The following is a 144,179-nucleotide window of genomic DNA, read 5'->3' on the forward strand; positions in this document are numbered from 1 at the left end:
AACAAGATTCTCAGAGCTTTAAAGAAGATTCAATTCAAACTATTCAACTTCAAATCAAAAGAAAAGCATAACGCTTGTTGTAATATTTATAAAACTCTTATTTTCATTACTTAACAACAAAGCATCCTTTATTGGAATATCCATATTTTAAGTATAATACGGGTGATCAGCCCGTACTGACCTCCATCCGGTAATTAAGGTACCTATGGCATTATTTCAGCCTTATATTGGACTAGCCCTGCTAGTCTCTTACATGACTGGACTAGTCCCACTAGTCTCTTACGTCTCTATCCAATTCTTTAGGAATTCATTTGGAAAACCTTTATGTTGGAATACAAAGCAGTTTGGCGAAATTCATTTTAACTGTACTGATATATGAAATCGTTTGAACTCATTCAAGTCAAAAATCATTCTTTAGTTCAATTCAAGGATTTAAGGAAAATGAGGAAATTAGAAATAAACAGGGCTTGTAAGTTAAGGAAATGATCAAATGTTAAACGGGGTATAACAAGGCTGTGATCAGGATAGTTCCAAAGAACGACGCATAAACAAGGCATAAGTGGTTATCAAAGGAATCTAGGTTAACACGGTATGACGTATAAAACGTTCATTATGACTCTTTAGGGTCAAAGGATCATAAGTTAACAAAATACGAGAACAAGGTATAAGTACTTGGAGCAAGGGGTTACTATTAAGGTTTATCACAAGGACCAATAACAGGTTTATCACAAGGATCAATAACAGGTTTATCACAAGGAACAATAACAGGTTTATCACAAGGATTAATAACAGGTTTATCAGAAGGATCAATAACAAGTTTACAAAGATTCTTGATTCTATCAGTGTATAGCATCATCAATCTCTCTATAAGCAATTCATAGAAGATAGAGTTTCCTTGCCTCAAAAAGCTTTCCTATTTTACGGAACCTGAGCTACTGCCACCTAAGACTTCTTTCCCTTTCCAAACCTGAATGCCTTCGCTTTCCAAATCTACTATTCAAAATAAACCCTAATTAGAAACCAAGTCAATTTTCCTGATATTCCTAGAACGTCAACTCTTTTACCCTAATTGTAATATACACTTATCTTATATAAACATGCATAACACGTAGCACATAATAAGATATACCTTTATACTTTTTACATCACCGACTATCTTGATACTTTACACTTAAATAATAATCACCGATTCATATAATTCGACACCAAATCAAATCGAACCTATACCTTATACAAACCTATTCACTTTTCTTTCGAGAAACGGGCATGACGTGTTTATAACTACGCTTACCCTTATCATAACGATCGATCGATCATATTCAAGTATACACCACTATTTTTAACACTTAACACTCATATGCAACTCCTCTTTTACACTTACCTATTAACAACTTAGAATACCAAGTCAAAACCATAACATACAATTCGATTTCACCTTATATATCACAAAAATCACATATTGATATCCCATTAATTATCACAATCTTGAATTCACAACCGAATTAGACATAGATTAATTCTCTAATCTTCACTTAACCAACATGCAACCAATAAAATCAACATGCATGATCTTGAATCAAGAACCGAACCTAATTCGAATCAAAACTAATGAACAAAAGTCATATCAATCGAATTTATCAAATAATTCGAACCAAATTCCTTTTAAACCGAAGGTTTCATTCGGGGTTTTCAAGTAAAACGGCATGCAACAACATCGATTACTTACCCTTAACTTATACACCGAATTCAAATTATTCTCAAGAAACTAGACTTGAAAACTTTGAAAAATACACATGCATGCTTTCGAATTAAAAGAAATCAAGTAAGACACATATTTTGACTTATAGAAACTACATTTGAAATGAATCTTCACTCTAAATCAACATGCACTAACTGATTTGACTTAAATATACAATATAGGACTCAGAAGAGCATCATGGTCCACCGCCGGCTCGCTAGAGCATATCACCGGCGGCGACAAGGTCTCGGAGATGCCCCACTTGGGGTTTAATTCCACGAAACCTCATCGATTCACTTAAGAAACCTTATAACCATGTTTAACAACCATAACCAATTACAAAACCACCCGTCCCATCTCTAATTCAGAAAACCAAATGGAACTCAAGAAAAAGGTTTCGAGAAGCATTCAAGGATTACGCATGCAAGTACATAGAGTCGTAGAGGGAAGAAAACTAAGCATAACCATGGTTTTAGATTAGAGAAATTGTGAGAGGTGAGTGAGGAAGAGAGGGGAGAGAGAGAGAGAGAGTACCAAGAGAGAGAGAGGGTGAGAGAAGCTTGAGAGAGAGAGAATGGGAAAAAGGAGGAGGTGGAGGAGTATATATATAATTTAAGGGTAATTTGGTAATTTAGCAATTCCTCCTTTCTTTTTCCACTTTTATTTACAAAAATATAATAAAATAAATGTAATTTATCTCCACACAAAGTGCAAATAGCTGAACTTTTGTTTTTATAAAATAAAGCATAAAATTAGCTCTTCACCTGTATTTTGAAATAAATTTTTGAGAGAACAGATTATTTATTATGGATTTTACAAATAATCTTTCAATAATAAAAATAAACCTTGAAAAAAATCATTTTAAAATATCCAAACATCAAATTAAATCAAACTACTATTTTTAAAAAGTCCTTGGGACTATTCCAGAGATAATAACAAATTTCGCACATTGATCATATTTTAATAATTTTATAAAAAAAAATATAAGGATCAAATAATCCTTATTTTAATCAAATAAATCTTCTGAAAAAATATTTTGAAACTTGGGAATCACTGATTTATACTTGGAAATTTAAAATAATATATATTCACACAATAACATCAAAAATGTTTCATATTGATACACTTAATCAAGTTATCCCCTTTTTATAAGCGGGTTACACGAGTAACAATTACTCGATAACGATATACCTTTTTCAGTTAAGAATCCAAATCATAGAAACACGCAGAGGACTCCACATTTATCATAACATTATAACCCTCAATTTTATCATTTCTAATCTTTCTCATTCAATCCATCCTTTGAATAAAGGGTCCCGCTCTACCTGACGGCCCAATAATTATAACTTAAACCTTTTTGCTGACTCATCAAACTGGAACGAGGCTTTGCCCGTTCCTTAATACTATTTCACAGAATTTCACATAAACCACAAAATTATATAACTTAATATTTTATACTCATAAATCCATAAAATCCACAATTATAACACAGTACTGTATTTTATTCATATAGATATTTCGTGAAAATCCCAATCGTTACACATTGTCTAGTCCTTGTGGTTGACACATGCTTTTTCCTTTCTCCGCCTTATTTCTCTTGTGATTTTGGTGAGGGTGAAACAACTCTTGGACCTGAATTTCCTCCTGACACATCAGTCTCAGCTAGTCGTTTAGGTTTTATTACTAATTATTTTTTGGAAGAACCAGAGGTGGAGATATGTTTAGATTTAAGTGTCGAAACAGCAACACTTGGGTCAGGAACATGATTGGATGTGCCCTATCCCACAGTGTTAGGATTTGACCTTTTATACCTATGTGGCATGACCCTTGTCAGGAACTGCCATATTTTCTTTGGAAACTTAGCCCCACCTATAAACTTTTCCTTTCTTTTGGCTAAATCATTCATTGATTTTGATGTTATTTAAAAAACAAATAGTAATTCATCCTTATTAAAAAAACATCAGGCAAGAGATAAGTGAAGATTAAATGCAGGAACCTAGTGTACTCTATTACACCATCTTTATCACTTAATCTAGAAATCAGGAACTGAAGAATAATATTACCATAATCAAATACATGACCCTTGATCAGTGAATATCCAATCTGCAGAGAAACTAGATGAAGAGCGTCAAAGTTTGTTACCTTGTTCAGAAAAGCACAACTGATACATTCAAAATAAAACTTCCACTCCTTTCTCAGCTTTGTCCTGGACAGTTCCCTAGCTTTTGTAAACTCTGTGCTATGTCTAATCTCCTTCAAAAACTCAAAAAGAGTTGGAGTAGGTGTGACCACAACATCCTGCCCATTAAATGAAGACAACTTCAAGGCCTTTTCCACAACTTCAGCATTGATCTCATACTCCTTTTTGTCATGGGTGAAGATGATTACACCCTTCTCAATATCAGTTCTTGCAGTGTCCTAAATCTATATAGTCTATTTAAATCACACTTGGGAAGGAGCTATTAATGCATAACCAATATCACTTTGAGAAAGAAAATCTTGAACAAACCAAAAATCAATATGAATGCTATCAAGATTCAAAGGAGCTTTAAAATTATTAGTAGAAAAGGTCTTTTCATGATGCATGTACTTGGTTGAAGTGAGCTTAGAGACAGAATCAGTATTGACCATTGTGAAAATTAGGGTTTTTCTGAGAGAAAATTAGGGTTCAAAAATTTTTCAGAGAGAGAGTTTGATAAGATGAACAATTCTGTGTATTGTTTGTATTGTGAAGTTGAGTAGTTTTGTCAAAAACTGATAGAGATAGAATAATATAGTAAGACAAAAGTACACATGGCAGTAGTTAATTGGATGCAATTATTAGTGGACTAGATAATAAGTAAATCTAGTTAATAGGGCACGACTTTTAAGGAACATGTATGTGATATTGTGCCTAATAACTAGCAATTACCTTAACATGTTATTTTGAATTACAAACGACTCTATAATTATGCACAAAAATCAGTCTCAAATATACTGAATTAAATCAAGTATCAATTAAGAAAAATAATTATACAAAATCATAAAATTCTTACAGTCAGTATTTGAGCTTATCAGGATTTGATTACCTCGTCAAGATCTGATCTTGTCAGGATTTCACATACCTTATTAGGATTTGATTGTCCATGTTAGGATTTGACTCACCTTGTCAGGGCATGGTGTATCAGGATTTGACTAGTATAATTAGTATTTGACAGATCATTTCTTCTCATACCTGATCATTCCAAGTTCATGTATGAGCTTTACAAAGGTTGCTTCTGGTAAAGGCTTGGTGAAGATGTCAGCTACTTGTTGATCAGTTGGAACAAAATGAAGCTCAATTATTCCTTCAATAACATGTTCCCTGATAAAGTGATATATAATACTGATATGTTTTGTGAGAGAGTGTTGCACCAGATTTTCTGTCATAGCTATTACAATCTGATTATCACAGTAGATAGGGATCTTTGAATAAGACAATCTATAGTCCAAAAGCTGATTTCTCATCCAAAGAATTTGAGCAGAGCAGCTGCCTGCAATAATATATTCAGCTTCAGGTCTAGATGTAGAGATGGATTTTTATTTATTGCTTTGCCATGTAACAAGTCTTCCACCCAAATACTGACAGCCGCCTGAGATACTCTTTCTGTCAATTTTGCATTCTGTAAAATCAGCATCAGAATAGCCTATCAGACTAAAATCTGATTCTCTTTTATAACATAAACCAAGAGATTAAGTCCCCTTTAAATATCTCAGAATTCTTTTCACATCAACTAAATGAGGTTCTCTAGGTTTGGCCTAAAATCAAGCACACAAACAAGTTGCATACATAATATCTGGTCTACTTATAGTTAGATATAATAATGAGCCAATCATACCTCTGTAAGCAGTGATATCAACCTCATTACCTTGATCAGGATCCAACTTAGTAGCAGTGGCCATTGGAGTTGTAGCTATAGTACTTTCCAGCATATTGAATCTAGTCAATAAATTCTTTATATACTTAGATCGATTAATGAAAATTTCCTCATCAGTCTGTGTTACTTGTAGTCCAAGAAAATAGCTCAGCTCCCCCATCATACTCATTTGATAACTTGACTTCATAAGATCAAAAGATTTCTTACACATCTTGTGAAGGGTTTTTAGCACATAAACGCAACGAAAACATAAATTTAAATCTTAAAATTCGAAACCCTCCGCAGGATCCATGCAAAAAATAATATTTGATTCGTAGTTCAGTATGTTTACCTTAAGAAGCTTTATGTTAATGGAAAGATGGAGGTCTTGAATGATCACCACGTAGCCCGTCGCTGGAACGATCTACGCCTTGAAGGTATCCACACGAATGATCGCCCTGAAGATGGATGTGTACCAGCACGTTCTTGAGGCCGCCTTCTTGCTCTCTCTATCTCTCTTCAAGCTGCTAGGGTTTATGTTTTATCAAATAAAACGTGTAACCCTAATTCTATTAGAAAAAGATATTATATAGGCAAGAGCTAATGGGCCTCCAACCCTAAACTTAATTTTAGAGTTGTTATTATTATTAAATTCAAAATTCTAATTATTGTATTATTAAGTCTCACTTAATCATCCAATAACTTAATTTCAGATTTAATATTAAGTTCGAATTTCCTATTTATTTAATTAATTAAGTCACACTTAATTAATAACAAATAATTCGAATTACTTGCATTTAATTTAAATCCGAATTTAAATTAAATAATCCTCCAATCATTCTTTATGCAACCCTTTAGGTTATTATTACATTGGCAACAATTTTAAATCTAATTTAAAATCATAAACAATGAGCGGCGTCTAGTAATTCATCATTGTTACCCAAGTAATAATAATTAAATCGGTGATCGATTAAACCTTTTGTGTATGATGTACAATGTACTATAATCCTTTTAACCATATATTATAGATTAAACTTGAGGCATGTTATCTGTCATCCTCTTCATAATTTAATCCAGGTTTCCTTGATCAATGAGTAGACTATAACATCAAATCAACATTTGAGCATGGCCATGCATTTCATAGTCTAACTCAAACAAGAGGCCAATAATATCACTCCTAAAATAGGAGGGTTAAATCCTTTCTAGATCATTCATATTTCTCATATGATTCACAATATACCCAATATACACTTTTATCATCACCCGGTCAAAGGTAATTTTTAATGCAACCAAATTATATTAATTCTCATATAAAAATATAATGATTTCAAGTCTAAGGACCAATACATCATTATCACTGTGAGAATTACTTATGACACAACAGACATGTAGAATCTCACATTGGGTCTTCCAGCACCATGTATATAATACATGTGCCTGTGTTTTGACTTTAGTATCACTATACCTATGATCAATGAGATGTGATCATCAGTCAACATTCACACTAGTCTTAATGCATTATTATTGTCCCTTAATAATAATACTCGACTAGGGATCTTTGGGAATATTGATACTATTCTCATAATCTCATTTCTAAGTCACGTACTTAGAGATATAAAATTACATATCATATTCCAAGGACATTTATTAATCTAACATCTTATCACAGAAAATATAGATATAATAAATTACTAAAGAATAATCCATATAATCAGAATTAATAATCCAAATGTTTCATAATATAAACATAATAGTGTTGTCTCTAGGGCACAAACACTAACAATCTCCCACTTGCACTAGAGCCAATCACCCATCTATCTAATACCCATGGAACTAGTATGACCTTCATGCTTTTGCTACGACAAAGCCTTAGTCAGTGGGTCTGCAACATTATCATCAGTATGCACTTTACATATATGTATATCTCCTCTTTCATTAATCTCTCGAAGGAGGTGGTATCTCCTAAGTATATACTTTGCCCAGGAATGGGACCTTGGTTCTTTAGCCTGCGCGATGGCTCCATTATTATCATAATAAAGATCAACTGGATCTGTGATCGATGGAACCACACCAAGTCCCGTTATAAATTTCTGTATCCAAACAGCCTCTTTGGCTGCTTCACTAGCAGCAATATACTCAGCTTCCATTGTAGAATCAGCTACTGCCTCTTGCTTTGAACTCTTCCAGCTTACAGCACCTCCATTAAGGTAAAACACAAAACCTGACTGAGATACTGAATCGTCTCTATCTGTCTGAAAGTTGGCGTCAGTGTAACCCTTTACAACCAGCTTATCATCTCCTCCATACACCAAGAATGAATCTTTAGTCATTTTCAAGTACTTAAAAATATTCTTGACTGTTGTTCACTGAACCTCGCAAAGATTAGACTGGTATTTGCTCGTCATGCTCAAGGCATGCGAAACATCAGGTCGAGTACATATCATCGCATACATTATAGATCCAATTGTCAAAGCATATGGAACTTTGCTCATACGGCCCTTATCATCTAATGATTTAGGGTAGTTGTCTTTTGAGATCAATATCTCATGAGACATTGGGACATATCCTCTTTTTGCCTCTTGCATCCCAAAACGATGCAATACTTTATCAATATATGTACTCTGACTTAGGCCGATTAATTTCCTTGATCTATCTCTATAGATCTTGATCCCTAATATATAGGTAGCATCACCTAAGTCCTTCATCGAGAAACTATTTCCCAACCAAGTCTTAAAAGCCTGTAGAGAAGGTATGTCATTCCCTATTAGTAATATGTCATCTATATATAGTACTAGGAATGCCACGTGGCTCCCACTAACCTTCTTGTAAACACATAGTTCATCTTCATTTTGAATAAAGCCAAATTATTTGACTGTTTCATCAAATCGACGATTCCATCTCCTTGAGGCTTGCTTCAATCCATAAATAGATCGAAGCAACTTACAGACCATCTTAGCAAACTTGGGATCGACAAAACCCTCAGGTTGTATCATGTATACATCCTCTTCAAGGCTCCCATTTAAGAAAGTGGTTTTGACATCCATTTGCCGAATCTCGTAGTCGTAGTAAGCAGCTATTGCTAGCAAAATCCTGATGGACTTGACCATAACAACTAGTGAAAAGGTCTCATCATAGTCTATACCATGAACTTGTTTGAAACCTTTTGCCACCAGTTGCGCGTTATAGGTCTATACTTTACCATCCATGTCAGTGTTCTTATTGAAAACCCACTTGCACCCTATAGGTTTTACCCCTTCAGGTGGATCAACTAAAGTCCATACTTTATTTTGATACATGGATTCCATTTCGGATTTCATGGCCTCTAGCAATCTCTCGGAGTCTGGACTGTTCATAGCATCTTGGTAGGTAAGAGGCTCATCATTATCTATGAGCATTACATCATCATCTTGAGTCAAGAGAAATCCATAATATCTTTCTGGCTCATGACAAGCCCTAGTAGATCTACGAACAACCTGTGTTTCTGGAGCAGGAATATCTTGATGTACTTCCTGCCCGTTTTCCAACTCTGGTTCAATATTATTTTGTACAACTCGATCTTCATCGAGATCTATAGTCCTCCCACTAATTTTCTTTGAAATTAACTCTCTTTCAAGAAATACAGTGGTTTGAGCAACCAACACTTTGTTCTCGGTAGGATTATAGAAACTATACCCTTTAGTTTCTTCAGGATATCCCACAAAATAACATTTATCCGATTTTGGTCCCAGCTTGTCAGACACCAAGCATTTCACAAACGCTTTGCATCCCCATACTTTCATAAATGACATATTGTGACGTTTCTCGGTCCATATCTCATATGGAGTCTTTTGAACCAATTTAGTTGGAACTCGGTTTAGTGTATATACAGCCGTTTCTAGAGCATAACCCCAGAAACTTATTGGAAGATCTGTTAGACTCATCATCGATCGCACCATGTCCAACAAGGTGCGATTTCTCCTCTTAGAAACTCCATTCCATTGAGGCGTTCCAGGAGGAGTAAGTTATGATACAATACCACACTCCTTCAAGAAACCTTTAAACTCGAGGCTTAAGTATTCTCCTCCACGATCTAATCATAGAACTTTTATACTTTCCCATGTTTGCTTTTCCACTTCAGCCTTGTATTCTTTGAACTTTTCAAAAGAATCATATTTGTTCTTCAAAAGATACACATATCCATATCTACTGATATCATCAGTAAAAGTAATGAAGTAGTAAAATCCACCTCTTTCCATCGTACGCATTGGACCACATACATCACTATGTATAAGTCCTAATCATTCGGTGGCCCTTTCACCTTGTCCGGTAAAAGGAGCTTTAGCCATTTTGCCAATGAGACAAGATTTGCATTCTTCGTATGATTCAAAATCAAACTTATCCAAGTAACCATCTTTATGTAATTTGGAAATGCGTTTCTCATTTATGTGACCTAAATGATAATGCCAAAGGTATGTTTGATTTGGGTCTTTCATCTTAATACGTTTATTATCATTATTTATGTTATAGACAGGAGTATCTATATCAAGAACATATAAACCATTAAACAAACGTGCAATCCCGTAGGTAACATTATTGAATGAAAAGGAACAACTATTGTTCTGAATCAAAAACGAAAAACCTTTCTTGTCCAAACAGAAACTGAAATAATATTTCTGCAAATCGCAGGCACGTAAAAACAGTTATCTAGTTCTAAAACAAGCCCAGTGGGCAACGATAAACGATAAGTCCCTACAGCTAAAGCAGCAACCTTTGCTCCATTGCCAACTCGTAGGTCGACTTCTCTTTTCGCCAATGTCCTACTTCCCTGTAGTTCATGCACATTTATACAAATGTGAGAACCACATCCAGTATCTAATACCCAAGATGTAGAAGTAGACAAATTGACTTCAATAACATAAATACCTAAATCAGAATCAGTAAAAACAGCCTTCTTCTTCTTCAGATCCTCCAAATAAGCATGATAGTTCCTCTTCCAATGACCTGGTTTCTTGCAATAGTTACAATCACCAACCTTTGGAACACCACCTTTAGGCTTCAAAGCCTTAGTCGGATCAGGTTTCGGATTGGCATTCGATTTAGATCCCATCTTCCTCTTGTCTTTCCATTTACCCTTTCCTTTGGCCTTCCCCTTATTCACCATCAACATGGGAGTAGGGGATGTCTTCTGAATATTGGTCTCAGCAGTTTTCAACATAGCCAACAGTTCGGTGGGGTTCTTATCTATCTCACTCATATTGTATCATCACAAATTGAGAATAACTGATGTTTAAAGATTGTAAAATTAGGTCAATCCGGTGCTTCACAGCAATCGGGGCACCCAACTTTGCAAGGTACTCAATATACCCAATCATTTTTAGAACATGCGGTCCAACCGGATCACGTTCTCCCTGCTTACATGCATGCAATGATTTGAAAGTATCAAACCTCTCCTGACAAGCCTGTCCTTCAAACATACGTTTAAGGTGCTCAATCATATCATAAGAATCCATATTCTCATGTTGTTTCTGAAGTTCAGCACTCATGGACGCTAACATGAGACATTGAACATCCGTATTATTATTGATATATTTCTGATAAACATTATGTTGAGCACGGGATGCTCCTTCAGTGAGAGGTGCAGGGCGAGGGATATCTATGACATAGAGCTTGCACTCTTGTTTGAGGACAATCCTCAAGTTCCTCTGCCAGTCAAGGAAGTTTGTTCCTGTCAGCTTGTCCTTCTCAAGGACTGATCGCACAGAGAAGTTGTTTAAATAGATTGCCATTTAATATCTACAATGTTTAAAATGCATAAGATAAATTAGTTTACAGATGATAATTAAATTATGTTCAAGTGATTATTCATATATATTCAAAATTTATATCTCCCACTATTTTATCAAATTAATAACCCTAACTATTAATTCGGAAAAAGTATCTTCAATATACTTTCTAGTGAGCCAAGATCCAAATTTTCACAACGTTTTAGTTCAGCTTTGGCTTTACTCCTAAAACATGATTCAATACGGTAGATGACATTTGTCAATTATATCAACTATATAACTCTTGGATAGTTTAGTGGAACAACATTTATTCTTATTTATATAATAAATCTCACTAAACTCTATGCCTCTAAGTTCACAATCCTATTGTGGTAAGTTAGTTAAGTTAAAACCCAAAGGTCTAAAAGTATCATATACTTCAACACGCCGTCCCACGATAGATGGGAGTGAAAGTGTTTGTCCTAAATCCAATCATGTATGATGAGTTAGGAAGAACTTTCTTGTATTCCTATTTGATTTCATTTGAATTAATAAAAGACTTGTTATGTTTTTATTATGGGTTTTATCTATTTAAAGTGTTTTAAATAAGATGCTCCATAGTTTAGAGTAAAGCTTCTAGAATTATAATGAGATTATAATAGTGAGATCTAGAAGAAGACAACTTTAGACTTAAACAGTTCCTGATCATAGGATAACTAATCGGATGTTAGTGGATCCGCAAAGATTGGTATATACTATGCTTGCTCCCTTTAGGAGGATATCTGTTCTCATAGGCATTTGTGTGGTGACACTATAGCTAGTATGTAGGTGTTTATTAGGGAATAAGTTCACTGAACATGACTCGATAAGTTGAACAATTAATGGAGATTACTCACGTGTCAATAATTGTTCACTGAGTGATAGTTGTACTAGTGTCCTTAGACTTGAGATCGTTAAAGTTATCTTGTATATAATGAACTGTGCATTGGTTTAGTCCTTTATCTCAAGGACATCCATTAGGTCTATTCTGGGCATAGGGATTTGTGTCCAGAGATAGTTAACATTAATAGAGGATCTACCCATTCCAGTATAGGAAGAGAATATCCTATGTTATTCTTAATATGCGAGTTCTGGAATCTCTGGCCAGAGTGTATGAAATTAGAAAGGAGTTTCTAATTTGCATTAATATGAACTTTGCATTATGAATAAGAAATCTTATGATTAAATTTGATAGGCCTAACACAAGATCCATGCCTTGTATTTAATCGGGATATTATAAGGGTCGAAGGAATTCATTGTACGGTAACTAGTCACTGACAGGTTCTTGGTATTCTAAGCAGTGAATTCATATTATCCGGATAGTCGCGATATGTTGAGAAGCATCACTCACGATGTAGGATAAATATAATTAATCAGTTAATTATATTTAGTGAATTTTAGTATTCATATAAATAATTAATAAAAGTTTATTATTATTTATGTTAGATATATTTGATAATGTCATGGCTAATATGTTTTATGTTTAGATTTCAGATCTTATTTGAACAGAACAAATCAGTACTTAACTGATCAGTACTTATACTGGACGTCAGAACTTAAGGGATATCAGTATTTATGTTATCAGGAGATAAGCATCAGGAGATAGATATCAGAACTTAAGTGTTGAAGGATGATCAGATAAGGACAGTAGCTGATTAAAGTTAAGAGGATCAAGATAAACATAAGAAGAGATATGCATGAAGAAGGAATTCCGTGAAGAATGGAATACTTGGAATAGAAGATATCTGATTGATATATATTAGGAAGCAGAATTATATTCCATATCAATTAGCGATTATCTTGTAACTGTGTAGTATATAAACACAGACATAGGGTTTACACTATAAGTGTTATCATTATCGAGAATATTATTTACTGTAACCCTAGCAGCTCTCGTGATATTTTGTTCATCACTGAGAGATAACAGTTCCAGATTGTAACAGAGTTTATTATTTCAATAAAGTTTGTTTTCTGTTACATAAGTTCTTGAAGTTTGATTTGATTGTAATAAACACTGTATTCACCCCCTCTACAGTGAAAGTGTGACCTAACAAGTGGTATCAGAGCCTTCTGTTAACACACATACAGTTAAAGATCCAAACACAATCATGTCTGACACAGAAACTCCAACTAAGCCTACCAAAACTGAGGAATCATCAAAGACATCAACTCAGAGTCGATATGAGACTATCAGAGTTCCCATATTGAGACCATCTGAATATCCCATATGGAAGGTAAGGATGACCATGTTTCTGGAAGCAATAGATCCAGAATACCTTGATAGAATCAAGGAAGGGCCTCACAAACCTACCAAGCTCGCTGTTGTAGTTGCAGGTGAAGCAGCAAAGACCGTACCAAAGGAAAAGTGTGATTACACTGCTGAAGATATAGCATCTATTGCTAAGGATGCCAAGGTACGACACTTATTGCATAGTGCCATTGATAATGTAATGTCAAACAGGGTAATCAACTGCAAGACTGCTAAGGAGATATGGGATGCACTGGAGACAAGGTGTCAAGGAACTGAAACAGTTAAGAAGAACAGGAAGACAATACTCACTCAAGAGTATGAACACTTTGACTCTAGGACTAATGAGTCATTGACTGATGTATATGATAGATTTGTCAAACTCTTGAATGACTTGTCATTAGTAAATAAGGAGTATGATCTTGAAGATACAAACCTTAAATTCCTGTTAGCTCTTCCTGAATGTTGGGATTTGAAGGCAACAACAATAAGAGACAACTACAATCTTGATGAAACAACTCTTGATGAAATCTATGGAATGCTCAAGACTCATGAACTTGAGATGGAACAAAGAAGCAAGAGGAAAGGAGGAAAGTCAAGGACAGTTGCTCTCAAGGATGAAGAGGAATCCCCCAAACCACCTTCCTCAAAGAAAGACAAGGGTAAAGCTCTTATCATAAAGTCTGATACTGAGTCATCAAGTTCTGAGAGTGATGATGACTCAGATTCTGAAAGCTTGCCTGAAACTGATGCTGATGAGGAGATGATGAAGCTGTGTGCTCTTATGGTGAAAGGAATCACAAAGATTGCATACAGGAAGTTCAGGAAGGGAAAGAAGTTTTCCAGAAAAGGCATAAGTTCTGATAAGAAGAATTTCAGAAGATCTGAAGGAAGAGGAGGAAAGTCTGACAGAGGAGATTACGCTAATGTTAAATGTTATAATTGTGGTGAGAAAGGCCACATATCTCCTGATTGCAAGAAGACCAAGAGTGATAAAGGCAAAGCTCTTGTCACAAAGCAGAAAAGCTGGACAGACACCTCAGACTCTGAAAGTGAGGAGAACTATGCATTGATGGCAAATGCTGATAAATCAAGTTCTGAGAGCAGTTCTGAAGCTGCTGAAACAAAGGTACCTCAGACTACTTATGCTTTTCATACTGATGATATTAATGAGTTGAGAAGATATCTTAAAACCATGTTTGTTAGTTATAGAGATCAAACTTTAACATGTGAAAGATTAACTTCTGAAAATCTTGCTTTTAGGAAAAGAAATGATTTCTTAGAAAAAGAGTTAGTCATGTTCCATCAAACTCAGCAGGATAGAGATGATGCTTTTTATGTTAGGGATGAAGTGCTAAAAATGAATGAATCTCTAAAAACTGAGTTAGAAAAGGAGAGAGAGATTATCAGAACTTGGACTAACTCTGGCAAAACAACTCAAAATTTGCTAAGCAGTGGAAACTGGAAAGAGGGCTTAGGTTATGGAGAAAATAAAAATGAAAAAGGAACTGTAGAAATTAAGCCTGTTGATAAGCAAAAGCTGAAGTTAAAACCTGTTAAGTTTGTAACTGAAAAATCTGAAAATGAGAAATCAGAAGTTAAAAAGGAATTAGCTTCTGACAAACTAAAACAGGAAAAGACAGCTGAAGTTAACATAGGCTTAATGACAAAGAAGCAGCTTAAGCATAAGCTGAAAGATGTTAAGAATGCAAACAAGGTAAAATCACCTAGGAAAAACAGGAATGGAAAGGAAGGTGTGAATAAAAGCAATAACTATAAATCTGTTCCTGATGCTCCTAGGAAAGCGTGTCATAACTGTGGAAGTTCTAACCATCTGGCTTCTTTTTGCAGGAAGAATAAGAATATTAACTCCTTATCTACAAAATCAGGAGTTAAGAGTCAGTCTGTTAGATACAAACCACAAGATCCTTGTTTTCATTGTGGTAGTTTATGGCATTCCATTTATACTTGTAAGGAATATCATAGTTTGTACTATGATTATTATCAAATAAAACCTTCTTTAAAGAAAGTTTCTGTTGTTCCTTCTAGTGTAAGTTCTGATTCAAAGTCTGGTAGTATAAGTTCTGATAAGAAAACTGTTAACATAAAATCTGATGCTAAATCCGCTGCAAATGTTAACAAACCTAAAAAGGCCAAAGGATCCAAGCAAGTCTGGGTCCTTAAAACTAATAATTAGTGGTCTTTTTGATTGCAGGGCAACAGGAAAAATATTTTAGTTCTGGACAGTGGATGTTCAGGACATATGACTGGAAATAAGGCCCTGCTATCAGACTTTGTGGAGAAAGCTGGCCCAAGTGTTTCTTATGGAGATGGCAACATTGGAAAAACTTTGGGATATGGCAATATCAATCTTGGGAATGTCATCATTAAAGATGTAGCTCTGGTCTCAGGACTTAAACACAACTTACTGAGTATAAGTCAAATCTGTGACAGAGGTTATCATGTTGATTTCTTTGCAGAACATTGTGAAATAGTTAGTAAATCTAAAGAAAAAATTGTTCTGAAGGGATTCAGGCGTGGTAACATTTATGAAGCTAAGCTTTCAACAAGTTCTGATGGTTCTGCAATCTGTTTAGTAAGTAGAGCCTCAACTGAAGAAAGCTGGAATTGGCACAAGAAACTCTCTCATTTAAACTTCAACAAGATAAATGAACTGATCAAGAAAGATCTTGTGAGAGGACTGCCAAAATCAGTGTTTGTTCCTGATGGTCTTTGTGACTCATGTCAGAAGGCTAAACAAAGAAAATCTTCGTTCAAGAGCAAGACTGAATCATCAATTCTTGAGCCTTATTATCTGCTTCATGTTGATCTATTTGGTCCAGTGAATGTCATGTCTATTGCAAAGAAGAAATATGTGTTGGTCATAGTAGATGAGTTCACCAGATACACATGGGTGTATTTCTTGCACACAAAAAGTGAAACTGCATCTATCCTGATTGATCATGTCAAACATCTGGATAAATTGATCAAAGATTCTGTGAAAATTTTGAGGAGTGATAATGGCACTGAATTCAAGAATCTGATAATGGAAGAGTTCTGCAAAAATCATGGAATAAAGCAGGAATTTTCTGCTCCTGGAACTCCACAGCAAAATGGAGTTGTTGAAAGGAAGAATAGAACTCTCATTGAAGCTGCACGAACAATGCTTGAAGAAGCAAAGCTTCCAACCTATTTCTGGGCTGAAGCTGTGCAGACTGCTTGTTTTACTCAAAATGCAACACTCATTAACAAGCATGGAAAAACACCATATGAGATGGTGAAGAACAAGAAGCCAAATCTCAAATACTTTCATGTATTTGGATGTAAGTGTTTTGTTCTCAAGACTCATCCTGAACAGCTATCCAAGTTTGATCTAAAAGCTGATGAGGGAATCTTTGTTGGATATCCACTTTCTACAAAAGCCTTCAGAGTCTATAATTTGAGAACAAAAGTGGTCATGGAATCTATCAATGTCTCTTTTGATGACAAGAAGATCACTGGACTTGAAGATTGCATTGATCATGATCAGCTGAGATTTGAAAATGAAGATTCATATTCTGATACCTCAAGTCCTGACAGTCTAAGTCCTGATACTGTAAATTCTGATGGATTAAACTCTGATGTTATTGAAACTGTGGTGACTACGTCAAAGGAAGATGCACCAATGCAGGGGGAGCATACTCAAGATATTATCACATCTCAAGAAGCATCAGAACATACATCTGGCTCTTCAAATTCTGATTCGTCAAGTTCTGATAAGCCAAGTACAGACAGTACTGAAAATCTAAATACTGAAGGATCCAACTCAGAGAGCATAGTTTCAGGGGGAGCATCAGAAAATGAAACCGAAGACAGCATGAATCATGGGGGAGCATCCAGTTCTAGAGAAAATCTTCCATCTGCAAGGAAGTGGACAAAATCACATACACCTGATTTGATAATTGGAAATCCTGAGGCAGGTGTTCAGAACTAGAACAGGTACTTCGAATGAATGTCTTTACAATTCTTTTCTCTCTCAGTCTGAGCCAAGAAAGTGGAAGAAGCTCTTCAAGATGCTGATTGGGTGCAAGCAATGCAGGAAGAGTTGAATGAATTTGAAAGAAACAAAGTCTGGACCTTAGTGCCAAGACCTAAGAATAGATCGGTTGTTGGTACAAAGTGGGTATTCAGAAACAAAACTGACAGTGATGGCATAATTGTAAGGAACAAGGCAAGGCTGGTTGCAAAAGGATATTCTCAACAGGAGGGAATTGACTATGATGAAACATTTGCGCCAGTTGCTAGGTTAGAAGCCATAAGGATATTCATGGCTTATGCTGCTCACAAAAAGTTTACTGTCTTTCAAATGGATGTGAAAAGTGCTTTTCTCAATGGAGAATTGGAAGAGGAAGTATATGTTGAACAACCTCCAGGCTTTGTAGATTCCAAACATCCAGATTATGTCTACAGGCTTGATAAAGCACTTTATGGACTTAAGCAAGCTCCTAGAGCATGGTATGAGACTTTAGCTCAGTTTCTTCTGGAAAGTGGATTCAACAGAGGAACTATTGACAAAACACTGTTCTATCTCAACCATGGCAAGGACTTACTTTTGATTCAGATTTATGTTGATGATATTATTTTTGGGTCTCCAAATGACAAACTTTGCAAAAAGTTTGCCAACCTAATGCAGTCAAGATATCAGATGAGTATGATGGGAGAACTTAGTTATTTTCTGGGCCTTCAAGTCAAGCAGAGTGAAGAAGGAACTTTTATTTGTCAATCTAAGTACACCAGAAACTTGCTGAAGAAATTTGGAATGCAAGACTGTTCAAGTGCATCCACTCCCATGGCCACTGCAACAAAACTGGATAAGGATACTGGTAATTCAGTAGATATTACTGATTACAGAGGTATGATTGGCTCACTTCTCTATCTAACTGCTAGTAGACCAGATATCATGTTTGCTACCTGTCTTTGTGCAAGATTTCAAGCAGATCCAAGAGAACCTCACTTAACAGCTGTAAAAAGAATCTTTAAGTATCTTAAAGGAACAGCTGATCTAGGATTATGGTATCCTAGAGAATCAGATTTTAACTTAATAGGTTACTCAGATGCAGATTTTGCAGGTTGCAAAATTGACAGGAAAAGCACAAGTGGTAGCTGCCAATTTCTTGGAGGCAGGTTGGTTTCTTGGTATAGCAAGAAACAAAAGTCAATTTCCACATCAACTGCAGAAGCAGAGTATATTGCTGCAAGAAGCTGCTGTGCACAGATTCTCTGGATGAAGAATCAGTTACTGGATTATGGGTTAACATATTTCAAAATCCCTATTTACTGTGATAATCAAAGTGCTATTGCTATGACAGGTAATCCAGTTCAACACTCTATGACAAAGCACATCAGCATCAGGTACCATTTCATCAGGGAACATGTGGATGAAGGTACAGTGGAATTGCATTTTGTTCCCACAGATCAACAAGTAGCAGATATCTTCACAAAACCACTGTGTGAAGCTACCTTTACAAAATTGGTAAATGAACTTGGAATGATTTCAGGTTCTTTCTCTAAATCTGCTTAAACTTGTTCTATGTTATCAGACTTTATGATCAGTATTTACAGAATTAATCTCTTTGTATATTCTGTGCATTAATTGATAAATGTCTTTAAGTACTGACTGTTGTCTGATATATGTTTCTAAACTCTGATAAGTGATATGTCTGTTTCAGTAACTATTCAATCCTATGAGGATAACTGTGCTAGATACTGATCTAGTAATCTTCAATAAACAAATGATTCCATAGAAGAAGTAATTATTTCAGTGGAAATCTTATGACACTAGCAAATTCTGATAACTGAGCTTAGTTAAGTTTACTTTGTATATCTTATTACTAAGTCACAAATTAGAATAATGCTACTCATCTGTTAAGTTCTGATACTAGTAAAACTGCTGAATGTACTAAGTGCTGATAGACCTCTCTTATTAAAAAAAAAATCAAAGAATAAAATCAGGTACTCCTTTGAGATCTAGAGTAAAAATGTGAAAGGGACGACCCAAGTGCATTGCTGGTATTAAGTAAATATGCATTAGAAAAGCAAAATATTTTCTTGGTGACTTTTCACACTCTATGATTACTGGAGAAATACTCTGATAATAGCATAAATTCTGATAAGCAGTCGTGACTCACTTACACTGAGAAGCCACTGTAAAAGAGAATTTTAAAGATGCATAAAATTAGCACAAAAACAGTTGAGGTGGACTCATGCATGAACTCATTTATCAGTAGGTTTCAGGATAATGACAGCTCTTTAGCAAAATTTTAATTATGACTTATTTCTAAGATGTACTGAAGTAGATCAGACTTTACTCTTTGTCTGTTATTTAGCTTAATGCACACACTAATCACTCCATCTGAATGATGAAAATTTCTGTGGTGGTCTATGTTATTTTAGATAAACAGTCATTGTGTCATTTTTACACAAATTCTGAGGACAAGTTCTAGTTACACGTTCTGATGATTAAGTTCTGACGTTCATAACTAAGAACTTGTATGAGTATTTACTAAGATGAGCATTCCTTTTTCGAGTTAAGAAATTATGTTCTGATGACTGTTAAGTTCTGGTATAGGTCTAAGTTCTGATTTCTCAGTCTAATCCTTTACTTGGCTTATCTTTGAATGAAATTTAATAACAGTCTCAGTTTGTACTCGCATATGTTGAAGTGGAAGATTAATAGTCACTATGATTAGGATTAATGGTTTTGTACTTGAACAGTCCACTGTTTCTTGTGTCTTGTGCGGTCTAGACCATGATTCCTCTTTCCAATGACTGTTATTTTTTTTTCAAGTCTAGGGAGATGAGGTAGACTTAACTCTATCTGTCAGCATTAAATATCTTCGCGTCTCCTGGCATTCTCTTGCCTATATAATCAGCCACTTCACTTTAGCCCTTTCATCAATTTTTCTCACAATCGTAACTTCATATTCTTTTTCAAAAGCATCATGGTTCGATACAACATGTTTTTGAATTACCAAAATTTTCATATGGAGCTTAGCTGCGCCGACTGGCAGCAGGAGTGGCATGTAACTGCCATTCCTGAAGAGATATGGGGCTCTGTCCCACAGGCGGTGCTGAACCAACTTCTGTTCTTTGAGATGGACTACCGGCTTCATCTTGATCGATTGGAGGCGGAACGGCGGGAAGCTATCCGTCAGCAAGAGCGAATCATATGACTCGCCATCTTGTTCGTCGAAGATAGGAAGAGGAAGATGACTTAATCTCGTCTTCTTCCTGTTCTTCTTCATCCTCAGCTTTGTCAGGCTTCTTAGCTAGGACTAAAAGCTGTTGACGTTAGGATTAGAAGCTTAGGGAAAATCTTGTATTGATGTAATTTCTATTTCATATATGTATTGACTTGATATATTAATGAAAACTATTTTTACTTCAAGATTTTGTCTCTGAGTTATTTTATCTTGTGTTGTTAAATCCTGCTTGATATTCTGATGACCATTTAAATCTTGTCTTTATTTAAGTTCTGATTCTTTGTCAGCACTTATTCATCGAAATTATCTCGGTCATTTTTAACATGATTCATTTTCAGAATATTAATGTTGCAGTGAAAAATAATTCAATCAGTGCTAACGGTTTAAATTTTGAATTAAAACTGTGTCTCTTGATAAATGAAATGGTTTTTCCTTGAAACAAGGCAACTGGGTAAGTAATCATTCCTGTTTTCTCGAGCCCAGTAACTATCCGTTATTACTGCATGTCTGACAGGTGTCCAACGGTAACATTTTTTTTCAGAGTATAAGAACAACAGAGAGAAGATTTCTTTAATCTTTTATTTTCTTTATACTTTATCTCTCTTCTTACTTTTACTCTCTTTCTCATTCTTTCTCACGTTGGTTTTTCATACAGACATTATCTCAAACACCTAACAGGCATACTTGAATTTCAATATTTTTTCACATGGCACCAAAGGATTTAATCATTGATGGAGCAAAGTTTGTTCCAAACAACTATGCTGCAATTCTTGATCATGCTGAAGCTCCATCTGAATTGCATTTTGTGCAAGATCTTCTTGCACATAGTGAGGTTGGGTACGCCTTAACTCAGCCTGAATTATTTTCAAGTCAACAAGTTCTGCGGTTCTGGAGGACTGGAGTTTTTGATGATGGTGGTAAACGAGGAACTCCCAGTATTATCTTCCAAGTGGGTGATTCATCCTATGTAGTCACTCCTGGTACAGTACGAAGAGCATTACATCTTCCAGAAGATTGTACCTTCTCTATACCAGAGGAATCAGAACTTCGGGGGTTAATGACTGATTTGGGATATGAAAAGAGTCTGACGAAACTTGGACAGTTGAAACGGGCTAATATCAGAAGAGAATGGAGTTTCTTCTTCGATTGCATCACCAAGGCTTTTGGCAACAAGTGTTCAAATTTTGATGCCATCCCAATTCTGAGTCAGCACATCGGGTATGCTATTATCCATCAAACTCATTTTGATTTTGCAACTGGAATAATTGGTTTTATTGGGGATAGGATGACAGAGGATCGAGATGTTGTTTATTTTGCTAGATTCTGTCAACTTATTTATACGTATTGTACTGCTGAACCCCAGTTAGTCAGCACTCAAACCCCACCTTTTAAGGTTGCAAAAAGGTACTTTAACGACCTGATAAATGCTGACACAAAGAAATCAATGGTGAGACAATTACAGATTCCTCAGTCTGTGAAACAGATTCTGGTAAATGCTGATCCTGCTACTTACAAATCTGTTTACTCAAATGTTCAACCAACTCACCATAACCAAAATCCATCAACCTCAGTACCTACCTCTCATTCTACTCAACCTACCCTCAGAACTTATCTCAAATCCTATCTCTCCACTTCACAGACTGCTCAATCTTCTTCTTCAGCACCTACTGTGAAGCCTACATCCTCTAAGCCAAAGAGAACAAAGACTGTTCCTCAAACACCTCAAAAGAGGAGAAGCATTACTTTGAGAGATGAATCAGATTCTGAGGATCAGATTCCCTCTTCAGAACCTGTGGTAAATGAAGCTGAGAAGGCAACTTCTCAGAAGGATTCTGCAATTGGGGGTTCTAGGCTTCTCAAGAGGCTTAGACGTATGACGGTTCCTGAAACTCCCAAGGAATCCAAATCAACAAGGAAGTACAAGAAACAGAGGGCACAAAGGCCAGTTTCAGATGATGAGGAGGAAGCAGCTAAGGAAGGGGATCAGGAATCTCTGATCTCACAAGACAAGGAATTTGCTCCAGTCACTTCTTCTCCATCAACTCCATCTCAGGAACCTGTATCTGACAAGGCTAATTCACCTTCTATGTCTCTTGTTGATCCAGGCACAAGTGCTGAAATTGATATTCAGAACCTGGTTGTGCCTGAAATACTTTTCTTAGAAGCTCCAACAGCAAATAATCCTTCCACAACACCTGTTACTGATGCTGTTCAAACTCCTGAGTTATCACTAACACCTTCTCTGCATCAAGATGCTGATGATCAGATTTTAGGTGAGCATCAGGATATGGCTGTTGATCAGAACTTAGTATCAGATCAGCAATTAGAGGATGTTGAAGCCTCCATTGCTACTCACACAGTTGTCTTATCAGAAGATACTGATTCTCTAAGTTCTGATGCTGCAAATGTTGGAGATACTGGTGAGGCTGCTACAACTGTAGATGCTGATGAAGCAGGTCCTTCAGGACATACTCCTCCACTGACTCTTCCTAAGTCTGAACTGGTAAAGGAGTTTGTTATCAGGGATGCACCAGTACCTTGGAGTGAAACTCCTGCAGGTCAGGAGTGGACTAAGGAATGGAACTCAGTTTCATGTGTTCCAAATGCTTTACATCTTGCTGAGCACTTGACTAAAGCTGATGAATGTTACATTCTGATGATTTTAAAACCCAGCTTAGAGTCACTGCATTGAGTACTAAACATCTACAAGGTCTTCATTCCAACACTCATGCAGAGCTACACAAGATTCAGGAGAACTTTATCAAACAGGAACAAGTTTGGAAAATTGATAAGAAAAAGTTCTTCCAACCTACCATTGACAGGGTTGCTTATATTGAGAAAACTCAAGAGAAGCAACAAGCTCAGATTGATCAAATTCTGACAAATCAAGCTTCTCAGCAATCGCAACTTACTGAAATCCAGACCTCAGTGGAACTACTTATCTCTCTTTTATTACCTGCTGATGCCAAAAAGGGGGAGAAGGTAATTAAGTCCAAATGCAAAACCAACAAGTCACTGCAAGGAAAGGATGATGGAAAAGATGACCAAGGAAACTCTGGAATGGGTAGTGGTCATAGTCAAGGTAGAAGGTTTACATCAAGACAAGCTAGTCACAGAACAAGTTCTGATACTGGGAAAAGAATAAGTTCTGCTGCTGGTAAAAGGATAAGTTCTGATGAACTTCTAGATCTTGATGAGGAAATGTCAAGACAGTTATTTCTTCAAGAAAATCCAGGGATGGACTTGGAAAGTTTAAAGGAAGAAGAAGCCAGACTTAAATCAGAGAAAGTCACATCTAAATCTGAAGCTTCTGGTAAAAAGTTACTTCCAAAACCTAAAGGCATTGTGATCAAAGAAAGGATACATATTGAAGAAACTTTGGCTAGATCACAACCACAGACAGATCCAAGATCCAAGGGTAAAGAAAAGGTTAGTGAACCTATCAAGCCTTATGTACCTCCTGAGGAAGAAGAAATTACTGATGGAAAAGATGATCTTGCTCTGACTTCAAGAAAAGTTCTTAAAACAACCTCTGACATGGCTCAAGTTGTTCAGAGTCAAGAAATTGTAAGTTCTGATATTCAGAAGAAGCAAGTAACCTCTGACAGTGCTCAAGTTAACTTGATATCAGAAAATAAATCTAAAACACTCCTACCAGGATTCACTAAAGCAAAACAGACTCAATCTTTGAAGACTACTCCAAGTGGTTTTGAAGCAAGAGTAGTTACTGGAAAGGAAGCTAGAGATAAAACTGGATTGGGAAGTGCTGATGAAAGAAGAGTACACAACACTACCGATGATCCAACTTCCTTGAGTGAACCAGGTATTGGAGCAACTCCTGAGAGATTGAATCAACTAGAATCTGTACAGATGGTTTACCATACCTACTTGAAAGAATACATCATGTTGTATTTCATGACAGATGGTAGGGTTTATCATATAAGACAAAATGCCATTCCTTTGAAGTATTTTGAAGAATTGGAGCATGTACTTTTCTTACTTCAAGTGGATAACAGAATAACAGAGACTGCTGCAAACTACTTAAAAGAACAGATTCAGAGACAGAAAAGGCTTTATTCTGTTAAGTCTGGCAGCAGATATGTTCCAAAGTACAGAAATCACAATGGTGATATTGTTGATATGAAGCCTAATACTGCACAGATCAGAACATATCTTGGTATTAAGGGGCTTGAATTCAATCTAGAGTCTAACAAAGCTTATGTCATAAGACTAGATCGGGAGTTGAGAAGAGCAAAGATTAATGATGTCAGAGCTGCAATATTTCAAACTGGTGAAGATACTGCAGAGCTTAAAGATGTCAAACGGAGAATGATTGATGAACTCAGATATGCTGAGAAATGTTTGTTGAAGAATTATCTCAGAACAACTCCTGACATCAGAGAGATCAGAAAATGATGAAGCCAAGTCAAAGATCTACAACTACTTAAATTCTGATGTGTATACAGACCAAAGTTGTTATCAGAAGTTGAATTGGTAAAAGCTTTAAGGACTGTAAGTTGTAGTTATCTTGTCTATTTCTCATGCATTTGTACTTAATGTTTTTGACATCATCAAATATCTGTTAAACTTGTATATTTTGCTAATTTACAAGTTGGGGGAGATTGTTAGATATATTTGATAATGTCATGGCTAATATGTTTTATGTTTAGATTTCAGATCTTATTTGAACAGAACAAATCAGTACTTAACTGATCAGTACTTATACTGGACGTCAGAACTTAAGGGATATCAGTACTTATGTTATCAGGAGATAAGCATCAGGAGATAGATATCAGAACTTAAGTGTTGAAGGATGATCAGATAAGGACAGTAGCTGATTAAAGTTAAGAGGATCAAGATAAACATAAGAAGAGATATGCATGAAGAAGGAATTCCGTGAAGAATGGAATACTTGGAATAGAAGATATCTGATTGATATATATTAGGAAGCAGAATTATATTCCATATCAATTAGCGATTATCTTGTAACTGTGTAGTATATAAACACAGACATAGGGTTTACACTATAAGTGTTATCATTATCGAGAATATTATTTACTGTAACCCTAGCAGCTCTCGTGATATTTTGTTCATCACTGAGAGATAACAGTTCCAGAGTGTAACAGAGTTTATTGTTTCAATAAAGTTTGTTTTCTGTTACATAAGTTCTTGAAGTTTGATTTGATTGTAATAAACACTGTATTCACCCCCTCTACAGTGAAAGTGTGACCTAACAATTTATTTCTACTACCGGAATAATATTGAACCTACAGGGTCACACCATAAAAGAATATTTTCTTTGATGAAATAATGAGAGATATAATTATTTTCTAAATAGTTTAGAAAAAGAAATAATGATTAAAATAGTTTTAATTATTATTAAAGCATTTTATAAAGATAAAATGTGGGGGTTAATATATATATATAAAGATTTATTTTATAACCCTCGGAGAGCCCTATAAATAGAATGAGATGGCTCATTCTATTGACACAATTTTGGTTTTGTGAAAACCCTAGCCTCCATCTTCTTCCTCTCTCTCTCTCTCTCTCTCCCAAAACCTCCATTTTTTATAAAAGCTCGGTTTTATAAAAAGGTTCATCGAAGAGGATCATTCTTGGTGGATACCGGTAGAGTGCTTCACACACCGAGGAGCAACTGCTAGCACTCCATTTTTATAAAGCTTCGATTCACAAGGTATGGTTACGATTCCTCAGTTTTTCCTTTTTTATACGTTTTTCTATATGTGATGTATATGGTTTTTACGGAATAAATGTTATATCACGCTTCCGCTCATCCGTAAATTCCTTCATTGGCATCAGAGCTAGGTTCTGCATATAGAGATTCATATAAAAAATTTCAGATTTTTTAATGCATGTATGGATTTGGTATGATTTTTGCAAGTTTATTTAGATTTAATTATTAATTAATTCAAAATAATTTTTGCATAATATTTTGACTACTGATCTGGGTTCTACAAGTGTTATAGATTATCTAGGTATTTTTTTATAATTTTGTGATGTGTGGATTATTTGTTATGAATTTTTTAAAATTGTTTTAATTAAAAAATCATGAAATAATTATGCATGTGAATAATTATGATTAAAATTTGCACAAGGACCCATGGCTGATTTGATAATTTTCTGCTACTACCTGATTTAAGAAATCATATTATTTTGATTTTTATTAATTTATTAATTAAATGTTAATTAATTTATTAATAATAAAGTTAAAATGAGACAATATTAATAAAGAGTTATTAATAATGGAGTAAAGAAAAGGGGGGTTTGTGGCGCCCTCCAAACCCGGGTCAGAAGTTTGGGGTCCACACACACACTTTATTTATAACCTGCTTATAACAATAATAAAGATAATAATAATATGCAGTGACCCTACTTACCAACTACCACGGACCACAACAGGTTAAAGTATGCACACAAGCCAAACACATCTACTTATATTACAAACCATTCAAATCCCAACTATTCAAATTCAGAACTGAGTATTAAACATTATTACAAACTTTTACAAACTTAAATTATCCCCAAAGAAGCCTACTAGCTCAACTTGATCAACCTGAACCCCTAACACTCGCGCTGGACTGGGGATCCTCACTACCAACTGGTTTCTTTTTAACTGGAAAGAATATACACAACATCGCATAAATGAGCTAACTAGCTCAGCAAGTCACAATGACAAAATTGAGAATAATGATCATCAGGTGAATATGGTTATGATATCAGGTGAACAATGGATTATGATTTAGAATTGGATAATATATTTTCATTTTAAAAACAAAGGGTAGGCTGCTGATCAGTCACGCACTAACCCCGAGCAAAGCACACAGCACTACTCTAACTACTGGATCCAAGGCACACATTGGCCTGACTTGACCATTATATGGTCTGACCACGAATCTGGTCCACAATTTTATAAAAACAATCCAATTCTAACATAATAACAGAATAATAATTTAAAGCAATGAACAAAAACATTAACAACATTGAACGCTCAGTAATGAAAGGGTTCATTCTTCATAAGGATTAATATGGCATTTTCAAAGCTTGGATGTTAGGTAATGAAAGAATTGGATAATAAAGGAATCAACGTTTCAGGGTTTCAAGGATTTGGTCTTTCAAAGCATAAGATACAATGGTTTGAGTATGTAGGTAATTCGATTCAGTGTTTGGTATTTAGTTTGTATGTATTTGTGGAGTAGTATCGCATATTTGTGGTTCCTATTTGGGTATACAACAAGCAATGGTCTCGAAAGAATCAGGTTTACGGCTCAAGATCAATAACTGGAATCATGGTTAGGGTTCAGTGCTTCAAAGCACTTGCAATATAAAACAGGACTATCAATCACTATAATACCTCGAGAAAGTTCTGAACACTTGCCTGGTATTAGCTTACTACACTACACTCGCTTCCAATCACAGCCGTCTTACTCCTCAACTACATGTTTCCCTTTCCTACGTCTTGCCGCTTCTGCTCACATATCATAAGCATCTATCAATATTCAACTCATACGATTCAATTCAACACATACTTCTATCTACCCTTCATTTCACCCAAATCCGATTAACGGATTGAAAGTTACGCCATAAACAAGTAAACATCGAATACACGGACCGATAGTCAACTAACAAGTCACATATAACACGTCACATGATCAATGATATATCCTTTATAAAGAAGTCTCGGGTCATAAACAAGCTTTCGGGTACTTAAAATGATTTTTAAAATATTTTTCAGAATTAAAATGTGTCGTTGGATCAATTTTGGAGAAATAAACAGGGTTCGGTTGGCCAATTCTGGCTTCGAAACAATTTTGTAATAATTATCGAGCCTTGAAAACAATTTTAAATAATATTTTAAAGCTCAAAACTATTTTTCGGAATTTTTAAATCATTTTTTAAATAATTAAATCTAATTAAATAATTAATTAAAATCAATTAATAATTAATTAAGTCAATTAATCAATTAATTTTCGAATTAATTGACCAATTAATCAATTAAAAATTAACTGAAATTAATTAACTAATTAATTCAGATTTATTTTTGAATTAAAATTATTTTTGGAATTAAATTAATAATTTTTAGAATTTTCAGAAATTAAAAATGATTTTTTATAATAAAAATAAATAGGAAATATGATTTTTGAATATTTTAAAACAGGAATCCTAAATTTGCAAACTCTGGAAACTTCAGAGACTAAACTGCATCGTCCCCAAAAGTCCAGGTACCAAACTGTAAATTTACAGTAAGGGGTCGCCGGAAAATGCCCTGACTCGCCGGAGAAGACGATCCAGGGATGCTAAGGCCACCATTACCTCCAGATCACATCTACAAATCACCAGGAACATAACCATGCCATCAAATCGACCTAACAGTCCCTGAGTTGGCCGGAATTTGGCCGAGAAGTTCGCCGGTTTCCGGCGAACTCGACATAAACTTCAAATGACAACTCCCTTCTCTACAGACCTCGTTGAATTGTGAAACTTGTACGAATAGATTTCAAATTTCACAGAAAACACAGCCCACTATACCAAAACATCTATCTATCCCGAAATAAGAAACCCCCAAATTTCAATTAAGAACATTCATACGGGTTATAAACCCTAATTTCAAAATTCGAAAATCAAACCCAATTTTGAACATGTTATTGAACTCCAAATCAGACGTATGATATATGAAAATCATCAGGAAAACAAGCTCTACAACATGCAATCATCAAATCATACAAACAATCATCCGAACAAAAATTCATATTTTTAATAAAAATAATTCGAAAATAAATAAATTTTCAGAAAAGAAACCTTGATTTCTGCAGTGATTTGGAACACAGAATATGATAAAACACCTCAAGACCTTTGGATTGAGTACTCGAACTTTGAAAACAAAGATCAATAACACCTTCGTTTTGCTGTTTGATTCTTGAAAGATTATATGAATATAAGGTTTTTCTCTGGAAAATTATATAATTAACTGTCTGCAAATGATTTTGATACGAAATAAAATACGGGAAAAGGCTATTTATATTTACGGAAAATTAGTATCCTGTTGGATCATTCCGGATATAAAACGGTACGTTTATTTATAAAAGCTAATCCAAACGGTATCGGTTTTCGGGATAATTATCCAGATCAGTACAATTTGTACTGCGGTCTTGGTCTCAGTGCCTGGTTACACGTATTACGAGGTGATAATTGTGATAGTGTAATAAAAAGCTCCCGTTTATTGAAAATACGAGTTTTATTGATTTACCGAAACGAATATTGTATCGAAAATGTTGCGCAGGGACCCGCGCAGGACAAACCGTACACCGGATCGAGAAAGTCGAAACATGGAAAATGCTCGGAATATTGCAATTAGGTTAGGAAGGAGTTCTCGGAAGAGTTTCGGGTTCTAAAAACGTAAAAATAGATGACGTCGGTTGGTTCCCGTTTTTATAAAATAGATTTTAAATACCCGGAAAAAGATTTTATAAATTTCATATGATTCTTATAAATTCATAAATCAACATAAAAATAATTAGGAAGATATGACAATTATCTATATTTTATTTTGGACATATTAAAATTAAAATACTCAATTAATATTATTTTTAAATATCCAAACACAGATAACACTTAACAATTAATTCACAGAATAGATACTGAACATATATAATAATTATTTATTAGCAAAAAAACTAATTACACGATATATCCCGGATATTACAGGGTTCCTCTTTTTCTTTGTAACAGCGGTAAGCAGACAAACAACAACGGCAGGAAAGAGAAAGAACAAAAAAAACTAATGTTGTTGTAACGGTCAGGTGCAGGCGCGTGTAGCGCACGTGCGCGGGGGTGTCGCATATTCCAGGAATGCGTTACACCCTGTTCCGCATTTTCGGGATGCGTTACACCCTTTAATAGCTTAAAAGGGCTGTAACGCATTAACGGAATGCGTTACAGGGCTTGTAACGCATTCCTGTAATGCGTTACAACCCAATTGTCTTTTTTAAATTTGTTTTTTGGGAGTTTCGTAACTCCGTTTTAGGCTTGCAATATATCGTTGGATTCGTTTTTTCGAGACGGATCTAATGGAGTCTGGATTATACTTCTTAAGCATAGATACGTGAAAAACATTGTGAAAGTGCTCCATGTGCGGAGGTAACGCCAATTCGTAAGCTACTTTGCCAACGCGCTTTAGAATCTCAAAAGGTCCAACATATCTTGGGCTCAACTTTCCTTTCTTTCCAAACCTCGTTAGTCCCTTCCAAGTTGATACTTTCAGTAATACCAAGCTTCCTTCTTCGAATTCCATGTCTTTCCTTGACTGGTCTGCATATTTCCTTTGACTGTCCTGTGCTGCTATCAATCTTTTCTGGATTACTTCAATAACTTCCTTTGTCTGCTGCACCAATTCAGGTCCAAGTATTTTACGTTCTCCTACTTCATCCGAATATACTAGAGATCTACACTTGCATCCATAAAGGGCTTCATAGGGTGGCATCCCAATACTAGCATGATAACTGTTATTATAAGCAAACTCTACGAGAGGTAAATGCTCGTCCCAACTTCCTTTGAAATCGTCCCAACTTCCTTTGAAATCAATAGCACAAACACACAACATGTCCTCGATTGTCTGGATCGTTCTTTCACTTTGGTCGTCCGTCTAGGGGTAATAAGCTGTACTCATATTCAATCTTGTTCCCAAACATTCTTGAAAACTCTTCCAAAATCTTGAATTAAATCTTAGATCTCGATCAGACACAATAGACACTAGAACTCCATCACGAACTATGATTTCCTTTAGGTACATATGGACTAACTTATCGAGCGAAAATCTTTCATTTATAGGCAGAAAATGAGCTGACTTGGTAAGTCTGTCCACTATAACCCAAATGGCATCATGATTAGCCCTTGTCCTTGGTAATCCATTTATGAAATCCATGGCAATATGTTCCCACTTCCACTCTGGAATCTCCAATGGCTGTAGCAATCCACTTGGTCTCTGATGCTCTGCTTTAACTCTCTGACATGTATAACATCTGCGAACCCATTCCGCAATTTCCCTCTTTATGTCTGGCCACCAATAATTCTCCTTTAAATCTCTGTACATTTTGGTACTCCCTGGATGGATTGAATACCTTGAATTATGTGCTTTCTGTAAAATTTCATTCTTCAATTCCGTCACCGGTGGAATCCAAATTCTTGAAGAAAACCTAAGAATACCTTGATCGTCCTTTGGCGTGCACAATTCTTCACCTACCAAACGATTTATATCTTGATCCATTACATTTTCCTGACACTTCTTTATTTTCTCTAACAACTCCAGCTGAAAAGTCATACTGTACATTTTTGCTTCATCAGGCTTGCAAACCCTAATCTCCAATTCCAGTTTCTGATATTCATTATATATCTCTTCGGGTACGGATATCACATTTAACTTTTCCTTCCGACTTAACGCATCTGCTACAACATTCGCCTTACCAGGGTGATAATTATTCGAGCAATCATAATCTTTGATCAATTCTAACCATCTCCTTTGCCTCATATTAAGTTCCTTCTGGGTGAATATGTACTTCAAGCTTTTATGATCCGTATAAATCTCACACTTCTCTCCATACAGATAATGTCTCCAAATCTTCAAAGCGAAAACTATGGCTTCTAGCTCCAAATCTTGAGTAGGATACTTCTGTTCGGGTGATTTCAATTGCCTTGACGCATACGCAATCACCTTATCATGTTGCATAAGAACGCATCCTAGTCCTTTATGAGAAACATCGCTATAAATTACGAAATTCCCTTGATCGTCTGGAAGTGACAAAACAGGTACTGTGATTAATCGTTGCTTTAGTTTCTGAAAACTTTCTTCGCACTTGTCATTCGATATAAATTTTTCATTCTTCCGTGTAAGCTTCGTCAATGGTGTTGCAATCCTTGAAAAATTATGAACGAATCGACGATAATATCCCGCTAATCCCAAGAAACTTCATACCTCGGTGGGTGTTATCGGTCTTTCCCAATTTATAATTACCTCGATCTTTGCTGGGTCCACTTTGATTCCTTCATTACTGACTATGTGTCCTAAGAACTGAACTTCCTGTAGCCAAAACTCACACTTCGAAAATTTAGCATATAACTCCTTTTTCCTTAAAATCTCCAAAGCTGTTCTCAAATGTTCCGCATGATCCTCCTCCATCATTGAATAAATTAAAATATCGTCTATAAACACAATAACGAACTTATCCAAATATTCCTTGAAAATTTTATTCATCAGGTCCATAAACGCTGCCGGGGCATTGGTCAATCCAAAAGACATCACTAAAAATTCGTAATGTCCATACCTTGTTCTGAAAACTTTCTTTGGTATATCTTCTGGCTTGATCTTCAGTTGATGATATCCCGATCTTAAATCAATTTTGGAGAAAAACTTGGCTCCCTTCAATTGGTCAAATAGATCGTCAATTCTGGGTAACGGATACTTGTTCTTGATTGTAAGCTTGTTGAACTCCCTATAGTCAATGTACAGTCTCATGCTTCCATCTTTCTTCTTGACAAATAATACCGGGGCTCCCCACGGGGATACACTGGGTCTGATTACTCCTTTCTCTAATAATTCTTGCAATTGCTTCGCTAGCTCTTTCATTTAAACGGGCACCATTCTGTACGGGGCCTTGGATACTGGTTCTATTCCAGGTGCTAAATCGATCGCAAACTCAAATTCTCTATCCGGAGGAAGTCCTGGTAACTCATTGGGAAACATGTCTGGAAATTCATTCACTACTGGAATATCTTCAAGTTTTACTGGCTTCTGACTTCTGTCAATCACATATGCCACGAAATGTTCGCATCATTGCTGTAGTAACTTCTTGGCTTGAATCATCGTTAAAAACTTCTTTACTTGTTTCTGGCCCTTGAACATTACTATTCTTTCGTCTGGCGTCTTCACCATTACCTTCTTATTTCGACAATCTATCTGGGCATCGTGCTTAGATAACCAATCCATTCCTAATATAACGTCAAATTCTCCTAACTTAAATAGTATCAAATCTAAACAAAACTTACTACCAGAAATCTCAATCTCACAATTCCCACAAACTTGGTTAACAAATACACATTCTTGATTTGCTAATTCCACAGTCATTATTTCATTTAAATACTCAACTGGACAATTTAACTTACTAACAAAATCTTGTGAAACAAACGATCGAGTTGCTCCCGAATCTATTAGCACTTTGGCACATAAAGAATTCACATTAAGCGTACCTGCTACGACATCAGTATCCCGGATAACATCCTTCATAGACATGTCGAACACTCTAGCCCTTGGAGTCTCACTCACTGCTGAGGTAGGTCCCATAATCCTCAATGCATTACTGACTGGGGCTGGTGTCTTGCAATCCCTGGCTATATGTCCTGGCTTTCCACATTTAAAGCACATAAATCCAATGGCTGGAACCTTCACTGCTGGATTCCGAATAGGCTGATCCTTACTTGCTGGCTCTTTTGCTGGCTGATTTTGGCACTCCCTCGAATAGTGCGCTTTCTGATTACACTTGAAACATACCACATTTAACTTGTTACAAACTCCTCCATGTTTCTTTCCGCATACTTGACAATCTGGAAAAGTTAACCTCAACTGATTCGGCTGATTCGCATTAACTAGATGGTTGCCCTGGCCTCCGTCGCCTGCATTTTGTCTCTTGAAACTAAAATTCCTTCCTGGCTCAAACTTGCCCTTTCTAAAATTTGGAAACTTCCCTGGTTGCGACTGACCTTCATTCCCTTCAAATTTCCTTTTCTTGTTTTCCTTCTCCTTCTATGACCTCTCACTCTTTGTCTCTGTGATCATAGCCTTCTGTACCACTCCTGCATAGGTATCCAATTCAAAAATGGCTACCTTCCCTCTGATCCATGGTTTCAAACCTTGCTGGAATCCCTTAGCCTTTTTTCTTTCAGTAACCACATCCGTCGGCACATACCTTGACAATTCTTCAAACTTACTTTCATAATCTGCCACTGACATATTCCCTTGCTTTAATTCTAAAAACTTCAGCTCCATCTGATCTTGAATAAACTGAGGAAAATACTTTTCTAAAACCAATTCCTTAAACCTCTCCCAAGTAATAACATCTGTACCTTCCAATGTCTTCACCATCTCCCACCAATAGTTGGCCTCATTCTTCAAATAGTAACTTGCAAACTCAACCTTATGTTCTTCCTTTACTTTCACTAAGGCAAATGCCTTCTCTATTTCTTTTAACCAAACATTTGCTTCAATCGGCTCTAAGGGACCCTTGAATTCTGGTGGGTTTACTGCCTGAAAAGTTTTGAAAGTTACCTGGGGATTGGTCTGTCTTTGTTGTTGTTGTGCCAAGTGAACTGTTTGTTGGGCCAAAATTTGAAGAATCTGGGCTATTGCTGGGTCTATGGGTCCTGGGTTCACATTCTGGTTTGTATCATCTTGGTTGTTATTGTTGTTGTTGTTGTTGGTTTCTTCATTCTGGGTGTTGGTGCGGGTATTTCTTTTGGGAGGCATTTTCTGTAAAGAATCAAACAACTTATTTAGCTTTTAAATCAAATCTTTTGCATAAAAGGAAAGTTTTGTAAAACAAAATATCTCTTTTTGAAAACAGTTGTAACTAAGTAAATTGCATGCTTCTTTACAGAATATAAACAGTTATGAAAAAAAATAGGGTACATGGTATCACAAGGGTATAACTGGTGCAATAAATAAGGTAAAGTAAAATAGGTGCAATAAAGTAAATGACAGTGCTGGAAAGGAAAAGGTACTGATTTATATAGATCAAAAGTTTTAGGTAGTACAAGCGTAAAGACGCTTTGGAAGTAAAAGCAAAAGGGTACAACAACCTACTCACTAGTCAGCATAGCTAGTCTATAAATACAACTCAAAAGTCTACTGATACACACTACACACTACTGTACATACTACACAATCATAATAACACGGCTCAGTATATCCATCTCTGGATCTCTGACTCAACTCCAAGGAAACTCTGGTCCTGCCAGCCTCTCAAAGTCCTCCATCACCTTAGTAGCCCAGCCCATCAGTGCATCAGGGCCTCTGCCAGGTAGTGTAGCTCCATGTAGCCTAGCCTTAAGAACCCTCTGTGTCACATGAATCTCCTCTCGAAGCTCCCTCACACCACGATCAACATCAGTAGTCTTAATGATATGCTGTAGCTCTCTAATCTGGGCCAACAAGGAATCACGCTCCAATAGAAGAGCCTCATACCGGTAGTAAGGAACTGGGGGTAAGGTAGACTGGAATGGGGCACTTGCAACTGAATGCCCAGTGGAATCTGAATCAGTCGGTGGAGGTCCTCTGATAGGTGGCCTCATGCCTGGAGGTGGAATAGCCTGCAGTGGTACGGGCTGCAACACAGGTGGAGGTAGAATAGCCAATGTTGGTGGAACAACAGGACGTGGATCTGATGATGGCGCTCCAACGGAAGGCTCTGAGTGATCAGCAGATACGGGGATAAAAGAGTCAGCCATCGCTGCTATCTGAATTCATATCACAATATAAGAATCTTGAACCATGACGCGAATTATACTAGTATATGTTACACCGAAACACTCAACCTCTCGACGTTCTATCTTTCTATTCCTTACTTCTAATCCTAACCCTCTACTTATTCCCGTCAACCTAGGCTTGTGTCAGTGACTTATAACCTGTAGCTCTGATACCAAACCTATGGCGCCCTCCAAACCCGGGTCAGAAGTTTGGGGTCCACACACACACTTTATTTATAACCTGCTTATAACAATAATAAAGATAATAATAATATGTAGTGATCCTACTTACGAACTACCACGGACCGCAACAGGTTAAAGTATGCATACAAGCCAAACACATCTACTTATATTACAAACCGTTCAAATCCCAACTATTCAAATTCAGAACTGAGTATTAAACATTATTACAAACTTTTACAAACTTAAATTATCCCAAAAGAAGCCTACTAGCTCAACTTGATCAACCTGAACCCCTAACTCTCGCGCTGGACTGGGGATCCTCGCTACCAACTGGTTCCTTTTTAACTGGAAAGAACATAAATAACATCGCACAAATGAGCTAACTAGCTCAGCAAGTCACAATGACAAAACTGAGAATAATGATCATCGGGTGAATATGGTTATGATATCAGGTGAGCAATGGATTATGATTTAGAATTGGGTATTATATTTTCATTTTAAAAACCAAGGTTAGGCTGCTGATCAGTCACGCATTAACCCCAAGCAAAGCACACATCACTGCTCTAACTACTGGATCCAAGGCACACATTGGCCTGACTTGACCATTATATGGTCTGACCAAGAATCTGGTCCACAATTTTATAAAAAGAATCCAATTCTAACATAATAACAGAATAACAATTTAAAGCAATGAATAAAAACATTAAAAACTGTTAGGAATATGTGTATTAGTTTGATGATAAGTTCAACAAAACACCTAAGTAGAAATCTGGTGTTTGTAGCCTCAACGGATAAGACCATTCTGGCTATCCGTTGAAGGAGTAGCTTTACTTAGAAATAAGTTTAGTATTGTAGCACATTTCATTCTCTGTATTTAAGTTGTAATTCCTAGATGTTGTGGGAAATTATAAGTCATGTTGACTACTAGTGGATATGCAAATAGGAGGGCTAACTGTAAATGTTTCATGCCTTGTAATTTTGTATAAGTGAAATAGTATCAACTGACATTAAAGGCCTTAAACGGATGAGAAACAAAGCTGCAACGGATGTCTCTAAAGCTTCAACGGATAACATCCATCAACGGATGAGTGCATCAACGGATAAAGCTTCAACTGTTAATGCTTCAACGGATAAAACCATCAACGGATAAAAGTTTCAACTTATGCTAAGTTCAATAGCAGTTGATAGTGACAATTCATAAGCTGACAGAGGCACATGGGTTGACAGAGACAAACTGGAATGTGGCAGCCTCTAGGAGGAATCAAGAAAAAGCAGCATTTCCATTCTGGTGCAAACAAGAAAGTATTCAAAGATTCACAGCTAAACCTAAATTGCATTGGATAGAGAAATGAAGAAGAAATATGTGAAGAATCTTTTAATAGTATTCTACAGTTTTGTCTTCACTTGTAAACTTGGTGTTATATAAACCAAGTAGCAGCTAGTAATTAGATGGTGAATTTTTCTAGAGCTGTTTAGAAAAATCCAGAGAGAAAATCATCTAGTTTGTACTAGGACGCAGCTATGATCAATTCTTTGATTCACAGATTTTCTGAAATAACACATCTCTGGTGGAACAACATATCCACCAGAAAAGTTTTTAAGTTCTTTGTGTTCTTTACATTTGTGCTTGAATATATATCTGTCTGTATTAGCTTAAAGCAATTCACACACATTTGTTCATCAAAACACTTAATCTTAGAAACTGCTCAAAACTTGAAAAAGTTTTGAGATTTACATTCAACCCCCCTTCTGTAAATCTCATTGTTAGTCCACTGGGAATAACAATTGGTATCAGAGCAAGCTCTTAACATAGAAAGAGTTTAAAGATCTATTCTGCTAACATCATGAGTAAGAAGGATATTGGTGTAAAGATTCCAATCCTGGAAAGAGATAACTATCATCACTGGAAAGTGAAGATGCATTTACATCTTCTCTCTCAATATGAAAGCTACATCAACTGCATTGAAAATGGTCCTCACATCCCTCACAAGGTGGCCACAGCTGCTACTGCAACAGTTGCTGTTGGACAGTCTATTCCCAAGCCAAAAGCAGAATGGACTGTTGAAGATATTGAAGTGGTTCACAAGGACAAGAAAGCCATGAACATTCTGTTTAATGGCCTAGATCTAGATATGTTTGACAATGTCATTAACAGCCAAACTGCTAAGGAGATTTGGGATACTGTGCAACTTATCTGTGAAGGTACTGAGCAAGTTAGAGAAAACAAAATGCAGCTTCTCATTCAACAGTATGAATATTTTCATTTTGAAGAAGGAGAATCATTGAATGATACCTTCAACAGATTTCAGAAACTGTTGAATGGATTGAAGCTGTATGGCAGAGTGTACCAAGTCAAAGACTCCAATTTAAAATTTCTAAGGTCTCTACCAAAGGAATGGAAGCATATGACTGTTTCTCTAAGAAATTCTCAAGATTATAAGGACTTCACACTTGAAAGATTATATGGAATTTTGAAGACCTATGAACTTGAGATGGAGCAAGATGAGCTGTTGGAAAAGGGAAAAAGAAAAGGTGGGTCAGTTGCACTTGTAGCTGACAATGACAAGATTGAATCCAGGAATGAAGAAAAGACAATGCCAAGTCTTAAAATTGGCACAAGCAAATCAGAATCAAGCAAGGGAAAGGAGCAAGTAGCTGAAGTTGAAGACAATTCCAGTCAAGATGACTCTGATGATGTTGATGAACATCTGGCTTTTCTGTCAAGGAGGTTTACAAAGATGAAATTCAAGAAAAATGCAAAATTCACTAAGTCAAACAAGAAAATGGTGGACAAATATAAGTTCAAATGTTATAACTGTGGCATAAGTGGACACTTTGCAAATGAGTACAGAAAGCCATCCTCTGACAAGAAGAAATTTGAGCAAGTTGATTACAAAAAGAAATATTTCGATTTGCTCAAACAAAAGGAAAGAGATTTTCTTACTCAAGATGATTGGGCAGCAGATGGAGCCAATGAAGATGATGATATGGAATATGTCAACCTAGCCCTGATGGCTAATTCTGATAAAAATGAAACTAGTTCATCAAGCAATCAGGTAATTACTACTGACCTCTTTCAGCTTTCTAATATTGAATGCAATGAAGCCATAAATGATATGTCCAATGAACTATATCATTTGTGTGTTTCCCTTAAATCACTAGCTAAAGAAAACACAAGAATAAAATAGAATAATATGTTTTTAAGTGATAGGAATGGTGTGTTAGAGGGTAAGGCAATTGAGCTTGAAAAGATTAAAATCAAATGCTTGACTGTTGAGAGTGAACTAGAAGAATCTGTTAAGAAAGTAAAAATTCTTTCTAAACAATTAGAACGTGAGCAAGAGGTAATCAAGGCCTGGAAAACATCTAGGGATGTTAGTGCTCAAATTGTCAAGGTTCAGGGAATTGAATCACTCTGTGAGAATACCTGGAAGAAAACCAAAAAGGAAGTTGAATTAATTGATGGATTGTCAACGGATGTGGAATCAACGGATGATGAAAGTTATCCGTTGAAGGAAGAAAAAGAGCATTTGTTGAAGGCTCATCAATTAAAACAGGCAAGTGATTTTAAAAAGAACAATTTGAAAAATCTCAATAAGAAGTTTGGTTCAACTTCCAAGAACTTTGTCAAGGAAGAAGCTAGCACATCCAAAGATGCCAGTAAGGTGAATATAGGACACATGACCTTAGGTCAGTTGAAAAATAGGCTTAAGTTGGTTGAGGATAAAAAGGAAACTAAAAGAAAATCTAATAGAAATGGGAAGGTAGGGATTAACAAACACAACAATTACACACCTGATAAGTATGCTCCTAGAAAAAGTTGTGTGCATTGTAAAAGTGTTAATCATCTATCTAATAACTGCAAATATGTTAAGAATCCTCCCATGCCTTTAACTCCTTCCATGCCTAACATGTCTATGTCACATCTGCATGTTATGCCTGTTATGTCTCATCAGAATCCTCATGCACATTATACAAACATGCCATATGTTAATAATCCTTATTTTACTGCATTCAGTATGCCTCAAATGCCATACAACATGCCTATGTGGAATAATATGTTTGCACAATCTATGCCTTATCAAATTCAACCAAATGCGCTAAATGATTCTTTGACTAATCCTACACTTCAACCAACTGCATCTGAGATCAAGGTTGACCCAAAGTTGCCTAAGTCAAAAGATGCAGGAGGAATGAAGTCTAGGAAAAAGACTAACAAGGCTGGACCCAAGGAAACTTGGGTACCAAAATCAACTTGATTGATTTTGTTATGTGCAGGGAAAAAGAAGGAATCTATGGTACTTGGACAGTGGTTATTCAAGGCACATGACAGGAGATTTCACCCTGCTAATAGAGTTCAAGGAGAGAGCTGGCCCTAGCATAACCTTTGGAGATGACAGCAAAGGGTTCACTATGAGATATGGCTTGATTTCAAAGGAAAATGTCATCATTGATGAAGTTGCATTAGTTGATGGTCTCAAACACAATCTATTGAGCATCAGTCAACTATGTGACAGAGGGAATACTATTTCCATCAATTCTGAAGCCTGTGTTATCGCAAATAAGAAGGAAAACAAAGTGGTTCTAACTGGAGTTAGAAAAGGGAATGTGTACTTGGCTGACTTCAACTCTACAGATGCAGAATCAATTACTTGTCTTTTCAGCAAAGCAAATCCAGTTGAAAGTTGGCTATGGCACAAGAAGCTGTCCCATTTGAATTTCAAGACAATGAATGATCTAGTCAAAAAGAACTTAGTTAGAGGAATGCCTCTAGTGGAATTCACAAGGGATGGACTGTGTGATGCTTGTCAAAAAGGAAAGCAAAAGAAAGCAACATTCAGTAAGAAGCTTGAATCAGCAATTGATGAACCATTACAACTGCTACACATGGATCTTTTTGGACCAGTCAATGTATTGTCAATTTCAAGGAAAAGACATTGCCTAGTGATTATAGATGATTTTTCAAAGTTTTCATGGACTTATTTTCTTGGATCAAAGGATGAAGCTAGTGAAATCATTATCAATCATATCAAGCAAGACAACAATCATCCAGATTTCAAAGTAAGGAATATCAGGAGTGACAATGGAACTGAGTTCAAGAATTCAACCATGAAGTTGTTCTGTGAAGAAAATGGGATCATGCATGAGTTCTCAGCTCCAAGGACTCCACAACAGAATGGTGTGGTGGAAAGGAAGAACAGGTCACTAATTGAAGCTGCAAGAACAATGCTTAAAGAGTCAAAACTCCCAACATACTTTTGGGCTGAGGCTGTTAACTGTGCATGTTACACTCAGAATATTTCTCTAATCAATCAAGCAAAAGGCATGACTCTCTATCAATTGTTCAAGAGAAGAAAACCAACCTTAAACTTTCTTCATGTCTTTGGTTGCAAATGCTACATTCTAAGGAATCAACCAGATCACAAAGGAAAGTTTGATGCAAAAGCTGATGAAGGAATATTTGTTGGTTATTCTGCTGGAAAATCATATAGGGTCTACAATCTAAGAACCAACATTGTCATGGAATCTGTGGATGTTGTGTTTGATGATAAAAAGATTGATGGACTAGCAGATGAGGGACATCATGAAGGACTCAAATTTGACAACATTGAGATATATTGTGATGATAGTGAAGATGAGAATGATGGAGAAGGCACCTCGAAAAGAATTTAAAATCTGCCTTTGGACAATGCACAGAATGCTGCATCCGTTGAAAGTCATAATTCATCTTCCGTTGATAGAAGCAATGCAGCATCCGTTGAAAGATAAAGTGCATCATCCGTTGAAGTTCATAATGAAGCATCTGTTGATCACAGTCTGTCAACGGATAATCATTTCACTTCATCAAGTAATAGAACTCCCAATTCCTTTCAAAGGATCAGCAACTCAGGGGGAGTTTCAACCAATCAACATTCTATCTCACATCATGACAATACCGAGGCAACCTCATCTAGAGCTAATCTACCACCTCAAAGGAAATGGACCAAGAATCACCCTTTTGAATTGATCATTGGTGATGCTACATCTAAAGTGCAAACTAGAAGGGCTACTCAAGATAAATGTCTATATAGTAGTTTTCTATCACAGGAGGAACCTAAGAGAGTGGAAGAAGCCCTATTGGATCCAGATTGGATTTTAGCAATGCAAGAAGAGCTAAACCAATTTGAGAGGAACAAAGTATGGAAGCTGGTACCCAAGCCAAAGAACAAGAGTTCTATTGACACAAAATGGGTATTCAGAAACAAGATGGATGAAAATGGCATTGTTTACGGAATAAAGCCAGATTGGTTGCTAAAGGCTATTCTCAACAAGAGGGAATAGATTTTGATGAAACATTTGCTCCAGTTTCCAGACTTGAAGCCATCAGAATCTTTCTAGCTTATGCAGCCCATGCCAATTTCAAAGTCTATCAAATGGATGTCAAGAGTGCATTTCTGAATGGAGAATTGGAGGAAGAAGTTTATGTAAGCCAACCTCCTGGATTTGAAGATCCAAATTTTCCAGATCATGTTTATTATCTGTTGAAAGCACTCTATGGACTAAAGCAAGCACCTAGAGCCTGGTATGAGACTTTGTCAAAATTTCTGCTAGATAATTACTTCACAAGAGGTACTGTTGACAAAACTCTTTTCTTTAGAAATGTTAATGGCTCTACAATACTTGTTCAAATTTATGTAGATGATATTATATTTGGTTCTACAGATGATAAGCTTTGTAAAAAGTTTGCTAAGTTAATGCAAAGTAAATATGAATGAGCATGATGGGAGAGCTAACTTATTTTCTTGGTTTACAAGTTAAACAAGTTAGTGGTGGAATTTTCATTAGTCAAACTAAATATATTTATGATCTTTTAAAGAAGTTTGACTTAATGGATTGTTCATCTGCAAAAACTCCCATGACCACTGCCACCAAACTTGAATTAAACAAGGCTGAAAAGTCTGTGGATATTACAAGTTATAGAGGCATGGTTGGCTCACTTTTATATTTAACTGCTAGTAGACCTGATATATTATTTTTTACATGTATTTGTGCTAGATTTCAAGCTGACCCTAAAGAATCTCACTTAGTGGCTATTAAAAGAATTTTCAGATATCTCAAAGGGACTCCAAATCTAGGAATTTGGTACCCTAGAGAGTCTGGTTTTGATCTAATTGGCTACTCAGATGTAGATTATGTAGGTTGCAAAATAGACAGGAAAAGTACAACTGGCACCTGTCAATTTCTAGGGAATAAGCTTGTGTCATGGTTCAGCAAGAAGCAAAATTATGTTTTTACATCAACAGCTGAAGCTGAGTACATTGCTGCTGGTAGTTGCTGTGCACAGATACTGTTGATGATGAATCAACTATATGACTATGGGCTAACTGTTGACAAAATTCCTATATTTTGTGACAACAAAAGCGCCATTGCCATTACTGAAAATCCAGTGCGGCACTCAAGAACCAAGCATATTGACATCAAGTACCACTTCATAAGGGAACATGTGATGAATGGTACAGTGGAACTTCATTTTGTTCCAAGTGAAAAGCAGATTGCAGATATATTTACCAAGCCACTTGATGAATCAACATTCACAAGATTAGTAAGTGAGCTAGGTATGCTTAATTATTCATAAACTCATGTCCTCATTATAATCTGTTTTGTAGCCTGAAATAAATTTGTTGCAAGAACAAAGTTGGCTTTAAGTAAAGTTTATTCTATCAATGGATATTCCCTATCCGTTGAAAGCCAAAATTGTTCTATCAATGGATGATCATTATCCGTTGAAAGACAAATACATTTCTGGTAATTTTATCCTTCAACGGATAAAACTGGGTTAATCTTCAACGGATAACTATTTACCTCATCAGTTGAAGTGTCACACCAGCTGCTTTAAGTGAGTCACAGCCGTTGATTCTTTTACTTAACCGTTGATACATATATACACAGTTGTATGTATGTGTATTAAAAGCAGTTTTCTTTATTCTCAAACGGCTGTAATTTACTTAAAAGTATTATTTAATCATTCTATTTACGTTTTAATTCGAGAAAGTATAAAAGCCCCTTGAATTCTTATTTTTACTTTACGCTTTCTTGCTATTTTTCAAAAGCTTTTATTCTCTTTCTCTCCCAAAACTCTCAATCTTTCTCTGCAACCTCTACACACAATAATGGCACCAGTAGTCAAGATTATGTCTCGGTCTAGATTTGTTTATGAAAAGAACAATTTTGTAGCCTTGGTGGAAAAGAATGAAGCCCACTCAGATTATCACAAGATGATGGACTTCATCAAAAACTGCAAACTAAGCTATGCAATGCTGGAAGCCCCAACTATCTATTGTGAGGTAATTGAGGAGATTTGGACAACAGCAGAGTTCAACTCCACAGACATGACCATTGCTTTCTCTCTCAAAGGTAAAGATTACTGTATTAACTGTGATGATATACAGTCTTACTTTAAGCTACCTGAGAATAATGCCATGACACCACACTCTGATAATGATGTATCTGCTATATTAGATTCCATAGGCTATTCTTTTGATTCTGCTAGCTTAGGGAGCATTAGAAGAAAGGGTCTTAGGAAAGAATGGAGTTTTCTTGGAGATGCCTTTATCAAGGTTTTCTCTGGGAAGATTAGCAATTTTGATGCCATAACTTCATCTCTTGTTAATATGCTCTATATGCTAGTTTCTGATAGGTACTTTAATTTTAGCAACTATGTCATGCTAGAATTAGGTTCCAGGTTAGGTAACAAAGCAAATAGACCTCATAACATCTACTATGCTAGATTCTTTATGTTATTGGCTAACCATGTTGCTGAAGGTTTGGTCATAACTAATGAGAGCAATAAACTTAAATGTTGGGCACAAGAGAGAAGGGTCCTTGCAGACCTTTTGAGAATTAACCTCAACAGCCAGGTGCCATTGGTATATTTACCAATAATGAATGCACCTCAGGTAAGTGAGGTAAATATTTCTGCAACTCCTACTTCTTCCAACCCCATTATTTCTTTGCCTTCTAGTGTGGCAATGGAATATATGTCTTTGTCCCAACAGATTCCTACCAAAGCCATCAAAACTAAAATTCCAAAACACAAGTCAAAGAAAACCATCTCTGTTGTTTCTCAAAAGACAACAGTTGCAACAACTACCATAAACCTTGAAGGGAGTGAACAGGGTGTTAGTGGTGAGGGGTGGGGTGAACATCAAGAAACCCCCCAGGATAAGGTAGGAGAGGTGAGTGGTACCCTAGCCAGCCAAGCCACAGTTTCTCAAAAGACTATGGTGGTTCAAAAGGATTTAAACACATCCCTAGTTGCATCCTCCCAAAAGGATGCAGCTATTGAAAATAATCCCCAACCAGGGACACAGAACAAAAGAGGGAGGGAAACTGAAGCCACACATTCACCTATCAAAGCCTTTTCAAGAAGAAAGAAGGGTAAAACCCTAGTTTCAACATAGGGGGCACACACTGCATGGATACATCCACCTGTATCTTTGCCTTCTCAAATTCAGCTTGATGTGGCTCCAGCAAATGTGGAGTCACAGCCCCATTCTCTCATAACAGACACACATCAATCACCAAATTCTCCATCACCATCTTTGGATGTGGATATGATATTCACATAAATTCCTGATTCTCCCTCTTTAAAACTCAGGGAGGAGCCCCACTCAAATCCTGGTGATCATCATCTTTTAGATGATTTGTTGGATCATCAGCCAATTCTTTCAGACTTAATTGAAGAATCTGTGTCACCTCACTTAAAATCAATCCACACAGATTCAACAATTATGTCACTTTGAATATCTACTTATTTTCCTTCTTCAACGGATATTTCTCATCCGTTGACAAGTGGCTGTTCTTCGACGGATAAGCTTAACAGTAGTTATCCATTGATACCATCAATTCCTACTTCAACGGATACTCCCTATCTGTTGATAGTCTCTACACATATATCTGAATCAATTCCAAGTGTAGAAGACATGGTTACTGTACAATCACTTCTAGGATTGAGGGAAGGGAGTGATAATCTGAGTGAGAGGCTGGGTTGCTCCCAGGAAAAAGGAGAGGTTGAGAGTCAAAATATGCATGCTATTTCTTCCAGCATGGCAAAAGTGAGTGAGAGGAGTGCCACCTTAGTGAGTGAGGGTAAGGGTGTGAGGGTGTGTGTGAGCCAGGAGGAGCCCCTGATGCAAGAATATAGAGAAAATGAGAGAAAAGAAGGTACAGAAGCTATAAGGGTGGATTCAGCCATTGCTAGTGAGTCAATGATTGTGGATGATGCTGAAACGGGAAGACAATTTCAGCAACATTACAAAGCTGTAATTGATAACATTTCCTTGGATGCTGACACTTTTACTCATCCTGTTTCAGCCTATCAACTGTTGGCTGCTCAGGGCAATGTGGAGGCAGAGCAGACTTTGAACATAGCGCACACTTCAGAATCTCCTCAAAGAGATAAAGCTGTTGTTAATAGGATGCCTTCTCAAGCTGGTGAGCCATCTGAAGAATTTGAAGTAAATTCTCATGATGATGACTCTGTTTCTTTGGATGGAAGCATGAACTTAGGGGGAGATAAAGGCCCAAGTTCTGTTCCAAATTTACCTGAATGGGCATGGACAAAGAAATCTACACCAGGACAGTTTGGTGTAGCTTTGGTCAAGCAGGTCATGGCTATTTAAAAGATCCTTTAGGAAACTTCAGATGCCGGTACCAAGGCTATTCTTCAAGCTCATCTAGACTCTCTGCATCTCCTGCAGTTGCAGCACATCAGACAGAATTTGAGAGTGGATTAACTCAAAAAGGATGTTGTTGACTTGAAATCCTACAATTCTGAGAAGTTGGATTCAGTCATGCCTTATGGTACAATGCAAGATTTGTTGCTGAGACTGAGGAGAGAATCTGATGCTAACAAGAGGCTGGCCAAGTTGGAAGACAGAGTTCAAGTCATTGAAAACTCTGTGGTCACCATTCTTCAAAATCAACAATCTCAGACAAATCTACTATTACAGCTGGCAAAAGCACAAGGCTTGACCCCTATCCTTGATGATAACAAAAAGGGGAAGAATAAAAGGGAAGGGGAAGGAGAGCCATCAACAAAAGTTCAAATATCTGAAGTGCTAGTTCCTGCCATCACCACTTCTCCAACACCTCAAATCAAAGGAAAGCTTGATGGAATTGATCTAATCCAGATAGCAGCAGCTGAGATGAAAGTCAAAGAGCAAAGGTGGAGAATTGATGAAAGGATGCAAAAAGTGTTTGGCCCTACAACCTCAAAATCACAATCTGTGAAGCATAGCACAAAGGTGGAGCCAATCATTATGGAGCTCAAGTGAGTAAGGAAGAATAAGGGTGGAGAGACTTCTTCAAAGAATCTGAAACCTATGGTTCTCAAGCCCAACAACAGATCCAACAAGGACTCTACAAAGAACCCTCTAAGCCTTGCTCAGTTGAAAGGAGTGGATTTTCCTCTTCCAAAGCCTGATGAAGACAAGGTTTTAGGTGGTAATATCATAAAGCACAAGGAGACCAAGGATGTGGTTGAAAGAATGAACATGGCTATTATCTTCTGAGAGGGAAAGAGTATATGTGTGATACAAGGACATCCCAAATTCTCAATAGCCAAGAGGGAAGAAACTAGAAGGTTGAAGGAAGAAGCTGAAAAGCTAAAGGCTGACAAAAGAGCACAAGCAAAGCTTGAAAAACAGCTAAAGTCAAGTCAAGCTGAAGAAAAGAAAGAAATTGAAGACAAGGGTGAAGATGTAGGTATGGGGGACATGTTTAGTGATGATGTGGAAGAAAGAAGTGAGGAAAAAAAGGAATGGCAGAAAGGGAACAGAAAGAAGGTCAATGCAAAAAGGAAGATTATAGATGAAACTGAAGAAACCCAATTAAAATCCAAACCACTACCTTCTATTCCTGAACCCATTGTGCCTGACCCTTCATAAACATCCATGGTGAAACAATCACTCCTAAGGAGGAACCAATTGATTGGGACACCATCAAATTACCCACTTTCTTAACCACTTCTCCACCATCAAAGAAATAGAAAAGAAAAATCAAATCAACACCTCCCCTAACCTCAATCAAATTCACTCAGAAACTCAAGCCTAAGCCACAAGCCTCAAAGGATGATTATGTTCACATTTGTGACATAAAGGAATTTACAGACATTGAACTCTATCTGGATGAGCTGGAGGAAGTAAGGGGAATAGATGCCTACAGACAGCTTCCAGAAAGACTAGTGTTCAAATATAAAGGAAGTGGGGAAAGGACTTGGCCTCTTTACAGAATTCTGGATGAAGGCTATTCTACCTTGGTTAGAGTCTACTCAGCTATCAAAAGGGATTCTGGCTTTACCAGAACTGCCAAAACTAAGATTCTCAACAAGATTGCCAGCATAAGGAAAACTTGGTGGGAGTCCAATGCCTTGCCTATAACATTACTCATCCCAGAGCATGGAGTTACAGTTCATAAATCACCTCATTGGTTGATGGAGTTCAGAGACAATAAAGGAGTCAGAAGATTTTTCAGACTTGAAGATCAACTCAAGATTGCAAGTAATGAAACTCTCAAGGATATGCCATCTAAGTTGGACATCAATGAAGAAGAGATGATGCTGAACTCTACAGACAACTCCAACTCCAAATAGAGGAGAATGACAGGAGGCTAGGGAAGAAAACAAGGGATCAAAGGAAAAGGAATTAATCTGCTCAGGCTAAAGGAGCACCCTTGGAAACAATGTAATTCTTCAATTTAATCTCAGTATATACACTTTTGCAGCACTTTTAAATTTCTACTTTATTTCAGTTCATATGTTTAATAAGTGTTTTGTTATCATTAAGTTAAACCCAAATTTATGCCTACAGTTCTAGTAGACATAAATAGGGGGAGATTGTTAGGAATATGTGTATTAGTTTGATGATAAGTTCAACAAAATACCTAAGTAGAAATCTGGTATTTGTAGCCTCAACGGATAAGACCATTCTGGTTATTCGTTGAAGGAGTAGCTTTACTTAGAAATAAGTTTAGTATTGTAGCACATTTCATTCTCTGTATTTAAGTTATAATTCTTAGATGTTGTAGGAAATTATAAGTCATGTTGACTACTAGTGGATATGCAAATAGGAGGGCTAACTGTAAATGTTTCATGCCTCGTAATTTTGTATAAGTGAAGTAGTATCAACTGATATTAAAGGCCTTCAACGGACGAGAAATAAAGCTTCAACGGATGTCTCTAAAGCTTCAACGAATAACATCCATCAACGGATGAGTGCATCAACGGATAAAGCTTCAACTGCTAATACTTCAACGGATAAAGCCATTAACGGATAAAAGCTTCAACGGATGCTAAGTTCAATAGCAGTTGATAGTGACAATTCATAAGCTGACAGAGGCACATGGGTTGACAGAGACAAACTGGAATGTGGCAGCCTCTAGGAGGAATCAAGAAAAAGCAGTATTTCCATTCTGGTGCAAACAAGGAAGTATTCAAAGATTCACAGCTAAATCTAAATTGTATTGGATAGAGAAATGAAGAAGAAACATGTGAAGAATCTTTTAATTATGTTCTACAGTTTTGTCTTCACTTGTAAACTTGGTGTTATATAAACCAAGTAGCAGCTAGTAATTAGATGGTGAACTTTTCCAGAGCTGTTTAGAAAAATCCAGAGAGAAAATCATCTAGTTTGTACTAGGACGCAGCTGTGATCAATTCTTTGATTCACAGATTTTCTGAAATAACACATCTCTGGTGGAACAATATATCCACCAGAAAAGTTTTTAAGTTCTTTGTGTTCTTTACATTTGTGCTTGAATATATATATATCTGTCTGTATTAGCTTAAAGCAATTCACACACATTTGTTCATCAAAACACTTAATCTTAGAAACTGCTCAAAACTTGAAAAAGTTTTGAGATTTACATTCAACCCCCCTTCTGTAAATCTTATTGTTAGTCCACTGGGAATAACAACAACATTGAACGCTCAGTAATGAAAGGGTTCAATCTTCATAAGGATTAATATGGCATTTTCAAAGCTTGGATGTTAGGTAATGAAAGAATTGGATAACAAAGGAATCAACGTTTTAGGGTTTCAAGGATTTGCTCTTTCAAAGCATAAGATACAATGGTTTGAGTATGTAGGTAATTCGATTCAGTGTTTGGTATTTAGTTTGTATGTATTTGTGGAGTAGTATCACATATTTGTGGTTCGTATTTGGGTATACAACAAGCAATGGTCTAGAAAGAATCAGGTTTACGGCTCAAGATCAATAACTGGAATCATGGTTAGGGTTCAGTGCTTCAAAGCACTTGCAATATAAAACAGGACTATCAATCACCATAATACCTCAAGAAAGTTCAGAACACTTGCCTGGTATTAGCTTACTACACTGCACTCGCTTCCAATCACAGCCGTCTTACTCCTCAACTACCTGTTTCCCTTTCCTACGTCTTGCCTCTTCTGCTCACATATCATAAGCATCTATCAATATTCAACTCATACGATTCTATTCAACACATACTTCTATCTACCCTTCGTTTCACCCAAATCCGATTAACGGATTGAAAGTTACGCAATAAACAAGTAAACATCGAATACACGGACCGATAGTCAACCAACAAGTCACATATAACACATAACACGTCACACGATCAATGATATATCATTTATAAAGAAGTCTCGGGTCATAAACAAGCTTTCGGGTACTTAAAATGATTTTTAAAATATTTTTCAGAATTAAAACGGGTCGTTAGATCAATTTTGGAGAAACAAACAGGGTTCGGTTGGCCAATTCTGGCTTCGAAACAATTTTGTAATAATTATCGAGCCTTGAAAATAATTTTAAATAATATTTTAAAGCTCGAAACTATTTTTTGGAATTTTTTTATTATTTTTTAAATAATTAAATCTAATTAAATAATTAATTAAAATCAATTAATAATTAATTAAGGTAATTAATCAATTAATTTTTGAATTAATTGACAAATTAACCAATTAAAAATTAACTGAAATTAATTAACTAATTAATTCAGATTTATTTTTGAATTAAAAATAATTTTTAGAATTAAAATAATAATTTTTAGAATTTTTAGAAATTAAAAACGAATTTTTATAATAAAAATAAATAGGAAATATGATTTTTGAATATTTTAAAACAGGAATCCTAAATTTGCAAACTCTGGAAACTTCAGGGACCAAACTGCATCGTCCCCAAAAGTCCAGGTACTAAACTGTAATTTTACAGGGGGTCGCCGGAAAATGCCCTGTCTCGCCGGAGAAGACGATCCAGGGATGCTCAGGCCACCACCACCTCCAGATCACATCTACAAATCACCAGGAACATAACCATGCCATCAAATCGACCTAACAGTCCCTGAGTTGGCCGAAATTTGGCCGAGAAGTTCGCCGGTTTTCGGCGAACTCGACGTAAACTTCAAATGACAACTCCCTTCTCTACAGACCTCGTTGATTTGTGAAACATGTATGAATAGATTGCAAATTTCACAGAGAACACAACCCACTATACCACAACATCTATCTATCGCGAAATAAGAAACCGCCAAATTTCAATTAAGAACATTCATACGGGTTATAAACCCTAATTTCAAAATTCGAAAATCAAACCCAATTTTGAACATGTTATTGAACTCCAAATCAGACGTATGACATATGAAAATCATCAGGAAAATAAGCTCTACAACATGCAATCATCAAATTATACAAACAATCATCCGAACAAAAATTCATATTTTTAATAAAAATAATTCGAAAATAAATAAATTTTTAGAAAAGAAACCTTGAATTCTGCAGTGATTTGGAACACAGAATCTGATAAAACACCTTAAGACCTTTGGATTGAGTACTCGAGCTTTGAAAACAGAGATCAATAACACCTTCGTTTTGCTGTTTGATTCTTGAAAGATTATATGAATATAAGGTTTTTCTCTGAAAAATTATATAATTAACTGTCTGCAAATCATTTTGATACGAAATAAAATACGGGAAAAGGCTATTTATATTTACGGAAAATTAGTATCCCGTTGGATCATTCTGGATATAAAACGGTACGTTTATTTATAAAACTCGATCCAAACGGTATCGGTTTTCGGGATAATTATCCAGATCAGTACAATTTGTACTGCGGTCTTGGTCTCAGCGCCTGGTTACACGTATTACGAGGTGATAATTGTGATAGGTTAATAAAAAGCTCCCGTTTATCGAAAATACGAGTTTTATTGATTTACCGAAATGAATATTGTATCGAAAATTTTACGCCGGGACCCGCACAGGACAAACCGTACACCGGATCGAAAAAGTCGAAACATGGAAAATGCTTGGAATATTGCAATTAGGTTAGGAAGGAGTTCTCGGAAGAGTTTCGGGTTCTAAAAACGTAAAAACAGATGACGTCGGTTGGTTCCCATTTTTATAAAATAGATTTTAAATACCCGGAAAAAGATTTTATAAATTTCATATGATTCTTATAAATTCATAAATCAACATAAAAATAATTAGGAAGATATGACAATTATCTATATTTTATTTTGGACATATAAAAATTAAAATACTCAATTAATATTATGTTTAAATATCCAAACATAGATAACACTTAACAATTAATTCATATAATAGATACTGAACATATATAATAATTATTTATTAGCAAAAAAAATAATTACGCAATATATCCCGGATATTACTTCCTTCCCCCTTAGAAGGATTCTGTCCTTAGAATCTCCTAAGAAAACAAATGAGGGTACTTTTCTTTCATATCGTTTTCTAACTCCCAGGTTGACTCTTCAACCTTTGGGTTTCTCCATAATACTCTTACTAGCTTTACCACTTTATTTCTCAATACCTTCTCTCTTTCCTCTAGAATCTCTATCGGACTCTCTACATATGACAAATCTGCCTGAAGCTCTATTGGCTCATATTCTATTACATGCCTGGAGTCTGGATTATACTTCTTAAGCATAGATACGTGAAAAACATTGTGAAAGTGCTCCATGTGCGGAGGTAATGCCAATTCGTAAGCTACTTTGCCAACGCACTTTAGAATCTCAAAAGGCCCAACATATCTTGGGCTCAACTTTCCTTTCTTTCCAAACCTCGTTAGTCCCTTCCACGGTGATACTTTCAGTAATACCAAGCTTCCTTCTTCGAATTCCATGTCTTTCCTTGACTGGTCTGCATATTTCCTTTGATGGTCCTGTGCTGCTATCAATCTTTTCTGGATTACTTCAACAACTTCCTTTGTCTGCTGCACCAATTCAGGTCCAAGTATTTTTCATTTTCCTACTTCGTCCCAATATACTGGAGATCTACACTTGCGTCCATAAAGGGCTTCATAGGGTGGCATGATAACTATTGTTATAAGCAAACTCTACGAAAGGTAAATGCTCGTCCCAACTTCCTTTAAAATCAATAGCACAAACACGCAACATGTCCTCGATTGTCTGGATCGTTCTTTCACTTTGGTCGTCCATCTGGGGGTGATAAGCCATACTCATATTCAATCTTGTTCCCAAACATTCTTGAAAACCCTTCCAAAATCTTGAATTAAATCTTGGATCTCGATCAGACACAATAGACACTGGAACTCCATGACGAACTACGATTTCCTTTAGGTACATATGGACTAACTTATCGAGCGAAAATCTTTTTATTTATAGGCAGAAAATGAGCTGACTTGGTAAGTTTGTCCACTATAACCCAAATGGCATCATGATTAGCCCTTGTCCTTGGTAATCCAACTATGAAATCCATGGCAATATGTTCCCACTTCCACTCTGGAATCTCCAATCGCTGTAGCAATCCACTTGGTCTCTGATGCTCTGCTTTAACTCTCTAACATGTATAACATCTGCTAACCCATTCCGTAATTTCCCTCTTCATGTCTGGCCACCAATAATTCTCCTTTAAATCTCTGTACATTTTGGTACTCCCTGGATGGATTGAATACCTTGAATTATGTGCTTCCTGTAAAATTTCATTCTTTAGTTCCGTCACCGGTGGAATCCAAATTCTTGAAGAAAACCTAAGAATACCTTGATCGTCCTTTTACGTGCATAATTCTTCACCTACCAAACGATTTATATCTTGATCCATTACATTTTCCTGACACTTCTTTATTTTCTCTAACAACTTCGGCTGGAAAGTCATACTATACATTTTTGCTTCATGAGGCTTGCAAAACCTAATCTCCAATTCCATTTTCTGAAATTCGTTATATATCTCTTCGGGTACTGATAGCACATTTAACTTTTCCTTTCGACTTAATGTGTCTGCTACAACATTCACCTTTCCAGGGTGATAATTAATCGAGCAATCATAATCTTTGATCAATTCTAACCATCTCCTTTGCCTCATATTAAAGTTCCTTCTGGGTGAATATGTACTTCAAGCTTTTGTGATCCGTATAAATCTTACACTTCTCTCCATACAGATAATATCTCCAAATCTTCAAAGCGAAAACTATGGCTGCTAACTCCAAATCATGAGTAGGATACTTCTGTTCATGTGGTTTCAATTGCCTTGACGCATACGCAATCACCTTATCCTGTTGCACAAGAACGCATCCTAGTCCTTTATGAGAAGCATCGCTATAAATTACGAAATTCCCTTGATCGTCTGGAAGTAACAAAACAGGTGATGTGATTAATCGTTGCTTTAGTTTCTGAAAACTTTCTTCGCACTTGTCATTCCATATAAACTTTTCATTCTTTCGTGTAAGCTTCGTCAATAGTGTTGTAATCCTTGAAAAATTTTGAACGAATCGACGATAATATCCCGCTAATCCCAAGAAACTTCTTACCTCGGTGGGTGTTCTCGGTCTTTCCCAATTTATAATTGCCTCGATCTTTGCTGGGTCCACTTTGATTCCTTCGTTACTGACTATGTGTCCTAAGAACTGAACTTCCTGTAGCCAAAACTCACTTCGAAAATTTAGCATATAACTCCTTTTTCCTTAAAATCTCCAAAGTTGTTCTCAAATGTTTCGCATGATCCTCCTCCGTCGTTGAATAAATCAAAATATCGTCTATAAACACAATAATGAACTTATTCAAATACACCTTGAAAATTCTATTCATCAGGTCCATAAACGGTGGCGGGGCATTGGTCAATCCAAAAGACATCACTAAAAATTCGTAATGTCCATACCTTGTTCTGAAAGCTGTCTTTGGTATATCTTCTGGCTTGATCTTCAGTAGATGATATCCCGATCTTAAATTAATTTTGGAAAAAAACTTGGCTCCCTTCAATTGGTCAAATAGATCGTCAATTCTGGGTAACGGATACTTGTTCTTGATTGTAAGCTTGTTGAGCTCCCTATAGTCGATACACAGTCTCATGCTTCCATCTTTCTTCTTGACAAATAATACTGGGGTTCCCCACGGGGATACACTGGGTCTAATTACTCCTTTCTCTAATAATTCTTGTAATTGCTTCGCTAGCTCTTTCATTTCAACGGGCGCCATTCTGTACAGGGCCTTGGATACTGGTTCTGTTCCAGTTGGTAAATCGATCGCAAACTCAATTTCTCTATCCGGAGGAAGTCCTGGTAACTCATCGGGAAACACGTCTGGAAATTCATTCACTACTGGAATATCTTCAAGTTTTGCTGGCTCCTGACTTCTGTCAATCACATATGCCATGAAATGTTCGCATCCTTGCCGTAGTAACTTCTTGGCTTGAATCATCGTTAAAAACTTCTTTACTTGTTTCTGGCCCTTGAACGTTACTATTCTTTCGTCTGGCGTCTTCACCATTACCTTCTTATTTCGACAATCTATCTGGGCATCGTGCTTAGATAACCAATCCATTCCTAATATAACGTCAAATTCTCCTAACTTTAATGGTATCAAATCTACACAAAACTTACTACCAGAAATCTCAATCTCACAATTCCCACAAACTTGGTTAACAAATACACGTTCTTGATTTGCTAATTCCACAGTCATTATTTCATTTAAATACTCAACTGGATAATTTAACTTACTAACAAAATCTTGTGAAACAAATGATCGAGTTGCTCCCGAATCTATTAGCACTTTGGCACATAAAGAATTCACATTAAGCGTACCTGCGACGACATCAGTATCCCGGATAGCATCCTTCATAGACATGTCGAACACTCTAGCCCTTGGAGTCTCACTCACTGCTAGGGTAGGTCCCATAATCCTCAATGCATTACTGATTGGGGCTGGTGTCTTGCAATCCCTGGCTATATGTCCTGGCTTTCCATATTTAAAGCACGTAAATCCAATGGCTGGAACCTTCACTGCTGGATTCTGAATAGGCTGATCCTTACTTGCTGGCTCTTTTGCTGGCTGATTTCGGCACTCCCTCAAATAGTGCCCTTTCTGATTACACTTGAAACATACCACATTTAACTTGTTACAAACTCCTCCATGTTTCTTTCCTCATACTTGACAATCTGGAAAAGTTAACCTCAACTGATTCAGCTGATTCGCATTAACTGGACGGTTGCCCTGGCCTCCGTCGCCCGCATTTTGTCTCTTGAAATTAAAATTCCTTCCTGGCTGAAACTTGCCCTTTTTAAAATTTGGAAACTTCCCTGATTGCGACTGACCTTCATTCCCTTCAAATTTCCTTTTCTTGTTTTCCTTCTCCTTCTGTGACCTCTCACTCTCTGTCTCTGCGATCATAGCCTTCTGTACCACTCCTGCATAGGTATCCAATTCAAAACTGGCTACCTTCCCTCTGATCCATGGTTTCAAACCTTGTTGGAATCTTTTAGCCTTCTTCCTTTCAGTATCCATATACGTCGGCACATACCTTGACAATTCTTCAAACTTACTTTCATAATCTGCCACCGACAAATTCCCTTGTTTTATATCTAAAAACTTCAGCTCCATCTGATCTTGAATAAACTGAGGAAAATACTTTTCTAAAAACAATTCCTTAAACCTCTCCCAAGTAATAACATCTGTACCTCCAATGTCTTCACCATCTCCCACCAATAGGTGGCCTCATTCTTCAAATAGTAACTTGCAAACTCAACCTTCTGTTCTTCCTTTACTTTCACTAAGGCAAATGCCTTCTCTATTTCTTTTAACCAAACATTTGCTTCAATCGGCTCTAAGGAACCCTTGAATTCTGGTGGGTTTACTGCCTGAAAAGTTTTGAAAGTTACTTGGGGATTGGTCTGTCTTTGTTGTTGTTGTGTCAGGTGAACTGTTTGTTAGGAAAAGGTACTGATGTATATAGATCAAAAGTTTTAGGTAGTACAAGCGTAAAGATGCTTCGGAAGTAAAAGCAAAAGGGTACAACAACCTACTCACTAGTCAGCATAGCTAGTCTATAAATACAACTTAAAAGTCTACTGATACACACTACACACTACTGTACATACTACACAATCATAATAACACGGCTCAGTATCTCCATCTCTGGATCTCTGACTCAACTCCAAGTAAATTTTGGTCATGCCAGCCTCTCAAAGTCCTCCATTACCTCAGTAGCCCAGCCCATCAGTGCATCGGGGCCTCTGCCAGATAGTGTAGCTCCATGTAGCCTAGCCTCAAGAACCCTCTGTGTCACATGAATCTCCTCTCGAAGCTCCCTCACACCACGATCAACATCAGTAGTCCTAATGATATGTTGTAGCTCTCTAATCTGGGCCAACAAGGAATCATGCTCCAATAGAAGAGCCTCATACCGGTAGTAAGGAACTGGGGGTAAGGTAGATTGGAATGGGGCACTTGCAACTGAATGCCCAGTGGAATCTGAATCAGCTGGTGGAGGTCCTCTGATAGGTAGCCTCATGCCTCGAGGAGGAATAGCCTGTAGTGGTACGGGCTGCAACACAGGTGGAGGTAAAATAGCCAATGGTGGTGGAACAACAGGACGTGGATTTGATGATGGCGCTCTAACGGAAGGCTCTGAATGATCAGTTGATACAGGGATAAAAGAGTCGGCCATCACTGCTATCTGAATTCATATCGCAATATAAGAATCTCGAACCATGACGCGAATTATACTAGTACATGGTATACCGAAACACTCAACCTCTCAACATTCTATCTTTCTATTCCTTACTTCTAATCCTAACCCACTACCCATTCTCGTCAACCTAGGCTTGTGTCAGTGACTTATAACCTGTAGCTCTGATACCAAACCTGTGGCGCCCTCCAAACCCGGGTAAGAAGTTTGAGGTCCACACACACACTTTATTTATAACCTTCTTATAACAATAATAAAGATAATAATAATATGCAGTGACCCTACTTACCAACTACCACGGACCGTAACAGGTTAAAGTATGCACACAAGCCAAACACATCTACTTATATTACAAACCGTTCAAATCCCAACTATTCAAATTCATAACTGAGTATTAAACATTATTACAAACTTTTACAAACTTAAATTATCCCAAAAGAAGCCTACTAGCTCAACTTGATCAACCTGAACCCCTAACTCTCGCACTGGACTGGGGATCCTCGCTACTAACTGGTTTTTTTAACTGGAAAGAACATAAATAACATCACACAAATGAGCTAACTAGCTCAGCAAGTCACAATGACAAAACTGAGAATAATGATCATCAAGTGAATATGGTTATGATATCAGGTGAACAATGGATTATGATTTAGAATTGGATATTATATTTTCATTTTAAAAACCAAGGTTAGGCTGCTGATCAGTCACGCACTAACCCCAAGCAAAACATACAACACTGCTCTAACTACTGGATCCAAGGCACACATTGGCCTGACTTGACCATTATATGGTCTGACCACGAATCTGGTCCACAATTTTAGAAAAACAATCCAATTCTAAGATAATAATAGAATAACAATTTAAAGCAATGAACAAAAACATTAACAACATTGAACGCTCAGTAATGAAAGGGTTCAATCTTCATAAGGATTAATATGGCATTTTCAAAGCTTGGATGTTAGGTAATGAAAGAATTGGATAATAAAGGAATCAACGTTTCAGGGTTTCAAGGATTTTGTCTTTCAAAGCATAAGATGCAATGGTTTGAGTATGTAGGTAATTCGATTCAGTGTTTGGTATTTAGTTTGTATGTATTTGTGGAGTAGTATCGCATATTTGTGGTTCGTATTTGGGTATACAACAAGCAATGGTCTAGAAAGAATCAGGTTTACGGCTCAAGATCAATAACTGGAATCATGGTTAGGGTTCAGTGCTTCAAAGCACTTGCAATATAAAACAGGACTATCAATCACTATAATACCTCGAGAAAGTTCAGAACACTTGCCTGGTATTAGCTTACTACACTACACTCGCTTCCAATCACAGCCGTCTTACTCCTCAACTACCTGTTTCCCTTTCCTACGTCTTGCCTCTTCTGCTCATATATCATAAGCATCTATCAATATTCAACTCATACGATTCTATTCAACACATACTTCTATCTACCCTTCATTTCACCCAAATCCGATTAACGGATTGAAAGTAACGCAATAAACAAGTAAACATCGAATACACAGACCGATAGTCAAGCAACAAGTCACATATAACACATAACACGTCACACGATCAATGATATATCCGTTATAAATAAGTCTCAGGTCATAAACAACCTTTCGGGTACTTAAAATGATTTTTAAAACATTTTTCAGAATTAAAACGGGTCGTTGGATCAATTTTGGAGAAACAAACGGGGTTCGGTTGGCCAATTCTGGCTTCGAAACAATTTTGTAATAATTATCGAGCCTTGAAACCAATTTTAAATAATATTTTAAAGCTCGAAACTATTTTTCGGAATTTTTAAATCATTTTTTAAATAATTAAATCTAATTAAATAATTAATTAAAATCAATTAATAATTAATTAAGACAATTAATCAATTAATTTTCGAATTAATTGACCAATTAATCAATTAAAAATTAACTGAAATCAATTAACTAATTAATTCAGATTTATTTTTGAATTAAAAATAATTTTTGGAATTAAAATAATAATTTTTAGAATTTTCAGAAATTAAAAACGAATTTTTATAATAAAAATAAATAGGAAATATGATTTTTGAATATTTTTAAAATAGGAATCCTAAATTTGCAAACTCTGGAAACTTCAGGGACCAAACTGCATCATCCCCAAAAATCCAGGTACCAAACTGTAATTTTACAGGGGGTTCGCCAGAAAATGCCTTGTCTCACCGGAGAAGACGATCCAGGGATGCTCAGGCCACCACCACCTCCAGATCACATCTACAAATCACCAGGAACATAACCATGCCATCAAATCGACCTAACAGTCCCTGAGTTGGCCGGAATTTGGCCGAGAAGTTCGCCGGTTTCCGGCGAACTCGACGTAAACTTCAAATGACAACTCCCTTCTCTACAGACCTCGTTGATTTGTGAAACTTGTACGAATAGATTGCAAATTTCACAGAGAACACAACCCACTATACCACAACATCTATCTATCCCGAAATAATAAACCCCCAAATTTCAATTAAGAACATTCATACGGGTTATAAACCCTAATTTCAAGATTCGAAAATCAAACCCAATTTTGAACATGTTATTGAACTCCAAATCAGACGTATGACATATGAAAATCATCAGGAAAACAAGCTCTACAACATGCAATCAACAAATCATATAAACAGTCATCTGAACAAAAATTCATATTTTTAATAAAAATAATTCAAAAATAATTAAATTTTCAGAAAATAAACCTTGATTTCTGCAGTGATTTGGAACACAGGATGTGATAAAACACCTCAAGACCTTTGGATTGAGTACTCGAGCTTTGAAAACAGAGATCAATAACACCTTCGTTTTGCTGTTTGATTCTTGAAAGATTATATGAATATAAGGTTTTTCTCTGGAAAATTATATAATTAACTTTCTGCAAATGATTTTGATACGAAATAAAATACGGGAAAAGGCTATTTATATTTACGGAAAATTAGTATCCCGTTGGATCATTCCGGATATAAAACGGTACGTTTATTTTTAAAAGCTGATCCAAACGGTATCGGTTTTCGGGATAATTATCCAGATCAGTACAATTTGTACTGCGGTCTTGGTCTCAGCGCCTGGTTACACGTATTACGAGGTGATAATTGTGATAGTTTAATAAAAAGCTTCCGTTTATCGAAAATACGAGTTTTATTGATTTACCGAAACGAATATTGTATCGAAAATGTTGCGCCGGGACCCGCGCAGGACAAACTGTACACCGGATCGAAAAAGTCAAAACTTGGAAAATGCTCAGAATATTGCAATTAGGTTAGGAAGTAGTTCTCGGAAGAGTTTCGGGTTCTAAAAACGTAAAAATAGATGACGTCGGTTGGTTCCCGTTTTTATAAAATACATTTTAAATACCCGGAAAAAGATTTTATAAATTTCATATGATTCTTTTAAATTCATAAATCAACATAAAAATAATTAGAAAGATATGACAATTATCTATATTTTATTTTGGACATATAAAAATTAAAATACTCAATTAATATTATTTTAAATATCCAAACACATATAACACTTAACAATTAATTCACAGAATAGATACTGAACATATATAATAATTATTTATTAGCAAAAAAACTAATTACACGATATATCCCGGATATAACAGGGTTCCTATTTTTCTTTGTAACAGCGGTAAGCAGACAAACAACAACGGCAGGAAAGAGAAAGAACAAAAAAAAACTAATGCTGCTGTAACGGTCAGGTGCAGGCGCGTGTAGCGCACGCGCGCGGGGGTGTCGCGCATTCCAGGAATGCGTTACACCCTGTTGCGCATTTTCGGGATGCGTTACACCCTTTAATGGCTTAAAAGGGCTGTAACGCATTACCGGAATACGTTACAGGGCTTGTAACGCATTCCTGTAATGCGTTACAACCCAATTGTCTTTTTTAAATTTATTTTTTGGGAGTTTCGTAACTCCGTTTTAGGCGTGCAATATATCGTTGGATTCGTTTTTTCGAGACGGATCTAATGGAGTGATAAAAAAAATTTTATATAAAAGTTTTGAACTGTTTATATTCCCGAAAGTGTTTTAAAGCATGTTTTAATTGTTTTAAAGCATGTTTTAATTGTTTTAATTACTTTTAAATGCTATAATAAATCCATACATCATTATATCAATGTGTGATATGATATTGCTTGCATGCTTACTTGTTTATTTATTTTTATATATGAGATATATGCCTATGTTTACCATGCGATGATAGATTTAGGTGAACTTAAATCAAAATAAGGCGTGCTCTAGAAAATCTAGAATAAGAATCATTTCTTGCCTTAACAATAATATTATGAATACAATCATGAGATTCTTGTGTTTATGAAACACGTAATTAAATATGAATTTTCAATTTTGAGAGAAAGGATGATTCTGTCAAAAGCAGATTTCGATCTGTAAGAAAGGGGTATTAAGTGACGCTTCTTGACAATGCTCCCCCCGATCTGGGAATCATCTAATTATCAATTATTGATTTGAAAAATTTAATTTAAAAGGAAGAATCTCTTTATAATATGATTATGATTGTAACATAATATAATCCCTCTAAAATTAAATAATATCAAGTAGTAATTGGCCAATGACACAACGAGCTTGTGTCGGTCATAGCCTTCCAACGTGGTAGAAAGTAGTTCTTATTTTTAAATCATTGTCATTTCGTGCTACAGCCGAGGGCTTTGATTTCGAAATAAGAAATACTTGTCTATTACATAGAGATGTGTACATTAAATTAGAATCTAAAGGTCGTTACATGCTGCAGCCGTGGGCCGTTGGAAATTGATTCAATTGTATGAAATGTTGGGTTAGACTTGACTTAGAATATTGAGTCTATCGTGCTACAGCCGTGACTCAATTATTCAAGAGGCTAAAGTTTTATTAGAGAATAACATAAGATGTAATTGACAAGAGTTGTCTGCCTATTGAACATCACATGACATTTCGTGCTATAGCCGAGGTTGTGTGATGGAATGTAGGATCCCTATTCCTACTAGCATTATGAATGCTTAATTTTTCACTTAGGGGGTTGTATAAATTAGATTAACTAGTGGGAGCCACTTATGAATAAAGACCCGATTTATATAGTGTTTTGAAATGATATTGAATATTTGCTAAGTGTTGTTATGTGTTCATCACTTACATATTTACTATATACGTTATGTCTTCTACACTATCACTCCGGAGTATACTAGATGCTCACAAGTTGACTGGTCCTAATTTTGCTGACTGGCTTCGAAACTTGAGAATTGTTCTCAGGGTGGAGAAGCCGGAATATGTGCTTGACTCACCTAAGCCTACTGAACCTGCTAACGATGCACATAATAATGAACATGTTGTGTATTGTAAGTGGATAGATGATGCAAATGTTGCTCAATGCATCATGCTAGCTTCCATGAACATTGAGCTACAGAAGCAGCATGAGCATATGGATGCTCACACTATCCTTATGCATATACAAGAGTTGTATGATGTGGCAGGGAGGACAGCTCGATATGAGATATCGAAGGAGCTGTTCGGTTGTAGGATATCTGAGGGATCATCTGTGAATGACCATGTACTTAAGATGATCAATTTGATTGAACGTCTTGGACAACTTGGTTTTGCCATGGATGGGGAGCTGAGCCAAGACTTGGTCTTGCAATCACTTCCGGGTTCGTTTTCGCAGTTTGTTGTGAACTTTCACATGAATAAGTTGGATGTCAGCCTGGTTGAACTCCACAACATGTTGAAGACTGCGGAATCGAATTTCCCCCCTAAGAAGAGCTATGTTCTTCTAATTGGTGAAGGTTCAAATCCTAAGAAAAGGAAGAAGAACCCTTCCAAGAAGTAGAAAGTAGGTGAGAAAAAGCCGGTTCCACCAAAAGCTGAAGACCCCAAGAGCAAAGCTGTTTGCTTCCACTATAATAAGGTGGGGCACTGGAAGAGGAACTGCAAGGTTTACCTTGCAGAATTGAAGAAGAAGAAGGGTAGTGAGACTACCGCTTCTGCTTCAGGTATGTTCATAATTGAAGTGAATATGTCATTAAATCAAATTTCTACTTGGGTATTAGATACCGCCTGTGGTTCTCATATTTGCAATTCGTTGCAGGGACTAAGGAGAAGTAGGACTCTTGAGGAAGAGGAGGTGATTCTACGGATGGGAAATGGAGCAAGAGTTGCTGCTGAAGCTGTAGGATCATTTCATTTACATATGCCTACGGGCAAGACTATTGTTTTAAATAATTGTTATTTTGTTCCCTCGATTGTGAGAAATATTATTTCTATTCCCATGTTAGACTTGGCTGGATTTTTGTTTGTTATTCATAATAATAAATGTTCAATTCTTAGAGATAATGTTCTTTATGGAAGTGGTATTTTAAATAATGGTCTATATGTATGTGACGTAGAGCATAATTTACTACAAATTGAACATACTAATAAAAGAAAAAGGGATGATGAAAATCTCACTTTTTTGTGGCACTGCAGACTTGGTCACATTGGTGAAAATAGACTGCGTACATTGCATAAGGAAGGGTTACTTGACCCCTTTGATTTTGAATCATATCCTACATGCGAGTCTTGATGAAATAATAATGAGAGAGAGAATTATTTTCTAAATAGTTTAGAAAAAGAAATAATGATTAAAATAGTTTTAATTATTATTAAAGCATTTTATAAAGATAAAATATGGGGGTTAATATATATATAAAGATATATTTTATAACCCTAGGAGAGCCCTATAAATAGAATGAGATGGCTCATTCTATTGACACAATTTTGGTTTTGTGAAAACCCTAGCCTCCATCTTCTTCCTCTCTCTCTCTCCCCCAAAAACTCCATTTTTATAAAAGCTCGGTTTTATAAAAAGGTTCATCGAAGAGGATCGTTCTTGGTGTATACCGGTAGAGTGCTTCAAACACTAAGGAGCAACTTCTAGCACTCCATTTTTATAAAGCTTTGATTCACAAGGTATGGTTACGATTCCTCAGTTTTTCCTTTTCTATATGTTTTTCTATATGTGCGGTATATGGTTTTTACGGAATAAATGTTATATCACGCTTCCGCTCATCCGTAAATTCCTTCAAGGAGTACTTCGCTCTGGCGAACCCACTCCTTATCAATCTAGGGGTTAACGCGTTGGACATATTGGAAGACATCTAAATAACTTAATATAAACATTAGGGTTTTGTTAGTATTATAACGATCATGATCCCGTCATAAAGAATTCCCAATATTTCCTTGAATAAAATACTTCAAATCAATACTCGTCAATGGTTTAATTCCCAGGTAGTGGAGGAGTCACATCGGTCTCGCTTAAAACCCACAACCTTACAAGTTCTATGAACCCGTTCTTGACAAAATCGCCCCATATCGGAAATAAAGAAGATTCGTATTTCATTCCGTTTTTCATTAACAAGAGAATCTCATAATCGTTTGTAAATTTTAAAATCTTGAGTCGTTACAGATTTTATCTTGTTTAGGCATGGCATGGGTGACGTATCTAATACATACATTCATGCATGATTAATCTAATTAAAGTATGCATCATTAACTATTCTATACATACATTCATACATCAATATATAAAGTGCAATAAAGTAAATGTGTTTTGTTATGGCCCCATCCTATGTGATCTTTATCAAGCTCATGATAAAGATCAAGGTCAATCTAATGTGGTGATAGAAATAAATACAACTACTTATTACATAAGTCTTCTTCTTTGTTTAGACTTCTTGTATGCCTCGTCTTCTTCTTTGAATCACCTTCATTGGATAGCCTTCTTGAGTCTTCAATTACATTACATGATTGAAAGTAAAACTAATCTAATGAACTTATAAGAATAACTTGAGTTACATTCGAGATTTATGATTACAAAAATTGACGACATGCAAGTCATGTTTAAAACCAAAACCAAAACCATTACACTAAGGTCAAAAGGCCATAACCATCCACCATGCTCATATAACACATAAAAGCATGTTAAAACACATAATCTTATGTTAACATATCATATTATCCATTATCTAATCATAAAAAAAATATGACAAAAATCAGAATCAAATCAGAAAAACAAGAATCACTGTTTACGGGCAGTAAACGATGTCAAACGCCTTACAGACAAGTCGTTGATAGTTTTGTTCAGACGCTCGTTTACCTATGGAATAGGGTATTCGTTTGTGTAAATCGGATACCAGACCCAGATTTCAGCAAATCTGCAGCAGCCAATTCAGAATCCATATCTAATATGATTCTCACAATTAGAACAAACATAAATCATGTATATATCAGTATATACAGATTACATAATCATCTTATGATTATACAACTCACATGAATATCATATATTCAAAACCATACATATACAAGCATATTATATCAACATCAAATCATGGCGAATCACGTACATGCTCATATATTGAGAACAGTTAAAAACATAAATGAATTAAAAACTTTTCGCAAGTAGCTCTGATGCCATTGAAGGGTTTTTAGCACATAAACGCAACGAAAACATAAATTTAAATCTTAAAATTCGAAACCCTCCGCAGGATCCATGCAAAAAATAATATTTAATTCGTAGTTCAGTATGTTTACCTTAAGAAGCTTTATGTTAATGGAAAGATGGAGGTCTTGAATGATCACCACGTAGCCCGTCGCTGGAACGATCTACGCCTTGAAGGTATCCACACGAATGATCGCCCTGAGGATGGATGTGTACCAGCACGTTCTTGAGGCCGCCTTCTTGCTCTCTCTATCTCTCTTCAAGCTGCTAGGGTTTATGTTTTATCAAATAAAACGTGTAACCCTAATTCTATTAGAAAAAGATATTATATAGGCAAGAGCTAATGGGCCTCCAACCCTAAACTTAATTTTAGAGTTATTATTATTATTAAATTCAAAATTCTAATTATTGTATTATTAAGTCTCACTTAATCATCCAATAACTTAATTTCAGATTTAAGATTAAATTCGAATTTCCTATTTATTTAATTAATTAAGTCACACTTAATTAATAACAAATAATTTGAATTACTTGCATTTAATTTAAATCCGAATTTAAATTAAATAATCCTCCAATCATTCTTTGTGCGACCCTTTAGGTTATTATTACGTTGGCAACAATTTTAAATCTAATTTAAAATTATAAACAATGAGCGGCATCTAGTAATACATCATTGTTACCCAAGTAATAATAATTAAATCGGTGATCGATTAAACCTTTTGTGTATAATGTACAATGTACTATAATCCTTTTAACCATATATTATAGATTAAACTCGAGGCATGTTATGTGTCATCCTCTTCATAATTTAATCTAGGTTTCCTTGATCGATGAGTAGACTATAACATCAAATCAACATTTGAGCATGGCCATGCATTTCATAGTATAACTCAAATAAGAAGCCAATAATATCACTCCTAAAATAGGAGGGTAAATTATTTCTAGATCATTCATATTTCTCATATGATTCACAATATACCCAATATACACTTTTATCATCACCCGGTCAAAGGTAACTTTTAATGCAACCAAAGTATATTAATTCTCATATAGAAATATAATGATTTCAAGTCTAAGGACCAATATATCATTATCACTGTGAGAATTACTTATGACACAACAGACATGTAGAATCTCACATTGGTTCTTCCAGTACCATGTATATAATACATGTGCCTGTGTTTTGACTTTAGTATCACTATACCTATAATCAATGAGATGTGATCACCAGTCAACATTCACACTAGTCTTAATGCATTATTATTGTCCCTTAATAATAATACTCGACTAGGGATCTTTAGCAATATCGATATTATTCTCATAATCTCATTTCTAAGTCACGTACTTAGAGATATAAAATTACATATCATATTTCAAGGACATTTATTAATCTAACATCTTATCGCAGAAAATAAAGATATAATAAATTACTAAAGAATAATCCATATAATCAGAATTAATAATCCAAATGTTTCATAATATAAACATAATAGTGTTGTCTCTAGGGCACAAACACTAACAACCTCCCACTTGCACTAGAGCCAATCACCCATATATCAAATACCCATGAAATTAGTATGACCTTCGTGCTTTTGCTGCGATAAAGCCTTAGTCAGTGGGTCTGCAACATTATCATCAGTATGCACTTTACATATATTTATATCTCCTCTTTCATTAATATAACGACCCGTATATTTTTATTATTATTATTATTATTATTATTTTAATGTGTAATTATAGAATAAATAAGTAAATAAAATATTTGGGTTATTACTCTGTCACTATGTGTATGTGATTATTAGTGTATGGAATTGAGTTGCGTGGTTAATTAATGAATGGTATGATGTTGTATCGTTGTTAAAGATGATATTATTGCAGTTTTATTTTCATAAATACTTGGATTGTCTCTAAAATTGTTTTTATAATTTTATAATTTCAATAATTATTTTTAGGACTTTATAAAATTGAGAAATCAATATTTCGTTAATTACTTATTTTTAAATGATTTTCAGAGTGTGTTTAATGGTAAAATCCATATTTAATTATGGAAATCTTCAAAAATTATGAAGCTTATATTTTATTAAGTTCGTATTATTCTGAGAATTTTAAAATTGTTTTGGGAATTTTTGAGATTTATTTCACCCGCGCGTTGATTCATTTATTTGTTAAAAACGGGTATAATTTGCGTTTCAGAAATTATTCTAAAATTACAAAATTCATATTTTTATAAACTTTGGGATATTTGTAATATTTTAAAATTATTTTCATAATTTTCTGAAATTGTTTTAGGTGTAGCTCGGTTCATTAATTGTGAAATACGGGTACGAGTTGCGTTACAAAAATACTTTAAAAAAATTATGAAAAATTTATTTTTAATAACTTTGAATTAGTTGTGATATTTTAAAATTAATTTGGTAATTTTTCGATCATTTCCACTCGCATAGTATATCGATTAAATTCAAAAGGCGGCACAGTCAGGGGCACGACACATATCAATTAGTTGTAATTATACATATATATATATAAACGAATAAGGACTGATCATATTTATCAGTCTTATCCCCTTTTTATCTTTGTTCCCCTGTTGATTTCTTTCTCCCTCACAGAAGCCTCTTGAACTCTCTCCATTTTTCTCTTTCTCGATCATTCTCTCTACCTCTCTGTCTCTCTCTATTAATCTCTCCCTCCTTTTCTCTTCTTCTGCCAGTCCCCTGTTTTCCGGCTTCGGGTAAGCGTCTTGGCCGATGTTTGAGTTCTGATTGGTAGCTTCTATCTTACCCCTGTTGGTTTATGCGTGTATGTGCGTGTATATACATGTATGTATGTGTGCAGATATGGTGGTTATGTTTCATTTCTGGTTGTCGCCGCCCCTCACGATTTCCGGTGAGGATGGCGGCGCGTGGCTGCTAACTTGCCGCGGTTCTATTATCTAATTTATGTTACCGGCTGTATTGTCATGGTGATGCTATTGTTTGGCTTGATTATCGTGGGATTAAAATTTTATTATTTTATGTAAATAATTGACAGATTCCGTGAAACAAATTATTCGGTATTTGTGAAAATTAATTTTATTAATCGATAAAATTTGCGTTGGAAATCCAAAATTTTCGGGTACCCGCGAATCTTATCGCCGTCGGCGATGAGTCTCGACGAGCCGGCGGTGGACCATGATGATCATACTCTGAGTCCTAATTTAGTAAATAAAAATAAAATACGAATTAAATGTAAAGTGCGAATAATAACTAATAATGGTATTGAATTAGTGTTTGGGAATTTGCGGATGTTGGTTGTGGTAATTATGGATTGTGATTTGTTGTTATTGACGTCGAGTTGTTCGACGTGTAGGCTGATAAACAGAGGAGGTACTGCCCGAATTTTTGTAAATTAAATTCAGAAATTCAGGACATACCCTGTAATTATCGAAACGTCGAACAAGTTTAAATAAGTATATACATATATTTTGTACGAAACCTGATTGTATGTTGTGATGAATGTGCTGTCAAAATCCAGTAACCCTAATTTCGCAAAAGGACGAGTATACGTATTTCTGAAAACAAACACCAAACCGATTTCTCGAGAACGTGAACCCTGACTGTGGGGTGTGTTATTGTATTGTACTAATGTATATAATTACGAGGTGGGTTTGAATATTATTGGGTAGAATTGGTGTCGAGGATATGTCAAGCATACTTAGACGTCTAACGTAGGGTATTTCGACCCTGTAGATTATAATTGGGAACCTGAAAGTGGACAATGGACTAGAGATGACCTAGTAGGCAGTCGACGAGCTCAATAGAGTTTCAACAGAAAACCTGAGTGTCAAAGTCGAATCTAATGTGGTCTAGTGGTTGGACGTTAGAGCCTGAGCGGCAGAGTCGGCTCAGAGTTGATCAGTAACAGTTGTAAATCCCTGTAAGGCAAGTACTTCTGAACTTTTCTCCAAGATATATTGCCAATATTTTCAAACTGTTTTTTAACATGTCGTTATTATTCAACATAACTCTTATTTTATAATGCAAGTGCTTTAAACTATGTAACCTTGAACCCTGATTTTTCTTGATCTTGAGCCATAGGCCTTATTCTTTGTAAAGCATCCTTTGTTGATCCTCAGACACCAAACCACACAGATATGATAATACTCCCAAAATATATAACTACCAAACACCAAACACTGGAAGAGAGTTGTTTGAGAACACAGAAACTTTTATACTCCAACCATTCTTTATAATATCAAAGAACTATACCTTGAAAAATCATTACTGGTCTACTACCTGATTCTTTTACAAACTGAAAACCGTTCGTCTACATACCCTAATATACCCTTTTGATACTCATGATTCACATTACGCTTTTACACCAATGCTTTATCGCTGTTGATTATGATCTTGCTTATTGAATTACATTGTTAATTACACTGAATTGTTTTAGAATTGGATAGTTTTCTTTATGTGGACCAGATTCGTGGTCAGACCAGATTCGTGGTCGAATTAGGCCAATGTGTGCCTTGGATCCAGTTCGTAGAGCAGAGCTGTGTGCTTCGCTCGGGGTTAGTGCGTGACTGATCAGCAGCCTAACCTTGTTTTTTAAAACTTAAAATTAATATCCAATTCTAATGATTAGTTAAAAAGAAACTTGATTCCTCTGAATTATTTCATTTGATTATTACTTATCCTCAGTTATCCCTATTAAGACTTGCTGAGCTAGTTAGCTCACCCTTGCGATTCTTTTATATAATTTATAGTTGAAAAGAATATGGATGATAGTGAAGTTCCTCCGTCTAAACTGCGGGCTAAGGTTCCAGTTGAGTTGGATCGAGCTAGGAGGAGCCTCATTCGGTAGAGAGATAGTAAGATTGTAAGAATAATTTTATTATCAGTTGTAAGTTAAATTAGTTGGGATTTGGTACTTTGTAATAAAAGTTAAGGTTGTGGCTTGTTTTTATACTTTAACCTGTTGCGATCTGTGGTTGTGTAAAACAGGGTCATTGCAAATAGTATCTTATAAACAGGTTCATATATTGTGTATGTGTTGTGGACCCCAAACTTCTGACCCGGGTTTGGAGGGCGCCACAGGTTGGTATCAGAGCTACAGGTTATAAGTCACTGAAACAAGCCTAGATTATCGGGATTGGGTAGAAGGTTAGGATTAGGAATAGGAAATAGAAAGATAAGACGTTGTGAGGTTGAGTGCGATTGTATAATAGGTCTCCGGTGCGGTTCGTGTTGCGAATTCAGGATTCTTAACTTGCGACGTGATCTCCAGACAACTGCAATGGCAGATCCTGATTTTCTTGTATCATCGGATCGTTTGGAGTTTTCCGTGGATCGTCATCTTCTATCAGATTTGATTTACACCTTGTTCTTCCATCAGTATTAATGGTACTACCTTCCGTTATGACAGTTGCACCTCTTCAAGCTATTTTACGCTATTCTACTACCTTTTGATACGAGACTACCTATTCAAGAACCTCCATCTGTGTATTCTTGTTTTACTAGACATTCGGCTGTGAGTGTATCTCTTCAGTTTACCCTACACCCTGTTCTATACCCTCAGTTTAAAACTTGTCCTATGAAGCAATTGTACCTATGAGGATGGATACGGGAGTCGCAGTAAATGGTGAGTACTAAGTTACAAATAAAGGTGAGAAGAAGTTTAGAAAGAAGATTCAAGTGTTTCGGAGGATAGTTGTTACCTGGTTACAATAAGCTATTAGTAATTAGGCCACCCATGACTAGCTTGTGGAATAGAGTAGATAAGTGTTGAAAATAGAGAGTTAGAGAAGATTATGGATCTGGAGAATTCTTGGAGTTAGATAATGGTATTATGATGATGTGATATGTAACACCCCCAAATCTGGGGCCGGGGATCCGGGTTGTCATGAGTTCCATTTCCCTTAATAACACCCAATCTTAAAAAAACAATCAATTACTCTGTATTGTGACCCCACAATAAACACACACACCACAAGTTATAGTCTCAAAGATAAATATCCAAAAATAACACGAGTCATTTTATTCCAAAATTATATGCCATTACACCTTAAAAGGGTTTCTGAATAAATTTACATTTCTTTGCCATTATTACAATTGATAAAGATACATAAGTCTGGTACATCAAAAGTTGAAAGCCTAGCTTATTGCTAGTTCCTACCTCAGCTACAGCGACATCAACGCCTATAGGAAACTACGGAACGTTTCTTATCTGCTCGTGAATTGGGAGCTTGGTCCTGTTCATCTTGTCTATCTGATGTTGTGTGATGAAAGAAGAAAGCAAGGGTGAGCAACAAGCCCACCGAAATAATATGTATAATAATTAACAATATATGAGCATTCTCATAGTACTCATGAAAGTCTTGGTCAAGAAGAAATGAACCAAGCTGATATCTTAACGCGACCAAGTCACAAAATATTCAGTATATATATACATATATACTTTTCACAATCTTTAAAATCTTCTGACATGTATAATATACACAGAGTTCCAATTTATAACTGTATAAAAATATCGTTGCAAGGTGATCTCATATATCTAACCTTGTCTCAACATTTTTCTGAAAATCTTTGTCATTCATAAGACAATCATTAACTAGATATAAGTTTAAAAGATGAAGTTACAAGATACTCCAATATACTTATATCTTTTCCGAATACTACTTGAACTACCACCGTTCAATGTATAAATAGTTCATCCCATAGATTAAGCTACAAGACAAAACTTGTATAGAATCAATCTTTAAAATATCATCAAAATAAAATGAAGTTACGAGATACTTCATTTGATGCAAACATCATTCTGAAAACTTGACCCTTCCAACACTCAACAATCTCCCAACCGTAGCCTTTCTATCGAAGTGTTCTGGGTAGTGTTGCAGAAATATCCAATTGGATGATGAACTCATTACGGGAGTTTGCCGCGCCAGGAAGACCACTTACGATGATCAGTCGTAGTAGTGCAACCCCACCATTTTCTACAAGTAGAGGAAAACCTGTCGGATTTACTTGTCAACCGAACACTAGACTCCTAAGGAATGGACCGTCTTAGCGGAACTTCCGGGCCATTTGGGCCAATATAATAAGGCTGGGCCGGTGCCACTCGACCACTTACGCCACTCCTAGTTCAGATGAAATCCATGACTCTGAAATGTAAAGCTCGTTCCCCCTTTCCCCAAGTAGAAACTTGTTGATACGGCTCCACCAAGAAGTCGTATCTAGTTGGAAAGGAGAACTCACCGATATTTCCCAGGCGATGCCTGTTAATGGATTAACTTGTTCTAAGAATTTTACTTCCCGAGTGTTGGGTAAGTAATCAAAAATTCTTTTATCAAAATAGCAACCTTGTTGCGAATATACAATACACCACAGAGCCGGATCCCTCAGGTTTTGAGCGAGTATTTAAATCCCCTTCAAAAGGAGGATCTTAAATATAAAAATGAGTTTTGGGATCCGCTCTAACTTTTAAAATCATTTTGAAGACTCGCAAAACATTTATAAGAATGTTTGGAGTGATGCTGATTTAATAAAATAAATCAGTCCCAATATTTTAGGAAATATCTGAATATTATTATTTAAATAATATTCTCATAAAGAATAATCTTTATAAAAATAATTGAAGTAGAAGTTTTAAAACTTATACTTGCAATGAATATTAAATAACCAAATATATACTTCTACGAAAGTACTATCTTTATTTGAATAATCAAAAGTGAGTTTGATCATCGACACATTATTCCTTAATAAAACAAAGAATAATAATTAGTAATTAATCGGAGTCATAAGTCCTTGAATGAATATTCAAAATAATATTCATTAATAAAATAAACGGAGTCATAAGCCCTCGAATGAATATTCAAAATAATATTCATTAATAAAATAAACGGGGTCATAAGCCCTCGAATGAATATTCAAAATAATATTCATTAATAAAATAAACGGGGTCATAAGCCCTCGAATGAATATTCAAAATAATATTCATTAATAAAATAAATGGGGTCATAAGCCCTCGAATGAATATTCAAAATAATATTCAATAATAAAATAAACGGGGTCATAAGCCCTCGAATGAATATTCAAAATAATATTCAATAATAAAATCAACGGAGTCATAAGCCCTCGAATGAATATTCAAAATAATATTCATTAATAAAATAAAGTTATCGAATAAACCTTATTTGATTCATAGTTTTAAAAACTATTCATATATATATATATAAATATATATATATTATACTCGGGAGCATCGACTCCCGGTTTTAGAAAAATGTTCACCTTTGGGTCCCGTATACTAAGGGTATATGCAATTTACCGCTTATCTCTAACATAGGTATTATCAACTGAATCAACAGATATATGTATCAAGAATACGAAAAAGGCATGCATATATATCATATCACATGCTACAATATATCGCAAGAATTTGCTAATTAACCATCATGCATCTATCACAAGATAATGCATATACAAATGTATACATCACAACAACAGTATAACGGGTAGAAAACTTGCCTGAGCGACTGAGGGTGGTAAAAGGCCTGGGACGATCCTGGTAACCTATAAACAACATATAAGTTGGAATTAAACCAAAGTCGCTTAAGAATCTACACTTTAACCAACTAGACTCTAACGCTCGCTTTTGCGCTTAACGATTCACTTAAGTCGCTCGAGTACCCTCGGCTCCACCATTTTTAATAAATTAACCATTAAGGGTTTTAAGGCGATTCTTTCGCAAGTACCCTCCCAACTTCCTAATCCACTTTACATAATTGTTTTATACTCCAATTAGTCATTTAATGGCCTTAACCAAGGTTTCAAAGTAAGGCGAGGGGTAAAGGTTTGTTCGCAAAACGCCGTTACTTAAAACGGTCGTTTCTCCTAAACCGTACATCGGAACCAAGCGAACCACATATCAAAACGAAGCTTACGACACACTCTAGCTAATCATGACAATGTTATAGATTGTTCAGTGAGTTATCTGGTCCGAGATTCATGTACAACAGTCTAAGGAAAACGGGCATTATGACGGTTATGTTTACGCGATTTCCAATTTAATTATCACTCTAAATTCTCATCAATTCACTCACAACCACCAACACAACAATATTCAACCATCATAATACAACTCAGTCCCCAACTCCAAATTTTACCAATTTATCCGACCAATCAAAGACCCAATATTCAAAACCAATACAAATCCACCAAAACTACTTATAATCAAAGATCAAGCCTTAATACTAACAATGCTTCAATAAAACTTAATGGAATCATAAAATCAAAGCTAGGGTTTGAAGTTTATACCTTCCTTGGGAGGTTTTAAGTTGCTAGGAAACCTTAGGGAGCCTCCTACAAGCTTGATCTTTCCAAAGAAATCAAGAACATAAAGTTAGGTTTTGAAGTTTCTAAAAGTCAGATTGAAAGAACTGTAAATATGAGGGTCTTACTTGATTATTTGGAAGAGACTTGTGAACAAGAGTTGTAGGCCATCTCAATACCTTTCCAACGCGCTATAGAACACATCATTTGAGTGAGTATTGAAGGAGATATGGCAGTTTGAAGTTGCTGCTCTGGTTTTGGCCGAGAGAAAGCTTTCAAGGGGGAGAAAGTGAAATGCTTCTTGTTTTGCCCTTTGACTAATTGTGTGGTGAATTACTTGGTTGCTTCTCTTTTATTTTAATTAACCATATTTAGAATTTACCATGGTTAAAAACACTTGGCTAATATTCCACCAATTCAAAATATCTACTAGGTCATGCTTAATTCAAAATATCTACTAGGTCATGCTTAGGTCATCTTGATTATGTCATCCGTTTACACTTGTTTTCTTCTTATTGGTATGATGACATCATCACCCACTAACCTCTTTGATTAACCCCTAATTACTTGGCTAATGACCGCTGATCTGTTATACGGTTCGCTTAACTTTCGTTCTCGTTTATCGTTTGAGGGATCATACCCGGGATCTTATTACTTGGGTTCCCTTAACCTTTCTCAATACATTATATTCCTTTTATGATCCTCTCTTATAATCCTTGAATTTAAATCCTTTTAATCATGTTACCTTATACTCAATTCTTTCGGTATCTGGTCGATTTTCGGGAAAAATCAAAGTGTTCGGATTTGGATTCTGACGATCTTTACATACACTTATTTATCATATAGAGTACTAATACGATCTCAGAATAACAATAAAAGAACCCCTACATAGTGTGGCATGAAAAATTTTCTTATTCAGCATAATCAGCAAAAAGCACTATTCATAAGGGTTTCAAAAATTCCAAAATTTGGGGTTATTACAAATGTATATTTTAATAAGATGATGTGACATTAGCCAACTTGTTGACTATTGGATAGTCTGTTCTACTTAACGATTGCAAAGTTGTTAACGGGAGTATTACCAGTATTGGAGCCTTGATGTGAAGCTACGAATAAGATAACGTGTAATGACAATTGAAGTTTCATCGATTAAGGAAGGTAAATGGACATGATGAAGGAGAAAAGGTAGATTGAAGTAAACGGACCTTATGTGATCATTTCTTTAATTCGGTACCTTGTTATAAGAAGAAAGGACAACAGCTAACTCATATAGTAAGGACAACCAGGTTTGTGATTTTCAAAATTTTTAAACCAGTTTTCGAAAAAGATTTTCCTTATAAATTTTTTAAAAAGCCTTTTTGAATAAAATAAGTTTTAAACACTGGTTGTTAGGTTACTACTCGAGTCTCTTGTTTGTTAGAAGACTCGGATTACCTGGAAGGATATTTTTTCAGATTTAGTATTGTTAACTCAGAGGATAAAGTAACCCGCGATTATGAAGGAATTGATTATTCCTAACAATAAGATGCACATATTGCTTGATAAAATTTAAAACAGAATCAGCGTACGGAGTAACTATACATTCAATTACTAGGACTATCGGAGTTCGAAGAATTTATTGATTTAACAGAAGCCGGAGCGTGATCGAAAAAGATTGGAAAGATTTCCAGACCTCTCTAAAAGAAGAATATTATTAACAAAAGGATCGTTATGTCGAATGGTTCGTGGTTATTCTAAATTAAAAGAGGAAACTCGAAGTTATCTGGCAGAAACGCCATTATGATCGAACAAGCTCGAAAGAAGAATACAAATGAAATGTGGATGGTGACCAATGGTATCGTTCTTGTCTTCAATATTACAGCGTATATTCCTTTTTGATTCTTAAACAAGTATGAACTTCATTTATTAAATAAACTCTTTGCTATAATATCGAAAAGGAGGATATTGCATTCCTTTCAAATTTAATTGTTTCCTTCAAGTTTTGCTTTCTGATTGGGACGAACAGTGTTATGATGAGACACTTTGTCGGAATGACAAAGAGTCGGGTGGGACACCACCTAATCATGTACTGTATGCCATATGGTATGAAAGACTGGCCATCTTAAGTACCAATGTGGTTGTCTCATTCATATCCAAATCCTTGTTTCTTCTTTCTTTTCAACTCTAATTTTTGTTGAATTGTGAATCCATCTGGTTATTTCGTTGTACTGTTGTTCTTTGCAAGAGCTTCTCTAACAGAAATCAACGTATTATGGACCAAGCGGGAAAAGTTCCATGTACCTTTCACGCATGGAAAGCAAACAAAGGCATATGACGAGAATTACAAATCACTAGTCCCATTCTGGGATGCACTAAGAGTCAAGAGAATCTACTCTAATGAGGAATATGTCTTCGAGAACGAGAAATTGTGATTTTCCTGTGAAATATGTTATTCAGAATTCGGACGTGGTGATGTAAATAATTATCGTGGATACTTTATGTGTTAAAGTATTGAAAGATGTGAGAGCAACTTGATTGTTTAGCTCCCAAGGTTTTGTTGATAAGATGAATTACCCTGTTGATTTAATAAGATTGTGATTAAAGGACTAGCAAGTCAAGAACGTGTAGTTGTTAAATAAGTACCAATAGTGGGATTGAGATTTCTAGCAATAAGTTGTGAAGAATTGATATCATTTGAGATATGAGGATTTGACATTATTCTAAGGAATTTGTTAACAATGATTATGGTGATCAAGATGTGAGCATTATGGAGATTATGAGATAAATAGAAGTCAGAAGCAAACAAAAAAAAATTAAAGATTTTTAGCAATTAAGGAGTTTCAAGATATATTTCCAGATGAGTTATCAACATTTCCTCCAGATAGAGAAATGGAGCTCGCGATTGACGTAGCACCTGAGACGAAGCCAGTGACCAAGGCCTTACACAAAATGGTACCAGTTAAAATGGGGAAGTTAGAAAAACAGATGCAAGAGATGCTAGAAAAAGAAGCGATTAGACCCAGTGTATCCCATGAGGTGCACCGGTACTAATTGTTAATAAGAAAGATAGAAGTATGAGATCATGCGCCAACCAGCGAAAGCCCAACAAATTTACTATCAAGAGAAAGTATTTGTTACCTCGAACCGATGAATTGTTTGATCGAACGAAAGAAGCAAAGTACTTTTATAAGATTAATTTAAGGCTTGGTATTTCACCAATTGAAAATTAAATTTATGGACATATCGACGATAATTTTCAGAACTAAATATTGTGTTGTAAAATTTTCATATTGCCATTTGGATTAACCAATATACCAGTGATATTTGAACTTGATGAATAGAATCTTTAAGGAATATCTGGATGGGTTGTAATTATGTTACTTAAAGTCAACGGAGGACCATGCAAAGCATTTAATGACAATTGGGGAGTCGGAGAAGAAAGAAGTTGTATGTAAAGTTTACAAGGTGAAAGTTTTAATGGTAGAAAGCATAAATAATTAGTGAGAAGGAGACCAAAGGAGATCCAGAAGAAATTAAAGTTACTATGAATAAAGGAAGGCCAAAAGCACCAATAAAAGTAAGAAGTTTTACCCTAAACCGGTTATTATTGAAAATTTGTGCAGAATTTCTTGAAAGTTACAATACTTTTACCGAAACTAACCAGGAAAAGCGAGAAATTTATATGAAATGGAGAAGGGTAAAGAAAGTTTTGCGGAGTTAAAGAAGAAAATGGTTACATCACCTGTTTTATCATATCGAAAGTACCAAGGAGGTTTGGTAGTTTATAGTGATGCTTCTCATAAGGGAGTAGGATGTGTGTTAATGTAGCACAATTAAGTTATTGTATATGCACCCAGACAACCGAAACCTTATGAGCAAAAGTATCCTAATCATAACTGGGACTAACAGTAATAATATTTGTTTTGAAAGATTGGAAAATATGGTATGTATGGAGAAAAGTGTAAGATCTATACGGACCATAAAAGTTTGAAGTATGCATTCACGAGAAAAAGCAAATGTAGAGGCAAGCGAAAAGCAAAAAGGGAGAGAACGAACAAAGAAATTGTACCAGAAGAATTATCTATGGAATTTTAGAAGTTGGAATCGGAAGTTAGAGTTTATAATCCCAAAAAAAATCAAAGATGGATAATATGATCTTTTAGTTGAAGTTGTGAAGGGAAAGATAAGGAGAAGTCAAGAGAAGATAATGGATCACGGTGTTAGCAGTTAGTAAGAGGAAATTTATATGCTCAAGAGAACGATCACGATATCCCCAGGTTTTCTTCCAGCACTTGGATGCTATAAGTAGAGGGATTAAGAAATGAGATCCCACAGGGAATTCACAATATAAAGTATTTAATTTATTGAAGAAATGCCAAGATATACAGAAATTTAAAGAAAAATAGTGATAACCAGGTATAAGAAGGATATTTTAAGATGGATTAGAAAGTGTTGGACACGTCAAAGAATTAAGGTGAGGTATTGGAGGCCTAGTGGACAAGGCAGACCAAGGAATGGCTTTATAAGAAGCGAATCGTAAAGTGTACCAGTGATGTTGATGGAGAAAAGGAATGAAATTATGAGATTATGTACTGATTATCGGGAGTTGGACAAAACAACGAATAAGAATAAGTGACCCCTATAAAGAATTGATTACTTACGAAACCTAATTCAAAAAGTGTATTATGTCTTGAGGATTAACTTAAGATCCGACCTGAGGACATATCAGAGATTACAATTAAAATGAGTTATGAGCATTGCAAGCTCTGGTGATATTATATGAAATAACAAGTGTATCAGTTGTCTATGAGGAATTAAGAAACATGGTGTATGAGGAATACTTGGATAAGCAAATTGTATTTATTGATAATATCCTCAACTATTCAAAGAATAAGAAAGTTTGTGTGGAATGCCCAAGGATTTTTCTCCAAAGATCAGAAGGAAAGCAACTATACGTTGAGTCTTCAAGAATGAAATTTTGACCAAGGTTAACAAAAGATTCTAAATTAATCCATTTACAACTACCTAAGCAAATCCGTATGGTAACAGATGCCTTATGTCGATAAAAAGGGATTAGATGTAATTAAGACCACCGAGGAGTTAATAAACGAATTGGAAAAAGTGGAATCTGAAGTTCAAATACCTAAAGGTGATAATACGTGAATATATGAGATTACTTTTCAGCCTTAACTGATGAAAAAGAGTAAAAGATGTTTAAATGTTTGGAAACCAAGTTGAAAACGAGCACCGCCTATCATCCTTAAGCGGAGAGTCAAAGTACGAAAGTGATTCAGGAAATGTAAGATATGTTGAGAGGTTGAGTTTTAAGGAAACACTGGAATGATCATTTATCAGCGATATCCGCTTTGGAATGCCACTTTACCAAGCTTCATGTGAACGCAAGTGTAGGTCCCCATTGTTATTAAGATAAAGTGGGAGAAAGCAAGTTGTCAAATTCTAAGTTAATCCAGCACACTAAGGGCGTAATGATATTGATTGAAGCAGCTCGGAGTAAACAAAGAGGGAAGGCGAAATTGTATCAAGAGAGAATATGGGTATAGAAGTAGGACCAGTAGTGTTAGTACAAGTTTCATCTTGAAAAAGACTGGAAAAGTCTAAGTAGAAGGGACATGTTAAGTCCTAAAAATTAGTCAGCCATCCGAGGTATTAATAAATATAGATAAAGTTGTTCATAAGTTAATGATTATCGTCACAACAGCGTGTTCAAAAAATATGTTTTGCCTATCAGCGTTAAAGTGATAAGTATCTGACTTGAATTAAGCAATTGAGTAAGAGCCAATGGGCTCTTGTCTAAGTTTGTTCTACATATAGTGATTGATCCAAATTCTTGATCGTTAAAGACGAGTTCTTGGAAATGAGAGTATATTTATAGTAAGTACGGTTTAAATCCTCGAGTAGAAGAGTCTACTTGGGAACTAGAGTCAGATATGCTTGACAAATATCCTCACTTGTTTGGTTAAATCAGATTCTGAGGACGGAATCTTTTTAAGGGAGGAAGGATATAACGACCCGTATATTTTTATTATTATATTTATTATTATATTTATTATTATTTTAATGTGTAATTATGGAATAAATAAGTAAATAAAATATTTGGGTTATTACTCTGTCACTATGTGTATGTGATTATTAGTGTATCGAATTGAGTTACGTGGTTAATTAATGAATGGTATGATGTTGTATCGTTGTTAAAGATGGTATTATTGCAGTTTTATTTCCATAAATACTTGGATTGTCTCTAAAATTGTTTTTATAATTTTATAATTTCAATAATTATTTTTAGGACTTTATAAAATTGAGAAATCAATATTTCGTTAATTACTTATTTTTAAATGATTTTCAGAGTGTGTTTAATGGTAAAATCCATATTTAATTATGGAAATCTTCAAAATTTATGAAGCTTATATTTTGTTAAGTTTGTATTATTCTGAGAATTTTAAAATTATTTTGGGAATTTTTGGGATTTATTTCACCCGCGCGTTGATTCGTTTATTTGTTAAAAACGGGTATAATTTGCGTTTCAGAAATTATTCTAAAATTACGAAATTCATGTTTTTATAAACTTCGGGATATTTGTAATATTTTAAAATTATTTTCGTAATTTTCTGAAATTGTTTTAGGTGCAACTCGGTTCGTTAATTGTGAAATACGAGTACGAGTTGCATTGCAAAAATACTTTAGAAAAATTATGAAAAATTTGTTTTTAATAACTTTGAATTAGTTGTGATATTTTAAAATTAATTTGGTAATTTTTCGATCATTTCTACTCGCATAGTATATCGATTAAATTCAAAAGGCGGCACAGTCAGGGGCACAACACGTATCAATTAGCTGTAATTATAAAATATATATATATATATATATATATATATATATATAAACGAATAAGGACTGATCATATTTATCAGTCTTATCCCCCTTTTATCTTTGTTCCCCTGTTGATTTCTTTCTCCCTCACAGAAGCCTCTCGAACTCTCTCCATTTTTCTCTTTCTCGATCATTCTCTCTACCTCTCTGTCTCTCTCTATTAATCTCTCCCTCCTTCTTTTCTCTTCTTCTGCCAGTGCCCCATTTTCCGGCTTCGGGTAAGCATCTTGGCCATTGTTTGAGTTCCGATTGGTAGCTTCTGTCTTACCCCTGTTGGTTTGTGCGTGTATATACATGTATGTATGTGTGCATATATGGTGGTTATGTTTCCTTTCTGGTTGCCGCCGCCCCTCACGATTTCCGGTGAGGATGGCGGCGCGTGGCTGCTATCTTGCCGCGGTTCTATTGTCTGATTTATGTTCCGACTGTATTGTCACGGTGATGCTGTTGTTTGGCTTGATTATCGTGGGATTAAAATTTTATTATTTTACATAAATAATTGACAAATTCCGTGAAACAAATTATTCGGTAATTGCGAAAATTAATTATTCGGGTACCCGCGAATCTTATCGCCGTCGGCGATGAGTCTCGACGAGCCAGTGGTGGACCGTGATGATCATACTCTATGTCCTAATTTAGTAAATAAAAATAAAATATGAATTTAATGTAAAGTGCGAATAATATCTAATAATGGTATTAAATTACTGTTTGGGAATTTACGGATGTTGGTTGTGGTAATTATGGATTGTGATTTGTTGTTATTGACGTCGAGTTGTTCGACGGGTAGGCTGATAAACAGAGGAGGTACTACCCGAATTTTTGAAAATTAAATTCAGAAATTCAGGACATACCCTGTAATTATCAGAACGTCGAACAAGTATAAATAAGTATATACATATATTTTGTACGAAACCTGATTGTCTGTTGTGATGAATGTGCTGTCAAAATCCAGTAACCCTAATTTCGTAAAAGGATGAGTATACGTATTTCTGAAAACAAACACCAAACCAATTTCTCGAGAACGTGAAACCTGACTGTGGGGTGTGTTATTGTATTGTACTAATGTATATAATTATGAGTCGGGTTTGAATATTATTGGGTAGAATTGGTGTCGAGGATATGTCAAGCATACCTAGACGTCTAACGCAGGTTATTTCGACCCTGTAGGTTATAATCGGAAACCTGAAAGTGGACAATGGACTAGAGATGACCTAGTAGTCAGTCGACGAGCTCAATAGAGTTTCAACAGAAAACCTGAGTGTCAAAGTCGAATCTAATATGGTCTAGTGGTTGGACGTTAGAGCCTGAGCGGCAGAGTCGGCTCAGAGTTGATCAGTAACAGTTGTAAAGCCCTGTAAGGCAAGTACTTCTGAACTTTTCTTCAAGATATATTGCCAATATTTTCAAACTATTTCTTAACATGTCGCTATTATTCAACATAACTCCTATTTTATAATGCAAGTGCTTTGAACTATGTAACCTTGAACCATGATTTTTCTTGATCTTGAGCCATAAGCCTTATTCTTTGTAAATCATCCTTTTTTGATCCTCAGACACCAAACCACACAGATATGATACTACTCCTAAAATATATAACTACCAAACACCAAACACTGGAAGAGAGTTGTTTGAGAACACAGAAACTTTTACACTCCGACCATTCTTTATAATATCAAAGAACTATACCTTGAAAAATCATTACTGGTCTACTACCTGATTCTTTTACAAACTGAAAACCATTTCGTCTACATACCCTAATATACCCTTGTGATACTCACGATTCACATTACGCTTTTATACCAATGTTTTATCGCTGTTGATTATGATCTTGCTTATTGAATTACATTGTTTATTACACTGAATTGTTTTAGAATTGGATAGTTTTCTTTATGTGGACCAGATTCGTGGTCAGACCAGATTCATGGTCGAATTAGGCCAATATGTGCCTTAGATCCAGTTCGTAGAGCAGAGCTGTGTGCATCGCTCGGGGTTAGTGCGTGACTGATCAGCAGCCTAACCTTGGTTTTTAAAACTTAAAATGAATATCCAATTCTAATGATTAGTTAAAAAGAAACTTGATTCCTCTGAATCATTTCATTTGATTATTACTTATCCTCAGTTATCCCTATTAAGACTTGCTGAGCTAGTTAGCTCACCCTTGCGATACTTTTATATAATATACAGTTGAAAAGAATATGGATGATAGTGAGGTTCCTCCGTCCAAAGTGTGGGCTAAGGTTCTAGTTGAGTTGGATCGAGCTAGCAGGAGCCTCATTCGGTAGAGAGATAGTAAGATTGTAAGAATAATTTTATTGTCAGTTGTAAGTTAAATTAGTTGGGATTTGGTACGTTGTAATAAAAGTTAAGGTTGTGGCTTGTTTTCATACTTTAACCTATTGCGATCCGTGGTTGTGTAAAATAGGGTCATTGCAAATAGTATCTTATAAACAGGTTCATATATTGTGTATGTGTTGTGGACCCCAAACTTCTGACCCGGGTTTGGAGGGCGCCACAATTAATCTCTCAAAGGAGGTGATATCTCCTAAGTATATGCTTTGCCCGGGAATGGGACCTTGGTTCTTTGGCCTGCGCGATGGCTTCATTATTATCACAGTAAAGATCAGCTGGATTTGTGATCGATGGAACCACACCAAGTCCCGTTATGAATTTCCGTATCCAAACAGCCTCTTTGGCTGCTTCACTGGCAGCAATATACTCAGCTTCCATTGTAGAATCAGCTACTGTCTCTTGCTTTGAACTCTTCTAGCTTACAGCACCTCCATTAAGGCAAAACCCAAAACCTGACTGAGATACTTAATCGTCTCTGTCAGTCTGAAAGCTGGCGTCAGTGTAATCCTTTACAACCAGCTTATAATCTCCTTCATACACCAAGAATGAATCTTTAGTCCTTTTCAAGTACTTAAGAATATTCTTGACTGCTGTCCAGTGACCCTCGCCAAGATTAGACTGGTATTTGCTCGTCATGCTCAAGGCATACAAAACATCAGGTCGAGTATATATCATCGCATACATTATAGATCTAATTGCCGAAGCATATGGAACTTTGCTCATACGGCCCTTATCATCTAATGATTTAGGGCAGTTGTCTTTTGAGATCAATATCCCATGAGACATTGGGACATATCCTCTTTTTGCCTCTTGCATCCTGAAATGATGCAATACTTTGTCAATGTATGTACTCTGACTTAGGCCGATTAATTTCCTTGATCTATCTCTATAGATTTTGATCCCTAATATATAGGTTGCATCACCTAAGTCCATCATCAAGAAACTATTTCCCAACCAAGTCTTAACAGCCTATAGAGAAGGTATGTCATTCCCTATTAGTAATATGTCATCTACATATAGTACTAGGAATGCCACGTGGCTCCCACTAACCTTCTTGTAAACACATAGTTCATCTTCATTTTGAATAAAGCTAAATTCTTTGATTGTTTCATCAAAATGACGATTCCATCTCCTTGAGGCTTGCTTCAATTTATAAATAGATCGAAGCAACTTACAGACCATCTTAGCAAACTTGGGATTGACAAAACCCTCAGGTTGTATCATGTATGCATCCTCTTCAAGGCTCCCATTTAAGAAAGCTGTAACACCCCAAATCCGGGGTCGGGGATCAGGGTTGTCACGAGTTCCATTTCCCTTAATAACACCCAATCTTAATAAACAATCAACTACTCCGTACTGTGACCCCACAATAAACACACACACCACAAGTTATAGTCTCAGAGATGAATATCCAAAGATAACACAAGTCGTCGTAATGCACAATTATAAACCATTACAATTATATATACATACTTTTCACAATCTTTGAAATCCTCTGCCATGTATAATATACACAGAGTTCCAGTTTATAACTGTATAAAAATATCGTTGCAAGGTGATCTCATATATCTAACCTTGTCTCAACATTTTTCTGAAAATCTTTGTCATGCATAAGATAATCATTTACTAGATATAAGTTGAAAAGATGAAGTTACAAGATACTCCAATATACTCATATCCTTTCCGAATACTACTTGAACTACCACCGTTCAAGGTATAAATAGTTCATCACATATATGAGGCTACAAGGCATAACTTGTATAGAATCAATCTTTGAAATATCATTCAAAAGAAATGAAGTTACGAGATACTTCATTTGATGGAAACATCATTTTGAAAACTCGACCCTGCCAACACTCAATAATCGCCCAGCCGTAGCCTTTCTATCGAAGTGCTCTGGGTAGTGTTGCAGAAATATTCAACTGGATGATGAACTCATTACGGGAGTTTGCCGCGCCAGGAAGACCACTTACGATGATCAGTCGTAGTAGTGCAACCCCACCATTTTCTACATGTAGAGGAGAACCTGTCGGATTTACTTGTCAACCGAACACTGGACTCCTAAGGAATGGACCATCTTAGCGGAACTTCCGGGCCATTTGGGCCAATAAATAAGGCTGGGCCGGCGCCACTCGACCACTTACGCCACTCCTAGTTCAGATGAAATCCATGACTCTGAAACGTAAAGCTCGTCCCCCCTTTCCCCAAGTAGAAACTTATTGATACAGCTCCACCAAGAAGTCGTATCTAGTTGGAAAGGAAAACTCACCGATATTTCCCAGGAGATGCCTGTTAATGGATTAACTTGTTCCAAGAATTTTACTTCCCGAGTGTTGGGTAAGTAATCAAAAATTCTTTTATCAAAAATAGCAACCTTGTTGCGAATATAAAACACACCACAGAGCCGGATCCCTCAGGTTTTGAGCGAGTATTTAAATCCCCTTCGAAAAGAGGATCTTAAATATAAAAATGAGTTTTGGGATCCGCCCTAACTTTTAAAATCATTTTGAAGACTCGAAAACATTTTTAAGAATGTTTGGAGTAATGCTGATTTAATAAAATAAATCAGTCCTGATATGTTGGAGAATATCTGGATATTATTATTTAAAATAATATTCCCATAAGGATGATCCTTATAAAAATAATCAAGGTAGGAGTTTTAGAACTCATACTTGAAATGAAAAATAAATAACCAAAGATATACTTATACGAAAGTATGATCTTTATTTGAATAATCGAAAATAAGTTTAATTATCGAAACATTATTCTTTAATAAAATAAAGAATATTATGCAATAAATAAGAGGAGTCATAAGTCCTCAAATGAATATTCAAAATAATATTCATAAAATAAAATAAACGGAGTCTTAAGTCCTCGAATGAATATTCAAAATAATATTCATTAAATAAAATAAACGGAGTCTTAAGTCCTCGAATGAATATTCAAAATAATATTCATTAAATAAAATAAAGCTATCGAATAAACCTTATTCGATTAATAGTTTTGAAAACTATAACTATATATATATATATATAAATATATATATATATTATACTCGGGAACATCGACTCCCGGTTTAGAAATATGTTCACCTTTGGGTCCTCTATACTAAGGGTATACGCAACTACTGTTTATCTCTAGCATAGGTACTATGCAACTTATAAGCAATTGAATCAACAATTAGATATCAAGATTACGAAACAGACATGCATATATACCATATCAGCATGCTCCAATATATCGCAAGATTTGCTAATAACATTCATGCACTTATCACAAGATAATGCATATACATATATACATCACAACAACAGTATAACGGGTAGAAAACTTGCCTGAGCGACTGGGGGTGGTAAAAGGCCTGGGACGAGCCTGGTAACCTATAAACAACATATAAGTTGTAATTAAACCAAAGTCGCTTAAGAATCTACACTTTAACCAACTAGACTCTAACGCTCACTTTTGCGCTTAACGATTCACTTAAGTCGCTCGAGTACCCTAGGCTCCACCATTTTTAATAAATTAACCATTAAGGGTTTTAAGGCGATTCTTTCGCGAGTACCCTACCAACTGCCTAATCCACTTTACATAATTGTTTCATACCCTGATTAGTCATTTAAGGTCCTTAACCAAGGTTTCAAAGTAAGGCGAGGGGTAATAGTTCGTTCGCGGAATGCCGTTACTTAAAACAGTCATTTTTCCTAGACCGTACATCAGATTCAAGCGAACCACATATAAAAACGAAGCTCGTAACATGAACTATCTAATCATGGCAATGGTAAAAACCTAACAATGAGTTCACGGGTCCTGATGTTAAGAACAAAAACAGTCTAAAGTAAATCGGGCATTACGACGGCTATGTTTACGCGATTACCAAAGTTTAAACTACTCCAATCAACCACAATTCAACCACAAATCAACCCATAACCACCAATACCACCAAACTTCATCCAAACCTTACTAACTCAGTCCATAACCTCATGATTTTTCCAACTTATTCAATCTCAAACAAGAGCTACTAACTATACTTAAGGTTCATCAACCAACAACCAAGATTTATAACCCAAAATCATTATAATTCTAACCAAACTCTAAACATACAAGAATCATGCTCTCATGAACTATAACAAACAAAACCAAACCTAATACTCAAAGTAAAGTTAGGGTTTGGAGGGGTTATACCTTCCTTGAAGAGTGGAGAATCACTTAGGAAGCCTTAAATAACCACTAACTATCTCTACTAAGCTTGGATCTTGAAGAAAACATAAGAAAACACAAAGTTAGTTTCTTGAAAACACTATTCACCAAGAATTTTGATGAATTGATTAGCTATGTTAAACATGGAATCTTGAGCTTAAACTTATGGCTCATATAATTTATGAATTATGGAAGCTAAAGAAACAAACCTTTTGATTTTTGAAGGTGTGTAGCTTGAGTTTTGAAAATTTTCCTTTGTTTTTCATGGAAAAGCCGAGAGCAAGAATGAGGGGGGAGAAGAAATGCTTCTTGTTTGGTTGCTTTCCCTTTTTGTTTTGTTAATTACCTTTTATCATGGTAAAAAATGAATGGCTTAAAATCAACCAACAACACACTTCTTTTTGTCATGCTTAGGTCATCATTCTTATGTCATCTTCCCATGCTTGTCCTCTTCTTATTGGTTTGATGACATCATCATCACTAACCTCTTTGATTAACTCCTAATTACTTGCCTAATGACCGCTGATCTATTATACGGTTTGCTTAACTTTCATTCTCGTTTATCGTTTGAGGGATCATACTCGGGATCTTATTACTTAGGTTCCCTTAACCTTTCTCAATACAGTATATTCCTTTTATTATCTCCTCTTATAATCCTTGAATTAAAATCCTTTTAATCCTGTTACCTTATACTCAATTCTTTCTGTATCTGGTGGATTTTCGGAAAAAAATCAAAGTGTTCGAATTTGGATTCTGGCGATCTTTACATATACTTATATACCATATAGAGTGCTAATAAGATCTCAGAATATCAATAGAAGAACCCCTACATAGGTGGCATGAAAAGTTTTCTTATTCAGCATAATCAACAAAAACACTATTCATAATGGTTTCAAAAATTCCAAAAAATTGGGGTTATTACAGTCTCCCCTCCTTAAAAGGATTCCGTCCCGGAATCAAATAGAAAATGAATAGGGATTCTCTCTTAGCATTGCACTTTCTAAGTCTCAATTAAATTTTCCCACATTATGGTTCTACCACCAAACTCTGCCTAGTTTGATAACCCTTATCCTAAGCACTTGTTCCTTTTCGATCTATAACCCTTTCTGGTTGCTCCATATAGGTTACGTCTGGTTGCATGCCTATGCACTCATATGCCCCTATTTGTCTGGCATCCGAATTATACTTCCTTAACATTGATACGTGGAACACGTTATGAACTTGCTACATGTTCGGGGGTAGGGATAGCTCATATGCTAACTTCCCAATACTTCTTAATATATCCAAGGGTCCAACAATTCGTGGGCTTAGATTTCCTTTCTTTCCGAACCACATCCATCCTTTCCAAAGGAATACCTATAACAATACTAGGTCCCCTACTTCCTACTCTTTGTCATTTCGTGTTAAATCAACATACTTCGTGTGCCCATCTTGGGCTACTACCAGCCGTCCTCTGATTAGATCTATTATATCCTTGATCCTTTGGACTACTGCGGGTCCGAGCATCTTGCGCTAGAGCAACTTCATCCTAATATAAGGGAGATCGACATTGTCTTCCCTCAAGGATCTCATAAGGAGATATCTCGATACGTGACATACGATCTATTGTCGTGAGAAAACTCAATCCGCGTTAAGTGATCATTCCAAATTCTTTCAAGTCTATTGCACAGAATTTCATCATAGCCTCTAGCACTATAGCTTTTGCTTCTCAATACCCATTCTTTTCCAGTTTGTAATCATTACTATCTTCTGTACAGGATACTATTTTAGATATACCTTTACTCGCTAGAGTTTTATAACCTCTTAATAATCGCGTCAACCTTATTATCACGGACAGTTAGAATCGGAATACCACCTTACTTGGTACTACTTCATCTCTAGCTGCCTCCATCTCCGAAAGCTTGGTCCTTCGTATAGAAGTAAAAGAATTTATTGAGAGATCACTATGATCATGAACACTTGTTCTATTGTATAGTTAGTACAGAAGGTGGTCAGCCTTTAGTACTTGACAAGCAATTAAACAACATGTGGTATCCTACTAGGCTTCTATCACACAGATAGATAGTCATTCGGCAATAGCTCCCCTTCTGGAAGGGTTGTTCTTCTCAGCTTATATGAAATGAAAAGGAGAGAAAATAACGAATTGAAGAGAATTGTATATATGTAAAAATATACTGCCACAAAATATCTGGCTTGGAATCTACCTCTGAACTATAGAGGTTTGTCATAGGAGAACAAAACATATATGTATATATATTAACATCAAGTATTAAAGCATCGCATTTCATATGCCTAAATATTTATGTTATTCCGTCCATCATTCTATGGACCCATGCTCTTGCTCGAGCTCATAAACACTCACCATTGAAACTCCCTTGACAATGAAAATCGAATCTGGGATTTCATTCTAGACATCATCGTTACTAGAATTATATGCTTGCACCGCAACCTTCCTCGTATAGTAATACGACTCTCTATTGATAAGAAGGAATGAGTATTCAATAGGTAGATAATCTACTTAATTAGTCTATCAATGATAACTTATACACCACCACGACCCGATTTGTGGTACTCAATCTCAACATCCATTCCAATACAACTCTCACGGTTGTAAGTAATCGGCTCATTACTCATAGAATCATTCCTGCATTACTATGGTCCACCGTTGACCTACTGTAGTCGTTCATTTTCCATGAAGTCTTAATAGCTAACTATACGGAGTCCATGCCTGCCGTATCAGATTCTTCTGAGGAGGTAACATAATTACCATTCATGATTCATGAAGAACACTCTAGATCCTGATGTACATACATGACATGAAGCAGATAAAATTGCAGAAGAGTTTCAATCAAAGCAACGATAGCAGGTTAATACCATTCTTAATCATATGCCTTCGATAGAAGACTTAACTCAAAGATTCGTTTAGTCCTTTCATAACATGCTCCTGGCTTATGTCAAGATAGGACCTTCTAAGATAGAAAGCCCGCTCATGGCGATTACATGAATTAAATATTTACCAAACTACTATTATGGTTGAGTATCGCACAATCATCAGAAGGAATGTCAATCTTTCACACCATAATATAACCTTCACGACTTTAACCATCATCAATGTATTCCTCTGGCACGAGCGCCTATAATTGCCCTCTTACACTTAAAGTGTCGGCCACCTCTTTGGCCTTTCCTGATAGTAAAATTTCCTTACAATCAATATCATTTTAACCACCTCCAAATAAATTTTCTACCTCATTTCAATCACTGCTTATGTGAAAATGCTTTTCTTAAGTCCTGGTGAGAAATAAAAAATTCACCATTTTTTTCCATAAGTCATTGCCTTAGTCTTTAGATGTGAACATTGTCACGACTGACTCTTGATCATACTTAGGACGTCTCTTATCTTGGGTCCTTCTTGTTTTCACCAATCCTGACTCTCATTTGGTCGATCTATACTTTCTTATGGTTCAACACGTGCCCCACCTAGCATTATTATAATTATGTCATATTTCCTTTATTAAAATTTCTATTTTTGAGAACTTTGATTATTACCTTTCTCCTTGTAAAACCTCTAAGGTTATCCTTAAATCCTTCATCATTTACTCCCTAGGTACATGGCATATCAAGATACCATTTACTAATAATAGAACCATTGTCTATATAGTTTTGAAAACTTTCTCCACTGATCTTTAAAGGTTGTTGTTACCTTGATCCTTTCCAATTCATACTGTCAAAACTCATGTTGTCCCTATTAAGGGCGAAATGCCAACCTTTATGCATTCCCCTAGGATTCATTTCAAGTTATCGAGGTTCTATCCTTAATTCCACCTTTAAAAAGGTACATGCATCCTTCCATGGATAAATAAAGTCATATATCCCTGATAAGGGTATCTTATTCAATCATTTCCACCTTGATAGTCTATACCAAATTTCACAATAGCATCCTTATTCAAGTTGAGGTCAATCCATATGGCCTCCAAAAGATAAAAAATGGTTATCCACTTTTCTTTCCTAATTTGGTAATGATCACATGGATGTTCTGGAAGATATTGGTCGCGTTCAACATGAACTTCTTCTTAATAAATCCTTATTTACTTTTGTTCTTTATCTCAACAGTCATCTCAATATTGGGATATCTTTTGTACTTGGTGTCTCCCTTTCGGGTATCAAGTCACAGGTGTTACATAAACTTTCCATTTTTGAAGGTTACTTCCTTCATCCAATTTCCTAATTTCTTACTTTCTTGTCTCTTCCGTCTATCCGCGTCTCATTATTTATCCTTCGAACTATCTCAAGGTTTCCTCGAATCCTCCCAACTTAAAGGGGGTACAATATATATATCTCTTATGCCTTCAACCATCAACTTTAACTCATGATGAATCATTCTCATCCTGACGATCATATACTTTTCTATTTCTATTGCTACGAGTCTTTAGGGTTTCCTCATACCCAACTCCCTTATCATTCCTCAAACTCTATTGCCTTTATATTTCTTTCCACTTCAGTTTCTTTTTATTTACCTCTCTCTTACAATCATTTCATGAACCCACTAATCATTGACTTCAAAGATCACGTTGTTCTGGGATTCTTATCATCAGAACGAATCTTGACAACTTTTACAATCTTAGATTCATAATTTATCATACTCGTCTGCCTTTGTTTCGGCTCTAAAGCTTTTACACTATCTCCATAACCTTGGGAATTACTTTCCCGAAAACAATTGTCTGAACTTTAATCAGTTTATTATAACCTCTGGCTCCGTGCCTTTCTTGGCCTTTCACCAACGGGTGGCCTCTCTCTTAGGAAGGTAAGTGACAAAAATAGTCTTTTGCGCTTCGTCAATCATTTAGAATCTCAAATGATTCCTATATTTCCTTTAGCCAAGCTCTTGCCTCAACTGGGTCAACCTGTTCCTTGGAACTCTGAGAGCTTAGCTACTTAAAGGTCATGAAAGGATTTCCTACCGCATTGTTTCCTCAAGGTGGTGGTTGGGAATAAGAGTATAAGTTCTGTTTAGACATGTCCATGAATTTCTGTATAGGAGTACCATCTCAGGTTTCCTTATCTTGCTCGACTTCTGTTTTCTCAGTATGAAATGTTTCATCCTTCTCCCATAATCAGGATTATCTTATACGTTAAAATCCTTGTTTTTTATTTCATTATGTTATGGTTCCTTCTATCTTGATGGCGACCTCCCTGACTATCACATTCAGGGTTTGCCCTAAATCTTATTCCTCGAACTATGACTTTCATCTAAGATCCCGTCCTTAAGCTCTTGAACGTTTGGAACCAAAATTCTGTAGGAACACCTCATTATTCCATTATCATCTTTCTCGGTATTAATCTCTTCTCTATTTTTTGGGTCCCTGCCTTCATTCATCACTTTTTCTTGGCACAATATGATCTTCTCCAATAATTCGGGCTGTATTGCAATCTCAAACAGCTTTTCAGTATCGGCTTCGGTTACCTTCACTTCTATTTCCATTTTCTCAAAATCTCTTATCAACTCTCCCAAAGACAGTTTCATCTTGAGTCTCTCTTTTATACTAAGGGCATTAGCCACCATTTTGGCTTTCCCTGGATGATAAAGAATCTCATAATCGTTATCCTCGATTAGCTCTATCCACCTCCTCTGGCGCATGTTGAGCTCTTTCTGCGTAAAAATGCACTAGAGCACTTATGGCTTGTGTAAATCTCGCACTTCTCTCCATACAAGTAGTGCCTCCAATCTTTAGGGCAAAACTATTGCCCCGAGCCCAAGCTCATGGGTGGGGACATCGAATTTTATATTCCCTTAATTGTCTTGACGCGTACGCGATTACCTTGCTGTGCTGTATAAGAAGCACCCCAATTCTTTATGTGAAGCGTCATTACACATCACAAAATCTCCTTTTCCATCCGGCAACGCCAACATGGTAGCCGTCACCAACCTTTGCTTTAGTTCTTAAAAGTTGTTCTCGCATTTCTCTGTCCATTCGAACTTCTAAGTCTTATGAGTAAGTCGTGTTAAAGGGGCTACTATCTTTACAAACTTGAACGAACCTCCGGTAGTGACCAGCCAATCCTACCTCTGGTAGTCGCCCTGACCATGGTCATCAATTCCTCAGTGGTCCTTTATTCATTCTTGTCAGGATCCTCCATGGAATCCTTCTCAGCAATAATCCCTTCTAGAACAACATCTTTAACCGCTACATCCTCAATTTGAACATCATCCGGTCCCGTGTTAGGACGCTCTATCGAATCCACAATCTGATCTTCAATAATTAATAAAACATCATCGTGTTGTTGCTCCTCAACCTCAGGGTTCGAAGTCCCGCTACCATATACGATAATGAACTACGCTTTTATCACGATATTTATAAGGGTTCCCATAAGGGTTCTAACTGTCAGTACTACGTTAGGTAGTCCGACTATGAACTTGGCAAGAGTTCTTATTTATCTTAGTGAAATTATTTTAACGTCACTTCATCTCTGAGGTTTATAACGCTTAGCTCTGATACCATTTCTGTAACACCCCCAAATTCGGGGTCGGGGATCAGGGTTGTCACGAGTTCCATTTCCCTTAATAACACCCAATCTTAATAAACAATCAACTACTCCGTACTGTGACCCCACAATAAACACACACACCACAAGTTATAGTCTCAAAGATGAATATCCAAAAATAACACGAGTCATTTTATTCCATAATTATATGCCATTACACCTTAAAAGGCTTTCTGAATAAATTTACATTTCTTTGCCATTATTACAATTCATAAAGATACATAAGTCCGGTACATCAAAAGTTGAAAGCCTAGCCTATTGGTAGTTCCTACCTCAGCTACAGCGACATCAACGCCTATAGGAAACTGCGGAACGTTTCCTATCCACTCGCGAATTGGGAGCTTGGTCCTGTTCATCTTGTCTATCTGATGTTGTGTGATGAAAGAAGAAAGCAAGGGTGAACAACAAGCCCACCAAAATAATATCTATAATGATTTACAACATGTGAGCATCCTCATAGTACTCATGAAATTCTTGGTCAAAAAGAAATGAACCAAGTTTGTTATCTTAACGCGACCAAGTCGCAAAATATTCAGTATATATATATATATATACTTTTCACAATCTTTGAAATCCTCTGCCATGTATAATATACACAGAGTTCCAGTTTATAACTGTATAAAAATATCGTTGCAAGGTGATCTCATATATCTAACCTTGTCTCAACGTTTTTCTGAAAATCTTTGTCATGCATAAGATAATCATTTACTAGATATAAGTTGAAAAGATGAAGTTACAAGATACTCCAATATATTATATCCTTTCCGAATACTACTTGAACTACCACCGTTCAAGGTATAAATAGTTCATCACATATATGAAGCTACAAGGCATAACTTGTATAGAATCAATCTTTGAAATATCATTCAAAAGAAATGAAGTTACGAGATACTTCATTTGATGGAAACATCATTTTGAAAACTCGACCCTGCCAACACTCAATAATCGCCCAGCCGTAGGCTTTCTATCGAAGTGCTCTGGGTAGTGTTGCAGAAATATGCAACTGGATGATGAACTCATTACGGGAGTTTACCGCGCCAGGAAGACCACTTACGATGATCAGTCGTAGTAGTGCAACCCCACCATTTTCTACATGTAGAGGAGAACCTGTCGGATTTACTTGTCAACCGAACACTTACGCCACTCCTAGTTCAGATGAAATCCATGACTCTGAAACGTAAAGCTCGTCCCCCCTTTCCCCAAGTAGAAACTTGTTGATACGGCTCCACCAAGAAGTCGTATCTAGTTGGAAAGGAAAACTCACCGATATTTCCCAGGAGATGCCTGTTAATGGATTAACTTGTTCCAAGAATTTTACTTCTCGAGTGTTGGGTGAGTAATCAAAAATTCTTTTATCAAAATAGCAACCTTGTTGCGAATATAAAACACACCACAGAGCCGGATCCCTCAGGTTTTGAGCGAGTATTTAAATCCCCTTCGAAAAGAGGATCTTAAATATAAAAATGAGTTTGGGGATCCGCCCTAGCTTTTAAAATCATTTTGAAGACTCGAAAACATTTTTAAGAATGTTTGGAGTAATGCTGATTTAATAAAATAAATCTATCCTGATATGTTGGAGAATATCTGGATATTATTATTTAAAATAATATTCCCATAAGGATGATCCTTATAAAAATAATCGAGGTAGGAGTTTTAAAACCCATACTTGAAATGAAAAATAAATAACCAAAGATATACTTATACGAAAGTATGATCTTTATTTGAATAATCGAAAATAAGTTTAATTATCGAAACATTATTCTTTAATAAAATAAAGAATATTATGCAATAAATAAGCGGAGTCATAAGTCCTCAAATGAATATTCAAAATAATATTTATTAAATAAAATAAACGGAGTCTTAAGTCCTCGAATGAATATTCAAAATAATATTCGTTAAATAAAATAAACGGAGTCTTAAGTCCTCGAATGAATATTCAAAATAATATTCATTAAATAAAATAAAGCTATCGAATAAACCTTATTCGATTAATAGTTTTGAAAACTATAACTATATATATAGAACTCAACCCTAAATATATATATATATTATACTCGGGAACCTCGACTCCCGGTTTAGAAATATGTTCACCTTTGGGTCCCCTATACTAAGGGTATCCGCAACTACTGCTTATCTCTAGCATAGGTATTATGCAACTTATAAGCAATTGAATCAACAATTAGATATCAAGATTACGAAACAGACATGCATATATACAATATCAGCATGCTCCAATATATCGCAAGATTTGCTAATAACATTCATGCACTTATCACAAGATAATGCATATACATATATACATCACAACAACGGTATAACGGGTAGAAAACTTGCCTGAGCGACTGGGGGTGGTAAAAGGCCTGGGACGAGCCTGGTAACCTATAAACAACATATAAGTTGGAATTAAACCAAAGTCGCTTAAGAATCTACACTTTAACCTACTAGACTCTAACGCTCACTTTTGCGCTTAATGATTCACTTAAGTCGCTCGAGTACCCTCGGCTCCACCATTTTTAATAAATTAACCATTAAGGGTTTTAAGGCGATTCTTTCGCAAATACACTACCAACTGCCTAATCCACTTTTCATAATTTTTTCATATCCCGATTAGTCATTTAAGGTCCTTAACCAAGGTTTCAAAGTAAGGCGAGGGGTAATGGTTCGTTGGCGAAACGCCGTTACTTAAAACAGTCGTTTCTCCTAAACCGTACATCAGATTCAAGCGAACCACATATAAAAACGAAGCTCGTAACATGAGCTATCTAATCATGGCAATGGTTAAAACATAACAGTGAGTTAACGGGTCCTGATGTTAAGAACAAAAACAGTCTAAAGTAAATCGGGCATTACGACGGCTATGTTTACGCGATTACCAAAGTTTAAACTACTCCAATCAACCACAATTCAACCACAAATCAACCCATAACCACCAATACCACCGAACTTCATCCAAACCTTACTAACTCAGTCCATAACCTCATGATTTTTCCAACTTATTCAATCTCAAACAAGAGCTACTAACTATACTTAAGGTTCATCAACCAACAACCAAGATTTATAACCCAAAATCATTATAATTCCAACCAAACTCTAAACATACAAGAATCATGCTCTCATGAACTATAACAAACAAAACCAAACCTAATACTCAAAGTAAAGTTAGGGTTTGGAGGGGTTATACCTTCCTTGGAGAGTGGAGAATCACTTAGGAAGCCTTAAATAACCACTAACTATCTCTACTAAGCTTGGATCTTGAAGAAAATATAAGAAAACACAAAGTTAGTTTCTTGAAAACACTATTCACTAAGAACTTTGATGAATTGATTAGCTATGTTAAAAATGGAATCTTGAGCTTAAACTTATGGCTCATATAAGTTATGAATTATGGAAGCTAAAGAAACAAACCTCTTGATTTTTGAAGGTGTGTAGCTTGAGTTTTGAAAATTCTCCTTTGCTTTTCATGGAAAAGCCGAGAGCAAGAATGAGGGGGGAGAAGAAATGCTTCTTGTTTGGTTGCTTTCCCTTTTTGTTTTGTTAATTACCTTTTACCATGGTAAAAAATGAATGGCTTAAAATCAACCAACAACACACTTCTTTTTGTCATGCTTAGGTCATCATTCTTATTTCATATTCCCATGCTTGTCCTCTTCTTATTGGTTTGATGACATCATCACTAACCTCTTTGATTAACTCCTAATTACTTGCCTAATAACCGCTAATTTGTTATACGGTTCGCTTAACTTTCGTTCTCGTTTATCGTTTGAGGGATCATACTCGGGATCTTATTACTTAGGTTCCCTTAACCTTTCTCAATACATTATATTCCTTTTATTATCTCCTCTTATAATCCTTGAATTAAAATCCTTTTAATCCTGTTACCTTATACTCAATTCTTTCTGTATCTGGTGGATTTTCGGGAAAAAATCAAAGTGTTCGAATTTGGATTCTGACGATCTTTACATACACTTATATACCATATAGAGTGCTAATAAGATCTCAGAATATCAATAGAAGAACCCCTACATAGTGTGGCATGAAAAGTTTTCTTATTCAGCATAATCAGCAAAAACACTATTAATAAGGGTTTCAAAAATTCCAAAAATTGGGGTTATTACAAAAGCGGTTTTGACATCCATTTGCCAAATCTCATAGTCGTAGTAAGCAGCTATTGCTAGCAAAATCCTGATGGACTTGACCATAGCAACTATTGAAAAGGTCTCATCATAGTCTACACCATGAACTTGTTTGAAACCTTTTGACACCAGTCATACTTTATGGGTCGGTACTTTACCATCCATGTCAGTTTTCTTCTTGAAAACCCACTTGCACCCTATAGGTTTTACCCCTTCAGGTGGATCAACTAAAGTCTATACTTTATTTTGATACATGGATTCCATTTCGGATTTCATGGCCTCTAGCCATCTCTTGGAGTCTGGACTGTTCATAGCATCTTGGTAGGTAAGAGGCTCATCATTATCTATGAGCATTACATCATCATCTTGAGTCAAGAGAAATCCATAATATCTCTCTGGCTCATGACGAGCCCTAGTAGTTCTATGAACAACCTGTGTATCCGGAGCAGGAATATCTTGATGTACTTCCTGCCCATTTTCCAACTCTAGTTCAATATTATTTTGTACAACTCGATCTTCATCGAGATCTATAGTCCTCCCACTAATTTTCTTTGAAAGAAACTCTCTTTCAAGAAATACAGCGGTTCGAGCAACCAACACTTTGTTCTCGGTAGGATTATAGAAACTATACCCTTTAGTTTCTTCAGGATATCCCACAAAATAACATTTATCTGATTTTGGTCCCAGCTTATCAGACACCAAGCATTTCACAAACGCTTCACATCCCCATACTTTCATAAAAGACATGTTGTGACGTTTCTCAGTCCATATCTCATATGGAGTCTTTTGAACCGATTTAGTTGGAACTCGGTTTAGTGTATATACAGCCGTTTAGTTGGATCTCATCCATCTTGCAATTCTCGAATTCAGTGTTATTATCACTCCTGGGTATTTGCACTTTTGCACTTGGAACCATTCTCAATTAATCTTAGATGATCCAAAAGAACATTTGGAGATTCATATTTCCTGTGCAAGAAAAATACCCATGTAAATCTGGTATACTCATCAACAACAACTAAGGTGTAACTTTTCTTATTAATTGACATGACATTAATAGGGCCAAAGATATCCAGATGTAACATTTGATATGGCTTATTGATGGATGATTCTGACTTGTTCTTAAAAGAGGTTCTTCTTTTCTTGGCTTGTTGACATGCATCACACAAACCATCAAGAGAGTAGTACATATTTGGTAGACCTCTAAACAAATCTTTCTTCACCAATTCATTAAGATTGCTGAAATTGAGATGAGAGAGCTTTATGTGCCAGTTCCAACTTTCATCTACTGATGCTTTTCTTATCAAGCAAGTCTCAGGTCTATCAGTATTTGCATGAGGTTTGGCTTTATAGATGTTTCCATGTCCGTATCCTTTGAAACTAACTTTCTTTGTAATTTTATGAACTAATTTATAGTGAGTGTCATAAAAAACAACATAATATCCTCTGTCAGTAATTTTACTGATGCTCAACATATTGCTAGAGACGATTGTTATGAAGTAACTGCCAGTTACTTCATATATTCTCTTTTCTAGTTGACTTTTAGAGAGAAGGCCTATGTTTTTACCTTTCTTTTTCTTAGCTCTAAATTCAACTTTCTTTTTATCAGGAACTCTAGAGGTAGATCCTACTTCATATACTGACTTGACTTCATTCTCATCAGTACTGACAAAATTAACTGGTGTGGTGTTGGTAATCTTTGTATTAATATTTTTGTCAGTGTATTTATTATAACCTAATCACTCTTTCCAGTTATTATCATTTATAAAGTTGTGAATCTTTCTTCCTGAAGTCATCCAGGTCTCAAACACTTCTCTTTCTTTCTTCTAGAACTTCCTCTAGCATAGTATATTTAATGTGCATCTGAGTTTCATTATGTATAGCCTTTTTACATGCCTTTTCATTTTCATGCATACATACAAACTCAGCTTCCACATGATCATTTCTCCTTTTAAGTTCTTTATTCTCATCAATTAAACTATCAGTTTCAATTGACTTATTCTTAAAGCTAGCATGCAGAGAATACAAGAATTTCTTTAATTCAGACAAGTTATCAGTATCTGTAGGAAAAATAGTCATTTGTATGTTTTCAATGGAAGACACATCCTCTCCATGAGTTACCATTGGTGCATAGCATTCATCATCACTGTCAGGTCTTGATGTGTCTATCCAATCTTTGTTTTAGCTTGAGGTGAACAGTGTTTTTCCAGTTGACTTAGGATATTCTGTAGCCAAATGTCCCCTTTCATTGTAGTTGTAGCAAATCACCTTAGTCTTGTGAGACTTTCTTCCTTTTGAATACAGACCTTCATTCTTTCTGAACTTTCCCTTGCCATCACCAAAGTACTTCTTGTTAAAACAACCTTTTCTCTGTGGCTTTCTAAATCTCATCCTCCTGAAACCTTTCACCAACATGACATCCATTTGAACTACTTGAGGATCATCCAGTTTAATCTCAGAATCCTCATCAGTATCTGTGTCAGGATCTGATGACTTATCAGTATCTGATTCCTCAACTATGTTCCTTCTTCTTGAACTCTCACTAGCCCTTTTCTTTCCTTTGTGAGCTTCAAAATTGAGAGCAACGACCTTCATTTTCTGACCTTTCTTGTTCTTCCTTTGTTGAATCTCCAAATTATGGGTTTTCATCATCCCATAAATTTCATCCAATGACAGTATATCAAGATCATATTGATTCCTGATAGTAGATGCTTGAGTATCCCATTCTTCAGGTTGAGCTATTAGAAACTTAATGTTTGAGTCATCCCTGTCATACTATTTTCCAAACAATGGTAGATCATTTAACAATGGCAGGAATATGTCATAGATATCAATAATAGTCTCATCAGGTTTAGCATCAAACTATTCATACTCCTGAACAAGAACATCCCTTCTAATCTTTTTGGTTTTTAATATTCCTTGGAACTGAGTTTCCAAATCATCTCATATATCTTTGGCAGTCTTTCAAGCAGTCACTCTGTTTGACATTACATTGTCCAAACTGTTGTGAAGAGTATTCCTGACCTTAGCATACTTGAGCATTGCAGCTTTCTCAGATTCCGACCATTCAGAATTTTCTTTCCTGATGTAGTGCTCAGGAATTGTTGGTGTCATAGACACAACCTTTTGATGATAAGGAGGTCCACTGTGGATTATATCAATATAAGCATCATCAATGGCTTCAAGAAACATTAACATCTTGACTTTCCATGTAGAGTAATCAGCCTTTTTTTAGATTGGAATTTTTATGCTTTCATACTTACTTTTGGACATCTTGATATTTTCTAATTATCAGTTAATTAGCCTGCTCTGATACCACTTGTTACACAGTACATAATAATTGTTTAAGGGGGTTGGATATAATTATTCAAACTAATCGATTATCAAGAAGTAAAGTATGAACAAATAGGTCAAATAACATTTTATTAAATCTCTTATAAACAGTTACAGAACTCTCTCAAGAAAAATAGTATTCTTAAGAGCTGCTAGGTTACAAATTGATACTCGAGTGATACACCAAATATGGTAACCTATTCTGCGTTTATATAATACACAACTACTAAATCAATCTCTATCAATTACAAGATATGTTACAATATGATTTATCTAATTTCTATACATATCTAATTAACAGCTGTGATCCTATAAGCCAGGAACCGACAATATGAAACTCCTCAAATGTTGGGACTATATCAATCAATAGATTCTGACTTATCCTTTAGTATAGTCATATTCTGACAGACTGCATCCTGATGCATGCAGATCCTAGCGCTTTGACAAATCCTGACTTACTTATGTAGATCTTGATCTTGATCTCATCCCGATTTCTAACTTAGACATTTTCCAACACTTTCACCTTGTGAGGATTTGAGCTTAATTTATTATTGGTACATTTTATATCAATCCATTTCATTTGTTGTGTGATGTTCATCATTAGGCATGTTATTCTAGAACTTATTTTAAACCATTTTGAGACTATATGATATGTAAATGCATGAATATGATAAAGGCACTAGGATTAACCTTACTAGACCTAAACATTATCCATGAAAAAAATCCTTAGTCAACCCTACTTGAGCTTATATCTATTTCTTTCATATATCACCAATCAAAATTTTTGAGTTTACTTGTTCTTTCTTATCTTGATTACTGGTAAATTATATTGATTCAACTTCAGAGTTGGTGAATATTTAGAATGGGGATTTATTTTGTTAAAGTGTTACAATTTGATGGGAATCAACATCATATAACTACTTGATCTTAGAAAAAAAAAGAAAAAAAATCAAAGTATCAAGTCCTCCTTTGAGATCAATGGGTTGCAAGTGCAATGTCATATGAAAATGACGATCCATGTACATGTATTGGTATTAAGCGCAATTCTTGATGACTTTTCACTACCCATGGCTAGTGGAGAATGAATTGACTTCAAAAAAAAAGAAAAAAAAGAAGATCGAGTAGAATTTGTGTTCATTGATTGTTAAAATGTGAGGGGAAGTACATGGTAATATGTACTTAGGTCTTAATGCTTTTGAAAGCTTAATCAACTTTTACATGATTTACTTTTCATGTTGGGTGCTTATATTGAAAGTGAATACTATGCTCTATTGGTTTATCAAGTTTAGCCATTTATTAGCCAATTTCTTTGATTCTTTAACCTTTACCTAAGCCTTGTTACAACCTTTAACAAAGACCTTTTAATTCATGTATGCATATATACGAAGTAGTGGAGATTTGGTGAACAACCAAGCATATGGTAACACGTGTAAATTGATTGAACTTGAGTGAAACACTTACAACAATACACTTGTGTGAGTTGAGAGCCATGTGAGATTTCTATCCATAGTGTGCTTACTTTTTGAACGCTTCTTTGAAGTTTATTTCATGATATTTTTTTCTACCAATATATTATGTGTATATTTAGATTATTATATATTAATGATGCCTAAAGTGGGAGTACTTGTACTTTCAGATAGTTTCGGGTTGTTGTGTGATTAAGATTTACAATGTGTGGAGTACTATGATACGTTTAATGCTTGAGAGGCTTGGTGATTGAAAATATTTGGTTTTGTTGGTATATCTTCTATAAACCCTCACGAGACACAACTCGTCCTACTAGGCTGCCTAGGGGTTTAACGGCTTGTTGTATGTGCCCAATGCATCGTGACATCTACGAAAGTGGAGTTAGTTAGTATTAGTTTTTATTACATTATTTGCATGAGGACGTGCAAAGTGATAGGTGTGGGCATGTTTGATAAAGTATATATTTATATATATATTACATGAATTTATTCCTCATATTTTTTATATTTTACAATGAATTAGATTTTTATTTAATAGGTTTTAATGTTTTATTGTTGAAAGCAAGAAAATCCTAAACTTGGATGAATTGGAAAATAAAAGTTGAATTTAGAGATTTATTTTAAAGAAATTCAGATTTGTTGGACAACACGCACACACTTTATTGTTTGGGTCATATCTTGAGTTTTAGAAGTCAGAATTGGACGATTTAACAACCCACGCAAAGATAACGGGTTTATCTTCAATTATAAGGTGGCCCAAGTATCAAATTACAACTGGAGTGGCTTAAAATTACTGAATAAAAGTCAACTACGAATTTTCTTTGGAAAACCAGAATCAGTTTAGGAATCTGTTTAGAAAATGTACTTTTATACTTTTATCATAAACAAGCAGGGATATATTATGAGATATATATATATACAGACATAAAAAGACATATATAGAGGGACAGAGATTAAAAATTCTCTTTCTGAAAAATATTTAGGTTTTTCTATTCTTTATGTCTTATTACCATATTATGTGTTCTGTTAATCTAGTTATGAGCGGGTAGATTTTTAATAAGAGGTTAAGTTGAACCTAGTTATAATTAATGTATGATTTTTCCAATCCCTCAGTTTGGTTATATTTCATGCTCTTGCTTAATGAGTTGTGCATAATTAACAATTACATGTCAGACGTGATTATGTGTTTTGTTTGAACCAATATCTATTTATCAACGAAAGTTGGATTTAGGTGGTTGTGATTTATACAATAAGGACATGAAGTTCTCCATGAAAATTGGTAGACTGGATTTTTAGAAACTTATGATGATGTGTTTAATGTCTCTGAAATGCATGATACCGTAAAAATAGGCTTGATTGTATTTTAGAGAAGCCATTAATACTCGAGAGAGGTTCTTGGTATTTTATAGGGTGCATCTTTCCTCTTGAGTAGTATATGATTGATTGGGGCGGGAAATCATAATTGCATTGATTCATACTAGTGGAGATACTTAACTATGGATGTCTTTAGTTATTTGATTAATACAACATATTTGTTTTTGTATAATTTTAGTTAAACAATCTCTCAGTTTTTATTGTGTTACTTGCTTAGTGAAATCGAGTCAAGAATTACTAGTGATTGGTACCTTTATCTCTATGGGATCGAATCTGACTTACCCTAATACATTGTTCGAAGGATTTGTTATGTATTATATTATTTGATAGGCACACGACAAACTTGTCAACAACTTCCAGAATCCAAAAAGAGAAGGCTTGTTGTTGCTGAGTCAGAATCAGATGATGAGGACAATGCTCCCTTATCATCCAAATTTCAAAAATTAAAAACTGATTCTGCTCAAGCATCAGTTATTTTACCAACTAAACAGGGCAAATCAAATACTGATGATGTAAATGCTGATGTTGCTAGCCCTAGACCAAAGAAAGGGAAACTAGTCAAGACTTACTTTGGCAAATACATATTGGAGATCAAGAGGGAGATAGCTGAGAAAGGATTAGCTGTAGACATTCAATCAACCTCCAGGATTCATAAGGATGGTAATATTGCAGTTGTCCCATTCTCAATTTATGACTCATAAATAAAGTCCGATCCAAGGATGAGGGAATTTTTTGCTACTTCTGAGCAAGTCCAAAGGATTATGGCTGACATGCAGCAGCAGGCTACTCAAGAAACAGCTGCTGAATGAGATCTATCTTCCAGAATCTTTATTGAAAGAGAGCCAAGCCCACAAGAACCTTCATCTCCTCATGGTGAAGCAGCTACTACTAGCTTTATCCCACAAGAATCTACATCTAAATGTGATGTAGAAGACACTATAAATCATGATCCAATAGCAACTCAAACAATCCAGGAAAGGAATGATGCTGAGAATGCCAAGCTGACAGATGAGGTCTCCAAAGTTAAAAGCTTCTATAAGAAAATAGAGTCTCATTACGAAAAGAATACAGCTGGTGTGCATCTCAGCCAAGCACTGGATAAAGATTCAGATGCAGAAGTGGGGAGTCCACAAGAACCTAAATCTCAAAGGGATTTAGCAACTCCAACACCTAGGGCTGAGCATTCGGTCGGTTCGGTCCAAAACCGGACCGAACCGAATAGACCGAAAAACCGAATAGTCATTTTTTCTTGGGCCGAATTGGACCGAAGTTATATTATGGTCCGGACCGAACCGAACCGAACCAAAATTATTCGGTTCGGTCCGGTTTTGGACCGAATAGACCGATATTTTTTTCAAAAAGAATATTGCATTAAAAAATAAATTATAAATTATAAAATTTAAAATATAATTTAAGTAATGTGATATGTAGAGTTCTAATACTCTATAAATATAATTAAAAATTAAAAATTTTGATTATAATTTTTAATTTATATGTAAAATATATATATTATGAAATTATAGTATTTATGATTTGGTCTATTCGGTCTATTCGGTTCGGACCGAAATATTTGTTAAAAGAACCAAATCGAACCGAATTTTATTTCGTTCTATTTGGTCCAGACCGAATAGATCGAATTTCAGAAAAATTTAGGACCAAACCGAACCGAATTAGCACGGTTCGGTTTGGTTTTTCGGTTTTGGTTCATTTTTGCTCAGCCCTACCAACACCTCCAGCCTCATAAGAACCACTACCTCAAAGTGGTAGTGCAGGATTAACTCCTGATGCTGGAATTTTAGCTTTGGATCTGGAAGGGAAGGTCATCCCACACAATTATATACTAAAGTTCTTTCAATTCTACCTATGGATGCACTCCCTCTACAAGAAGTTGATTTGACTACAACACAAGGTATAAATAATGACTCTTCTACATCAGTATTTAATTTAAATACTGATACTTTTTTATGAGCATTTATTTTAAGTCTTATACTAATGATATGATCATGGATGGTCCTCCACAGGAGGGCACCTCTATTTATGTGATCTCAAACATCTTTTCTCAGCCACCTCTTATTTTAGCATGAAATGAATTTCTGAGCCTTTATAGCGAGATTGAGAAAAAAGATCAAGAGAAAAATAGTATTACAGAGAGGCATGTTCCTGACCTGGAAAAAGGAGAGCTGATGAATGTTAGGATTTAGGTAATCCTTGTAGGGAAACTCTGAATATTAAAAGTCATGAGATGAGGGATGTGAGAAGTAGTGAGACTACTTTAAAAAAATATAGAGATCTAAGTGGTTCATTTTTTTTTATTATAGGTGCTCAGAGTTTACCAAAAATAGCTGTTGATTTGCAGACTGTAGACCCTTAGAAATACTCTGATACATCTATTGGTCAAACTAATATTTCCCCTGTAGGTATAAATTCTGATATTTTACCGCAGTCTACTCATGTGATAACTTCTATCATTGCTGCAACCCATGTTTTTATTGAAGTTGAAGTTGCAGAACAGTCCATTCTAAAAGTTGATATTATAATGTTTAACCACATTGATGAGTCTCCTGCACATTCTACTGGAACTAAGGTCTTGGAGGTAGATGTTGATGCTCATATTCCCATGGTCACCATTCCTGAGGGATTAAAGTCAATTTAACTAATGGTGCTGAATTGGAAGTTATTGAAGTTGTTGGTTCTTATACAACTCATCTTGAATACCGATTCTTAAACTTTAATGCTAAAAATAAAGTGGCACAGAAGTTCAAGAAACTAATTGCTGATGATGAAGCTTCTATTCACTCTGGTAATGATACTAATAATGGTGATAATAAGGATAACATTGATCCAACTAAGATCAATCTTTCCTTAGATCCTGATAATAGTTTGGATGATATCATTTCCCTTGAGGATATGCCTGAAAGTGAAAAAAGATTAAAGATGAATGAGAGAGTTGTTGTTGTTTCTAGGGAGTACTTGGAAGAGGAATGGAAGTCTAAATAGAAGGATGAACCTTATCTCATTTCTATTCACAATGCTTCTCAGCATTTAGCAACAGCTGATAAAAAAAAGTTTTGATCCTAATATCCTCATTCATTATGTTAGGTCACACACACTGTAGAAGGGGGTTGAATATAGTGTATACTACAATCAAATCTAATTAAGAACACAAGTATGAAACACATAATAATCTTATTAATAAAACGGTATTGCAATGGAACCGTTCTCTCTCCGTGATGAATAAATATCACGAGAGCTGCTAGGGTTACAATGAATAATATTCTCGATAATGATAACACTTATAGTGTAAACCCTATGCTATGTTTATATAGACACACAGTTACAAGATAATCTTCTAATTGATATCGAATATGATTCTGCATCCTAAAATATATCAACTAGTTATCTTTTCCTCCAAGTCTTCTATTATTCATAGAATTCTTCTCCATGCATATCCCTTCTTATTTTAGTCTTGATCTCCTTTCCTTTCAATCAGCCGCCTTCCTTATCTAAATGTCTTCTTAAGTCCTGATATTATCTCCTGATGAATATCTTCTGATATCTTAAGTTCTGATAACTTAAGTTGTGATATCTTAAGTTCTGACTTCAGTATAAGTATTAATTTCCAGTTAAGTCCTGATTTGTCCTGTTAGTCAAGATCTAAAAACTAAACACAAATCATTATTAGACATGACATCACAAATATATCTAACAATCTCCCCCAACTTGTAAATTAGCATAATATACAAGTTCAATAGATATTTGATGATGTCAAAAACATTAAGTATAAATGCATATGAGAATTTGACTAGATAACTATAACTCACAGTCCTTGTAGCTTTTACCATCCTTAAAATCTGATATCAGCTTTAGCCTGTATATACTTCAAAATTTAACAGTTGTAGTCCTTGACTTGGCTTCAGTATGTGATCTCTCGAATGTCAGGAGTTGTTCTAAGATAGTTCTTCAAAAGAGTTCTCTCAGCATATTCAAGTTCATTCTGCATCCTCCTTTTTGCATCTTTAAGTTCAGCTGTATCTTCTCTTGTCAGAAAGATAGCAGCCCTGAGATCATTAATCTTTGATTTCCTTATTTCCTGATCCAGTCTGATCAGATAAGCTTTCTCAGACTCCAGATTAAATTCCAGTCCCTTAATACCCAAAAATGTAGTGATTTTGGCAGTATTAGGCTTCATCTCAACTAGATCTCCATTTTGAGCTCTGTACTTAGGATAGTGTGGCCTGTCAGACTTTACAGAGTATAATTTCTTCTGTCTTTCAATATCAGACCTTATGTATCTGACAGCATCATCTGATGATCTGTTCTTCACTTGAAGTAAAAATAGCACATGTTGCAATTCTTCAAAGTACTTCAAACGAATAGCATCCTTTCTTATCTGGAATACCCTCCCATCTGTCATGAAATATAGCATGATATCTTGTTTTATCACAGAGTGGTAGACCATTTATACAGACTCCAATTGATTTAGTCTTTCTAGAGTTGTCCCTACTCCTGGTTCAGAAAGAGATGTAGGATCTAAGGTAGAATTGTTTACTCTTCTCTCATCAGCATTACCCAGTCATGTTTTATCTCTAGCTTCCTTTCCTTGAAGCAATCTACCCTTAAAAACATTTGTTGAAGTCTTCATTGGTTGAGTAGATTGTTGAGCTTTAGTGAACCCAGGTAGTAGAATTTTTGAAGGTTTAACATAAGCAATGTCAGAGGTTTTCTTTCCTTTATCTTCTGATATCAAGACAACTTGAACTCGTAATATCAGAATTTACTATATCTTTACTCTGAACAACTTGAGCCATGTCAGAGGTTGATTGAGAAATCTTCTTTTTCTTCAGAGTAAGACTAATATCTTCTTCATCAATTATTTCTTCATCCATGGTTGGCAGATAGATTTATAAAGAATCATTAACTTTAGCTTTGCCCTTGAACCTTGGATCTACCTCTACTTGTGATTTGTCTTTGGATTCAAATTTGGTTGCCTCAGAGTTTGTCTTCTATTTAATCACAATGCTCTTAGGCTTTGGAGGTTTCTTTGCAGTAATAAAAGCTTTAGACTTGGATTTGACATTTTCTGCTTTAAGTTTGGCTTCTTCTTCCTTCAGACTTTCAAAGTTCATTCCTGGATTGTCTTTGAGAAATAGTCTTTTTGAAATTTCTTCATCTAGCTTCTGTATCTTGGGGTCTTGATAGTAGACTACTGTTTTCTTCCCCTTGAGCTTCAGTGTCTGCATAAACTTCTGTGATTCTTGACTTTCACCTTATATCAGAACATCAGGCTTAGTCAGAACTTGTTTATCAGAACTTATTCTTCTATCAGCATCAGAGCTTGATCTCTGTGTAGAAGTTCCTGCTTTGCTAGATGAAGAGCCTTTGCCTTGACCATGACTTTTACCCTTTTCAGAGTTTCCCTGGTCATCATTTCCATCATCCTTTTTCTTCAGTGCTAAATCAGTAGAGCATTTGGACTTAATTACTTTCTCCCCCTTTTTGGCATCATCAGGTAGTAGGAGAGAGAGAAGTAGTTCCACTGAAGATTGGATTTCATTTAGTTGAACTTGTTGAGAAGCTTGATTCTTTAGTACTTCAGCAATCTGAGCTTGCTGTTTATCCTGAGCTTTCTCAATAGCCTCAACTCTGTTAAAGGCAGGCTTGAAAAATCTGTCTTTATCCAGTTTAACATTCATGTGTTGCTGAATCAATGTTTCTTGAATTTTGTTCACCTTGGCTTGAGTTATTGAGTGTTGACCTTGAAGGTTCCTGGTACTCAATACAGTAACTCCGAGCTGTGCTTTGAAGTCATCATTCACCAGCATCTCATCAGCTTTAGCCAGGTGCTCAGCAAGATATTTGCAGTAGGAACAAAATCAACTGTCTTCCACTCCTTGATCCAGTCTCTTCCTCTAGAGGTTTCACTCCAAGGTACTAGTGCATCCTCTCTCAAAAACTTTTTAATCAATTCAGCTTTATCAATTGTTTTTGGAGGTGCATGTCCTGAAGGACCAGCTGCATCAGCATTTACATTTATAGCAGATTCACCAGTATTGTCAGCATTTACTTCAACAGAACTTACAGAATCTTCAGTATCAACATCTTGTGATAGAATTACTGTATGTGAAGCAATAGAAGATTCATCTACATTGACATCAGCATCTAGCAGTAGAGTTGCTGGTGGAGTGTATTGAGAAATGGTTGGAGCTTTCAAGTACAGAACTGCATGTACATTTAGATTGTGGATATCAACTTAAGTACTTGTACCTGGTTCATCTGTATGTAATGGATCATTAAGTGGAGACATAGAAGGTGTAGGCACTCTGTCTTGAGCAGTTTCTTCAGCTTATATTGGCGACAGTGGAGGTGTAGATTCAGTAGCTTCAGCAAATTCTGGTTGTGTAGATGGAAGGGATTCAATCACAATTGGCTCCTTTGGGATCAGAGATTCTTGATCCCCTTCCTTAGCTGCTTCTTCCACATCTTCTGAATCTGACTCAGCTATGTCCCTGTTAGCTCTTTGTTTCTTCAATCTCTTCAAGGGTGGAGAGACTTTGGGAGCTTTGTCATTAGAATTTATCTTTCTAAGCCTTTTGAGGGGCCTAGAACTCCCAGTTTCTTGAGCTTTCTGAGAAGAGACCTTCTCAGCTACTTAAGCAACAGGTTCTGATTGTTGAACCTGTGCTTCATCTTCTGATTCATCTCTCAGAATCATCTTCCTTCTCTTTTGTTGTGTCTGAGGTACAGTCTTTGTCCTCTTTGCTCTAGAAGAAGAAGGTTGCACTGTAGGTGCTGATGGTTGATTGGTATGTGCTGATGATTGTGGTTGCTGTGTTTGGGTGGTGGTTGGTTCTGATGGCTGTTATGTGTTGGTGGGTTGGACATCAGGATATAACAATGAATAGGTTTCATAATCAGTATTTACAAGGGCTTGCTTACTGATAAAGGAATTCTAAGGGGTCTCAAAACTCCCTTCTTGTTGTCAGCAGTTAAAAGATCAATAAAAGACCTTTTTGCTAACCTAAAAGGTTCTATAAGTTCACTTGCTAGTTGTGGTTCATCTGATGTACAATAATTGTAAATTAACTGACAGAACCTACCAAAGTAAACTATATTCCTGTCTTCTTTCATTCTATCTCCTATAAAACATAACACAGTCTTTGCATAATAAAAATGAGACTGGTTTAAGAGTGCATACCCAATTTGTTGTGTTAGAATAGGAATGGCATCAAAATTTGAGCACTTGTTGGCAAACATCTTCATGATACAATCGAAGAAGTCCTGATACTTGTTGGTCCGGAGTAACAACATACTCAACCTCCTTTGCTGTAAACATGATGCTTGGAGTCCCATTCTTACCACCATCATCATAAAGTCCTGTATGCCAAAATGTCAGAACTTTGCTCCATTAAAGATTATATCCTTGGGTGCCATTGAAAAGAGTGAGAATTTAGAGTGCCTGAAAGGTGTTTGATAAAATGTCTGAATAGAAAACCGTTAGAGAATATGAGAAAATAAGGAAAAGAGAGAGAGTATAGAAAGAAATGTAAATAAAAGATTTAAAATCTTTTCTCTCTTTTACTTATACACGCCACTTGACAGCAGTTATTGAGAAGTGGAACAGATGTTACACCTGTCAGCCATGCAGTAGTTAAGACAAAAGTTATTGGGCACGAGAAATAAGTAATGATAACTATACACATGCAGTATTCAAAAAAACTGTTCCCACTAAATAAATGATTATTACTTTCTTTATCTCACCTAAACCAATATTCTGATAAAATATAACTGTTGAAGTATTGACCTAAAAATAAATCAAGGAAATAAATACTGCCACATAAGCATTAGAACTATATTATTATCAGAATTTAAAGGTCATCAGAATATGGCTCATTTACTCAAGAAGTGAATGTTTATTTCTTTAATTCTTCACATAAATACTGATATAGTTTCAACAGAACTTAATCATCAGAACTTCCATCAGAACTTGTCCTCAGAATTTATGCAACTGATACTTAAACTGTTCATCTAAAACAACATTTATCACCGCAGTAATTTTTATCATTCATATGGAGTGTAAGTGTGTGCTTTAAGCTAATTATCAGACAAAGAGTAAAATCTGATTCACTTCAGTACATCTTAGAAATAAGGCATAACTAAGAACTTTGCTTAAAATCTATCATTAGTCTGAAGTCTACTATAGAATGAGTTCATGCATGAGTCCACCTTACCTGTTTTGTGCTCATTTTATACATCTTTCGAAATTCCTTTTTACAGCGGCTTCTCAGTGTAAGTGAGTCACGACTGCTTATCAGAATTTATGATGTTATCAGAGTATTTCTCCAGTAATCAGAGAATGTGAAAAGTCACCAAGAAAAATTTATTTTGCTTTTCTAATGCATGTTACTTAATACCAGCAATGCACTTGGGTCTTCCCTTCCACATATATTTTTCTCTAGATCTCAAAGGAGTACCTGATATTTATTTCTTTTCTTTTCTTTTTCTTTTGATAAGTGAGGCTTATTAGCACTTAGTACATCCATAAGATTTACCAACATCAGAACTTAACAGATAAGAGGCACTATTCTAGTTTTTGACTTAGTAATAAGATACACAAAGTAAACCTAACCAAGCTCAATATCAGAATTTGCTTGTGTTAAAAGATTTCAAAATAAACAATTACTTCAAACATGGGAACATTAGTATATTAGAGACTACTAGGTCAGCATCTAGCACAGTTATCCTCATTGGTTTGAATAGTCACAGAAACATTCATATCACTATCAGAGTTTAGAAATTCACATCAGACAAAAATCAGCACTTAAGTAAATTTCAATTTAAGCACAGATGTCATAAACATAGTAATATCTATAAATACTGATCATAAAGTCTGATGTATCAGAACATAAACTAAGCAGATTTAGAGAAAGAACCCGAAACCATTCCAAGTTCATTTACCAATCTTGTAAAAGTAGCTTCACATAGTGGTTTTGTGAAGATATCTGCTAGTTGTTAATCTGTGAGAACAAAATGCAATTCCACTGTACCTTCCATCACATGTTCCCTTATGAAGTGGTACATAATGCTGATGTGCTTTGTCATAGAGTACTGGACTGGATTACCAGTCATAGCAATAGCACTTTGATTATCACAGTAAATAGGGATTTTAGAAAATTCTAACCCATAATCCAGTAACTCATTCTTCATCCAAAGAATCTGTGCACAACAGCTTCCTGCAGCAATGTACTCTGCCTCTGCAGTTGATGTGGAAATTGACTTTTGTTTCTTGCTAAACCAAGAAACTAATCTGCCTCCAAGAAATTGGCAGCTTCCACTTGTGCTTTTCCTGTCAATTTTGCACCCTGGAAAATCTGCATCTGAGTAACCTATTAGCTTAAAGTCTGATTTCCTAGGATACCACAATCCTAGATCAGCTGTACCCTTAAGGTACTTGAAAATTCTTTTCACAGCTATTAAGTGAGGCTTTCTTGGATCTGCTTGAAATCTTGCACAAAGACAGGTAGCATACATGATATCAGGTCTACTTGCAGTTAGATAGAGTAATGAGCCAATCATACCCCTGTAATCAGTAATATCTACTGATGTACCAGTATCCTTATCCAATTTTGTTGTAGTGGCCATAGGAGTGGATGCACTTGAACAGTCTTGCATTCCAACTTTCTTCAATAAATTTCTGGTGTACTTGGATTGACAAATAAAAGTTCCTTCTTCATTCTGCTTGACTTGAAGGCCCAGAAAATAGCTAAGTTCTCCCATCATACTCATTTGATATCTTGACTGCATTAGCTTGGCAAACCTTTTACAAAGTCTGTCATTTGTAGAACCAAAAATGATATCATCAACATATATCTGCACCAAAAGTAAGTCATTTCCATGGTTGAGATAGAATAAAGTTTTGTCAATAGTCCCTCTGTTAAATCCACTTTGCAGAAGAAACTGAGCTAATGTCTCATACCATGCTCTTGGAGCTTGCTTAAGGCCATAAAGTGCTTTATCAAGTCTGTAGACATGATTAGGAAATTTTGAATCTATAAAACCTGGAGGTTGTTCAACATATACTTCTTCTTCCAATTCTCCATTAAGAAAAGCACTTTTTACATCCATTTGAAAGACTGTAAACTTTTTGTGAGCAGCATATGTTAAATATATTTGTGATGCCATGTCTAATGATGATTTGTGTTTAGTTTTCAGATCTTAACTAACAGGACAAATCAGGACTTAACTGAAAATCAGTACTTATACTGAAGTCAGGATTTAAGATATCAGAACTTAAGTTGTCAGAACTTAAGTTATCAGAAGATATTTATCAGGAGATAATATCAGGACTTAAGGAGACTTTCAGATAAGGAAGGCGGCTGATTAAAAGGAAAGAAGATCAAGACAAAAACAAGAAGAGATATATATGAAGAAGAATTCTATGAAGAATAGAATACTTGGAAGAAAAGATAACTAGTTGATATATATTAGGATGCAGAATCATATTCGATATCAATTAGAAGATTATCTTGTAACTGTGTGTCTATATAAACACAACATAGGGTATACACTATATGTGTTATCTAATTTGAGAATATTATTCATTATAACCCTAGTAGCTCTCGTGATATTTGTTCATCACTGAGAGAGAACGGTTACATTGTAATACTGTTTTATTAATAAGATTATTCTGTGTTTCATACTTGTGTTCTTAATTCGATTTGATTGTGCAGACACTGTATTCAACCCCCTTCTACAGTGTGTGTGACCTAACAAGTGGTATCAGAGCAATCTGTTAACATACATACAGTAAAGATCCAAAAATAATCATGTCTGGAGAAACACAAACTCCAACCAAGCCTACCAAAACTGAAGGAACTCCAAAGACTCAAATCCATAGTCGATATGAGACTATTAAGGTTCCCATATTGAAACCTTCTGAGTATCCCATATGGAAGGTGAGGATGTCTATGTTTCTGGAAGCTACAGATCCAGAATACCTTGACAGAATTAATGAAGGACCACATAAGCCAACCAAGCTCTCTATTGTAGTTGCAGATCAGCCAGCACAGACTATACCAAAGGAGAAAAGTGAATATACATCTGAAGATATCTCATCTATTGCAAAGGATGCAAAGGTAAGACATTTGCTGCATAGTGCCATTGATAATGTCATGTCAAACAGGGTAATTAACTGCAAGACTGCAAAGGAGATATGGGATGCCTTGGAGACAAGATGTCAGGGAACTGATTCAATTAAGAAGAACAGGATGACTATACTCACTCAAGAGTATGAGTATTTGACTCAAAACCTGATGAGTCATTAACTGGTTTATATGACAGATTTGTCAAACTCTTGAATGATCTGTCACTGGTGGATAAGGAATATGATCTTGAAGATACTAATCTTAAATTCCTTTTAGCTCTTCCTAAAAGTTGGGATTTGAAGGCAACTACTATAAGAGGCAACTATGCTCTTGATGAAACTACTTTTGATGAAATTTATGGTATGCTCAAAACTCATGAACTTGAGATGGATCAAAGAAGCAAGAGGCATGGGAGAAAGTCAAGGACAATTGCTCTTAAGGCTGAGGAGGAATCCCCTAAAGTGGTTGTCTCAAAGAAAGGCAAAGGAAAAGCTCTCATCACAAAGTCTGATACTGAATCATCAAGTTCTGATAGTGATGATGACTCAGAAACTGAAAGCTTACCTGAGATAGATCCTGATGAAGAGATGATGAAGCTGTGTGCTCTTATGGTGAAAGGAATCACAAAGATTGCATACAGGAAATTCAGAAGGGGAAAGAAATTTTCCAGGAAAGGTGCAAGTTCTGATAAGAAAGGTTTCAGAAAATCTGAAGGCAGAGGAGGAAAGTCTGACAGAGGAGATTACTCAAATGTCAAATGTTACAACTGTGGTGAGAAAGGCCACATATCTCCTAATTGTAAGAAAGTGAAGAGTGAAAATGGCAAGGTTCTTATCACAAAGAATAAAAGCTGGACAGACACTTCAGATTCTGAAGATGAGGAAAACTATGCCTTAATGGCAAATGCTGATAGCAGTTCTGACACTGCTGAGTTAAAAGTACCTCAAACTACTTATGCTTTTCATACTGATGATATTACTGAGTTGAGAAGATATATTAAAACCATGTTCATTAGTTATAGAGATCAAACTTTAACATGTGAAAGATTAACTTCTGAAAATCTTGCTTATAGAAAGAGGAATGATTATTTAAAAAAGAGTTAGTAATGTTCCATCAAACTCAGAAAGATAGAGATGATGCTTTCTATGTTAGAGATGAAATGCTTAAAATGAATGAATCTCTAAAAACTGAGTTAGAAAAGGAAAGAGAGATTATCTGGACTTGGACTAACTCTGGCAGAACAACTCAGAATTTGTTAAGTAGTGGAAACTGGAAAGAGGGCTTAGGTTATGGAGATGATAAGAATAATAAAGGAACTGTAGAAATTGAGCCTATAGTTGTTAAACAAATGCCAAAGGTAAATCCTGTTAAGTTTGTAGTTGTAAAGTCTGATATTGATAAATCAGAGTTTAAAGAGAAATTAACTTCTGACAAACCAAAACAGGATAAGCCAACTGAAGTTAGCATAGGCTTAATGACAAAGAAACAGCTTAAGCATAAGCTGAAAGATGTTAAGAATGTAAACAAGGTAAAGCCATCTAGGAAAAATAGGAATGGAAAGGTAGGTGTGAATAAAAGCAATGATTATAAGCCTGTTCCTAACGCTCCTAGAAAGAAATGTTATAACTGTGAAAATTCTAACCATTTGGCTTCTTTTTGCAGGAAGAATAAGAACATAAACTCCTTACCTTCAAAATCAGGAGTTAAGAGTCAGTCTGTTAGATATAGGCCACAAAATCCTTATTTTCATTGTGGTAGTTTATGGCATTTCATTTATACTTGTAAGGAATATCATAGTTTGTACTATGATTATTATCAAATAAAACCTTCTTTAAAGAAAGTTAGCATTATTCATTCTAGTGTAAGTTCTGATGAAAAGTCTTATATTGTAAATTCTGATAAGAAAAATGTTAACATAAACTCTGATATTAAATCCGCTGCAAATGTTAATTAACTTAAAAAGGCCAAAGGATCCAAGCAAGTCTAAGGCCTTACAACTAATCATTAGTGGTCTTTGTGATTGCAGGGCAACAGGAAAAACATCCTAGTTCTGGACAGTGGATGTTCAGGACATATGACTGGAAATAAAGTGAAAGGCATATGTCATAGCCTAGTCGTTTATTCGAGTATTTAACTCAACTCAAATAAGAATGTAATAAGTAAATAGTGGATCAATCATCAGAGAGATCTCATAATGTAACATCTGTCAAAGAATAAAGAAACATTGTTCATCTGCAGACTTGAAGATTCACTGGAAGAAGTTCAAGAATTTGATCATGCCTCAGTGATATAAATCAAGATCGTGGATTTAATCAAGTGACAGAGATCTCGTCAAGGTATCATTTATTACAAGGATTCAATCAGAATATCAAAGTCAAGACATGAAGAAACGTCACGGAAGTTAGTCACTCATGAACCAGACAGTACATCGAGTGTCAGCATTGAAGTGGCGGAATTGATTCATAAGTCTCAGTGACTTTCAGAAGATTGTCAGAAGAATGGATGCTGCTCAGCGTTAGTATTAATTCTCTATTAATTAATTAAGTCATATAATTTAATTAAGAAAATAAATTAAATCTGCAAAGATTAATTTATTGATTAATTGAATTAAATTGATTAATTAATTTAGAATTAATATTAAGGATTTACAAGATTTTAATTGGTTTAAAATCTGCTTAAATTCAGCAAGACAATTCATTTGAACTAGTATGACAATCGGTATGACAATTGATAGTCATACCGAAAGTCATGCCAATATATTTAATTGTCTTATTAGAATTTCTGTTTAGATTAAAATCTGTTATTAATTCAGCAAGACAATTTATTTGAACTAATATGACAATCGGTATGACAATCAATAGTCATACCGAACGTCTTGCTAGCTCATTTTAATAGTCTTGCTAGTTGTAAATTTTGTCACACCGAAAGTCATGCTGGCCAAAAGGATTGTCATACCAGATCAATTTACATTCGGCTGTTTGATAAAAAGAAGCAGAAGTCTGTTACATTCAATTAGCAAAAAAACAGAACATACTCAAGAACAAAAAGAAAAAGGAGCAGAAAAATATTACATCTCATCTGCAACTTCAAGATCAATTTCTAGATAGTAAAGTTAAATCCAATCAACTAGAAATACTTATCTTGTTCTTGTGTATCAATCTAGCGGATTAAAATCCCTAGAACTTAATCTCAAATCGCATTTAGCATTTGATCTTTTAATTACAAAAATAGAAAAAGTTCATGTCGAATTTATTCTAGATTTGTAATAATTGATTTGAGATTAATCCCTTGTAACCGATACCGTAGTTGTAACACCTTTCAAGTTTAATAAAAGTTTTATTTAACTTGAATTTTGTTTCACAATTTTATTCCGCATTTTATTCGACTAAACGGTATTGTTTGCATTCAACCCCCCCTTCTACAAACAAATTGGACCTAACAATTGGTATCAGAGCCTTCTGATTAACGTACAAATCTAGATCCTAGACTTTTGTGTTTCTTTCACTTCTTGAATTTTTTATTCACTCAAAAAATTCATAATGACTACACAAAAAGTTGGAACTGTTAAAATTCCACTTTTCGATAAAGAAAATTATGTTATGTGGAAGAAGAAGATGCTACTGTTTTTACAGGTTGCTAATCCCAAATATTTGCAAGTGTTGAAGAAGGGTCCAAAAATTCCTATGGTTATGGAACCAGAGGTAATAGAAAATGATGTGGTGATCACCAAAGCGAGAACTTATGTGAAGGATCCTGAGGACTTCTCTCCTGCTGAAATAGAAGAAGCTTCCCTGGATGCTAGCCTTCAATTAATCTTAGTAGATTCCCTTAATCCCCTGATGAATAGACATGTGATGAATTGTAAATATTCCAAACATATCTGGGAAATTATTGAGATTATTAATGAAGGCACAGAGGAAGTTAGGGAGAACAAACTAGAAATCCTAACCTCTGAGTATGAATACTTTAAATCCAATCCAGGAGAAGGAATCACTGAAGTGTTTGAGAGGTACAATGCATTGATCAACAACCTGAACATTAATGGTAAATACTATTCCATCAGGGAAGTCAACAAAAAGTTCCTTTTAACACTGCCAACTCATCTCGAACATAGAATCACTGCCATAAGAGAAGCAAGAGATCTGAGTGAGATTTCTTTGGAAAGGCTCTATGGTGTGTTAAAGACTTATGAGTTGGAGCAGATTCAGCAGAAGGAAGTTTACGGGAAAGGAAGAGTGGTCAGCACGTCTACTGCTCTAGTAGCTGATGAACAACAACAACAACCACAATATCAACAACAATCTCAACAGTCAGAAAGAATGGTACAGTCTTCCAAGGTTGAAGATAATGTGATAGTAGCAGAATTTGATTCTCCTACTACAAATCAATCAGGAGATGATTATTATTCCTTGGAAGAACTGGAGCAATTGGAGGATGAGTCAATGGCCCTGATTGTCAAGAGATTCTCAAATGTCAGATTCAAAAGGAATCCCAAGTTCAAGTACAAGTCCAACTACAACAGATTCCAGAAAGGTGGATCTTCATCCTCTAACACCAGCAGTGGTGGGTATAAAACAGGGATGGTTGATCGAAGCACCATTCGATGCTTCAACTGTAATGAGTTGGGACACTTTGCCACAGAATGCAGGAAGCCAAAACAAGCCAGGAAGAACTCTTACGATTCTAATCAAAAGAGTAAATCTGAAAGGGCGTACCTGGCAAAGAGAAGAAGCTGGGATGATACTGACAGTGAAGATGAAGAAGTTGGGAATCTTGCTCTCATGGCTAGTAATGCAAGCACCTCATCGTCAAGAAAAGAGGTAAAATTTACTGATGCTGAATTAGTTTATCATCTAGGAGGTTCATTAGATTGTGCTCGTCGTGATAATGAATTGTTAAATCAACAAATCAAAGACCTTGAGAAAGAGGTCAATGAATTAAGACTTGTGCACATTAATCAAGATAAACTAAAAGAACAAGTATCTTTTGTAGAGAATAGAGTTGACTGTTATAGACAACTCGAAATTATTCTCAAAGACAAGATCACCGGTCTTGAGGCTAAGGTTAAAGCTTACTTTAATTCTTGTTCGAAGTCCAAAGAGTTTTACAATAAGCAAGCTGTTAATCAAACACATGGAATAGGTTATGATTACAATGCTGCTATTGGAAAATTAGGCATAAACTCCCCTCCTCATGTATGTGCTAAAGACAGGGAAGTACCACATGTGCTTAAGGGTGTTGATGAACCCCTCTATAAAGAATCAATTGCTGAACCATTTGATGAGACCTCTTTTATTATTCAAGAAGAAATCCGTGCTGAAGATAATGCTAATGGGAAAGCTGTCTCCAAGTCAAGTGTGTCAAAAGTTCCAGTCAAGGTTGTGAAAGCAACTGAGACTAACTCAGACACACATGAGTTGGATAACACAAATGCCATGTCTACCATGCATAAGTTGCCTATTGTTAATCCTTCTCATAAAGCGTGTGGTGTTCCTGATTGTATGTCTTGTGCTTTTAATCTGTTGTTTGCTTATTTTAATGGTAAGCATGTTTCTAATGATAAGACTACTCCTCGTCAGCATGTGAATAATAGAAAGCATGATAGGTCTAAGACTGCTAGTCCTCCTAAAGCTAGAAAGGAGACATTTGTGCCTAAGCCTAACCAGAAATTTGTCAAGGCTGTTCACAAGGTCAAATGTTCAGTCATTGAGAACGTTGAGAATATTGAAATTAAGAATGTTGTTTTGCCTGATAAAGGCCAATTTTACAAGTATGCCGGACCCAGCCAAGCTTGGGTTCCGAAGAAGTTCTAATCCATTTGTATTGCAGGGCATTAAACAGGTACAACCGGTAGTGTGGATTCTTGACAGCGGATCGTCAAGACATATGACCGGAGATAGAGCCCTGCTATCAAATATGGTTGAGAAAGCTGGCCCAGTGGTTACCTTTGGAGATAACAGCAAAGGTTTAACGGAGGGATATGGCTGTTTGCTAGCTGGAAATGTTATCATTGAAAATGTATATGTTGTGCAAGGACTTGAACACAATCTGCTTAGCATTAGTCAGTTCTGTGACAACGGCTACAATGTTTTATTCGACAAGCTGAAGTGTCAGATTCTGCACAAGAAAAGTGAAAAACCCTCCTTAATGGGAATCCGGAAAGGAAATCTGTTCGTAGCTGACATGAACTCTGGAAGCAATCTTGAAGTCAATTGTTTCTATGCAAAGGCATCGTCAGATGAGAGTTGGCTATGGCACAAGAGACTTTCCCATCTCAATTTCAAAACAATGAATTCTCTTGTCAAAAGAGAATTGGTAAGAGGCCTGCCTCAGCTGGAATTCTCTCCAGGAGGACTATGTGAGGCTTGCCAGAAAGGAAAGTCAAAGAAAGCAAGTCACAAAGGCACTGACACATCTTCCATAACTGGTGTTCTGCAATTATTGCACATGGATTTATTTGGTCCAGTTAATATCCTTTCTATGTCAAAGAAGTGTTACTGTCTTGTGATAGTTGATGACTATTCCAAGTATACGTGGGTTTTATTTCTTCACTCTAAGGATGAAACACCACAAGTTGTGATTGATCATATCAAGATGATTGAGTTAGATTCTAACGTCCCTGTTAGAGCAATAAGGTCAGATAATGGGACAGAATTCAAGAATGCACTTCTCAATGGATTCTGTACAGACAAAGGGATTACCAGACAATTTTCAGCTCCTAGAACCCCTCAGCAAAATGGAGTGGTAGAAAGGAAGAATCATACATTGATTGAAGCTGCAAGAACGATGTTAAGTGAATCAGGTCTTCCAATGTACTTTTGGGCTGAAGCTGTCAATACTGCATGTTATACTCAGAATCGAACTCTAATCAACAAAGACTTCATGAAAACTCCTTATGAGATTTTGAATGAACAGAAACCTTCTATCAAATACTTTCATGTATTTGGTGCCAGATGCTTCGTGCTCAAGGATGGAGATGATCGTCGTGGTAAGTTCGAGGTAAAGGCATATGAGGGTATTTTTGTTGGATATGGAAGAAGATCATATAGAGTGTATATCATTGATCAACACAAAGTAACTGAAAGTGTCAATGTTACATTTGATGACACTAAACTCCCTAGTATCCAAACTGAAGATCCTTCTGAGAAACTGAAGTTTGATGATACGTCAGATTCAGAATCAGAACATGGTCAAGAACCTGAGGTTGTTGCTGGTGAAGAACCTGTTAATCCTGATGATACTCAAGGTAATAGTGATGGAAACTTTGGCAATAATGGAGATACCACTGCTACTGACGGAGAATCTTCAAGTCAACATGGCAACAACTCAGGGGGAGATGCTGAAGGATCATCTAGTAGGACACAACATCACAATGAATTTCAAGGCGAATCATCAAGATCAAATCTTCCAAGACAGACTATCTGGAATAAAGCTCACCCTTTTGAGTTGATTATTGGTGATCCAGATGTTGGAGTCAGAACTAGACGTGCTACTCAAAATGAGTGTCTGTTCTCAGGATTTCTTTCTGAGATGGAACCTAAGAAAATTGAAGAAGCACTGACTGATCCAGATTGGGTGATTGCTATGCAAGATGAACTCAATCAGTTTGAAAGTCAACAAGTCTGGAAACTGGTACCTAGGCCTGTACACAAGAAAGTTGTTGGTACTAGGTGGGTATTTAGGAATAAACTAGATGAAGATGGTGTGGTTACAAGAAACAAGGCAAGACTGGTAGCTAAAGGGTATTCTCAAGATGAAGGCATTGATTATGATGAAACCTATGCTCCAGTGGCTAGACTTGAGGCCATCAGGATATTTCTGGCATTCGCAGCATTTTCAAACTTTAAAGTTTATCAAATGGATGTCAAGAGCGCCTTCCTGAATGGAAAGCTGGATGAAGAGGTATATGTAGAGCAACCTCCTGGTTTTGAAGATCCAGATCATTTGGATTTTGTCTTCTTTCTTTTCAAGGCTATCTATGGGCTAAAACAGTCTCCAAGAAAATAGTATGACACTCTCTCTGAATTTCTTATTGAAAATAGCTTTATTAGAGGTGTCATAGACAAAACTCTCTTTTCTAAAACACATAAGAAGGATACTATATTAGTCCAAGTCTATGTGGATGATATAATATTTGGGTCTACTAATATAAATCTCTGTAAGAGATTTGCTAAGTTAATGCACAGCAAGTTTGAAATGAGCATGATGGGAGAGCTGAAGTTCTTTCTTGGATTACAAGTAAATCAAAGGTTAGATGGAACATTTATTTGTCAATCCAAGTATCTCAAGGAACTCCTCAAAAAGTACAATCTAGAGGATTCTGCATCAGCAAGGACTCCATCAACTACAGCTGTCAAGCTTGGACCATGTGAAAACTCCATTAAGGTAGATGTCACAAGCTACAGAGGTATGATTGGCTCATTACTCTATCTTACTGCAAGTAGACCAGATATTATGTATGCTACATGTTTATGTGCAAGGTTCCAAGCGGATCCTAGAGATATTCATCTCGTTGCTGTTAAACGAATCTTAAGATATCTTAAGGGAACACCAAATCTAGGTATTTGGTACCCTAAAGAATCTGGTTTTAACCTTGTTGGATATACAGATTCAGATTACGCAGGAAGTGTTGTTGATAGGAAAAGCACCTCAAGAAGTTGTCAATTCCTAGGAAGCAGGCTAGTCTCATGGTACAGCAAGAAACAGCAAACAGTTTCCAACTCAACGGCCGAGGCTGAATATATTGCTGCTGGAAGCTGCTGTGCTCAGATCTTGTGGATTAGGAACCAACTCCGAGACTATGGCTCTGTATTGAACAAGATTCCTATTTTATGTGACAATACAAGTGCAATAGCCATCACCAACAACCCTGTGCAGCACTCGAGGACAAAGCACATTGACATCAGGTATCATTTTATTAGAGAGCACGTCATGAATGGTACTGTTGAACTATTTTTTGTTCCAACAGAAGAACAAATAGCAGATATTTTCACTAAACCACTTGACGAATCCACATTTACCAGATTAGTTGGTAAATTGGGCATGTTGAATAGTTTTAGTGATTAATTTAGTTAATATCTGTGATCTGTTCTTGAATAAATTTACAAATGAATTTTTCTTCAATAAAATTTCATTTGCAAATTTATTTTATCATTTTATCATATTTCTTGCTTATTTTTATGTAATATATATTATCTTATCTATTTTCATTTTCCCTACTTGTTAATTTAAAATATCTCAGAATATTTTATTTCCTCTAAAAATATTTTCCTATGAATTTTATTTGCTAAAATTCAATAGAAATCTATTTTTGGAATAAAAATAATAAATTCTGATATATTGTCGTTGTTTCTGTAAATACTATAAGTCCGTATTTCAGTTTTACTATTTTGTAAATATTTTCTGATATTTTTACTAAGTTATATAAGTCTTTATAAATTTATATATGTGTGTGTTTCTGTGTTTAAACCTGATATGACAATCGGCAAGACAATTGAAATTGTCTTGCTGAAAGTCATTTCAGTTCAAATCTTGTTATTATATTATTCAGTACAGTTTTATACTGGCAAGACAATCGGTATGACTATCAATTGTCTTGCCAGTTATAAACCATATATATAATTATTTTCCTTTTATTATTATACTGGTATGACAATCGGTATGACAATCCCGGATTGTCATACCAGATGTAATATAAAAGCGTGTGTTTGTATTATTTTAAACCATTTTTCATCAGTTCATTACTTCTCAAAAAAATTCGAACAGTTTTTGTCTTCAGTTTTCTCTCTTCTCTCTCTTCGAACTAAAACCCACGAACTGCTCTTTCCTTGCTCGAGTTTTTACTCAGCAAACTGATTCTTCACTTTGTGATATATACGTACTAGTATATATATACAGAGGTGCACACGCTAAATCAAATAAAAATCAGCTTGCCCCTTCAAATTCAATTTGTGTTTGTTGATTTTGAACTTTTTTTTATTTTAATTTCTGATTTGTGTCTTTTGGTTTTTCAAAACTGCGTTTGTGAGTTAAGAATTTTAACGAGATACATTTCTGTCTAAATTTTTCGATTATAATTAATTTAATTCGAATTATTAAATTAATTTAATAAATTCGAATTTTCTTAATATTATTCTTAAAATTCTGAAAAGCGTGTGTCTTATTATTATTTTAAATGGCTCTCAATTTCCAAATTGTCGCGCATAATCAGGTTGGTTATTTTAATCCGGAAAAATGTGATGTTGAAAAATTTAAGACATGGATTAGATTTTTAAATGACCATTCGATTGTTAGCTCTGCTATTAAATCAAATGTGATTTTAAACGTCGATCTACTTAGACTGATTTGCACAACCTCTACTGTGGACGATGATTCAAAATCTTTTTCATTCACCGTCGCAAACACACAGTATGTAGTTGATGAAACAGTCGTCAATCGTGCATTAAATTTTCCACTAGACAATTTCTGTAATTTACCCTCTGAAAATGATATCACAAATTTTTTCAATGTTATTCACTATCAGGGGGTGATCAATTTAACCAAACTTTCTAAATTAAATTTGGTGTCTGAATGGGATATTTTCTTCGATACACTTTCCAAAGTGTTTGCCAACTGCACAAAATCCAATTTTCATAACATCACTTCCACTCTGCAGTATATTGGTCTGGCGGTTGTTTTCAGTCAAAGGATCAATTTTGGCAAACTACTTTTTCCCATTCTCTTGAGACGTCTAACTTCTGCTTTACGTGATCATTCTACAAATCGTAGGGTATCATGTTACTATGCTCGTTTTCTCATGCTTATAGCAGATCATCTACTCACACCTGAACACAAAGCCCTTTTTGCTAACTCTGCAGTAACCGAACCCCCTCCAGTTAGCAAAAAGATTTACACTCGCCAAGACACAACCTTCAAATTCATGCAAGTTCCAGTACTTGTATCTGCTTTCATGGCCACTTATATTCCTTTACCTATTTTCAATCTTCCCGGCCATGAACAGCAACCTCAACCTCCAGTGGTTCAAGCCACCCAGGCTCTTCCATTACAGGTAGTAATTCCTCACTCTCACTCTCTTCCTACTTCTGTTGAAAGACCCCCAGTGGTTGATAGGGCTGACCATGAAGTTGTAGAACCACAGCTTCAATCCCAGGTCATAGAGCCAAACACAGAGTCACATTCTATCTCAACCTCTCCCCCACTGTCTAAAATGTTACCCAGGAGATTACTAGGAAGTAGTACTTTGTTAAATATGAGTGAACCCTCAGCTCTGCCTCCTCCTAAGAAAAGAAGAACATATTCTGAGGCATCTGAAAGCCCATCCTTGTCCTCCCAACAGGACATGGACTTTGAAATGGCCAATGAACAGTTACTAGAGGCATTCTCTCAACAGGATGCATCTATTGAAATTCGCCATAGGCCCATGGCATCTTGTACTGAGTCAAGCATAATTCCATTACTCACAATGGAACCATACACTTCCCCAGATCATACTCAGGACACACAGCGAGGAGTGCACGTAGAGTCGGTTACAGTGCCTGCCATAGTTACGGCAGAAGAGCAGTCACATGCTTCAGAGGGAAAATATGACTCTCCGCCATCTTTAATAGAGTCATTTTCTCCCCTCCCAGATCCAACACCTCTGGCTCCCTTATGGGATTCTCCACTCGCAGATTTATCTGGAGAAAGTGGAGGGCAACTCGGTCAATCTATCCCTGAAGCAATTCAGACATCTATTCCAAAAGATTTGATAGGTTTGACTGAGGATCGGGACTCGCGAATTCCCATTGCACCACCACTGACCTCTCTTGAAGAGGCTAGGGTGATTTTTAATGCAGGTACAGAAGAACAGCAACAGGAAGACTCCTCACGAGCAATTATATTGAGAGAAACACATGCACGTGAGGTGAGTGAACCAAACATGAGTGAAATTCAGGTGAGAGCACACACAGACACTGATACTGTAAACCTGTTAGCTCAGATTGCTGCCCTAAAAGAAGAACTTGCTAAAAGCCAAGCTGAAGCTCAAGCATTCAAAGCACAAGTGGTTGAACGGTCTTCTTATTCCACCTCTGTCAACAATCAGCTTGCAATCATAAGGAATGACATCTCAGATCTAAAGACCACTGTAATACCAAAGCTCAATTCTATTCAGGACACTCCAACTTTATCAGCTGATGACATATCCAACTTCTGCTCTCTACACACAAGAATGACTTCTCTTGAAGACCTCGTTGAGATGAATCATTCACTGGACTCCTCAAGATTTCTAAAGATAGAGACGGGCATGGAACATCTCAATGAAGGGATGAAGCAGCTATATTTCATGATCAAGAATTCTTATTGCCCTAATGAAGAACAAAGAGCTTATTTTGAAGGACCGTCTGGTGGAGGATCAGGCTCTGGAGGTGATGGAGGTTCCAAAGGAAGGTCAGTAGAGGATCCCTCAACTAAGGGGGAGAAGAAAGGGAGTAGTGCCAAAGGGAAAGAAAAAGATACCTCTGCTGGAAACAAAGGAAAGGCTGATGATGTCTACTACAGTGGAGAACAGGATGACTTTGATATTTTTGACATTCCCACTGAACCAGTTCAGGAAGATAAAGATGGGTTATTTGAAGCTGAAGAGGAAAGTGATTTTGGAGAATGGGAAGAAGAAGCTCAAGTGGATCCTATGTTTGAGAAAGAATTTCAGAAGGAGCAGTCAGAGATGAAAAGAAAAGAAGTTGAACTCAAGAAGGTCTCTCAGATCATTGACATGAGAAAAGACATTCAAAGAACAGAAACTCTTCAAAAGCAACGTCTTCATGACATTAAGGCTCAAGAAAGGAGAAGAGATGTCAGACTAAAGATTGGTGAAAAATGGGATGAAGCTAAGAGAGTACTTGATATGCCTCAGCTGAGCACTAACAATAATAGGCAGTTCTTACATCTTCTTGACAAGCTGGAAATCTCAAATCCTAACAATGACATGTACATGAATGCTATCAAGACTGAAGTCTCAAGGATCACAGCTGCTTTTGATAGATCCCTAAATGAGATGAGCATTTTTGTATATTGTCAGAGTGAAGGATCATTCAAGGTGTCACTTCATCTATTTGAGAATCGTTCTTTGTCAGAGATTTGGGTTCTTTTAAACAAAGTCAAAAGAAGCTCAGAATTGAATGAAGTTCTTCGAGAAAGGCTTAAAGAGTTTGCCAGCAGGGCTAGTCCTCAAGTGGTCAACAATCCTCATCAGGTGAGATTCTTTAAGTCTGATTGTCTTCAAATCTGTCAGCTAGATGTACAATCTCTTAAAGACTACTCAGCTAAGCATCTGGTCTGGATGGAACATCATTTGAGAACTGCTGGATATTCATCCATGTTGAAGACTCAAGCTGCTGACTTGATTCAAGCTTATTGTGAAAAGAATGTTAAAAGGTACAATCAACTCAAGAATAAGCTGAAGTCAGTTGGAGTTCAACCAGTCAGACCTGCAAGCTTCACTTCAGAAAAGGATCGTGTCTTTGACAAGGAATTGCTTCAAGATTTAGAAGAAGGTAAAGTCAGAAGAGAAGACAACTGAAGTCAATTAGCTCAAAACTCAATGTAATATGATTAGAGCTTTATGAATCAAGATAGTCTAATGTAGTTATATGTTCAGGCTAGAGGAACATCTATCTTGTATTCACTTGTAAATTTCATTTGGAATCTGGAAAATGTTAAATATAATCCAGAACTTTTCTGCTATTTACTTTACATTACTGTTTATATCTTTTTCTTATTTGTTAGTTGAGTTATCCTCTAGGTATTTGTTGTTATTGTCTAACAAGCAAATAGGGGGAGATTGAAAGGCATATGTCATAGCCTACTCGTTTATTCGAGTATTTAACTCAACTCAAATAAGAATGTAATAAGTAAATAGTGGATCAATCATCAGAGAGATCTCATAATGTAACATCTGTCAAAGAATAAAGAAACATTGTTCATCTGCAGACTTGAAGATTCACTGGAAGAAGTTCAAGAATTTGATCATGCCTCGGTGATATAAATCAAGATCGTGGATTTAATCAAGTGACAGAGATCTCGTCAAGGTATCATTTATTACAAGGATTCAATCAGAATATCAAAGTCAAGACATGAAGAAACGTCACGGAAGTTAGTCACTCATGAACCAGACAGTACATCGAGTGTCAGCATTGAAGTGGCGGAATTGATTCATAAGTCTCAGTGACGTTCAGAAGATTGTCAGAAGAATGGATGCTGCTCAGCGTTAGTATTAATTCTCTATTAATTAATTAAGTCATATAATTTAATTAAGAAAATAAATTAAATCTGCAAAGATTAATTTATTGATTAATTGAATTAAATTGATTAATTAATTTAGAATTAATATTAAGGATTTACAAGATTTTAATTGGTTTAAAATCTGCTTAAATTCAGCAAGACAATTCATTTGAACTAGTATGACAATCGGTATGACAATTGATAGTCATACCGAAAGTCATGCCAATACATTTAATTGTCTTATTAGAATTTCTGTTTAGATTAAAATCTGTTATTAATTCAGCAAGACAATTTATTTGAACTAATATGACAATCGGTATGACAATCAATAGTCATACCGAATGTCTTGCTAGCTCATTTTAATAGTCTTGCTAGTTGTAAATTTTGTCACACCGAAAGTCATGCTGGCCAAAAGGATTGTCATACCAGAAGTCTGTTTAATAAAAAGAAGCAGAAGTCTGTTACATTCAATTAGCAAAAAAACAGAACATACTCAAGAACAAAAAGAAAAAGGAGCAGAAAAATATTACATCTCATCTGCAACTTCAAGATCAATTTCTAGATAGTAAAGTTAAATCCAATCAACTAGAAATACTTATCTTGTTCTTGTGTATCAATCTAGCGGATTAAAATCCCTAGAACTTAATCTCAAATTGCATTTAGCATTTGATCTTTTAATTACAAAAATAGAAAAAGTTCATGTCGAATTTATTCTAGATTTGTAATAATTGATTTGAGATTAATCCCTTGTAACCGATACCGTAGTTGTAACACCTTTCAAGTTTAATAAAAGTTTTATTTAACTTGAATTTTGTTTCACAATTTTATTCCGTATTTTATTCGACTAAACGATATTGTTTGCATTCAACCCCCCCTTCTACAAACAAATTGGACCTAACATAAAGCCCTGCTATCAGACTTTGTGGAGAAAGCTGGCCCAGGTGTTTCTTATGGAGATGGCAACATGGGAAAAACTCTGGGATATGGCAATATTAATCTTGGGAATGTCATCATTGAAAAAGTAGCTCTAGTCTCAGGACTTAAACACAATCTGCTAAGTGTGAGTCAAATCTGTGACAGAGGTTATCATGTGGATTTCTTTGAAGAACACTGTGAAGTGGTAAGAAAATCTACAGGCAAAGTTGTTCTAAAGGGATACAGGCATGGTAACATTTATGAAGCCAAGCTTTCAACAAGTTCTGATGGTTCTGTAATCTGTCTGTTAAGCAGAGCATCAATTGAAGAAAGCTAGGATTGGTACAAGAAACTCTCTTATTTAAATTTTAATAATATAAATGAACTAGTCAAGAAAGATCTTGTGAGAGGACTGCCAAAATCAGTATTTGCTCCTGATGGCCTTTGTGATTCATGTCAGAAGGCAAAACAAAGAAAATCTTCATTCAAGAGCAAGACTGAATCTTTAATTTTTGAGCCTTATCACCTACTACATGTTGATCTATTTGGTCCAGTGAATGTCATGTCTATTGCAAAGATGAAATATGCTATGGTCATAGTAGATGAGTTTACCAGATACACATGGGTGTATTTCTTGCACATAAAAAGTGAAACTGGATCTATCTTGATTGATCATGTCAAACAACTGGATAAATTGGTCAAAGACTCTATGAAAATCATAAGAAGTGATAATGGCACTGAGTTCAAGAATTTGATTATGGAAGAGTTCTGCAAAGACCATGGAATCAAGTAGCAAAATGGAGTTGTTGAAAGAAAGAATAGAACTCTTATTGAAGCTGCACGAACTATGCTTGATGAAGCAAAGTTACCATCCTATTTTTGGGCTGAAGCTATGCAGACTGCTTGTTTTACTCAGAATGCAACACTTATCAACAAGCATGGAAAGACACCATATGAGATGGTGAAGAAAAAGAAGCCAAATCTGAAGTATTTTCATGTATTTGGATACAAGTGTTTTGTTCTTAAGACTCATCCTGAACAGCTATCCAAATTTGATCTAAAAGCTGATGAAGGAATTTTTGTTGGATATCCACTTTCCACAAAAGCCTTCAGAGTCTACAATTTAAGAACAAGGGTTGTCATGGAATCTATCAATGTCTCTTTTGATGATAAGAAGATTACAGGACTTGAAGATTTCAATGATCATGATCAGCTGAGATTTGAGAATGAAGTTTTAAATTCTGATTCTGTAAATCCTGACAGTCTAAATCCTAACAGTCTAAATCCTGACAGTGTAAATCTTGATATTGTAAACTCTGATGGGTTAAACTCTGATGTTATTGAAACTGTGGTAAATACGCCAAAGGAAAATACACCTGTACAGGGGGAGCATATTGAAGATACAACCACATCTCAAGAAGCATCAGAACCAAGAACAGACTCTTCAAGTTCTGATTCATCAAGTTCTGATGGGGCAAGTTCTGATAATTCTGGAAACTCAAATTCTGCTTCATCAAGTTCTGATGGGCCAAATTCTGATAATTCTGGAAACTCAAATTTTGAAGGATCCAACTCAGAGAGCATAATTTCAGGGGGAGCATCAGAAAATGTTGATGGAGACAGCATAGATCGTGGGGGAGCATCCAATTCTAGAGATAATCTTCCATCTGCAAGGAAGTGGACTAAAGTACATCCACCTGACTTGATTATTGGAGATCCTGAAGCAGGTATAAGAACTAGAACAGCAACATCAAATGAATGTCTCTATCACTCTTTTCTTTCTCAGGCTGAACCAAAGAAAGTGAAAGAAGCTCTTCATGTTGGGAACCACGGACTTAGGGTGTTACTACATTTTACAATAAAGATTAGGAAAAGAAAATCACCTTGTTAACGGTTGATTCCACGCTCTTCTATTGTATTCCCAAATTCCCTTGAGCGAAGTGTGGCCTCCGTCTTCTCAAGTTATCCTCCTTTCTTGCTCCTTGGTGGCTACAATAGGTTTTCACCCACTCCCAAGCAAGAAGAGAATAAGAATATATATAGGCTACAATAGGGACCATGGATAATTAGGTTGGGCCTTATAATTACATCTTGAGCCTAGCCCAATGTAATTAAATATTAATTCAATCCACTAAAGAATTAATATTTGCACTACCTTTCCTAATACCGCAATTTAAATAATTAATTCGGTTCCAATATTATTTGTTTATTAAATTCCCCACGTTTAAAATATCACATGTCCATTAATTAAATAAATTACTGATAATTTATTTAATTAATATCTTTTATCCTTGATCATCCACTCGACCTTTATTTAATTATGCCAGAATAAATTCCACCTGCAGGGTTTCTCATAATTAAATCTTTTTGAGCTTTCAAGGGGACATCATTAACCCGAATATTATCAGGACATGGATTCCTTCAATAAATAATATCCATAATGTATATAATTCCATCACCCAAAATATAATGATATAATTCAAAAGAATTACTTCATATATAAATCAAAGCATGTAAATAATATACACGTGTCAATTATTATTTCCGGATTAAGAACCTAAGCATTAATAATAACATAGAATCTTAGTTCTCCTTCTTAATCAGTATTAAGGGAACAATTCTAATTTTGATCCTGTTCAATATGCATAAAGTATATTAGTATTATTTATTAGTCAATATAAACTAATCTAAATAATACTACAGCCATACCAGTGGATTGTCCAACACCACATGTGTTGTGAACCTTATTATATTATATAACCGTATTTAACAATCTAATATTATGTATCCCATTTGATACTAGATTGTTCACAATATATAATATTAGACAACATGTAAACATTCAAATAATTCTCAATTAAACTGGCCAGAAATAAATGTATATACTTCAAATAAATATTTTCAGTATACACTAACAATCTCCCACTTATACTCAAAATATTCTATGTGTACATCAGTGTTTATTTAATCCACTATTACATAAAAATCTATGTGTCCATCCATCTGACTCCTATCGCTTCCACATGCTTGTCAAAAACCTTGGTTGGCAAGCTCTTTGTGAAAGGATATGCCCAATTGTCTTTTGATGATATGTGAGCCACAACTATATCCCCTCGCTTTACGATTCCTCGTATGAGATAATACTTACGTTCAATATGTTTAGCTGCTTTGTGGTCTCGCGGTTCCTTTGAATTTGCCACAGCACCAGTGTTATCACAATACACCGTCAAGCTCCTAGGCAAATTAGGTACCACATCTAAGTCCAAAAGGAAGTTCCTGAACCATACAGCCTCCTTGGCAGCCTCAGAGGCCGCCACGTACTCGGCCTTCATGGTGGAGTCTGCAATGCATTTCTGCTTTACACTCCTCCATATAACGGCTCCACCTCCCAAAGTAAAAACATATCTCGAGGTTGATTTCCTCTTATCCCTATCTGATTGGAAATCTGAATCAGTATATCCCAAAGGAAATAGATCTGAGGCCTTGTAAATTAACATATACTCCTTAGTCCTTCTCAGGTACTTGAGTATAGTTTTTACTGCACTCCAATGTTCCTGACCTTGGTTTGACTGATATCTACTAACCATGCCTACAGCAAAGCAGATGTCAGGCCTCGTACATAACATAGCATACATTAAGCTTCCACATGCTGAAGCATAAGGAACTGCTTTCATGCTCTCTATATCCTTAGGTGTCGAAGGACACTGCTTCTTAGATAGAGCAACTCCATGCTTAAAAGGTAAAAAACCTTTCTTGGAGTTCTGCATGTTAAAACGAGCTAATACTTCATCAATGTAGGTCTCTTGAGATAAAGCCAACATCCTTTTCTTGCGATCCCTTATAACTTTGATCCCAAGGATGTATGCCGCTTCACCTAAGTCCTTCATGTCAAATTGTTTGAACAACCATGCCTTTACTGATGACAACATCTCAACATTGTTTCCAATGAGTAAAATATCATCTACATATAGTACTAGAAAAACCACTGCATTACCTTCACTTCTCTTATACACGCACGATTCGCTTGGACTTTGATCAAATCCATATGACTGGACTGCCTGATCAAAACGAATATTCCAGTCTCTAGAAGCTTGTTTAAGTCCATAAATAGACCTCTTAAGCTTACATACCAGATGCTCTTGGCCTTCCTTAATGAATCTTTTTGGTTGCTGCATATAGATGGTTTCTTCAAGACTTCCATTAAGAAAAGTTGTCTTGACATCCATTTGCCAAATCTCATAATCGAGATGAGCTGCTATAGATAAAAGAATACGGATTGACTTAAGCATGACTACCGGTGAAAAGGTTTCCTCATAATCGATACCTTCTTTTTGAGTATACCCTTTCGCAACAAGTCTTGCTTTCCAGGCTTTCACCTTTTTATCTAATCCGCTCTTTTTCTTGTAGATCCACTTACATCCAATAGGTTTTATACCTTTGGGTGGTTCCACGAGCTCCCAGACCTGATTAGAATACATTGATTCTATCTCAGATTCCATCGCCTTTTGCCAAAGATCTGCATCTTTGTCTTGTACTGCCTCTTCGTATGTACGGGGATCATCATCATGTTCACTAGGGACCAAGTTTGAAGACTCTCCCAAAAACATGAATCTATCAGGCTGTTGAACAACCCTCCCACTACGACGAGGCACTGGTGCGGTATTAGTGACAGGTTGTACATTATGTTGTGGTTGTTCTACTTGTACTACAGCTTCATGGGTATTATTTGTCCCTCCCACTAGTTCCTCTAAAACGACACTACTCATGGGTTTGTGATTCATTATATAGTCCTCCTCCAAGAATCTTGCATTGGTGCTAACAATGACATCCCGATTCTTCGGACTATAAAATAAATATCCTTTCGTTCCCATGGGGTAGCCTACAAATAGCTTTACTTCTGTACGAGATTCTAACTTAGTCGTGTTCTTGTTCAGCACATGTGCTGGACAACCCCATATTCGAATATGTCTTAGACTCGGTTTATCCCCGGTCCACAATTCTAAGGGGGTTTTAGGAACCGACTTAGAAGGTACTAAGTTCAGAAGATAAGCTGCTGTCTCTAAGGCATGTCCCCAAAATGACTTGGGTAAATCCGAATAACTCATCATCGATCTAACACTCTCTAAAAGAGTCCGGTTCCTTCTCTCTGCTACACCGCTCTGCTGGGGTGTGCCTGGTGCAGTTAACTGGAATTCTATCCCATTTTCTGATAAATATTCCCTAAATTCTCCAAGCAAGTATTCGCCACCACGATCTGATCGTAGTGACTTGATACTTTTATTAAGTCGCTTCTCCGTTTTAGCTTTGTACTCTTTGAACTTATCAAAGCACTCAGACTTACGGCGCAACAAATAAACGTACCCATATCTAGAATAATCATCAATGAAAGTGACGAAATATTCATAACCACCTCTTGCTTGGATATTCATGGGTCCACATAAATCAGAGTGAACCAATTCTAACAGTTGTTTGGCTCTATTCCCCTTTGCCTTGAAAGGCCTATTAGTCATTTTACCTTCTAAGCAGGATTCACAAACTGGAAATGGCTCCACTGCCAATGAGCTTAAAGGCCCGTCTACTACCAGTCTTTGAATCCTCCTCAAGTTAATATGACCTAATCTCAAGTGCCAAAGATATGTTTGGTTCAAATTAGAAGGTTCCTTTCTTTTAGTAGAGTTAGAAGATGTGTTGTTCAATTCCCTAAATTGCAGTTGCAGTGCAGGTTGACTAGGATTAATTATATATAAATTGTCTTACAATGTACCAGAACATATAATTCGTTTATTCATCATAATAGAAACATTACGATCCAAACAAACATTATAACCATCCAAAGCAAGTTTAGAAACCGAAATTAAATTCCTTCTAAAAGAAGGTACATAAAGACAATTGTTCAAAACCAAAATCCTATCAGAACCAAAAGATAAATGAATAACTCCTACTACAACTACTGCTACTTTCGTAGCATCTCCCATGAACACGTATATCTCACCATCTCTAAGCATTCTGGATAGCTGGAACTCCTGCATAGAATTACAAACATGATCAGTGGCTCCTGTATCTACACACCAAGTGCTCGTAGATATAGCCGCTATAAATGTTTCTGTAACTAGAGAAAGAGACATACCAGTATTGTTTGTCTTCTTAGGAAGAGGACAATCCTGTTTCCAGTGACCTGACTGTTTGCATCTGAAGCACTTTCCCTTAGGCTTTTTCACACCACCCTGCACTCCCACTGCCTTCACAGCTTTCTGTGTCTGAGCCTTTTTCTTCTTCTTAATACCTTTCGGCTTAGAGGAAGAACCTTTCTCAGCCACATTCACTTGAACACTCTGCCGAAATAATCCTTCAGCTCCCTGAAGTTTTGTCAGCAGTTCCGCGAGACTATACTGCCTCTTGTTCATGTTGTAATTCAAGCGGAACTGCTCAAAACTCTTGGACAAGCTCATAAGGATAATGTCAATCTGGGTTTCCCCGTCAAGTTCAGCATCAAGGATCTCTATCTCATTCAGATGCGACATCATCTTGAGAACATGATCCCTTATAGGTGTGCCTTCAGCTATCTGAGTGTTCATTAAAGCCTTCATGTCTACTTGCCTAGCAGCCCTATTCTGATCTCCAAAAAGTTCCTTGAGATTAAAGAGCATATCTGAAGCAGTGGCCATAGACTGATGCTGATGCTGCAAAACACCCGACATTGCTGCCAGAATGTAACATCGCGACATCTCATCAGCCTTAATCCACCGTTTATAATACTCTTTCTCATCTTCAGGAGCATCAATAGCAGACTGTTCAGGCTTGGGTTCATAAGTGCAAAACTTGTACTCCTCAGCAGTCAACACAATGTCCAAATTTCGTTTTCATTCAATATAGTTAGGTCCGGTAAGTTTGTTATCCTTAAGTATGGTGAATAGTGGATTAAAGCCCATTTTATCCTGAGAATCATGCATAAAAACATCACATAAATAAGGGTGCATTAATTATTAAGATCTATTGATTCCTCTAACAATTATTAAAATTTAATGCACTAACATCTAAACACCATAAGCTTCTGGTACGCCATGATGTGTGACATGTATACCAGCTAATTTTGTTTAAATGTTACTTCGGTCCTATTACTAAACAATATGCCACGTTGGGGTGGACTATATTATTTTTCATAGCTAAGTGTATACCATCATCAAATCTTAAATTATTTGAAATCTATGGAACTTGGTACGCCACGATGGGTGGCGTGTATACCTTCCAATATTCGTAATTTTGCCTTGATTAGAATACTTCAATTCAATAATCATCAATGGTTTGATTTCCAGGTAGTGGAGGAGTCACATCGGTCTTGCTTAAAACCCACAACCTTACAAGTTCGATGAACTCGTTTTTGACAAAATCGCCCCAAATCATAAATAAAGAAAATCCGTATTTTATTCCTTTTAAAATTAATTTAAGAAGTTTGTTCTTGTAATTTCTATAACATTCTAGACACCATAAATTACATGCCATGATGGGTGACGTATATATAATTTATATTCGTCTTTATGTTAAATTACCTACAACCAATAATGGAGACCATGGGATTTAATTTCATATTAATTCCCTCTCCCACTTAGAATTTTTTTATTAAAATTAAGGAATTTTAAAATTAAACGGGGTCCTATGTCGTTATAATTATGTCTAATCATGCATTCAAAATACACACATAATTTTAGCAACATATAACATTTAATTAAAGCAATAAATAAAATTCATGTCCATGTCATCCTAATTAAGTTAAACATGCAATTTTAAAGGAATTACACACATAATTAACGACACACATAATCAATAAATTAAAGCAATAATTAAAAATTTAATGGAAAAAATTAAAATAAATTTTCCACTATTATGGCCCTTGAAAAAAAATCCAGCTTTCGAAAAAAAAACTGCCCCAGCACCTGTTGCGCATGCCAGACCTGCGTTACAGCCAATCTGGGCGTGTTGCGCAGGTGCAGCCTGCGTTACAGCCAAAATAGGCATGTTGCACAGGTTCGACCTGCGTTACCGCCGTAACTTGGCCTGTAACGCAGGTCCGGCCTGCATTACCCCTGTTTCTGCTGTTTTTCACCGCGCCGGCCGCCTGTTCCTTTTCTATGAGTTTTGTTTTGATTTTGTTCGATTCAAACACCAACAGCAGCCCCTTGTAATCGCACAGCGGAACAAAAAACTACCGGAATTGATTTCCGATCGCACATAACTATTACAAAATACCCGGAACAATTACAAAAAAATATATCTAATACAAAACTAATTTTGTAAAATCTATTCTAACACGATCAACCCTCGTGTAAAATACAACCACGATTAAACCACGTGGAAACCAAAACAGAAATTAACCGCGATTAAACCACGTGGGATCCAAACACATAATTAAAATATACATGGCCATAATAGTGGATTAACAACCTGCATCAAAACCAATACAAGCAAAACACTATATACACGCATATATAATTACGACATGGACATTATATCATAAAACGTAGAACCCATTACCAGGCTCTTGATACCAATTGTTGGGAACCACGGACTTAGGGTGTTACTACGTTTTACGATAAAGATCACGAAAAGAAAATCACCTTGTTAACGGTTGATTCCACGCTCTTCTATTGTATTCCCAAATTCCCTTGAGCGAAGTGTGGCCTCCGTCTTCTCAAGTTATCCTCCCTTCTTGCTCCTTGGTGGCTACAATAGGTTTTCACCCACTCCCAAGCAAGAAGAGAATAAGAATATATATAGGTTACAATAGGGACCATGGATAATTAGGTTGGGCCTTATAATTACATCTTGAGCCTAGCCCAATGTAATTAAATATTAATTCAATCCACTAAAGAATTAATATTTGCACTACCTTTCCTAATACCGCAATTTAAATAATTAATTCAGTTCCAATATTATTTGCTTATTAAATTCCCCATGTTTAAAATATCACATGTCCATTAATTAAATAAATTACTGATAATTTATTTAATTAATATCTCTTATCCTTGATCATCCACTCAACCTTTATTTAATTATGCCAGAATAAATTTCTCATGCAGGGTTTCTCATAATTAAATCTTTTTGAGCTTTCAAGGGGACATCATTAACCCGAATATTATCAGGACATAGATTCCTTCAATAAATAATATCCACCATGTATATAATTCCATCACCCAAAATATAATGATATAATTCAAAAGAATTTCTTCATATATAAATCAAAGCATGTAAATAATATACACGTGTCAATTATTATTTCCGGATTAAGAACCTAAGCATTAATAATAACATAGAATCTTAGTTCTCCTTCTTAATCAGTATTAAGGTAACAATTCTAATTTTGATCATGTTCAATATACACAAAGTATATTAGTATTATTTATTAGTCAATATAAACTAATCTAAATAATACTACAACCATACCAGTGGATTGTCCAACACCACCTGTGCTGTGAACCTTATTGTATTATATAACCGTATTTAACAATCTAATATTCTGTATCCCATTTGATACTAGATTGTTCACAATATATAATATTAGACAACATGTAAACATTCAAATGATTCTCAATTAAACTGGCCAGAAATAAATGTATATACTTCAAATAAATATTTTCAGTATACACTAACACTTCAATATGCTGATTGGGTGCAAGCAATGCAGGAAGAGTTAAATGAATTTGAAAGAAATAACGTCTGGACCCTAGTGCCACGACCAAAGAACAGATCAGTTGTTGGTACAAAATGGGTGTTCAGAAACAAAACTGATAGTAATGGCATAATTACAAGGAATAAAGCAAGGCTGGTAGCAAAAGGATATTCTCAACATGAGGGAATTGATTATGATGAAACATTTGCACCAGTTGCTAGATTGGAAGCCATAAGGATATTTTTGGCTTATGCTGCTCACAAAAAGTTTACAGTATTTCAAATGGATATAAAAAGTGCTTTTCTTAATGGAGAATTGGAAGAAAAAATATATGTTAAACAACCTCCAGGTTTTGTAGATTCAAAATTTCCTCATCATGTCTACAGACTTGATAAAGCACTTTATGGCCTTAAGCAAGCTCCAAGAGCATGGTATGAGATATTAGCTCAGTTTCTTCTGGAAAGTGGATTTAACAGAGGGACTATTGACAAAACTTTATTCTATCTCAACCATGGAAAGGACTTACTTTTGGTGTAGATATATGTTGATGATATCATTTTTGGTTCTACAAATGACAGACTTTGTAAAATGTTTGCCAAGCTAATGCAGTCAAGATATCAAATGAGTATGATGGGAGAACTTAGCTATTTTCTGGGCCTTCAAGTCAAACAGAATGAAGAAGGAACTTTTATTTGTCAATCTAAGTACACCAGAAATTTGTTGAAGAAATTTGGAATGCAGGACTGTTCAAGTGCATCCACTCTGATGGCCACTGCAACAAAATTGGATAAGGATACTGGTATATCAGTAGATATTACTGATTACAGAGGTATGATTGGCTCATTACTCTATCTAACTGCAAGTAGACCTGATATTATGTATGCTACCTGTCTTTGTGCAAGATTTCAAGCAGATCCAAGAGAACCTCACTTAACAGCTGTGAAAAGAATTTTCAAATACCTTAAGGCTATAGCTGATCTAGGATTGTGGTATCCTAGGGAATCAGACTTTAAGCTAATAGGTTACTCAGATGCAGATTTTGCAGGGTGCAAAATTGACAGGAAAAGCACAAGTGGAAGCTGCCAATTTCTTGGAGGCAGATTGGTTTCTTGGTTTAGCAAGAAACAAAAGTCAATTTCCACATCAACTGCAGAAACAGAATACATTGCTGCAGGAAGCTGTTGTGCACAGATTCTTTGGATGAAGAATCAGTTAAGGGATTATGGGTTAACATATTTTAAAATCCCTATTTACTGTGATAATCAAAGTGCTATTGTTATGACAGGTAATCCAGTTCAACACTCAATGACAAAGCACATCAGCATTAGGTACCACTTCATAAGGGAGCATGTGATGGAAGGTACAGTGGAATTGCATTTATTTCCAACAGATAAATAACTAGCAGATATCTTCACAAAACCACTGTGTGAAGCTAGTTTTACAAGATTGGTAAATGAACTTGAAATGGTTTCAGGTTCTTTCTCTAAATCTGCTTAGTTTATGTTCTGAAATATCAGAATTTCTGATCAGTATTTACAGATATTACTATCTTTGTGTATTATGTGCTTAAATTGAAATTGTTTAAGTGCTGATTGTTGTCTGATGTGAATTTCTAAA

This window comes from Apium graveolens, chromosome 4 (genome assembly GCF_009905375.1).
Source record: "Apium graveolens cultivar Ventura chromosome 4, ASM990537v1, whole genome shotgun sequence".
In the NCBI taxonomy this organism is placed as follows: Eukaryota; Viridiplantae; Streptophyta; class Magnoliopsida; order Apiales; family Apiaceae; genus Apium; species Apium graveolens.